This window comes from Adiantum capillus-veneris, chromosome 16, assembly GCF_014529385.1.
Source record: "Adiantum capillus-veneris isolate H3 chromosome 16, ASM1452938v2, whole genome shotgun sequence".
Classification (NCBI taxonomy): domain Eukaryota; kingdom Viridiplantae; phylum Streptophyta; class Polypodiopsida; order Polypodiales; family Pteridaceae; genus Adiantum; species Adiantum capillus-veneris.
Genome location: NC_140946.1, coordinates 81,659,824 through 81,804,002, shown reverse-complemented (window position 1 = coordinate 81,804,002; position 144,179 = coordinate 81,659,824).

Below are 144,179 nucleotides of genomic sequence, written 5' to 3'. Positions count from 1 at the left end.
TGCGAAACTTGGAGATGGATTACAATTCTATCCACGCTTGTCCTAATGACTGCATTCTTTTCAGAGGGGAATACATAGACATGGAGAAGTGTGCGAAATGTGATTCCGAAAGATATCGAGTAGATCTCCACGGGACAAAAATTCCACAAAAGACTTTGCGACATTTTCCTCTGCTTCCTCGCATCAAGCATTTCTTTGAATGTAAGTCCATGGCCGCCCTAGCATCATGGCATGAGGAGAATAAATCTTCAGATGGTGTGCTACGAATTCCTGCAGATTGCGTAGCCTCGAAACATATAGATGGAACATGGTCGGATTTTGCCAGGGAAGCTCGAAATTTGCGCTTAGGCCTGGCTATGGATGGCGTAAATCCATTTGGTCAAAGATCAACATCTTACAGTGTATGGCCCGTTGTCATCGTCAACTACAACATTCCCCCGTAGTTGACTACGAAGAAGGGGCACCTTTACCTTCCCCTTCTTTGTCCGCCCCCACACCAGCCACAGCATCGCCATCTACGCCAGGTTTTGCGCGGCTGATTGTTCCTAGCAGCTACACACCTCTACCTACTCCGCCAGGAGCCACCGCACTCAACACTCCTCGCTTCGGGGCCCAGACGCCGGTGGAGACACCTGGCGTTCGTACCCCCATCGACACGCCGCTAGAGACCCCTGTCGAGACACCCAGGTTCACGCATCACCGGCCAGAGGGCTTGCCTTACTCCATCGACTTCAGCGGCGGCATCATCATGGATGATGACGGCAAGAAGGTGATCTCGCGCATGCGTGGTCTTTGCTTTCAACTGTTTAGACACTACATACTAAACAAATGGAGTGAAGTACCAAGTGATTTAAAAGACAGAGTCATCAGCATACTTCATGATGAGTTTCCCGTTCCAACACGAGATCAACGCTTCAATGAAGACCAGCTGAAGATTCGAATGCGCGAATACTGCAAACACAAGCGTTCCGAAGTGCAAAAAGCAATCAAGCATGGGTGGAACAGGCCAGATTGGCTGGCCAAAGAAGATTGGAAGAATGCAAAGAAAGCAGCGCGCGAGAATCCCGACAAGTGGAAGCAACAAAAGGATGCAGCCAGAGCGCGAGTAGAGGCAGGGAGCTCGCACCACTTGGGGAGCGGTGGATGGACATCATTTGAGGCTGATTTTGTAAGTGTTTTCGCATTGCTCTTTATGTTCGATAGTTTACGGTTTATGAGTTTTCTAATTCTAACATAATGAATTCTTTGTATGTTTTGACAGTGGTCGATGACAGGATGTGATCCCACACCGTACGAGCGTGAGTACGCAGGCAGGAAGGGCTTAAACGCCCTGATGGACATTCTCAGTTGTCGTGGCGGCATGGTTACACTACAAGAGGTTGTGTGCTCTTGTGACGCTGTGAGCGGGATGAAAACACACAAAGCGCCTCTATAACGACCCAACACACACTCTTGGAATGATACACACACACACTATGGGGCACCACTCGGCTTACACAACACACCTGGCCGAGACAAGGAACACACCTCTGGAGTGAGAGGAGAGAGACTATCCACTTGCCCACTCCACACAGAGACACACACACACACACACACACACACACACACACACACACACACACACACACACACATACACACAAAAAATCTCAGCTGAAAAGAGGAGAACTTCTGATGTTTAGATACAAATGAGCTTGGGCCAACACCAATGGGGCAAACAGCTCACACAATATGGGTAAAAGATACCAGATACAATCACAAGTTGGAGAAGAAGCTTCACTCAACGGAGAAGATTACACAGAAAAACAGCAGAAAAAGAGTGAGAAATTTGGCAAAATGGACAGCGCCATCGCGTCCGGAACGGCCCAAAACCCCAGTCTACAATGTCAAAGTGCTCAAATCCGACATCGGATGAGCAGTTTACGGCCAAAACAAGCTCCAAAAACCCAAAAAACACACCTGCGGCTGTTCCTCCTCTCTTCTCCACGTTTTTTCTGGTCTTCTCTCAGTTTTTTCAGTTCCCATACTTAGATTTATTAGTTGGGCACCCTTGGCCTTTTAGATGACCTCAAACGGACCCCGAACAGGCCAAAAACTGACCTCGCAGTGCATAGTTGTCACCTTTTTGCATCATTCGCACACCTGGCACTCAGCTTTTTTTCAATAATGCATCTCGCCACCACGTGAAGTGGCCCCCAAAAAAGGTCCTCATGATGACCTTTCTGCATAACTCTCACAAGAAAACACCCACGTTGTGTCCGTCCTCATCCGCGTGCAAATATTGACCTCATTCACCCTCCTGACGCCACTAGATGCCATCTGACGCACCTGTTGACCTCACGTCGTCAGCCCGCGGATAGCTTCCTCGAGAAGTTTTACGCGCTACCAACTCCTCCTTATTGTAGAAAAAACACACTAGTACTGATAATAGTGAAAATCGTTGCACTATGTACACCCTGTCCTACCTGTACACATGTGGGCCCCACGTAACCACCTGGCTCTGAAAAATGGGCAATTCTTTATTTGATGCACCATGCATGTGTATGTACATATGCGCAATCCCTTGATCGAAAAAAATCCCTACATAATTTGCCCATCCCCTAGCCTGCTAGATCATTCATGATCAGCAGTAGCAAAGAGAGATATGAGACTCGCTGCTTCACAGGTCTCCTCATCCCTCACCAACACTGCTTGATCCACAGACAGCTCATCTTGCTCCACCATCATCAATCTAGCATGATACAATTTAAGACGCAACCCATTTACCCTTGACTTATGTAGAACACCATCCAGGTTAGCCAGCTGATATGTGCCATTTGGAAAACACTCCACTACCTTGAAAGGGCCTTCCCACTTAATTTGAAACTTCTTTTGGAAGGTTTTGTCCAGTTTACTGTTGTAACGCAAAACCAAGTCATGTTTCTTGATACCCTTACTTTTAACCTTTTCATTTATCTTTGCCAAAGCCTTATCCTGCATCTGCCCATAATGCTCCAATGCGCTCATCCTATCCAACTGGACCTCTTGTAACTGCAAGAGCCTCTCTTTGAATGCATCACTAGGCGACCCAAGCAACTTCTCTAACATCTTGACCGCAGGCAACTCTACCTCCACAGGCAATAGTGCTTCCTTTCCATACACGAAATGAAATGGAGTAAACCCTGTACCTGTCTTCACCGAAGTACGGTAAGCCCATAATGCACTAGGCAATTCCAAATCCCAATTCTTTCCTTGGTGCTCTGTCACTTTAGAAAGAATTTGTACCAACTCACCATTGAATCTTTCATTTAAGCCATTACACTGCGGGTAATAAGGAGTGGTATGCTGGTGCCTAATCTTCATCTTTGTGCATAAGAAGTCTAGCAGTTTAGCTCTAAATCCTGGCCCCTTATCTAAAAGTAGCTCTAATGGCACATCCTTTGCAGTGATCTGTTTTACTGCTATAGCCTCTGCCCATCTAGAGAGATAGTCCACTGCCGTCAAGATATAGCTTTTGCCCCTGCTTGTGATAGGTAACGGGCCTATTGCATCAATCCCCCACTTTTCAAACACATCAAACGCCATAATGGTTTTTCGTAGCTCTGGCTTCAACACTCTCTTCCCAAATGCTTGACACCTATTGCAAGACCTACACCAATGGTGAACATCCTTGTGCAAACTAGGCCATACATACCCCTCTTGCAAAATCTTATGCAAGGTGATCTTTAGAGCAAAATGGCCACCACATGTGCCTTCATGATTCTCTTCCAACACTCTGTAAAGCTCCTCCCGCCAAGGTACACGTCTCAACACGAGATCAGCCCCTTTCATGTATAAGACATCACCAATCAATTTGTACCTGTATGCTCTACGCACAAAGCCATACTTCTTAGACTTCTGAATCTCCTTTGGAATGATTCCTGTTAGCAAAAACTCCTCTTCTTGAGCCAAACTTTCCCGGCCATGATAAAGAGGTAAATTGGTCCTCAACACGAATAGCTCCCCAATCATGCCTTGAGCTGTTTCATGTGCCTCTCCATTTAGAGCACGTTCAATGTGTTTGATGCTCCATGCTTCAAACTTTTTTAACAGGCCTTTAATTCTAAAGCACATTTCCTTCAATGAGGTGTTCTTGCTCTTCCACACACCTAGCACTTGCTTCACCACTAACAAGGCATCACCTTTTATGCTCAACCTTCGAACCCCATGCTTCAAACAAATGTGTAATCCGGCTTCCAATGTAGCATATTCAGCCTCATTGTTACTATGCGCATCCAATTTGAACCCTCTCTTGCATACTAGCTTCCCCTCTGGATCATAAAGTGCTATACCCCCTGAAGCTGCATCGTGGCTCTTTCTGTATGAACCATCAAAGAACAACACATGTGCATGGCTGATCTGTGGCACTTCTTCAACTACCTTTCTCACCACCTCTTCCTTAACAATAAGGGGATTCTCCTTGTAGGTCAACAAATCAGCTAGGGTAGCCCTTGTACTATCTTCCACTAGAAAAGAGAACTCAAACTCTTGCAGCTCAATTACCCATTTCTTCACCACATTTGACATGTTAATACCATTAATTAACTGTGGCAAAAAGGCATAACTTGTCAAGAAAACAAAAGGCCGTGGTAGCAAGTAATGACGAAATCGTCGACAAGCAAATATTACACTGGCCATCACTAGCTCTACTTCCGATAACTTTCTCTCCGCTACCAACTTCACTCGGCTTGCACAATACACTGGCCTCATATAATGGCTGCCCTTCCCCTTTTGCAATAGCATAGCTCCAATGGCATCATCCCCTACTGATGGATTTACATAAAAAACTTTCTCCCAATCAGGAGCCTGCATGGCTGACAACCCCCCTAACACCTCTTTCACCTCTTGAAACACTTCTTCACACTTGTCATCCCATTGCAATGGATCATGCTTTGCCACTTGCTGTAATGGATAAAGAAGCTACGAAGACAATGGAATAAACCGTGCCATGTACTTCACTTTGTGTATAAAGGTTGCCAATTGCTTCGTACTCATAGGTGATGGAAGAAGAATAATAGACTTCACCTTATCTGGATCAGCCTCAATGCCATTTTCTGACACCATATGGCCCAATAACTTCACCCTTGGCTGTGCTAGATGACATTTCTTTGGATTTAGTTGTCCTCCACATTCATCATATCGAGCCAATACCATCTGCAGCTTCTCATGGTGATCAGCCCTACTGCTATAGACACAGAAGTCATCCATAAAAGATTTAACACAACTACCAATGAATGGTTCCAACACCCAATTTGCTCTCTCTTGATAGAAGGAAGGTCCATTTGACAACCCAAATGGCAATACTGTGTAGCAATTGCAGCCCCATGGCGTAATAAAAGTTGTCTTTGTGCGGTCTTTAAGAGCAATCTTCAATTGAAAATAGCCTGAAAAACCATCACACACACTGTACCTCTCATAACCTGCCACTGAATCCAAGATCTGATCGATGAATGGAAGAGGATATGGGTTCTTCTTAGTGGCTGCGTTTAAGGGTTTAAAATCCACACAAATTCTCCACTTTCCATCCTTCTTTGGACTGACTACAACTGGACTCACCCATTCTGTGGTCTCCACTGGAACTATGAACCCTGCCTTCAATAACTTGTCCACCTCTACCCGCAAGGCTTCCATTTGCTCTTGACCCATCCTTCTTAGCCTTTGCCGCACTGGCTTAGCACCTTCTTTCAGCTCTATATGCATCTCTTCACCCTTGAACCCTCTGATCTCTTCATATGAAGTAATGAACAAATCAGGAAAACTAGCCAGCATATGCAAAAATATATCCTTCTCCATAGCTGAGAGGTCTCCACTAATCATTTGCGTCATTAATTCCTGCTTCTTTGACAACTCAACCTTGGTTTGCATCAGCCCTTCAATCACTTGATAAGGCCCTTCACTTTCATCTTCAACCTCATTCACAAATGCAACTAAACCAATCTCCTGGATTTCTTTGTCCATCAAAAGAAATGCAACATCAGCATCCTCATCACTGCTGGTAGTGCTATCACTGTCCTCATCTGTCACCGTGGAAGAGTCTTCATCACTAGACTCATCCTCATCTTCATAAAGCTCCTCTAATTGTTTCCTTGTGTCCATATTATAAAGCTTCTTGGTACCTGTCTTTCCATAGAGGCTAATCGTACCATGTCGCCAATCTTGAACAGCTCCCACTGCACGTAACCATGGTCTGCCTAGTATAATAGGATATGCTCCCAACCCTACTGGCATCACTTGAAAATCAACCACTGCCTTTGCATCATATGCCTCCACCTCTAAGCTCTTTACAACACCCAAGCATTTTACTTTTTGATGGTTTGCCAATCTGATTCGAAAACCTGACACCCCAGCCACTGTGAGACCCATCTTCTCAACACATGAGTGTGTTATGACGCATATTTGGGCTCCGCCATCCACATAACCTTGTCCCAAATTTTTCCTTTTATGCCACACATCTACTATTGGACAAATGTCTGGTAGCTCGTCCATTGCCAACACCTTCACTGAACCTCTCTCTGGCTCTTCCTCCATTGGGTTAACCATCCTCTTCCACTGTCGCTTTAGCTTAGGCACCATCTCTATAAGTTGCCCAAAAGTAACATCTGCCTTCCTGTTTGTCAGATCCTCCTTCAAGTCATAGCTTAATTGCCCATCCCTTAGTGGAAAATCTGAAACATGAAACTTTCGACGAGCTCTCCTTTTCCTCTTGGCCTTGACATCCTCGCCTTCATGGCTCTTTCCTTTCTTCTTACTAGGACCTGGGGCACTTCTTCCTTCCTTTTCCTCTGTGGTCCTCTTCCCAATAGGCATCACTAATGTATCCTCTAGCTTTGATGCCTTCTCCAAGGTGACTACACTTAGCACTTTTGTCTTTCCCTTTTCCTCCTGGGTCAGTCCACTGGTTCCTTCGTCTCCCTTAATTTCGATGCCATAATCATTTGACCTAGTTAGCACCTGTCTTGGCAATGGATACATGTCTCCCCCCATCCTTGGTGGCTTATCACATTGCGCGCTGATGTGACCTAACTCTCCACAATTATAACATGTGGGCGTCTGCCTCCAAAACCTACCATTGCTTTGTCCAACACCATTCCTAGGCCTTTCTTCACCTCCTTGCTGATTTGCAAACCTCCCTCGACCTCGATTATTTCCCACTTGACCTAGCATGTTTAGGGTGAGATTCTTCATCAAATCTACCATTTGCCTCATGTCTTGCCTTAGCCCATCATCTTGCACTGCTATAGTGACCACTGCTAGCATAACCTGAGTAGTAACAGGAACTACTGGTTCATGATGAACCCCTGACATACGACCTTGTAAAGAGTCCATAGGCTGAAATTCAGACCTCATTGGCAAAGACTCCACCCCTAATCGGCTCATTTTCGTCAGCTTCCACTCTTTGTTCCTTGCTACCTCTAGTGCATCCTCATATGTCCTAGGCTTCTTTAGCTCCACTCTCCAACGTATATTCTCCCAAAGACCAGCCAAGAACCTGTCCTTCTTCATCATGTCAGGCGGGGGTACCTGTGGTGCTAAAGCCTTGCACATTCGCTCCCATGCAAATGAAAACTTACGTATGTACGCATCTACTGACTCACCTTCCTTTTGCACCAAAGCCTGTACTTCTTGCCACACTTTGTCAGGATCTTCTATCTTCACAAACTCCACTTCCAACCCATGTCGTAGATTGTCCCAACTCAACCTTACAGGTGGATCATCCACACGCAACTCCTCTTCAAATGCTTTAGACCAAACTCGTGCATCACTCTTCAAACAAATTTGGAGAAGGCGTAACATCTGCGCAAGGTCATGAATCTGGTTGCTAATGCAGGCAACCTCCATCTTTTCCAGAAAGTCCTCCACATCTTCATCACTTCTTCCATGAAACTCCTCATAAGAGAAAGCCATGGCTACCCAAGTTACAATGCTTTGAGAACCCCTTCGAACACACGTGCCAGAACCCAAGACTTTTGACTACCCAATCCCCAGAAACTTCAATGGAGCTCAACTTTAGATAAGGACAAACACATGCACATCAAATGAGTTTTCATAGTTAATCATCGGAATGACAACAGGCAAAGGACATTCTAGGATCTCTCTCAATCTTCTTGGCCCAAACATAAAGACTATGCGCTGCTGGAAAAAGATCTTCCTGGACCCATGAACATTAATCTGAATTCTTTGAGTTAAATGAAAAGGAGTGAACTGAGGGCCATTTTGATCATCCATTAAAGCCAACCATGAAGCTCCCAAGAAGGCACACCTAACTCAACCTCTGATTTTGCCAAAATTTCAGCAGCATAACAGCATAAATGGCTCAAAATACCAAAAAACCAGCCATCATAACTTGGGAAAATTTCGACAGAGTTTCCCCACAAGTAGAGCAGTAGGAACCCAAAATATAGACTGTCTATGTATGCATAAACTGTCAACAATAGAACCCGAGCATCAAGTAGGACTCACTAGTACATAGCCTATGGCGAGGTCACAAAAAGGGTGCTCCAGCTACCTGTATCACCGAAAGGATCTCCACATTTGAGAATCCCCCAGCTCAATAAAAACCTCACGCTATCGACCCTCACACGAAGGCTAATGCAAATCGCATATAGTCAAGTCTCAGAAATGACTATCTTCCAGACCAAGTCTCAGAAATGGCTGGGACTGCCAAATACAACCAAGTATGGATCCACAAATGCGTACAATGGCAGTTTCCACAAGTAAGGTACAATCCAGCAGACAATGCGCTCAAATAGGCGCCAAGTGATGCATGCCCACGACAACTGCAAGTGACATCACTGCTAGTATATCACTGTACTCCAGCTACCTGTACCTGTGTTAATCACCTGTACCTGTACCTGTAACCTATAACCTGTAATCTGCAACCTGCAACCTGTAATCCCGAAGCTCGAAGCTCGAAGCTCGAAGCAGAAGGTACTCGAAGAAGATCCTCCGTGGGGGCGCCAAAAGAATGTGAGCGGGATGAAAACACACAAAGCGCCTCTATAACGACCCGACACACACTCTTGGAATGATACACACACACACTATGGGGAACCACTCGGCTTACACAACACACCTGGCCGAGACAGGGAACACACCTCTGGAGTGAGAGGAGAGAGACTATCCACTTGCCCACTCCACACAGAGACACACACACACACACACACACACACACAAAATCTCAGCTCAAAAGAGGAGAACTTCTGATGTTTAGATACAAATGAGCTTGGGCCAACACCAATGGGGCAAACAGCTCACACAATATGGGTAAAAGATACCAGATACAATCACAAGTTGGAGAAGAAGCTTCACTCACCGGAGAAGATTACACAGAAAAAAAACAGAAAAAGAGTGAGAAATTTGGCAAAATGGACAGCGCCATCGCGCCCGGAACGGCCCAAAACCCCAGTTTACAATGTCAAAGTGCTCAAATCCGACATCGGATGAGCAGTTTACGGCCAAAACAGGCTCCAAAAACCCAAAAAACACACCTGCGGCTATTCCTCCTCTCTTCTCCACGTTTTTTCTGGTCTTCTCTCATTTTTTTCAGTTCCCATACTTAGATTTATTAGTTGGGCACCCTTGGCCTTTTAGATGACCTCAAACGGACCCCGAACAGGCCAAAAACTGACCTCGCAGTGCATAGTTGTCACCTTTTTGCATCATTCGCACACCTGGCACTCAGCTTTTTTCCAATAATGCATCTTGCCACCACGTGAAGTGGCCCCAAAAAAAGGTCCTCATGATGACCTTTCTGCATAACTCTCACAAGAAAACACCCACGTTGTGTCTGTCCTCATCCGCGTGCAAATATTGACCTCATTCGCCCTCCTGACGCCACTAGATGCCATCTGACGCACCTGTTGACCTCACGTCGTCAGCCCGCGGATAGCTTCCTCGAGAAGTTTTACGCACTACCAACTCCTCCTTATTGTAGAAAAAACACACTAGTACTGATAATAGTGAAAATCGTTGCAGTATGTACACCCTGTCCTACCTGTACACATGTGGGCCCCACGTAACCACCTGGCTCTGAAAAATGGGCAATTCTTTATTTGATGCACCATGCATGTGTATGTACATATGCGCAATCCCTTGATCCAAAAAAATCCTGACAACGCTGTTAGCGACGGAAATACACTGGGTTTTTATAACCCCCGTCGTCGCTAAAACCGTCGCTAAAACCGTCGCTACGAGACCGTCGCTATAGGCGTCGCTATATAGAGACGCTCATAGCGACTGTTATAGCGACATTTACACAGAAGTCTATAGCGACGCTCATAGCGACGCTACAGAGCCATAAATAGCGACGGTTATAGCGACGTTCGAGAGAATTTTTTTTTTGGTGACAGGGCATTGAATGCCCTGCCACCCATCAACCATATCGTACTTGATTCACTTTTTTAAAAAAGTGCAAGGGTAGATAATAGACCCAAAATAGTCACCCACAAGACGCATTGTTTGCAAAATTGACAATTGTACACATCATAGGCAAAATGAATTGATTGGCAAATGTGATAATGACAATTGTACAACATCATAGGCATAAAGAATTGATTGGCAAAATGAACTGCGGTGACAAATGTAATAATATACATGGTTCAAAAAGACGTATAAAATCCGTCTCATGATACATAAGCTATGAGAAACCCTAAACTAATGCTATCTAGCTACGGCTAAACTGACGTCGTCTAGTCAGACGTCTTATCGCGTCCAAGCGGCGTATCTGTCGGATTCTGCAAAAAAAGACAATAAGACAGCTTTCAGTAAGTATAAACATATAACGACATTTATAAAACAATACAAAAAATAGAAAAGAGTAAACCGTAATACTAACCATGCCGCCGCGAGAACTGAGAATGTCCATCAGGGCGTTTAAGCCCTTCCTGCCTGCGTACTCGTGCTCGTACGGTGTGGGATCACGTCCTGTCATTGACCACTGTCAAAACATACAAAGAATTCATTATGTTAGAATTAGAAAACTCATAAACCCTAAACTATCGACCATAAAGAGCAATGCGAAAACACTTACAAAATCGGCCTCAAATGATGCCCATCCACCGCTCCCCAAGTGGTGCGAGCTCCCTGCCTCTACTCGCGCTCTGGCTGCATCCTTTTGTTGCTTCCACTTGTCGGGATTCTCGCGCGCTGCTTTCTTCGCATTCTTCCAATCTTCTTTGGCCAGCCAATCTGGCCTGTTCCACCCATGCTTGATTGCTTTTTGCACTTCGGAATGCTTGTGTTTGCAGTATTCGCGCATTCGAATCTTCATCAGGTCTTCATTGAAGCGCTGATCCCGTGTTGGAATGGGAAACTCATCATGAAGTATGCTGATGACTCTGTTTTTTAAATCACTTGGTACTTCACTCCATTTGTTTAGTATGTAGTGTCTAAACAGCTGAGAGCAAAGACCACGCATGCGCGAGATCACCTTCTTGCCGTCATCATCCATGATGATGCCACCGCTGAAGTCGACGGAGTAAGGCAAGCCCTCTGGCCGGTGACGCGTGAACCTGGGTGTCCCGACAGGGGTCTCTAGCGGCGTGTCGATGGGGGTACGGACGTCAGGTGTCTCCACCGGCGTCTAGGCCCCGAAGCGAGGATTGTCGAGTGGGGTGGCCCCTAGCAGAGTAGGTAGAGGTGTGTAGCTGCTAGGAACAATCAGCCGTGCAAAACCTAGCGTAGATGGTGATGCTGTGGCTAGTGTGGGGGCGGGCAAAGAAGGGGAGGGTAAAGAGCCTCGTCGAACACGAGGCGGTGTGGAGGCATCGGTGGCGGAATCCTCACAACAACCACCACTGCCACCACTAGAGCGTCGGTGTCTAGACGAGTGTGAAGCTTGTCTCCTCGACGCCGAAGCTTCGGAGCGCGCCGAATGCTCCGAAATAGAGGGAGATGCGGATGGAGTAGGAACGCGCGATGATGCGCCAGAGCGATGATGCTCCACGTACCACTGTCTCTGCTGCGGTGACAAAGAAGAAAGAAACTCCTCATCATCCATACCTGCATTAAACACACGAATATTTAAACTTAATATTGAATGAATAGAGTAGACAATGACGCAAAGACCATTAAATACAATGACGTAATGATGCATATAAATACAATGACGCAATGAATTGAGTGATAGAAGAGGCAAGTCGAAAACTCAGAATTTTCAATCAAAAGATGTGAGCGCCATGGAAGGTACTTAGAGAGCCAGAGCTTTTACAACCCGGAGCAAAATTGTTCAAATACAATATTTGTGGCTTTAAGAGATCTCTCTCTCATCCTCGCATAACTCAGCATAACTTCCTATATCTATATAGAGCTCTCCGTTTAAACACATATCCTCTGTTTCATTTTGTAGCTCCTCTGCATGCACCCCATATAGAGTAGTAGCATCTTGATGCTCGTCTGGCACCACCGCAGCGGCTTCTGATTGAGCATCTTCACTGATCTCCTCCATTGATGCCGTTGTGATTGGCACATGGTAGCCTTCATACGTCCTTGCACTACGAGGGGCTACCTCTATGACGTACCACCAGTTTGATGTAGACTTTGTAGGATGAAATATTACCTGCCAGAGCCACATAACTTACATGAGAGCTTTCAAGCACATAACTTGTAAAAGGGGGATGTTAACTATTTACATACTTACTTGTTCACAATGCTCTGGTAGTACGAAAGTGTCTCTTAGGTCAGTCCATTTCTTAGTAGAATCCACCTCAAGAAAACCAGACTCTCCTCTACGCACAGTAGCGTTGTGACCCTCCATGATTATCTTGAACCATTGCACGTCGAACAAGTCGACAAAAAATCCTTTGTAATCGATCCTCAAAATCTCTTGTAGCGTGCTGAAGTAAGTGAGTTCCGCCACCACAGGATCTGCATCAGAGGAACGTCGTCGACTAGACTGTTCAAATTTTGCCATGATTCCACAATCTTGAGTAAAACGCTTTTTGTCGATTCGTTCCACCCTAAATTGTCGACCTTTACACCATGCTGCTGTGTATGACTTATACTACAACGAACAAAGATTATGAGTGGCCGTTCAAACATTTAGAAATAAAGTCACTAGCATGTCGTACATTGCAAACTTACCTTGGTCGCACAACCCCGAAGTACTCCCACTCTTCCTCAGTCACTTCGTCACCGCATTGTTGTGCGCTTTTCAATTGTTGTGCAACCATCTTAAGCTCATGAAGGTTGGTAGGCTCTCCAGAACCGTCGCATAGTGCATCGGTGGTCGTCTTCCCCGTCTCCACTCGATTCGTGCCCTTTGTCGCTCTTGCTCTGCATCCTCATATTGTGAAATCCACTTTTGCATCACTGGATTGTGAAGCATGCAAAATCGGTTGATTTTAGCCTCTAGATCTTCTGTCATCTTCTTCTCAACACCGAGATTGCACATGACAATCCCAGATACGCGCTCATCATCTATGGTTCGCCATAGCGTGTCCCGGGCTTTATCAAATCCGTCTAGCCACTCTCCAATGTACACTACGGACTCTGATACCAACCAACCTTCTGCCATGCTACCCTCCGGACGTGCCTTTCGACGCACATATCCCTTAAGCGTTTTCATGAAATGTTCTAAGAAGAACATCCATCTGGAATGAACTGTGCCAGCTATTTCCACCTCATCAACTATGTGAACAAGAAGATGCACCTGAATGGTTATCATGCTAGTAGGAAAATGTTTCTCAAACATGCACACAAGCTCCCCAGCATTTAGTTTGGCGAATGGTATGGAGTCTACGTTGATCTCCTTTTGTGAGATCCATTGCACCAGCTTTGCAAGTTTGTAGATTGTGTTACGGATGTCGAGAGACAAACATCCCTCAATGGCAACCGGTAAAATAAACTATAAAGTATGTGCAACAATGATATTAAAGTCCACATTTTATGCAATGATATTAAAGTCCACTATGAACGTACCTGACACATTTTATGCCAATCGTGTGACTTCAAACCGGTAAGCTTTCCTTCTTTAGTAAAACACGTTCGGAGCGAGTGCATTATGCCAGTGGGGGTCCGCAAAGATCGAATGGTCTCTTTTACTTTGCGTTCTTGGGCTCCTGTGAAAATCCATGGTGCTTTAGGGAGTTTTATCGATCCATCAGACGCTGTTTGCCGCCAATATTGCTCCATATGATCCACATTTCTAAGGTCAACTCTGGCTCCCAAAGTATCTTTCTTACTGGTCAGATGGTCCCATAGTAGATTACCCACATTCTTGAATATATACATTGGATCGAGCAAGTGATTGATCATGAGTCGGGGCCAGTATGGTAACTCGTACCATAGAGATAGTCTCTTCATCCCTGGAGGCAATCCGTCATCGCACATCTCCTTCTGCTCTAACCATGCTTGTGTAGACATCCTTGGTGGCTCTCTTCCCAAAAAGCCGTTGCGTAACACATGATTCTCTGGAAGATACGCTTGATGACCTTCGTAGATTTGCTTCTTCAGTGAGGACGCTCTACGTGCATTCAGTCTAGGTCCACATGTGACACATGCTCTGTATGCGCTTGTTTGAAGCCCTGCATGTATACACATGATAGTAGATCAACTATGGGGAAAAACAAGATTTATAGTGTCTGAGTGAGGAGTGTCAATAGATCACCTGAGCATTCTGATAGCCCGGGATAGTCATGCATGGTCCACATTAGAATGCCTCTGATCAAAGCATTCCGTCGTCCTGTGTGTCGGCTCATATCCACCACCTCTATGCCAATCCACAATTATTGTAGCTCTTCCAATAGTGGACGAAGATACACATCCATATTCCCCACTTTATATCGCCCTGGCACAATCAAGGTTAGCCATAGGTGCCCCTTCTTCGTAGTCAACCACGGGGGAATGTTGTAGTTGACGATGACAACGGGCCATACACTGTAAGATTTGCGACGCTCATAGTGACGCCGGGAATTTTTTTTTTGAGCGTCGCTAATATGTATAGCCTCTTGTGGTGTTAGTATTCGGGTTTACTCTTTTCTATTTTTTGTATTGTTTTATAAATGTCGTTATATGTTTATACTTATTGAAAGCTGTCTTATTGTCTTTTTTTGCAGAATCCGACAGATACGCCGCTTGGACACGATGAGACGTCTGACTAAACGACGTCAGTTTAGCCGTAGCTAGATAGCATTAGTTTAGGGTTTCTCATAGCTTATGTATCATGAGACGGATTTTATACGTCTTTTTGAACCATGTATATTATTACATTTGTCACCGCAGTTCATTTGCCAATCAATTCTTTATGCCTATGATGTTGTACAATTGTCATTATTACATTTGCCAATCAATTCATTTTGCCTATGATGTGTACAATTGTCAATTTTACGCTTGTCAATTTTGCAAACAATGCGTCTTGTGGGTGACTATTTTGGGTCTATTATCTACCCTTGCACTTTTTAAAAAAAGTGAATCAAGTACAATATGGTTGATGGGTGGCAGGGCATTCAATGCCCTGTCACCAAAAAAAATTTCTCTCGGGCGTCGCTATAACCGTCGCTATTTATGGCTCTGGAGCGTCGCTATAAGCGTCGCTATAGACTTCTGTGTAAACGTCGCTATAACCGTCGCTATGAGCGTCTCTATATAGCGACGCCTATCGCGACGCCTATAGCGACGCATATAGCGAGGCTCTCGTAGCGACGCTATTAGCGATGGTTTTAGCGACGCCGAGGGTTATAAAAACCCAGTGTATTTCCGTCGCTAACAGCGTCACAAGAGCACACAACCTCTTGTAGTGAAAGACCATGGTAATGGTGAATAAATGTATATAGCTTACCTACGTAAATAACACACACCTATGCAGACATACTTAAATAAAAACAAAAATACTTATAATAAAAAATCTCTATATTTATGTCCTATATACAATGAAATACTTATATACAAAGGGGCCATAATATATTTTGGTTTTTTTTTCTAAATTACACCAATAACGAGCTAAGTGAGGGTTTTTAAAAAGATATAGGAAAAGTCTCCTAACTCACACACGCCTATGTACAGTGAAACTAGGGTGAAGATAGCTACAATGTTTGGGTCAGTTTTAAGGAGATATAAAAAAAGTCCCGTGACTCACATTGTCACATGCCTATGTACAGTCAAAGGGTGAAGATAGCTACAAATGTTATTGATAACCACATTTTAGGTTCAAAAATGTTATGCAAGAGTAAGGTTAATGGTATTGATCTATATTCCAAAAAAAAAAAAGTCAAGTTTTTTTCAACTCGTAAGGAAACTTTGTGGATATATAGCACCTAGAATTTCATTTTCATACTCTTCAGACAATTCAAGAAAAATAGTCACTTAATAGGACACAAAAGTGTCCAAGGACATAAAAGTGTCATTTTACCAGTCTAGTGTTGATTAAGGGGCCAAGGTGAGGGAAAGCCGACGGGAGACAGGCCCCCCACAAAGGTAGAATGTCTGGCAGCGTAGATGTGTATGTCAAGGAGAATCAACTAGTTATAGGGACGCATTGAGAGCAAGGTAGAGAGGGTAGGGACACTACATAAGGCGAGTTGTTGTAGCACTGTGAACAAGAGGTTAAGGAGCTCTTGAACAATGGTGATAGGCAGTTTGTATAAGCATTGAAGGATGGGAGTGGCAGCTCAAGTGGGAAGCCATTGTTGGCATGTAAAGGGAGCTAGATCTGAGAGAGGGTAGGGGATTCAAGGAAACATGGAAAACAAGAGGAGGCTTGGGACATCGTAAGGGTGTGTATTTGTCATGAAGCAACGAGGGGAAAAAGAGTTGAAGAGTGCTGCGGAAAGAGAGGGTGATTAGGAAGGCACCCAAGGGGTCCATGCCTTATAGGTGTGGCGGGCTGAGAAAGAGTGAAAATGGATGGAAGTAGAGGTATTGTTGATGGCTAGGGACCGAGCTCAAGAAGTCAATTGTGTGGAGATTGCACAAAGAAGGTGTATGAGGGCCACGAGAGAGGCTCTAGTCATCAAAGTCTCAAGATGGGAAGGGAAGCATTGGATTAGTGTTTACCTTGATTGTGTAATAACCGTTTAGAAAATGCTGCAAACCACATGCATCATGTGATTGACTTGCTCTTGATGGTTGAAAAAAGGCCAAGCAAAGATAAGCACTCCATTAAAAGTAGTAAAGCAGCAACGCTAAAAGCAGTCATCGCGGTATCCTGTAGAGGAGAGCAAGCAAACACTGAAGATCTCCCACATATGCCTCTCGACCCTCTTCAATTGCTCTACTCTGCCGCTTTCCCCCTCCTCTTGATAGAGCTAGCTCAGTTCTCCCCTTCATCACCCTTGACACCTCTACTTTGAACATGGCTACCGCAACCTCTTCCTTGAAGTTCCAGCTCCTCCTTGGCCCTTCACACATGCAAGGTGTTGACCCTCTGGCGGCAAAAGAGGGAGAGATGATGATGACTGCGGAGAGATGGCCAGCTGAAGTTCAAGAGAGAGAGATGGCGATCACTACCAAGGTGAGGAGGAGGAAGCAGTGGAGCGACGGCAATTATAGAAAAATTGGCAGTGGTCTTTGAAGGAAGATTGGTTAAAGGGCAGTGAAAGTTGGGCTCTTCCTAAACTTTGGAGCCCTTGAGCACATCTTGTGATGACTCCACATCTCCGCCGTTGTCTCCATCCCAACAGCAAGTACGATTGTGCTACACCCTTGTCTGCCACCCAATATCGTCTTGCCTCAGACAACTCTAGAGTGTGTGTGAGAGAGAGAGAGAGAGAGAGAGAGAGAGAGAAGAGAGTTGCGAGAGCAACAGCAAAGAAGTGGTTAGAGCAGTCCACGGGAACCTGTTATGATTGGAGAAATTGGTGCAGAAAAGATAACTAAAAGAACCAGGGCACACAACAAAAGGAAAGATTGGCTAGAAATAACCTCAAAGATTACAATCGCACGCAACAACTCTGAGGCTCCCCTAATATCTCTTTATTTGGCTACACAGCCGCCATCAACTCTTTGTTAGCATAATCGTACATGAGCTATGTATAACAAGCTCTTCAAATTCGAGCATCTCGTGAGCATAAACATGGTAACACAACGACCAGGTTCATCTTTAACTCCAGCAAGTGCATCTGATGAGTGGCAGCCTCAAAATGGTCCCTTGCAATAAGGTTCAAAGGCACAACAATAACTCAAGATCTCGACAATCGCAACCGAGTTTGGCTCGTGTTGAGTAGCAATACAGTCGATAATATTTGCTTTGGGAGTAGACACATTCACCTTGCCAACAATTAGCTTCAACACATTGCTTCAACACATAGCTTCAACACACATGATTGTAGGCTGAATTCCTAATAGCAATCCTGGGATGTTTGTTAAACCACCAAAGCTCCTCCGATAGCCTCAAAAGGCCCACCCTTGTTTTTTTGTTCCATCATGTTCAGCTTATGGCTTGTTTGCCCATGCACACTTCAACAGTGGATCTCTCTCTCTCTCTCTCTCTCTCTCTCTCTCTCTCTCTCTCTCTCTCTCTCTCTCTCTCTCTCTCTCTCTCTCTCTCGTGTTGTACTAATATCGACAGAATTAGGTTGGTTGTGCGATTCGGTTTGAGTGTTGCATAGGGTTTTGAGATTGTAATTATGATTGATGGAATGCCATTGCTACATGTAAGTTATGTGGATGCAGTCTCCTAAGATACCATGGGTTTGTTTATGTAGCTTCCTTTATATCTCCAAACTTAGCCATGGGTTCATACTTATGTGGCTGTAGTCTCCTTTATATCTCCAAACTTGGCTCATACTTATGTGGATGTAGTCTTCCAAGATACCATGGATATGTTTGTGTAGCTTACTTTATATCTCCAAACTTGGTCATGGGTTCATACTTATGCTGTTAATTTATCCACATTGTAGATACTTTCATGGAGCAAGACATGCCTATTTATATCTCTCATTATGTGCTTCCAAACATAATGATACTATATTTACATTTTTCGTACTCAGGCAAGTTGTGTAAAAGGAGTCTCTCTCATTAGGCAAAGGTTTGAGCCGTAGTACACTAGAAGATCAGGACTAAGATAATGTTGTGGTCTATCTTAGACTAGGTTGTTTTGAAGGAAGGAAGGAACGAGCGAGCGAGCGAGAGAGAGAGAGAGAGAGAGAGAGAGAGAGAGAGAGAGAGAGAGAGAGATTTCTCATTGATGAGTTTAGTTTATTGACCACATTACATGGACCTTATGGTTGAGGTTTGGAGTGCCGCATCTCTTTCTGGAAACAAAGGACAAAACGAAGCCCACCCGAACAAAACAGTCCTAAGTAAGCACTTTTTTTCTATAGAATTTAAAGTTGTATATTTAAAATGAATACGCCCTCTAACACTGGAGGAGAAGTTATATAAGTTCCCCTTCAACATTGGAGGGGATAAAAGTACAGGGGAAAAACACATTCTCTACAGTATTATTATAATTGTAGAGAACACTGCCAAACCCACACCATACATACTCCATCCATACGTATGTGTGACCTTTTCTCTTTTTGGACTACATAAGTAGTCCTTAGTAAAGGGTTGGATTTTGGGTGCATCTTTGAACCATTGGATAGCGCTTGTAGATTGGTGCCATATGACAAGCTAATGATAATAAACTTTTTGGCTTGCAAAAGGCCACAGTGGGGTGGGTAGAGAATTGGTGCAAATTTTGGACTGTCAATGCACATTGAACCAGTGATGGAAACGTATTCATTTTGCTTCAAAGTGAGGGCGTTGATAATTGCTAAGTCTTTTCTTTCATTTGTTTTTGGTTTGTTAATGGTACCTTCTACTCACATTAAATTTTATTATTTCTTATAATGATTAGACATGCCTTTTAATTTTGACAATTGAAATCTCATTTAATTTTTAGTGTGTCGATGTCTGAGTGATGTCACCTTATAAAAATGTAACCTATCACGTGAGTTCAATAGAAGGGTATTTAAAGTTCTTGAAACGTACAGAAATATATATACAAAAGGGCATTATTTTTATAAATTAGAAAAAAACTTACACATTTTAAAAGAAAAGTGTACATTATATTCCTAACAAAATTCACAGATAAGGGGTTTTACAAACATGTCTTGCACGCACGTGATATGTTAGTTTTACACATAATGAACCTCTCGACGTTGATGTGTAGCTTCAAATAGCATCCCTTGGCTAGGTGTGGAGGAGGTGTTAATTTAAAAGATGCTTGATAAAAGGAAAGACACAAAGGTGTTACTTTAGCATATCTCCATTGAAAGAAAATGGAAACAAAGGTTTTCCTTTGAATTGAAATTTGAAAGGATGCCACCTCAAAATAGAGAAATATGCATCTTCACAATAAAGAGATGATTGATTTGTTTAATTTTTTGCAGATTTCGCAATTTGTGAGTGAATTGTATTAATAACAACAACAAATTGCAAAACAACCTCAAACTCAGTCCGAGCCTTTAGGTGCTGAAGACTATAAATTTCCTATAGCCTCTCACCAAGGCTAATCATAACTGGCATTACAAAGTAGGTGAACTATAGTTCAACACTTTTACCTATCCCAAGTAGACAAACGGTTTGGGTAGCCCTATACCAATCTCCCGAGTCTGGCTTGCTTTCGAGCTTATAGATCATCACTATGGTATCTTGTATAATCTTTGAGAAGCTTGCCACATGAAGATCTTCTTCAAACACACGGCGGTTCCTCACCTGCCATATTTGGTGAAAGAAAAAGTACTTGATAGTTTGAGTGCAGATAAGAAGAGCAGGATGCCCCACCTGCAAGCCACCAAGGAACATGTCAGTCTTGAAGAATTTGGTTTTCCAGGTCCTTTGGACCCACTTGCAAATTTTTACAGCCAGGATTTTGATTGCCTGTCATTCCATGAATAGGTGGGCCAGACCTTCACTAGCAATCCTGCACCACGAGCATCAATTGAACCCAGTTTCTTTTTCCTGGATCTTTATGCCCATCGAAAGAGCACCCCGCATCGCCTTCCACAAAAAAATTAATTATAGAAGTCATAGTAGAAGTTGATACAATAGGGATAGACTCTCATTTTAGTTCTACATTCAAGATGTGAGTATTTCCCCTATGCTAGAAGGTGATCTTTTTGTTCAAGATCTCTAGCACTCCATGTACACCGAACATCCACACGGAACATTCATGGGATTTCCAACTCTGGTGAGATAAGGTTTGCCTTAGCATCTGGATCAAAGAAGATAGGTGATGTTTCATCCATGATGTTACCCCATGCTCTACATAGCTCACTCCGCCTATCTCCCACCATATCTAGCATTGAACTGGCCATATGAGTCGCTTTTGTAAAGGGCTTCATTGCTGAATTTTTCTTTGACTGACCCCCTTTCACATTGCTCTAGAATCCACTGTCTTATCCTTCCAGTGTTGGCAACCTCCATTAGTTGAGTAGGGGTGCCCACTCTATTCTTTGTATAGTAATTTCTGAGCCCTTTAGACAACCCACAATAGTTCTTTTCTATCTGCTATGTCAATGGCTTAAATTTATAGGATGTTACTGAAAGTAGCGCTTCACAAAACTTTCAATTGTACTCCTCTAAGTTTTTGCAACTAGCCACATTGTGCTGGTGCCAATCTGTCATAACGTCAACTTCAAACTCATGTGAGAGCCATGTAGATGCAAAGTAAACCCATGTGGTGGGTGCTTGTTTTTGCATTAACAAATTTGTCCGCCATGAAGAAGCATTTTCTTTCAAGAAAGTGGCAGCTTTTTGAACCTTCAAAGCCTGTGTAAAATCCCCCTTGCATATGAATTATCAAATTGTTCGAGGAAAGTAAGTGCCTTCGTCTTGTCTCCAAAACCATTGAAAGTTTGTAACTTCATAGTTGCACCGCCCTCTTTGTATAGTCATACTTGCTCGAGTCGGAAGAGAAAGAGGATGAAGAACTGGGTAGTCCTTTGAAACACACATGCTTCTTCTGTTTTCGTGCAATTTGCATAAGAAGATTGACAGTCCAAGTAATTGGGGTAGTCAGTCCCCTTGTTGTGCTTCTTCAATTGCTTCTTTGATGGCTTCTTCTTGTCTAGAAGCTGATTGATTTGGGTCTCGACAACATCATGGAGTTCCTCTTCAATGAACATCCACAAAGTAGGAGGTTTCTTGATTTTTCAGTTTGATTGGTGTCTTAATGCATTTCTGCCACTAAGTATGCATTTCATCCATCGAGTGCTAGGTCAAAAAATTTGCATACCGGGGATCCATGGCAAACTGAAGCATCTGGTTTGTGCCCTCCTCAACCTGCTATTGGCGTTGCACCTCCATGAGTTCATACTGCAAGGGCTGAGGTGGCCCGTACTCATTCTTCCCGTACTGTCTCCCGCTTCAGGGGTGTCATATAAAGTTGGCTAATTCTTTTTGGAATTCATAGGTGCCACGAGAAGAAGGATTATATTTCCTAGTAGAAGAGAAGTTGTCCATGCTCTAACACCACTATAACAAACATGGACACCCCAAGTCAAGGTTCTATCGCGACACAAGAGAGATTCACTCAAAACACTTCACAAAATATTGATTTGACACGGCCTGGCATAGTTCCGTGCCAAGAGAGCTTGTCCCCAAAGGCTGGCGCCCCTTTCAGTATTTATTTGTGTACTAATCTTTGAGAAAAGTACAACTCTCATGGGTCCTCAATTCTAAGACTCTACTTCCAGATCCTCTGAGAAGTGAGTTCGTTGGACCCTTTTTATTCTCACAAAGGGACGCTAAAAGCAGAGACCCAAAAGCCATAAACTCAAAAGAAAAGTATTCCAAAAGCAAATTGGTCAAAAAACTACAAGAAAAGCAGTAGCACGATTTACAAAAATTCTGTACAACTGTCAATGCAAAAAAGTGTAGTTTTTGTACTGTTTAGCCACGTCAGCAATCAATTTCTGTACAAAATTTCCACGTCATCTTCCAACACAAATCACGAGGATCCATACTGCTGTCTACATGTGTGTGTCCAGGAAAAATTACCACGTTATCAATTTGTGACAGCTTCTGCATACTTAGGGTTGAGTTTGTAAGCTCAGCCTCTAATTGGTTTAGCCCCTTCAAGTATATGGATAGTGTGGACACCCAATTCTAGTGGGATGCCTTCCAAATCTTTGTAAGACTAGGCAAAAACATTTTTAAAGGAGTGCCTAAGTGAGAGTACCTGATCGATTAGCACAGGAGTAGCGGCTAAGAGGATGTGCTAGGTCATCAAGGGCCAGGAGATGTATCTGGTGAAGATGAATCAGAAGATGAAGATTGAGCCACCTCTTGGAGCTTTGAGACATCATGGGTTGGTGTTTGATTGCTGTGAAAATCAGCATATTCCTCTTGTAACAAGCTTGGTGGAAGCTCCTCAAAGAGGGTAAGTCCTCAGACATAGCAGAGCGCTATGCCTAAGCGGGGAGTCGGATACAAAGGATGTTAAGGGGAGTGGTGAGATGTTGGTTCACTCTTGCAAAGAAGATTTATTCCCCCTTCTATGATGTGTTATAGGTTCACCAAGATCAATCGCTTCCATTAAGGAAAAAATAGACGCATGATCTTCAAAAACTGTCACATTGGCTTCTGGATGATGTGGCTCATTGGTCTCAGCTAGAGGAGCAGGAAAAGATGATGGATCAATAGGAACGGTTTGAATAGAGACCACATAGGCTATAGCATGGCATCAATGTGGTAGCCTCCAACCTCTACAATAGATCTTCGCCAGACCCATGAGGTGGAATAGGCTATTCTAGGTCGAGGTTGGACTCCACTGACAAAGATCTATGATGAACCACTGGATCTATACCTCCTTTGATTTGAACTGGTTTCATTGGGGATCTAGGAGTATGTATCCACATGGTGTTGTTTCCCAAATTGTGAAGTGCTTTAGTGTGCCATAGCCATGGTCTACCTATGAGCAAAGGAAATTCTCCCTCAACCTGGGGAAGACGAACCACAACAAAATCCAAGTTAAATGTGAAGTCTTGTACCTGCATAGGCACCTTGTTCATTATGCCCACTGGGTAGACTGTCCTCTGGTCGGCCAATGTAACTGTGAAGGTAGCAGGGTGGGTAGGATGTAGACATAAAGAGAACATAGTAAACTCCGACATCAGATTGATGCCAGATCCACCATCGACTATGACACCAGAGAATTGGCAGCCAAGAATAGATACAGTGAGACGAGGACTCCTGTAATGAAGGAGGGAAGCGGTGGGATAGGAAATCATGTAAGACTCTAAGCACAAGGCCCTACACCCGGATACAAAGACTAAATGACTATAAGGGTGTCACTTCTTAGATTTTCATCCAGCTTTAGCATGTCATAAAGGGAGACTTGCTGAAAGGTGTTCCTCAAGATAGTTTCCATTGTAGAATTCTTGCTTTTGGTCAAGGCATAAACAGGGACTTTGATCTGCTGCAAGTCAGTTGACTTCTTCCAAGAAGGACCCATCAATATCAAATAGCATAGAAGTCAGTCGGTTGTTGGCACCCGAGGGTGGCTGGTCAGATGTTGCAACTGGACTAGGTTGCTGAGGAGGAATGGAAGAGCTTGACCTTTAGGAAGACGGAGAACTAGGGCTGCTCATTGTGACCTAGTAAGGACACCAAATGGCTCCGCCACCCTATCCTTAGGAGTAACCACGTGTGTAGCAGGTGACGGTTGAGGAATGGTGCTTACTGCAATCAGGTTGACCTTCAAAAATGTGGACCATTTGTTGGTTCTGGCTGAGGTTGGAAGAGGTGAATGCCCATTGCTCGGAAAAACCTTTATTGTAGTGATACTTAGCCTCAGGGAAATGACTCCAAGGCGGAGACCCTTCGGGCAAGGGACACTTGCTTTGGTAATGCCCATAGTCCTCGCACCTACAACACAAAATGGGATGATTGGACACATGTGGCGGGGGATGATGTGGTCTCTACTCTTGCTGCATGTGGCTAGAAGCTGAGGTGTAGAAGCTTCGACGACCTGAGGAGCATGATAAAAACATTGAGATGGAAAGGCAATTTGCTTACCTTGCATAGTAGGAGGGGTTGTACAGAGGGGGCATGTGGTTTGGATGTCCATAGAGAGAAACCATATTGGATGCAAGAGCCAAGCCATGTTGAAGCATAGGAACAAGGCTCTGCTATAATTACTGTAGTCTCTTCAGATATTAGCCCTCCTATTCCTCATGGCCGGACTTCTCACAAAAGTGACAATAAGCTCAAAGCTGGAATTCCTGTGTGGAGGATGCTGCCTTAGATTCTTGATGAGCCAAAGCTTCTTGATGTGGACAAGAAGTTGGATTTTGTCCAAAGCTTCTTGATGTGGAGGCTTCTTCTAGCAAAGAGAAAATGATATCTCCTTTTGAAGAGACTGTTTTAACTTCAGGGCTTCGATCTCCCACTACAACACATCGCGTGAAGGCGCGCGGATATACCGATGTGTGTACAAAAGAACTTTAAATCCCTGACGTCGGTATAGACGCTGAAATAAGCGTCGGTATCGTAACAACGGTATACACGTCGGTATAAGCGTTGGAATTAAAATACTTTACAGACGTTTATACCAAGGCAGATATCGACGTCTATACAAAGGCAAATACGAATGCGTATACAAAGGTGCATACCGACCCCTATACCGAGGCGCATATCGACGCATATACAAAGGCACATACCGACGCTTATACAGAGGCACATACCGACGCCTGTACAGAGGAGCATACCGATGCATATACATATGATGATACCAATGCCTGAACAGAGGCGCATACCAACGCCTATATAGAGGCGCATATCGACGTCAATATAGACGCCTATATAGAAAACTATACCGACGCCTGAACCTGCAAAATGTTTTTGGGCAGACAGCAAAGTGCAGGTGCTGCTGCATAAACTGCAGTAGCAGCAGGCACTTACTGTCTGCCCAAAAGGAGAAGTACACCATCCGTACTCCACCTAGTGGATTTTATCCACTTCTCTATAAAAAGTACCCTAAAGAAATCATACAAAGACTTGCAAGCACAACCGACATAAACATCATTGCGTACATAAACGTAACTATAAATTGTTAACATCATTGCGTAAACATAACTGTTTGTAAGCATAAACCTCATTTTATAACCATAAACATGAACAAACGAAGTTATTCATAAACAAACTTGCGTAACCATAAACATCAACCTTAAATTTAACCATAAACATTGTTTGCATTACCATAAGTTAACCATAAACATACATTATCGTACTTGTGTAACTATAAACAAATTTGCGTAACCACAAGATAACTATAAACATCAAACATATGATAAGCATAAACAAAATCCTAAATCTGTATACAAAATAACAAAACTATGCATGAATGTCCTAACACTGCTAGCAGTATATGTACATAAATAATAATATACAAATCATGATGTGGGCGATCACTCCCAATCAACCGCCTCTCCCTTATCCTGCAGAGCTGATTGAGTAGAGTGACGAGTCCGTGTTTGTAAGCATACTTCTTCTCCCGACTGTCTGGAGGACGCTTCATGGGGAGCTCCTGCAATTAAGAAAAATATAACTATATGATTAACAAGACTTTAACATATACATGTAATAATAATAAGTAACTTAGATCACTTAACGAACTCATATCGCAAAGTGTCGTATCCTCCACTCCTGAGATGCGACTATCCAGCAGACTCCATGAGTGCTCTGGCCGCGTCCCTCTACTGCTGAAACCTGTCACGATGCTCCTGTAGCTCTCGATGAATGGATGTCCACTCCTCTGCATCTAACCAGTCCGGCTTCGGTTTTCCGGCTTTGTACGCATTCCTCGCCTCTGATCGAGGATGGGACATCGTCCCAATCGCCACGCTCATGATCCATTCATTTGTCACTGCGTCATACCCCTCAGTTGGCCTGAACTCCCTTACCTTACGGCTCATCGGTTAGTGTTCTGAAGGTCCGCCTTGCGTCTTTTAGTGGTTTAGATTGTGTATTTACGCAATGCAGACCTTCAAAGCACTAACCGGCGAGCCGTAAGGTAATGCGGCAAGCATTAGAGCTTACAGGCAAGTCATGCAAGGTAATGCGGCAAGCATTAGAGCTTACCGGCAAGTCATACTACCGGCAAGTCGTATGACTTGCCGGCAAGCTCTAATGCTTGCCGCATTACCTTACGGCTCGCCGGTTAGTGGTCTAAAGGTCTGCACTACGTCTTTTAGTGGTTTAGATTGTGCATTTATGCATTGCGGACCTTCAGAGCACTAACCGGCGAGCCGTAAGGTAATCTGGCAAGCATTAGAGCTTGTGTATTTACACATTGCGGACCTTGTACTTTGCTTTGTACTTTCCTGGGAAAATGAGTGATAGTAATAGATGGCCTTTCTTGATAGCCAGCCATGGAGGAAGATTATAATTCACCAAGCAAATAGGCCATGTGCTCCATGATGAACTGCGTAATCCAAATGGGTTTACTCCATCCATTACTAACCCAAAACAGAGTGAACGAGGCTCCTCCGCATTAAATGTAGGCCATTGTTCTTCTATGTGCTTCCATGCACGAGAGTCAGTAGGCACGCGCATCACATCATCCGTGGATCTAGTGTTGGTATGCTACGTCATCAAAGATGCTATAGACTTGCTCCTGAACATGCTCTTTATTCTTGGAATGATAGGGAAGTGTCTCAGAACCTTTGCAGGGACAGAGTTGCCTTGTGTGTCCTCTCTATATCTGTTTGATCCACACTTGGGACACTGTACTAGATCTGCATACTCATATCAAAAGAGTATACAATCCTTAGGACATGCATGGATTTTATGATAATCCATGCCCAAGCTGGTAAGAATCTTCTTGGTAGCAGGTCGGGAGGGAGGCATGTGATTGCCTTCCGAAAAAATTTGCTCGTTTAGCAACTTGTCAATACATCACCAGATCAAAATCCACGATTATTGGTTTGAATTTTGTGTCCATACTAAGCATACAGTACATTTACTTGAAAAGCACTGTGACACTCGTGTCAGACCATCCATAAATAGACTGTAGATTAAGTAGTGCCAAAGATGTACGAAGAACTGAAATGTTTGCACCATTGTTAAGCGACGTTTGTGCAAGTCTCCAAATCATCTCACCTTCTGGCTCAACGTCACTCTCATGTCGTTGATGTGGAAGTGATGACTGAGGTTGATCGAAATTGTTTCCTTGGATGGTTTCTCCACCTTGGTTTTCAATAACCGGATCCATGTCAAAAAACGCATCCAACATTTGATCCATCTCAGCTTCTTGGAATGTGACATTCTCTGTTGGTGGGGTAGATTCCACTGGTGGTGGTTCGTTTGACATTCGTCTTCTCTGTGATGAAGTTGGAACAATATCTATTTGTGGGGATTGATCGACTGCATCCTGACCATGAGATCGAAAACGAAAATCTTGTAGTTGCTCTGCAGGGAAGAGACCGTTGTTGCGTATGTGCTGTTCACATATCTTTCATTTCGAAAGATCTGGTGCTTGCATCGCACACAAGCACATGCCATCCTATCGTCCATCATTGATCTCTATCTATCCTACAATAAATTAACCGTAAGGATCATAGATTCTCTTTAACCTTGTATATATAAATAGTGTAAACTACCTCACATTCTCTACTCATGCCCGATCTCTGCACACCTTGGTCTAGAGGTGCACGGAGATCAAGACCACCGGGTAAATCATGTCTTTATTGGTCAAATTAAAGCCTATATTTTTGGATTCAACATACGTACACACACACGTGCTCTTCAGACAATCCATGTAAACAGTCTCAAGAATTCTCGTTTTATCTTCGGATCCGGATTTGACCTACGGCTTGTGTATTTGGCATTTTTTCTGTCCGTTCGACCTACGGCTTGTCATACGCGCTCTTGACATTGCCTAAAGACTACCTAATTGACTATGGATGGTTTCCGCAATCGTAGAATCAGTTTCCGAAGTCCGTTTACGGTTTTTCGTAGAAAAACGTAATCGGATCTGATCAATCCCTTGTGTATTTGGCGCTTCTTTTGTTCGTTTGACCTACGGCTTGCCATACATGCTCTTGACATTGCTTTAAGACTACCTAATGGACTACGGATGGTTTCAGTAGGCATAGAAGTCATTTCCGAAATCTGTTTGCGATTTTCTGTAGAAAAACGCTTTTTGCTAGCTTAGCATAACACTTTTGATGGCCCGTAGGATTTTTTCCTGTCTTTTGTCTCAATCGAGCCTTAGGAGACTTAAGTAGGACCCAATCATTTTCTTTGAGCATTAAGGCCCTTTTGTGCTTCTCAGCATCACCATTTTGCCTTTGTTTAGATATGGATATAGCCTCCTTAATCTTTTGAAAATATTCTTTTAGGTCATGGCTATACTCATCGGCAACGAAGATCTTCGCATGTACTTTAAGTAGTAAGGGACTCTTAGGTCTTCCCTCCATTATTTCAAAAGGTTATTTTTCCGTAGAAGTAAGAACAATATTATTGTACACACACTCTACAAGAGGTAAGTACTTTTTTCATTGTGAGCATTGATATACTCCCATAACATAAGTCTTTAGTAGATCGAGTATCGTAAGATTGGCTGTCTGACTTTGGCCATCCATTTGTGGGTGATAGGCCGAAGAGAAACTTCAATCTTGTTCCTAGATTTTCCAAGAGACTTTTCCAAAAACTGGTCATTCTAGGATCTCTATCTGACATGATGGATGTTGGCAATCCATTGTGTTTGAAAATCTGTGATATGAAGAGAGTTTCCACTTGGTGTGCCTTAGTAGTCTTTTCGACAGGAATAAATGTGCTTGCTTGATAAACCTATCGACTACTGTCCGTATTCCCGTATTCCCATGTATAGACTTGGGTAATCCAAACATGGAATCCATGGATATACTCTCCCATCGTGATTTTGGGATAGGCAATGGCTGGAGTAATCCAGGTTGCTTCCATCTATCATACTTGGTCTTTTGGCATACCACACATTTTTAAACACACTCTTGTATGTCCACTTTCATGGTAGGCCAATAGAAATACCTCTCTACTCCTAGGTTGGATGCCTCTACGCCCGCATAGGGAAGAGCATGGGATTCATACATGACTTTCTCACAAAGGGAGTGGGTAACACATAGCCTATTTCCGTGGAGAATATTACCATTCTGCAAAGTGAATGGTTCCTCTTTCGTCCCCAAAGAAGGGCTGACATTATGTCTCTATAGTCAGGGTCAGTAGCATACTCTTATATCATAGAAGATAGATCATTGTGAGTAGCTATAGATACCGCATTAACTATTGGTCGTTGTAAAAGTGAATCGTCCATTTGATTGTGCATACCCAGAATGTGAGAAATATGAAAACTAAATTGCGAAAGAAAATTTTCCCACCTCATTTATTTTTGGAAAGCTTGGTTTGTGTCATGAAGTACTTGAGAATTTGGTGGTTTGTTCATAAAATAAATGAAGTTCCTAATTAGTGCTTCCATGTGTATAGGGTATGTAGAACACCTAAAGTTCTTTCTCATAAATTCCCAAGACTCGTTCATCCGTATTGAGCCTTCGGCTCTCATATGCTATGGCATGCCTTCTTGAAGCAAGATTTCTCCAAGGCAATCACCACAAGCATCACATTGGACCTCAAATGACTTCGAGAGATCCGGAAGCATGAGGGCTGGCTAGGAGGTAAGATTCTCTTTGATGTTGTGAAAACAATTCTACTCCTTAGTAGTCCATAAATACTCAACTTTCTTCTTTGTTAAGTCATGTAATGGTCCTGCAATTTGAGAGAATTTTTCTATGAAGCGTCTATAGTATGCATACATACCAATAAAGCTTTTGAGCTTATGTAGTAGTCCATAAATACTCAACTTTCTTCTTTGTTAAGTCATGTAATGGTCCTGCAATTTGAGAGAATTTTTCTATGAAGCGTCTATAGTATGCATACATACCAATAAAGCTTTTGAGCTCATGTAGATTCCTTGGATTAGGCCATGCTTTTATTACCTCTAACTTTGATATATCCATCCGGATACCATCTTGAGAGATAATATGACCTAAGTATTGAATCTCCTGTAGGGAAAAAATTATTTTCTTTTGGTTGAGAAAAAGCTTCTTCCCCTCAATGCTTGAAAAATCACTTAGAGATGTTGCTTATGTACTTCGAGTACATGATGATATCACCAAAGAACACTCCAATTAATTTGTGGTAGGGTCTAAAGATTGTATTCATTAATGGATTGAACATGGCCGGTGCATTATTCAAGCCAAAAGGCATGACTAGATATTCATAAAGATCAAACGTGTGAAACGCAATCTTTAGGATATCTTCATTCCACTAATTTTATTTGATGATAGCCACTTGCAAGGTCAATCCTACCAAAGTATGTAGAACCTTGTAGCTTATCAAATAGATCTTCTACCCGAGGCACAAGAAATTTGTTTTTGATAGTGATATAATTTAGTGCTCGATAGTCCACAAACATACGGTATATACCATCTTTCATTTAAACTAAGAGGACTGGAGAACAAAAGGGAGAGGAGCTAGGCCTCACCATCCCTTTGTCAACCAATCCTTATACTTGCCTCATTATCTCCTCTTGTTGAGCTTGAGAAACTCAATGAGGAGGCTTGTTAGGCGGTGAGCTTCCTAGTAGGAGCTCAATTCGATGATCTTCATCCTCACGTTTTGGAGGTAAGTCCATAGGGATATCATCGATGAGCACATATTGGAATCCTTTTAGAAAATTAGACAATTCTAACTCTTTTTGATTCCTACCATTTACATTCGAGGAAACATTAGGATCTTTTAGGGACTCTTTGACAAAAATCATGTATGCATAAAGTGAGCTCTTCATTGATTAATCAAAAGTAGGAGGATTTACAAGTGGTATAGTATGACCGAACTCACTAGCATCTATATACATGTTCTTTCCCTTTTAGGTGAAGTAGATGCTTGTTTTAGGGAACTTCATGTTGGCAGCCATGCGATTGAACCATGGTGCCCCTAGGATAGCATCCTCATGTTGGATAGGAAAGATAAAAAAGTCTTCTTTGTCGACATATCTTTGGACATGGAGCCTCAACTTCCCACTCAAGGGAGTAACAGAGGCTCACTATCCCTTGAAAGAAATGTCCGCTGTTACAACGTCTCCCATCTCAAAATCTTGAATGCCCAACTTGGTGGCCAACTCCATTGGTATGAAGTTGTAAGTAGAGCTAGGGTCAAAAAGATGAAGGCATCGTACTTCTTTACCTTTACCCAAGCATAAGAGAGAGGTACACCTTTGCAATGAGAATCCTCTTTTGGAGCTTCGATGGTGGAAGCTCTAGGAGTCTCATTGCTCGCGAGAATTTCTCTTGGGGCAAGAAGTATAGCCATGTCCTTGCTCCCCACACTTAAAACATTTATGGTCCTTGTGAAAAGCTTCATGCTCTTAAGGAGAGAGTTTGTTTTTACCTTTGTAAACTCCCTTCTCCTTGGACCTATTGTTGTTGTTGATGTTATTGGAATTTCCTTGGGAAGAATTTTGGACATGGGTTTTCCCCTTGGCATCACTTTTGTCTTCATTTTCCATGGGCTTGATATTCCTTCTAGCCCCTTGTTGGAAGTTGATGCGCTAAGCATCCATGGCATGGTGGATTACTTTGGTGACAGAACCAGGCCGTTGAGAGTTGACATACTCGGCCATCTCTTCAGGTAATGCCGCACAAAGTTTATGTTTTTTCTAGGAAAAGTTTATCTTTTGGAAGACTATAGCCTTGAGATGCAAATACCAAGACTTGTCTACATACTTGTGGATAGACTTATGAGATCAAAGTTTTCAATTTTCATTCTACTCTCTTAGTTATTGTCAGTCATATTAACAAAATTTGTGTACTTACATAGTGAATGCTTTGGCAATTCAAAACCTTAGTTTCCCCTCCTCTTAGCCTTTGAAGATGAGCACTTAAGTATCTACACCCACGACTCAAAGTGGTTAATTATAGAGAGTAGTGTAGTGGGTCTAATATTGCATAATTGTTGCGGGCTATCTCCTTTTGAACTTCTTATGGTTCAATAATGGTACAACCGTAGGCAAGTCTAAGAAGAATCGAAATGGGGTTTTCGATATTCCAAGCACATTTTTCTAAAACTTTGCAGAAGAAAATTTTTCCAAATTCTGCACCGTTTTTTGAGTTGTCGTTGGCGGACTATGTACATGTCTAAAAAGAAACTTTAGTTTTTTGTTTTCAATTTTTCTCCTAATTGAGAACGACTTTGCAGAAAAAACCCGCGGAGGCACTGGAATCGATGTGGTCTATAACTTTGTAGAAGAAAGTTGTTTCAAGTTCTGCACTGATTTTGAGTTATCGTTTGTGGACTGCGTACATGCCTGAATAGCAACTTTCATTATTTGTTTTTGATTTTTCTTCTAATTGAGAACAACTTTGCAGAAACAGCCCATGGAGGCATCGAAATCGATGTGGTCTACAACTTTGCAAAAGAAAGTTTTTTAAGTTATCGTTTTCGGACTGCGTACATGCCTGAAAAGCAACGTTCGTTTTTTGTTTTTTTTTTATTTTCTGCTAATTGAAAATGATTTTGCAGAAACTATTCGCTTGAGCCATCAGAATTGATGTGGTGTACAACTTTGCAGAAGAAATTACTTTCTCTAAATTTTGCACCGATTTTGAGTTATCGTTCTCGTACTGCGAATATTTTTGAAAACCAAATTTTACTTTTTGATTTTGATTTTCCTCATAATTGAAAACTTCTCAATTATATTTTTCTCTTCATCAATCATATATTTGTTACTAACATAATTTTGCTGCAGAACGAGTTACATATCGTTTCGATTCAGTCGAGCTGTTGATGATCGTCCAAATTCTATCAAGCTACTGTTGGTAAATGATCTATTGTTATATGGTATACTCGTTCATTGATTCTCGTATAATTTTTCTTCTAGCAATATAGTTTACATCGTTTTATTGATAATCTCTCGTTGATACCATAGTGATTTTGATGGTACCGTGATGATGTTTTGTTAGTACTTTGGTCATGGTGATTTTCGTTGATACCATGATAGTATTTCGTTGATACCATGGTTATTCTCGGTGATTCCATGGGTATTATCGGTGATACCATGGTTATTCTCGGTCATACCATGGTTGTTTTGTTGATACCATGGTTATTCTCGGTGATACTATGATGTTTTTTCGTTGATACAATGATTATTCTCGATGATATCATGATGTTGTTTTGTTGATACCATGGTTATTCTTGGTGAAACCATGATGTTGTTTCATTGGTAAAATGATTATTCTCAGTGATATCATGATGTTGTTTCATTGATACCATGGTTACTCTCGGTGATACCATGACGTTGTTTCGTTAATACAATGATTATTCTATGATGATTTTTGTTGATATCATGATGATTTAGTCATTTTTATTGAGACAATGATGATATTTTGTTAATACTTTGATAATACTCATTGATATCACTACATTGATAAATGTCCTTTTATGTAGTATATACACATGTCATTTGCATCACATAATCACGCATCTTGTACTTTTACATTCATACTTATATGTTTTCGTGCATATATATATCGTTAAAAGAGTGGCGTCGTGAACCATCTCTTATGGCATTGTGAATGTAATTATTTCACTAACGATGCTAATAATTTTCATGACTATATTTTTTGAGTCTATGATCTATGTTGGATTGATCAAAGAATTGATTTCATGAAGACAAACTTGGTGACAATAAAAGATTTATGAAGACATGTTAGGTGATGCCATATTGATGACAAGCTACACAACAGATTCACGCAGACACTTCTGATTACGAGTTAATCGATAGCCGTTACACCTCTTTATTGAACCTTTGTATTCATTATTGTATTTGATAGGATAGGAGTAATGTAACTCCTCATAAAACATTCATTGTAAAAGGAGTGATGTAGCTCCTCATATAATATTCATTGTAAAAGGAGTGATGTATCTCCTCATGAACATTTGTACATTCAATGATTTTTATAATATAACGGTGGGTGTATATAGAGATGTGGGTTTTTCCCTTGATCCCCCAAGGGTTTTTTCATCCACAGTTAGGGACCCTTATTTGAGCGGAGGTGTTGAGATTATATGTGAAGCTAGTCAATATATGGATTCTCTATATATGGCAACCAGGTCCCCTCTATATATACATCATCTCATGTGTGTACTCTACACACTTTGGGGTTCTATTTCTGTGCTCTCTCTCTCTCTCTCTCTCTCTCTCAACACAAACTTACCTTGGTCACAGAACCCCGAGAGTACTCCGACTCCTCTTCAATCACTTCTTCACCGCATTGTTGTGCGCTTTTCAATTGGTTGTGCAACCATCTTAAGCTCATGAATGTTGGTAGTCTCTCCAAACCCGTCGGATAATGCATCGGTGGTTGTCTTCCCCGTCTCCATTCGATCCGTGCCCTTTGTCGCTCTTGCTTTGCATCCTCATATTGTGAAATCCACTTTTGCATCACTGGATTGTGAGGCATGAAAAATCGATTGATTTTAGCCTCTAGATCTTCCGTCATCTTTTTCTCAACACCGAGATTGCACATAACAATCCAAGATATGTGCTCATCATCTATGGTTCTCCATCGCGTGTCCCGGGCTTTATCAAATCCGTCTAGCGACTCTCCAATATAAACTAGGGACTCTAATACCAGCCAACCTTTTGCCATGCTACCCTTTGGAGGTGCCTTCTTATGCACATGTCCCTTGAGTGTTTTCATGAAACGTTATAAAAAGAACATCCGTCTGGAATGTATTGTGTCAGCTATTTCCACCTCATCAACTATGTGAACAAGAAGATGCAGCTGAATGGTTAGCATGGTAGTAGGAAAGTGTTTCTCAAACATGCACACAACCTCCATAGCATTTAGTTTGGCGAATGGTATGGAGTCTACATTGATCTCCTTTTGTGAGATCCATTGCACCAACTTTGCAAGTTTTTAGATTGTGTTACAGACGTAGGAGACAAACATCCCTCAATGGCCACCGGTAAAATAAACTCCAAAACACGTCTAGCAATGATATTAAAGTCCACACACAAATTTGTTACACAATTCCCACTATGATATATTCCACTTCAAACATACCTGACACATTTTATGCCAGTCGTGTGACTTCAAACCGGTAAGATTTCCTTCTTAAGTGAAACACGTTCAGAGTGAGTGCATTACGCCAATGGGGGTCCACACAGATTGAATGGGGTTCCAGTCAAAATCCATGCCGCTTTAGGGAGTTTTATCTTGATTGTTAAGTATGGAGCCTGATTTACCCTTGTAATTTTCTGTGGTAAAAGCGCACATTTGTAAGGCCCCCATTATGAGGAGAAGCCATCGTGCGTGAAGGAAAATCACTCATCGGAAACCAAAATTTTCACGGACAAGAATCAGGGGCAACTTTTTTTTCGCCGGAATATTATGGCCGGCCGGGGGCCGGAAAGTGGTCGGAAAACAATCGGTCGGTTGGCCGGAAGCCGGTAGTCAATGGCCGGTGGTCGGAAGTCAATGGCCGGTGGCCGGTGGCCGAATTCAATGGCCAGTGGCCGAATTCAAAAGCGGACTTGTCTTCTCAAGGGCGGCCACACATGGACGGATTGGAGGGTCCGATTTGGACTTATTCACACAAGGGCGGCTACACATGGCTGTCTCTCATAAGACAGGGCAGCCCTTTTGGCCTATAAAAGGAGGCCATTTCTACACACATTTCATAGTGTGAAGTTGATGCAACAAGGTGAGTGTGAGGTGGTGAGAGTGAAGCAAGGCGGGAGCTCCATTAAGGGTATAATCCCTTTGTAAACTACTTCTTGTTTTGAAGTACTAATGCCATTGAGTGGTTGCTTTCCCGTGGACATAGCCCACATTGGGTGAATCACGTATATCGTGTGTACTCTCTCTCTCTCTCTCTCTCTCTCTACTCTATAATCTCGTGTATATAAATCTGTCTCTCTCCATTAAGTAATCTACTAAATTATCTATTTAGCTACGTCTTATTTCCTAACAACTGGTATCAGAGCAAGGTTTGCTCGTAGATAAATTATCTCAAGGAAAGGATTCCTTGAATTGAGTGGGAGTTATGGCGGAGGAAGGGAAGCTCAAGATTGAGAAGTTCAACGGCAAAAAATACCAACATTGGAAGATGCAGATTGAAGACTATCTCTACCAAAAGGACCTCTATTTGCCACTAGGCGGTCTTGTGAAGAAGCCCGCAACAATGGCAGATGAAGCATGGATTGTCCTTGATCGAAAGGCACTGGGAACAATCCAGTTAAGCTTGGCGTCAACGGTGGCCTTCAATGTTTCGGAGATGAAGACCATGGAGGACTTGATGAAGTCACTTGACGACTTCTACGAGAAACCATCGGCATCCAATAAGGTATTTCTTATGAAGCGCTTGTTCAATCTAAAGATGGCAGAGAATGGTTCAGTTGCAGAACACCTAAATGACTTTAACACAAACATAAGTCAAATTCGATGAGTGAAAATCAATTTCGATGACGAAGTGAGAGCTCTCCTTATACTATCATCTCTACTAGATAGTTGGGACAGCCTTGTGATGGCTGTAAGTAATTCTATCTCTGGCACAAATACTCTTAAGTTTGATGATGTTGTGGGTGTTCTCCTAAGCGAGGAAATGCAAAGGAGAAGCACAGGAGAATCATCAAGTGTTGCACTATCAGTGGAAACAAGAGGAAGGCTTAAGGAGAGGATCAAAAACCAGAAGGGTCGTGATCGCTCAAGGCGGAGCAAGTCACGCACAAAGTCAGTTCTTGAATGTTGGAACTGCGGCAAGAAGGGCCACGTCAAGAAGGATTGCTGGTCCAAGAAGAAGAAGGAGACAAAGTTTGAAGACAACAAGCCAACATCGGAGGCCAATGTGGCAGGTAAAGTAGAGCAAGATGATCTAATTCTCTCATTAGACAATGTGTCTAATTCCTGGATAGTAGATTCCGGGGCTTCATTCCATGCGACACCACACAAGCAACATTTCCAAGACTACACCAAAGGTAATTTTGGGTATGTATACTTGGGAGATGATGAAGCTTGTGAGATTGTCGGCAAAGCTACAGTTTGTGTCAAAACTGCTAACGGAAATGAATGGAAGCTTAAAGATGTTAGGCATGTTCCTTCTCTTCGCAAAAATTTGATCTCTACAGGACAATTGGATGATGAAGGTCACAACATTGCATTCGGAAACAAACGGTGGAAGATCTCAAAGGGATCTTTGGTGGTTGCCAAGGGTGAAAAATTCGGTACACTTTACTTGTGTACTGCTAGCACGCAACCTTCCGCTTGTGCAGGAACTACAGAAGTTGACAGTGCGGTGTGTCACTACCGACTTGGGCATATGAGTGCCAAAGGAATGCAAATCCTTCAAACAAAGAAGCTTCTACCAGGTTTGAAAGAAGTGGGCTTAGATTTCTGTGAAGATTGTGTTTATGGTAAACAAAAGAGGGTAAAATTTCAAAAATCAGGAAATGAAAGAAAAAATAAAAAACTTGAGTTGGTTCATTCTGATGTTTGGGGTCCTGCAAGTACACCATCACTTGGTGGCTCATTGTACTATGTAACATTCATAGACGATGCGACTAGAAAAACATGGGTTTATGTCATGAAGAATAAATCCGATGTATTTTCCATATTTCAAAGGTGGAAAGCCTTTGTGGAGAATGAAACAGGTACCAAGGTTAAATGCCTCAGATCCGACAATGGAGGCGAATATTGCAGCCAAGCTTTTGAAAGATTTTGTGCTAGCAATGGCATTCGGAGGCAAAGGACAACCCCAAGGACACCTCAACAAAATGGGATTTCAGAAAGGATGAACAGGACAATCATGGAACGAGCACGAAGCATGCGGCTACATGCAGGCCTACCACTTGAGCTTTGGGCGGCGGAAGCTGTAAGTACGTCTGTGTACTTAAATCAATCGGTCACCTTCAACGGCATTGGATGGGGGAGTTCCAGAAGAGGCATGGACAGGTAAACCGGTGAATTATGCATTTCTCAAAGTGTTTGGGTGTGAGGCTTTTATGCACATAGATAGAAGCCTAAGATCAAAGATAGATGCAAAGTCCAAAAAGTGTTTCTTCATTGGCTATGGAGAAGGTGACTTTGGGTATCGCCTATGGAATCCTGAAGATGGTAAAATCTTAAGAAGTAGGGATGTAATTTTTAACGAACAAAATATGTACAAAGATAACTTGGAAAGAAAACAAACAAAAGAAACAGGTGATGAGTACATGGAGCTTGAGGACGGTGAAGACTCAAGGACTCCAAACGGTGACAATGTGCAACAACGTCAACCAAATGAGGAGCCTCAACCTATTCCCCGAAGATCTACAAGACCAAGTAGACCTCAAGAAAGATTTGTTCTTTCCTTCAACCATCTCTTGATCTCAGATTCTGGAGAGCCGGAATCATACGAAAAAGCTATGCAACATCAATCCAAAGAAGAATGGATGAAGAGCATGCAAATGGAGATGGACTCACTACATCGCAACCAAACATGGGAATTGGTTGAGTTGCCTAAAGGTAAGCGGGCACTTCAAAACAAATGGGTGTACAAGGTGAAGGAAGAAGAAGGTGGGAAGAAAAGATACAAGTCTAGGCTTGTGGTAAAAGGATTTTCTCAAAAGAAAGGTATTGAATTCAATTAAATATTTTCTCCTGTTGTAAAAATGAACTCAATTAGGCTTGTCTTAAGCCTTGTGGCTGCTCATGATCTAAATCTCGAGCAAATGGATATAAATACGGCATTCCCTCACGGTGACTTAGAGGAGGAAATCTACATGCTTCGACCAAAGGGGTATGAAGTAAAAGGTAAGGAGAAAATGGTTTGCAGATTAAAGAAGAGCTTGTATGGTTTAAAGCAAGCATCAAGACAATGGTAATTGAATTTTGATCGATGGATGTTGGATCATGCATTCACAAGATGCAACTCGGATCACTGCGTCTACACGGAGAATTTGGGAGATGGGAAATTCATCATCCTAATGTTGTATGTTGATGACATGTTGATTGCAAATGCTAACATGCAGGACATCAAAGACCTAAAAGAGGAGCTGTCCAAATCTATTTCAATGAAAGATTTAGGTGCTGAAAAGAGGATACTTGGTATGAAAATATCAAGGGACAAGACGAAGAAGACAATAAAGCTATCTCAAGAAGATCACATCAAGAAGGTACTAGAAAGGTTTGCAATGCAAAATGCAAAAACAATTTCTACACCTTTGGCTGGTCATTTTAAACTAACGAAGGATATGTGTCCAAAGACACAAGAGGAGATAGCCTATATGTCTAAAGTTCCATATGCTGCAGCGGTAGGTTCTCTAATGTATGCTAGGTGTGGACAAGGCCAGACATTGCACATGCAGTGGAAGTTGTGAGTAGGTTCATGGACAACCCAGGTAAAGAGCATTGGCAAGCTGTGAAGTGGATACTTAGGTGTCTAAAAGGGACAACAACAAATGCTTTGTATTTTGGAGGAACTGATATTTTTCTAGAAGGGTATGCTGATGCAGATATGGCAGGTGACAAAGATACTCGAAGGAGCACTACTGGCTATGTGTTCACGATTGGAGGCACAACAGTAAGCTGGGCTTCAAAGCTGCAGAAAGTGGTTTCACTTTCTACCACGGAAGCAGAGTATGTAGCAATGACGGAGGCAAGCAAAGAAATTATGTGGCTTCACAGATTCTTAGAAGAGCTTGGATTCAAACAAGACAATTGTGTCTTGTACAGTGATAGCCAAAGCGCTATCCATCTTGCGAAGAACTCAGCCTTTCATTCAAGGACAAAGCACATTGAGGTGAGATATCACTTCATACGTACTCTTTTGGAAGAGGGACGACTAAAGCTAGGAAAGGTGCATACAAGTGAAAATCCTGCAGACATGTTTACAAAGGTGGTCAACAAGGAGAAGTTGAGCTTTTGCTCATCTTCAATCGACATTCAAGGATAAGAAGCCAGAATGGAAAGCAGTCACAGGTTTGGCTTGATTTACCCTTGTAATTTTCTGTGGTAAAAGCGCACATTTGTAAAGCCCCCATTATGAGGAGAAGCCATCGTGCGTGAAGGAAAATCACTCACTGGAAACCAAAATTTTCACGGACAAGAATCAGGGGCAACTTTTTTTCTCGTCGGAATATTATGGCCGGCCGGCGGAAAACAATCGGTCGGTTGGCCGGTGGCCGGTAGTCAATGGCCGATGGCCGGTGGTCGGAAGTCAATGGCCGGTGGCCGGTGACCGAATTCAATGGCCAGTGGCCGAATTCAAAAGCGGACTTGTCTTCTCAAGGGCGGCCACACATGGGCGGATTGGAGGGTCCGATTTGGACTTATTCGCACAAGGGCAGCTACACATGGCTGTCTCTCATAAGAGAGGGCAGCCCTTTTGGCCTATAAAAGGAGGCCATTTCTACACACATTTCATAGTGTGAAGTTGATGCAACAAAGTGAGTATGAGGTGGTGAGAGTGAAGCAGGGCGGGAGCTCTATTAAGGGTATAATCCCTTTGTAAACTACTTCTTGTTTTGAAGTACTAAAGCCATTGAGTGGCTGCTTTCCCATGGACGTAGTCCACATTGGGTGAACCACGTATATCGTGTGTACTCTCTCTCTCTCTCTCTCTCTCTCTCTCTCTCTACTCTATAATCTCGTGTATATAAATCTGTCTCTCTCCATTAAGTAATCTACTAAATTATCTATTTAGCTACGTCTTATTTCCTAACACACGTATGCTGCTTGATCAAAGCACTTGTGAACATGTCTATTTGGGTTGCAAGATTGCCGCCTGTTGGCCAGTGTCAAAGTCGAACGAGTTATAATTGGCAACAACTCGATCTATAATAGATGGATCAAACTCGTTAAATTCGTAAATGTGCTGCAAAGAAACACGTCTTATCTGTCGCACAGCAGGCTTTCATTCATTGACTGCAAAGGACCTATCTCCTTGTTGAGAGATAGGTGTTTCGGTTGGACGGCCCCTCATTCTCGTTACTACTCATAATGAATGTAAAAACCTTAAAACCTGGACATAAATTTAATCTTCTATTGGCATTCTCCGTCTTCTCTCTCTCTCTCTCTCTCTCTCTCTCTCTCTCTCTCTCTCTCTCTGTCTCTCTCTCTCTCTCTCTCTTTGTTCACACTGTAAACTACCTCACATTCTCTAGTCATATCCAATCCCCGCACACCTCGGTGTAGAGGTGCATGAAGATCAGAGCCACCGGGTTATAATATCGTCTTTATTGGTCAATGCCTATATTTGTGGGCATGAGAAATCTACACACCCACGTCTACATGATAGTTCATATAGTGGAAAAAACCCATTTGCCCCTTCTCTAGCTGTAGCAATTCACAACATCTTAACATCTCTTCACAGCAGATCTTTGTTTGAGGGATTACTTAGCACATTACATGTTAGCCTCCAATCTAAGTATCATGCCGTTGACACTTTCCAACTTAAGGTCGCATCCGTGGAGAGGAAGAGAGGGATCACCGTTCACCTAACTCTAGCTTTTTTTCCGTAATCCCGAAGGTAGACTTTGATATAAAAAATAAATTAAAGATCTAATCTTAAATCTAATCTAATTGAACATACTATGATTTACGGCTAATTGAATATGGTTAGTGGGTGGGTGAATAGGTGTCAGATTCTGATGGGAATATACATATTGTTGTGTAACTAGTGTTTGCTCTTTGGGCAAAGCTTTCATTAACATGCCCTAAAATCTAACCTAAATCTAATCTAATTTAATCTAATCTTAAATCGATATAAATCTGGATCTAATCTAATCTTAAACTCAAAATAAACCTAAACCTAAATGTAACCTAACTTAAATCTAAATCTATTCTAATCTTAAATCTTGTTTTAATCTTAAATCTAAATGTAATCTAATCTTAAACTCAACATAAACCCAAATCTAATCCAATCTTAAATCTTAAACCTAAATGTAATCTAACTTAAATCTAACCTAACTAACCTTAAATCTTTCCCTAATTTTAAATCTAATGTAAATCTAAATCTATCCTAATCTTAAACTCAAAATAAACATAAATCTAAATGTAATCTAACCTAGTCTTAAATCTAATTTATATCTTAACCCAATCTTAAATCTAACCTAGTTTTACATTTAGCATAAATTTTAAATATAAGTTAAAGGTAATCTAATTTAATTTTAGATCTTAATCTAACCTAATTATAATTAAATGTAATTTTAAATCTAACTTAACCATAAATCTTAATATAACATTTCATTTCATTTTTTCTCTACTGTTTTTATCTCTCTCTCTCTCTCTCTCTCTCTCTCTCTCTCTCTCTCTTTGTTTTCTCCCCATAACTCTCTCTTTTCGTCTTCTCTCCATCTCTCTCTCTTTGGTTTCTCTCTCTCTCTCTCTCTGATCTCTCTCTCTCTCTCTTCGCTTTATATATCTCTGTCTCTCTCTTTACTCTCTCTCTCTCTCTATCAATGTGTGTGTGTGTGTGTGTGTGTGTGAGAGAGAGAGAGAGAGAGAGAGAGAGAGAGAGAGAGAGAGAGAGATAAAGAGGGGGGGAACAGGAGGGAGAGGAGAGGGAAGGAGCATACCTGGCTCTCCTTCCTCTCCTCGTGTGTGTGTGTGTGTGTGTCTTGGGGGGGGGGGAGAGAGAGAGAGAGAGGGAGAGCACAGGTTACCTCTTTCACTTGAGCGGCGAAAACTCAGATCCGATCTAAGTTTTTGGCACTCTCGACTTTTTTTTTACCCCTGTTTGCGTCATTATGAGCGTCGCTATGGGAGTTGCTATGAGCCTCGCTATGCAACAAAGATAATAGTGACGCTTATAGTGATGCTCATAGCGACGCCGTGGATTTTCACTTTTGAGTGTCGCATTGCAAACGTTGCTAATGTGAAGTACCTCTTGTAGTGTCAATTTCTATATCAAGTGGAAGCTCCAAGAGAAATTGATCAATATTCAAATTTATGTATACCAAAAAATAAAACTAGCTTTATCATAAATGGGTTGTTGATTAGGTGTATGTTTTTTGCGATTTGAGACTTATCCATAAGCCTCAAAACATTACAACAAGAAAAAACCACCCAAACGGGTAGTCCCATTGGGATTTTCCATATCTTGGTAGGACCATTCGTGTGTCTTTCCCATATCCTAGTGGGCTCACCACAAAAAGAAAAAATCTTGGTGGGCTTTTTGTGGGTTCTTAGGCACCTTTCATCGGCCTAAACATGATCACATAAAGTGTAATTATGTGAATATGATATTAACAAATGGTAAACACAAAAAACTTCACATCATCACATGATTATTGAATCTTTGATCAGTGTCTCTGACTTTTTTGGAAGTAGAAATAGAGGATGCTTGCATGGAGGCATTGGGTTATTTGCTTTACGTGCTGTCATTTTTTTTGTACGTAATCACTACAACACGTTGGTAAAGCCAAAGTGGGTCAACCATAGAAGATGGCATGGGAAGATATGTGTAGGTTAGAAAAAGCATGGCAAAGGGCTAGAGCAGCTACGAAGATCATGGGCTGACATATAGCACCTGATATGTATGGTTGATGCAGTTTATAAGCCAAGAAAGGCTCCAAAAGGGGCTAATTTGGGGAGCAGGTGAAGGAGATTTAAGGTGCAGTCTATGAGTCCAATAATATAGATCTTAAAGTAGTGAAGGAGCAGGTCTAGACGGCTCATCAAACAGAGCTATGGAGACCAAATTAATGGAGTTTGAAGGTACGGTGCGTTGCAGATTCTTGCCAGATAGGGCAGTTGGGGATAGGTGTCCCAAATGGATGTCAAGGTATAGATGTGTAGTGCTCAATTTATCGAGCCTGCCCGTCTTTTCAGATTGCAGATCAGATCTACGGGTTGCAATTTATGGCCAACTGAAGTTTTGCAGGGGGCTTGGTTGGTGCCCACCTAACCACATGGGTAATCGTGCCATCTGGTCTTTTGTTGGACTACGATAGAGTTTGAGAAGGTGCTATGTGATGTACGGAGCTAGCAGGATTTGACTCCGCATCACGTTGAGCGCGGAGCGGAAAGTTACATTAGTTGGAAAGATGGGTGCATTTGCTCGGAGTTGCCTATAATTGAATATTCATGTTTTTTGTGGCCTCGGTTCGGGGTCTCAGGGAATTTTGAAGTGCGCCAAAGTCGGATGAGTTTGGAGTCAGAACAGTGAGCTTGCAGTTGGGTTTTTTGGCTCGGTTATCAGGGCCCCTGGTATCAAAGTACAATGCACTCAAGCTGGGGACAAAAAACAAGGATATTCTTTGAAATTTTTAGTGAGTTTAGCAATGGATTGGAGGGTGACCACCCAAGGGACCGCCATGTGTCCTACATGGGGAAGACACACCCGAACAACAAGGCTATATGGGCCAAGCTGTTGACCCATTCACTATTACACAAGGAGAGAGAGCTCTCTGGTGCGTGAGACTATGGTGTCTCTCGTCGAGCGCTGTGTGCACGGGCCTGGTGGTGGCGTGACAGATTTGGGAAGGGATTGTGGCAGATGCGGTGGTGGCCGATAACGATAGGTGCTAGCGTGGCATGGCGCGCCCCCTTCGGGCCAGATTCACATGCGCCCTTGTTTTTTTGAAGGCAAGGGTGCCCCCCTCAATAGCGATGTCGCTATTGCTCATCTAGGAGAGGGGTTATGAAACAATGAGAGAGAGAGTTCAAGGTTTAAAGGGGCAGTCCCGCCCATCACAAAGGCAGCAATGAGAGTGAGAGAAAGAGAGAGAGTAGTTCCAAATCTGGCCAAGGAGCCTATTTCGCCATAAGGGTCAGTGGAGAGAAAATGGGAGGAAGAGAAGGAGAATTCAAGGAAGGCCAAGAGGGCAAGTGCAAGGTGTGAAAGGGCGGCCGAGTCGGGCGGACAAGAAGTGTGCACCATGTAGTGGTTGCCAAAGTGGAATTTGACAAGTGCTAGCAATGCAAGGAAAATGCTAAAAGGAGCTCAAAGATAATTGCATGACCAAGAGAACTCACATTTTTTTTCTTTTTTGGGTCTCCTTGACAACCCTATAAAAGGATGTAAACGTGATTGTGTTTGCTGCTTTTGGCCATAGGGGATTTTTCCCTTAGGTATTTTTGGAGAGCCATTGGGGCTTTTTGCCTATTGAAAATTTTTACCGAGGTTCATGCTGACAGAGTGTTGGTTGTACATGGTGTTGTTTATGCGAGACGGCCATTCGCGTCATTCCCCCTTGCCCCTTATCTTCTCTGCGTGTGTGTGTGTTTCCGGGATTGTGTAAACGTGTGTACCCCCCTCAAGGTTTGTCGTGCAAAGAGAGGGATATAGAGAGGTTGTATGCATGTGGAAGGCTGTCAATTGAGCAGAGCGGAGTGATTGGGTCTGTTTGGTGCATTGCAAGGCGTGTGCATATGGTTGTGTGCAAGTGGTGGTTTTCTTGCGAGTAGTGTCGAGTTTTGAAGGTGAACTCTAGTGGATTTGGGCGTTGTGTAAACCCTGGGCTATAGTGAGGCATTGTGTTGTGCACTGGATGTGTTCCCCTTCCCCCTCTCCAATGTCGTGAAAAAATCAACCCGGATATCGATGACTCAAAGCTTTTTTTAAAAGTAAAATACATTGGAATAGTCATGGAAAGAGACGTCGGTACAATGTCGTCGATATATGTACCGATATTTTTTCTGTCGAAAATAAGCTATGAAAAGGACACCAAAATAAACGCTAAAACAAGCACCGGTATGATATTTCATAATACCGACGTGTGTTCTGAGGCCTATACCAGCGTCGAATTCTGTACCGACGGCAAAACTTGCAGAATGTTTTGGGGTAGAAAGGGATGGGAACTGATGCTTCATGTACTACAGCAACAAAAAACAACCCTCTTGCCCAAAGGAAGAATGCACAAGCAACCGCACTCCACCTACAACTTGACGGTAAAGAGCGAGTGTATACATATCAGCAAAATTGTAAGAAGAACAAAAGCACAGAATCAAAAGATTAATCATGACAAGTTCTCAAAAGTATAACCATAACATTGACTCCCAAAACATAGGCACAACGACATAAAGATATTATAGCCATAATTCAAAACATGAGTTGAAAACTGCAAAACCAGAAACATAACCCACTTGCCATACCATAATCATAACCATAACTTTCTTGTCATATCATAACCATAACAACCATAGCTTCATTGCAAAACCATAACCATAACCATAATCTGATTGGCAAACCATAACCATCACATGATTTCCATACCATCATTGCAAAACCATAACCATAATTTGATTGCCAAACCCTAACCATACCATGATTTCCCTGCCATCATTGCAAAATCATAACCATAACTTGATTGCCAAACCATGACCATAACCTCTGTTATAATTGTCGTGAACTTGGTCACATCATCACACTTATTGTTCAAATCCAACAAGGATGGGAGGTGATACGTTTCAACTTCTGCAACAGTAGACTCCTAACAAGGCTAATGATTATGCATTGGATACATGGGAAGATCAAGGTGCTGAATAGGAAAACCAGGCCTCCACTTCTGGTGGTCATGTGGGTATTGTACGGGTTGAAAAGCAAGAAGCAGATATGTTGCCCGTAGGAAAAAGAGAGAAGGAAGGCTATGCCGCTCCAGGTCCCATCGAAAACAAAGTGAAAGAGAAAGAGGGTGAAGATGCAAAAGCCAAGAGGAAGAGAATACCTCGTAGACGGTGTGAGCGGGATGAAAACACACATAGCGTCTCTATAACGACCCGACACACACTCTTGGGAAGATACACACACACACTATGGGGCACCACTCGGCGTAGACAACACACCTGGCCGAGACAGGGAACACACCTCTGGAGTGAGAGGAAAGAGACTATCCACTTGCCCACTCCACACAGACACACACACACACACACACACACACAAAAAACTCAGCTCAAAAGAGGAGAATTTTTTATTTTTAGATACAAATGAGCTTGGGCCACAACACCAATGGGGCAAACAGCTCACACAATATGGGTAAAAGATACCAGATACAATCACAAACTGGAGCAGAAACTTCGCTCATAGGAGAAACTTACACAGAAAAACAGCAGGAAAAGAGTGAGGAATTTGGCAAAATGGACAGTGCCATCGCGTCCGGAACGGCCCAAAACCCCAGTCTACAATGTCAAAGTGCTCAAATCCGACCTCGGATGAGCAGTTTACGGCCAAAACAGGCTCCAAAATGGGCAAAAACACACCTGCGGCTGTTCCTCCTCTCTTCTCCACGTTTTTTCTGGTCTTTTCTCAGTTTTTTCAGTTCCCACACTTAGCTTTATTAGTTGGGCACCCTTGGCCTTTTAGATGACCTCAAACGGACCCCGAACAGGCCAAAAACTGACCTCGCAGTGCATAGTTGTCACCTTTTTGCATCATTCGCACACCTGGCACTCAGCTTTTTTCCAATAATGCACCTCGCCACCACGTGAAGTGGCCCCAAAAAAAGGTCTTCATGATGACCTTTCTGCATAATTCTCACAAGCAAACACCCACGTTGTGTCCGTCCTCATCCGCGTGCAAATATTGACCTCGTTCGCCCTCCTGACGCCACTAGATGCCATCTGACGCACCTGCTGACCTCACGTCGTCGGCCCGCGGATAGCTTCCTCGAGAAGTTTTACGCGCTACCAACTCCTCCTTATTGTAGAAAAACACAATGGTACTAGTAACGATGAAAATCGATGCACTATGTACATGGTGTCCTACCTGTACACATGTGGGCCCCACGTAACCACCTGGCTCTGGAAAATGGGCAATACTTTATTTGATGCACCATGCATGGGTATGTACATATGCACAATCCCTTGCTCCAAAAAACTCCTGACATAATTTGCCCATCCCCTAGCCTGCTAGATCATTCATGATCAGCAGCAGCAAAGAGCGATATGAGACTCGCCGCATCACATGTCTCCTCATCCTTCACCAACATTGCTTGCTCCACAGACAGTTCATCTTGCTCCACCATCATCAATCTAGCATGATACAATTTAAGACGCAATCCATTTACCCTTTACTTATGTAGAACACCCTTTACTCTACTACCTTGAAAGGGCCTTCCCACTTAATTTGAAACTTCTTTTGGAAGGTGTTGTCCAGCTTACTGTTGTAGCGCAAAACCAAGTCATGTTGCTTGATACCCTTACTTTTGACCTTTTCATTTATCTTTGTCAAAGCCTTATCCTGCATCTGCCCATAATGCTCCAATGCGCTCATCCTATCCAACTGGACCTCTTGTAACTGCAAGAGCCTCTCTTTGAATGCATCACTAGGCGGCCCAAACAACTTCTCTAGCATCTTGACCGCAGGCACCGCAGGCAACTCTACCTCCACAGGCAATAGTGCTTCCTTTCCATACACCAAATGAAATGGAGTAAACCCTGTACCTGTCTTCACCGGAGTACGGTAAGCCCATAATGCACTAGGCAATTCCAAATCCCAATTCTTTCCTTGGTGTTCTGTCACTTTCGAAAGAATCTGTACCAACTCACCATTGAATCTTTCATTCAAGCCATTACACTGCGGGTAATAAGGAGTGGTATGCTGGTGCCTAATCTTCATCTTTGCACATAAAAAATCTAGCAGTTTAGCTCTAAAGCCAGGCCCCTTATCTGAAAGTAACTCCAGTGGCACCCCAAACTTGCAACATATTTCATCATACACAAATTTTGCCACATCCTTTGCAGTGATCTGTTTTATTGCTATAGCCTCTGCCCATCTAGAGAGATAGTCCACTGCCGTCAAAATATAGCTTTTGCCCCTGCTTGTGATAGGTAACGGGCCTATTGCATCAATTCCCCACTTTTCAAACACATCAAACGCCATAATGGTTTTTCGTAGCTCTGGCTTCAACACTCTCTTCCCAAATGCTTGACACCTATTGCAAGACCTACACCAATGGTGAACATCCTTGTGCAAACTAGGCCATACATACCCCTCTTGCAAAATCTTATGCAAGGTGATCTTTAGAGCAAAATGGCCACCACATGCGCCTTCGTGATTCTCTTCCAACACTCTGTAAAGCTCCTCCCGCCAAGGTACACGTCTCAACACGAGATCAGCCCCTTTCATGTATAAGACATCACCAATCAATTTGTACCTGTATGCTCTACGCACAAAGCCATACTTCTTAGACTTCTGAATCTCCTTTGGAATGATTCCTGTTAGCAAAAACTCCTCTTCTTGAGCCAAACTTTCCCGGCCATGATAAAGAGGTAAAGTGGTCCTCAACACAAATAGCTCCCCAATCATGCCTTGAGCTGCTTCATGTGCCTCTCCATTTAGAGCACGTTCAATGTGTCTGATACTCCATGCTTCAAACTTTTTTAACAGGCCTTTAATTCTGAAGCACATTTCCTTCAATGAGGTGTTCTTGCTCTTCCACACACCGAACACTTGCTTCACCACTAACAAGGCATCACCTTTTATGCTCAACCTTCGAACCCCATGCTTCAAACAAATGTGTAATCCGGCTTCCAATGTAGCATATTCAGCCTCATTATTACTATGAGCATCCAATTTGAACCCTCTCTTGCATACTAGCTTCCCCTCTGGATCATAAAGTGCTATACCCCCTGAAGCTGCATCATGGCTCTTTCTGTATGAACCATCAAAGAACAACACATGTGCATTGCTGATCTGTGGCACTTCTTCAACTACCTTTCTCACCACCTCTTCCTTAACAATAAGGGGATTCTCCTTGTAGGTCAACAAATCAGCTAGGGTAGCCCTTGTACTATCTTCCACTAGAAAAGAGAACTCAAACTCTTGCAGCTCAATTATCCATTTCTTCACCACATTTGACATGTTAATACCATTAATTAACTGTGGCAAAAAGGCATAACTCGTCAAGAAAACAAAAGGCCGTGGTAGCAAGTAATGACGAAATCGTCGACAAGCAAATATTACACTAGCCATCACTAGCTCTACTTCCGATAACTTTCTCTCCGCTACCAACTTCACTCGGCTTGCACAATACACTGGCCTCATATAATGGCTGCCCTTCCCCTTTTGCAATAGCATGGCTCCAATGGCATCATCCCCTACTGATGGATTTACATAAAAAACTTTCTCCCAATCAGGAGCCTGCATGGCTGACAACCCCCCTAACACCTCTTTCACCTCTTGAAACACTTCTTCACATTTGTCATCCCATTGCAATGGATCATGCTTTGCCACTTGCTGTAATGGATAAAGAAGCTGTGAAGACAATGGAATAAACCGTGCCATGTACTTCACTTTGTGTATAAAGGTTGCCAACTGCTTCGTACTCATAGGTGATGGAAGAAGAATAATAGACTTCACCTTATCTGGATCAGCCTCAATGCCATTTTCTGACACCATATGGCCCAATAACTTCACCCTTGGCTGTGCTAGATGACATTTCTTTGGATTTAGTTGTCCTCCACATTCATCATATCGAGCCAATACCATCTGCAGCTTCTCATGGTGTTCAGCCCTACTGCTATAAACACAGAAGTCATCCATAAAAGCTTTAACACAACTACCAATGAATGGTTCCAACACCCAATTTGCTCTCTCTTGATAGAAGGAAGGTCCATTTGACAACCCAAATGGCAATACTGTGTAGCAATAGCAGCCCCATGGCGTAATAAAAGTTGTCTTTGTGCGGTCTTTAAGAGCAATCTTCAATTGAAAATAGCCTGAAAAACCATCACACACACTGTACCTCTCATAACCTGCCACTGAATCCAAGATCTGATCGATGAATGGAAGAGGATATGGGTTCTTCTTAGTGGCTGCATTTAAGGGTTTAAAATCCACACAAATTCTCCACTTCCCATCCTTCTTTGGACTGACTACAACTGGACTCACCCATTCTGTGGTCTCCACTAGAACTATGAACCCTGCCTTCAATAACTTGTCCACCTCTACCCACAAGGCTTCCATTTGCTCTTGACCCATCCTTCTTAGCCTTTGACGCACTGGCTTAGCACCTTCTTTCAGCTCTATATGCATCTCTTCACCCTTGAACCCTCTGATCTCTTCATATGAAGTAATGAACAAATCAGGAAAACTAGCCAGCATATGCAAAAATATATCCTTCTCCATAGCTGAGAGGTCTCCACTAATCATTTGCGTCATTAATTCTTGCTTCTTTGACAACTCAACTTTGGTTTGCATCAGCCCTTCAATCACTTCATAAGGCCCTTCACTTTCATCTTCAACCTGATTCGCAAATGCAACTAAACCAATCTCCTGAATTTCTTTGTCCATCAAAAGAAATGCAACATCAGCATCCTCATCACTGCTGGTAGTGCTATCACTATCCTCATCTGTCGCCGTGGAAGAGTCTTCATCACTAGACTCATCCTCATCTTCATAAATCTCCTCTAATCGTTTCCTTGTGTCCATATTATAAAGCTTCTTGGTACCTGTCTTTCCATAGAGGCTAATCGTACCATGTCGCCAATCTTGAACAGCTCCCACTGCACGTAACCATGGTCTGCCCAGTATAATAGGATATGCTCCCAACCCTGCTGGCATCACATGAAAATCAACCACTGCCTTTGCATCATATGCCTCCACTTCTAAGCTCTTTACAACACCCAAGCATTTTACTTTTTGATGGTTTGCCAATCTGATCCGAAAACCTGACACCCCAGCCACTGTGAGACCCATCTTCTCAACGCATGAGTGTGTTATGACGCATATTTGGGCTCCGCCATCCACATAACCTTGTCCCAAATTTTTCCTTTTATGCCACACATCTACTATTGGACAAATGTCTGGTAGCTCTTCCATTGCCAACACCTTCACTGAACCTCTCTCTGGCTCTTTCTCCATTGGGTTAACCATCCTCTTCCACTGTCGCTTTAGTTTAGGAACCATTTCTATGAGCTGCCCAAAAGTAACATCTGCCTTCCTGCTCGTCAGATCCTCCTTCAAGTCATAGCTTAATTGCCCATCCCCTAGTGGAAAATCTGAAACATGAAACTTTCGACGAGCTCTCCTTTTCCTCTTGGCCTTGACATCCTCGCCTTCATGGCTCTTTCCTTTCTTCTTACTAGGACCTGAGGCACTTCTTCCTTCCTTATCCTCTGTGGTCCTCTTCCCAATAGGCATCACTAATGTATCCTCTAGCTTTGATGCCTTCTCCAAGGTGACTACACTTAGCACTTTTGTCTTTCCCTTTTCCTCCTGGGTCAGTCCACTGGTTCCTTCGTCTCCCTTAATTTCGATGCCATAATCATTTGACCTAGTTAGCACCTGTCTTGGAAATGGATACATGTCTCCCCCCATCCTTGGTGGCTTATCACATTGCGGGCTGATATGACCCAACTCTCCACAATTGTAACATGTGGGCGTCTGCCTCCAAAACCTACCATTGCTTTGTCCAACACCATTCCTAGGCCTTTCTTCACCTCCTGGCTGATTTGCAAACCTCCCTCGACCTCGATTATTTCCCACTTGACCTAGCATGTTTAGGCTGAGATTCTTCATCAGATCAACCACTTGCCTCATGTCTTGCCTTAGGCCATCATCTTGCACTGCTGTAGTGACCACTGCTGGCATAACCTGAGTAGTAACAGGAACCACTGGTTCATGATGAACCCCTGACATGCGCCCTTGTAAAGACTCTATAGGCTGAAATTCAGACCTCATTGGCAAAGACTCCACCCCTAACTGGCTCATTTTCCTCAGCTTCCACTCTTTGTTCCTTGCTACCTCTAGTGCATCTTCATATGTCCTAGGCTTCTTTAGCTCCACTCTCCAACGTATATTCTCCCAAAGACCAGCCAAGAACCTGTCCTTCTTCATCATGTCAGGCGGGGGTACCTGTGGTGCTAAAGCCTTGCACATTCGCTCCCATGCCAATGAAAACTTACGTATGTACGCATCTACTGGCTCACCTTCCTTTTGCACCAAAGCCTGTACTTCTTGCCACACCTTGTCAGGGTCTTCTATCTTCACAAACTCCACTTCCAATCCATGCCTTAGATTGTCCCAACTCAATCTTATAGGTGGATCAGCCATACGCAACTCCTCTTCAAATGCTTTGGACCAAGCTCGTGCATCACTCTTCAAACAAATTTGGAGAAGGCGTAACATTTGCGTAGGGTCATGAATCTGGTTGCTAATGCAGGCAACCTCCATCTTTTCCAAAAATTCTTCCACATCTTCATCACTTCTTCCATGAAACTCGGGATAAGAGAAAGCCATGGCTACCCAAATTATGATGCTTTGAGAACCCCTTCGAACACACGTGCAAGAACCCAAAACTTTTCACTTCCCAATCCCCAGAAACTTCAATGGATCTCAACTTTAGATAAGGACAAACACATGCACATCAAATGAGTTTTCATAGTTGATCATCGGAATTACAACAGGCAAAGGACATTCCAGGATCTCTCTCAATCTTCTTGGCCCAAACATAAAGACTATGCGCTGCTGGAAAAAGATCTTCCTGGACACATGAACATTAATCTGAATTCTTTGAGTTAAATGAAAAGGAGTGAACTGAGGGCCATTTTGATCATCCATTAAAGCCAACCATGAAGCTCCCAAGAAGGCACACCTGACTCAACCTCTGATTTTGCCAAAATTTCAGCAGCATAACAGCATAAATGGCTCAAAATACCAAAAAACCAGCCATCATAACTTGGGAAAATTTCGACAGAGTTTCCCCAGAAGTAGAGCAGTAGGAACCCAAAATATAGACTGTCTATGTATGCATAAACTGTCAACAATAGAACCCGAGCATCAAGTAGGAATCACTAGTACATAGCCTATGGCGAGGTCACGAAAAGGGTGCTCCAGCTACCTGTATCACCGAAAGGATCTCCACATTTGAGAATCCCCCAGTTCAATAAAAACCTCACGCTATCGACCCTCACACGAAGGCTAATGCAAATCGCATATAGTCAAGTCTCAGAAATGACTATCTTCCAGACCAAGTCTCAGAAATGGCTGGGACTGCCAAATAAAACCATATATGGCTCCACAAAGGCGTACAATGGCAGTTTCCACAAGTAACGTACAATCCAACAGACAATGCGCTCAAATAGGCGCCAAGTGATGCATTCCCACAACAACTGCAAGTGACATCACTGTACTCCAGCTACCTGTACCTCTGTGAATCACCTGTACCTGTACCTGTCCCTGTAACCTGTAACCTGTAAATTGTAATCTGCAATCTGCAATCTGCAACCTGTAATCCCGAAGCTCGAAGCTTGAAGCTCGAAGCAGAAGGTACTCGAAGAAGATCCTCCGTGGGGGCGCCAAAAGAATGTGAGCGGGATGAAAACACACACAGCGCCTCTATAACGACCCGACACACACTCTTGGGAAGACACACACACACACTATGGGGCACCACTCGGCGTAGACAACACACCTGGCCGAGACAGGGAACACACCTCTGGAGTGAGAGGAAAGAGACTATCCACTTGCCCACTCCACACAAACACACACACACACACACACACACACACACACAAAACTCAGCTCAAAAGAGGAGAATTTCTGATTTTTAGATACAAATGAGCTTGGGCCAACACCAATGGGGCAAACAGCTCACACAATATGGGTAAAAGATACCAGATACAATCACAAACTGGAGCAGAAACTTCGCTCATAGGAGAAACTTACACAGAAAAACAGCAGGCAAAGAGTGAGGAATTTGGCAAAATGGACAGCGCCATCGCGTCCGGAACGGCCCAAAACCCCAGTCTATAATGTCAAAGTGCTCAAATCCGACCTCGGATGAGCAGTTTACGACCAAAACAGGCTCCAAAATGGGCAAAAACACACCTACGGCTGTTTCTCCTCTCTTCTCCACGTTTTTTCTGGTCTTTTCTCAGTTTTTTCAGTTCCCACACTTAGCTTTATTAGTTGGGCACCCTTGGCCTTTTAGATGACCTCAAACGGACCCCGAACAGGCCAAAAACTGACCTCGCAGTGCATAGTTGTCACCTTTTTGCATCATTCGCACACCTGGCACTCAGCTTTTTTCCAATAATGCACCTCGCCACCACGTGAAGTGGCCCCAAAAAAAGGTCCTCATGATGACCTTTCTGCATAATTCTCACAAGCAAACACCCACGTTGTGTCCGTCCTCATCCGCGTGCAAATATTGACCTCGTTCGCCCTCCTGACGCCACTAGATGCCATCTGACGCACCTGCTGACCTCACGTCGTCGGCCCGCGGATAGCTTCCTCGAGAAGTTTTACGCGCTACCAACTCCTCCTTATTGTAGAAAAACACAATGGTACTAGTAACGATGAAAATCGATGCACTATGTACATGGTGTCCTACCTGTACACATGTGGGCCCCACGTAACCACCTGGCTCTGGAAAATGGGCAATACTTTATTTGATGCACCATGCATGGGTATGTACATATGCACAATCCCTTGCTCCAAAAAACTCCTGACAACGGTTTGAAGTAGCTGATTTACCTTTGGGAGAAGGCCAAATAGCTTACAATTTAAAGGAAGACCTAATTGGGAGGAAAGTAGATTGTACTTGTTTGAAAATTGATGAATATGCCACCCAAAATTAAAAGGCAATGGAATTCATTAGTGAATCAAGAGAAAGAGCAAATGCATGGACAAGTCAGAGTGTTGACTGTGGGAGAGTTACCCGCCATTTGTCCTGTGGTGAACCCTTGGCACAAAGGTGTGGAAATGGGAGAGGCCTACATTAATAGAGGTGCTCAAGTTTGTGTGATCACACAATCATGTGTCGAGAGACTGGGTCTCATTACATGTGGAAGCTCTGAGTTTTAGATTCGACAAAGTGAAGTGTTCGGGGCTGATTAAGAATTTGGAAGTTGACGTCTTCAACGTGAAAGCTATAGTAAATTTTCGTGTAATTCCAGCTGGCATGGGAGATTTTTCTCTCATTTTGGGACAACCTTGGTTGAGAGTTTTTGGTGTTGTGCAAGATTGGGTCAAGGACACAATCTGTGTGTATGGTAGGAAGGATGCAAAGAGGGTGTTTGATATGACTACCAAGCAACCTTTGGCACTAGAAGATGTGAGTGAAAATGATGAATCCGAAGTTCCCAGTGAAGACAATTCCAAAGATTCAAAAAGAAACACTGCTTCCATTTCCAATGACGAAGGTGAAGCATCATTTTTGTTGTTGTACAAGGAGAAGAGAGAAGTGGGTGAAATATTGAAAGTGTTAGGGAATATTAATGTTTTTAAGCCGTTTAGGGAAACTTGAAGAGTTGATGCAGCCTGAATAGGAATTGCGAGTGAAGAAAGATTTGATTCAAAATATGATGAGTGCTAATTTGTTACAAGGAGACAGAAGGTAGTACTTGAAAATGCTAGACAAGTTTCCAAATCTTTTCGTCACCTCATACCACAAAAAAAGGGTTTTTTTAGTGATCCTATGAAGATCGAACTAATCAAAGAGTCAAAGCCAGAAATTAAGAAGGTTGGGTAAGGAGCAAATGAATTCTTTAAAAAAAGATGTGGATAAACTTTTGGATGCAGGTTTCATTGTGCAAGTGGATAATGCTGAATGGGTGAGCTCTGTAGTGGTTACTCCAAAGAAAGGTGGGCATTTGAGAGTATGTGCTGATTACAAGCCATTAAATGTAGTGACCAAGAAAGATCCTTACCTTTTACCTTTCATTTGATAAATGCAGTGGCTCTCTTTGAAAGATACAATGTCTGTGATGGTTATTCTGGAGATTTTCAACTTATCCTTGCTCTTGAAGAAATGTTATCACGCCATGGGGTTGTTTCTGATTTTGCTACATTCCTTTTGGATTAACAAATGGGCTTGGAGCTTTTGAAATAAAAGTGAAATTGGTCCTTACCCCGTTCCTTGGGAAGTTTTTGAAAGGATTCATAGATAATTTTGGGTATATAACTCAACAGAAGAGCATGTTCAAAAGCTTGAGATGACTTTTGCAAGGTATGATGAATGTGGGGGTCAGTTGAACCCTAAGAAGTGTCACTTGGCGCAGCCTAGGGTGAAGCTTCTTGGACATGTGATTTCAAAAAATGAGATAGAAGTAGTTCCAGAGAAAGTGGAAGCTTTGGTTCTGTTGTCATCTCCAAAGGATACTAGACAGTTGGCCACTTTCATACATAAGGTTAAATATCTATCTTGTTTCATACCTTTGGCGTCACAGTTATTGTTTCCATTGTAGCAAGAAGTTAAGAATGATCCCTTGGAGTGGACACGTGACTGTGAAGATGTTTTTGACAGATTCAAAGAAGTTTTGAGTACCCTACCCATTATGAAAGCTCTTGACTAGGAAAAAACGTCTTATGTTAACCCATCACTGGGAGATGATGCCATTGCGGCCATGTTGTTGCAAAAGTGGAGTATATGAAGCCTGTTCATTATGATAGCAACATAGAGACTCCTCATGAAAGAGATTACTCTGAAATTGAATTGGTGATGACCAGTATGGTTTATGCTTACAAACAATTGAGACATTACTTGTTGCAAAAGTTGTTCACTTTTCTCACCATTTATTCATTGCTTCCTTAGTTTTTCAATAATTCAAATGTATCAAAAATAGTGATGAAAAGGTTTATTGAACTTCAGGAGTTTCAGTTACCTTTTTGGTAGAAGGGAGTACTCGGGCCACCCTGGCAAATTTACTCACTTATAAAGACACTCCTATTTTGGTTAAGAAGAGGTGATGCGAAAGAAACAAATCAAGACTCTTGCCATATTTGATGCTTCACTGTTATATTTTCATGTGTCTTATGGAAGAAGTCATGATGCTACTTCGGGAGGCATTTTAATTTATGATGGACAAGGAAAATTTGTAAGGAAACAAGGGTTGAAACTTCATGCAAAAAGTAACAATGAAGTAGAGTACATGGCTCTTGAAGGTGGTTTGCACATCTGTTTACAGTTCGGAATACAATGCTTATAAATCAAAGGAGATGCCTTGTTGGTCGTGAAGCAAGTATTGGGAGTATGAAAGAATAAGAATCCTAAACTAAAGAATTTATGCTTCAAAGAGAAATTGTTGCTCAAGAAATTTGAAGCATGGAGTTTGCATCATATTGAGAGGTCTCAAAATGAAGAAGCTCATGACGCTGCCCAAGAAATGACCAATTGTGTATTTGTGTTGAAGGAAAATGCCCCTTTATATTAAGGGAGGGAACTATTATCAAAGGAAATAGTTTTTTTGTTGACAGGTGTTTTACATGTAAGTCTACCATCCCTTAAAAAAGTATGTTTTTATAAGAAAAGCTAGGAAGTACAAAATGCTTGATGATGTGCTTTACATGAAAGGAAGTGATTTGGTTTTTTGGTGTGTGCCTTGGAAAGAGGAAATTTACAAGATTTTTGAAGAAAATCATGAGGGATCTTGTGGAGGCCATTATCATGTTGCATAAAATTTTGCAAGAAGACCATGTGTGGCCAAGCATTTAGCGGGATGTTAACCATTTCTGCAGGTCTTGTTTGCCTTGTCAAAACATGGGAAAGAGAATTTTGAAGGCCAAATTACAAAAGACAATTATAGCTTTTGATATGTTTGAAAAATGGGGTCTTGATGCTACTGGACTCTTACCCATGGCTAGTGAAAGGACTGTTTACATCTTGAAATCAGCGAATTATTTATCGCATTGGGCAGAAAGTCAAAGTTGTCAAACAAATTACAAGTAAGGAAATGGGGCAGTTTGTATATGAGCATATATATGCTGCAAATTTGATGTGCCACTAGAACTACTTTCTAATAGAGGAACAGGATTTAGAGGAGAGCTGTTTGATTTCCTATGCAAAAAGATCAATATACAGCACAGGTATAGTTCTCCCTATTATCCACAATGCAATGGTCTCAATGAGAGGCTCAATGGAGAGTAGGTGAAAATCTTGACAAAGATGACCCAGACACATGGGAAAACTTGGGATTCAAAGTTTCCTTGTGCATTATGGGCCTACAAAACTGGTATCAAAATAGGCACGGTTTTCTCCTTACCACTTGGTCTAAGGCAAAGAAGCATTATTGACAATTGAAGTGCAGATTCTTGCACATTGGGATATGAAGAGCAAAGAGATATAATGGGATCTACAATGTTTGCAATTGGACAAAGTTTTGGCTTTGAGCTACTATGAAGAAGTGTCAAAGAAGGCTGAACTAAAGGCTAATGAATGTGTGAAAGATAAAGGGATTGAAAAGGGTAATTTGGTGTTGTAATACAATAGTAAGTTGGACAATACTTTTCAAAAAAAGTTTCAAATCAAATGGGAAGGTCCTTTTACTGTTGTAAAACAAGTTTGACAATGGCACATATCAGCTGGCAGATTTGAGTGGTGCACAACCTCGGGGGATTCACCATGGAAAACTTACCACACCATGTAAGTGCAAGGGAGGGGTTTTTTTTTACAAGTTACATAAGCGTATAAGCTAGGGGTAGGCCCCCAACAATTTATCTCCCAAGCTTAAAAATAAGGGAGGGGGTATCATATTTATTGGTTGTGGGGGGGGGGAGAGAGAGAGAGAGAGAGAGAGAGAGAGAGAGAGAGAGAGAGAGAGAGAGAGAGAGAGAGATAGAGAGAGAATTGAGAAAAGGAAAAAATAAGAGGAAGTTTTTGTGTTTCAAAATCATGGATTCTCAAAAGAGTCTGCCGTTGAACTTTTGAGTCAATAGCTACAAAGATCCATGCAAGAACTAACACTACTTTGTATCAATTGCTTGTTTTGTGATTATATTCCATTTGTTGAGGGATGAAATCTATAAAGAGTTTGTATAGATGTAAATTTACACGAAGAACCTAGCACAACTTTATGACCATGTTTTTTGAATTATTTAGATGGGGCAGAATTGGATGAGTAGCTGTAGTCCAATTTGACCGGGTACATAGTTTGAAAGTCAAACTAAGATACATTGAAGGTACATCTAGTTATCAACATAAATGGTTCCTTAGTACGTTTCCAGTCACTATGCTACTTGCTCTTTGACTAGTTTTACTCAATTAGATCATGTGAAACCTACATTTTATATGTAAGATAGGGGTATGATAATTTTTTGCATTGATTGCCGTATAAGCGTAGAAAGGGCGGTCATATTCCCTAATATGAGTGGTTTACAGGGGTTTTATCAAAGTTGTTCACTCGTAGGTGGCGTCCCATTTTATATATAAAGTGAATACCCCCCGGTGCACAACACAAATATCATGTTAATGGTTAGAGATTGAAGAATATTTTGCATGCTTGATGAAAATTGTGACAGATGAGATGCTATCAATGGAGGAAGACAATGTGAAAACATTTGAGAATGCAAATGAGGTTTTTGGGAATGAGCTACAACAGTTGTTCACCCTAGAAACCTTTGTTTGTCATGAATGATCAAGCAGGCTAGAGGGGGTTGGCAAGATATGCCGGTATTTTTTTGATGAGCATAAAGTCACTAGGTCATGCCAAAAAGCTTGGCCACTAGCCTCATGTATATGTGTACATAGCCCTTCAAGTCTTGGAAGTGACCATGTAAAACTTCATGTACAAAGGTGTGACTTTTCTAGGCTTGGGTGCTGATGTTTTGGGTTGTTTGAGTCTCCAAAGCATGGTTTTCAATAATTATTTTTAGCCGTGCTTTATATTTTGTGAATCATACTTGTACATAATGAATTATGAGCATCCATAGTGGGCGATCTCAACTTGGAAAATGAGTGCAACTTCATGCAGTAAGGGAAACTGGGACAACTTGATAATTTGAATTAGAAATTCTGAGGTTTGAGATTTCTAGAAGTATCCAAGATGATGGGCTTCGAGCCGTGTGTTACAGTGTGTCATTCAGCAACCGGAGCAACAAGTTATGCTTTGGGGAAGGTTGTGCAAGAAGCTCTAAAGCTTTATTGGGCTTGAGGGATTTGGAAGGATTGGGGAGCAAGTTTCCACGTGGCATGGGAATTATGTAACATGGGAAGGGAAAATGGAAGAATGGGGGGTATATAGGGCACATTGGGAGCCCATTATGGGTGTATCAAAGTGAGAGGAGCTCTCAAGACTTGGCTATGAAGGGCTCGTGGGATTCATGGGGGAGAAAAGGTGCCTTTCTTGGGGTTCTCACTCAACTGGATAGGTGCCTGGTTCAAATTTTTTTCCTCGGACAATTACCCCCACCCCATTCCCTGATTCTTTAGGAATATGACGCCAAGCTCCAGTATCGTAAAGGACGATATAATGTGGTGGGTGACGCTCTCGTATGCCGGAGATCAATTCTCTCTTGTTCATGGAACTTCGTAGTGAATTTTTGGATTCTCTCAAAGGAAAATATGAGCATGATGAAGCATATTCCAAAGTGTGGAGCCATGTACAAATGAGGTATCCTTGATGGTAGTGTAACATTAACCTCCACACATAGTTCTCCTCTATAGAGTGATGACCTACAACGATGGAAGCATTTCACCATCAACAATGGGTACCTACTCCATAAGGGGAGAGTTTCTGTACCGACGAACACAGACATTCGGTGCCAAATTCTTTATGAATGTCATGATACTCCAAGTGCAGGGCACCCGTGTATTAGAAAGACTTATGCTCTCATATGACGACAGTTTTACCGACCAGGTTTACATGGCTTTGTTCAAGATTATGCCTTGCGTTGCTAAAAATGTCAAGTTAACAAAGAAGAGCACCTGAAAGCAGGTTCACTCTTACATCCTTTGGATATTCCCAATGGAAAATGGAAAAGTATCTCTATGGACTTTATTGTGGGTTTACCAACCACTGTACAAGGTCATGACTCGGTATGGGTGGTCATGGACCGGTTGACTAAACTATGTAAGTTTATTCCAACCAAATCAGCTATTAAGACTCCAGAACTAGCCAAGTTATTTGTCGAAAATCTATAAAAGTTGTATGGTTTGCCAAGTAACATTGTCAATGATCATGCTCCCAAGTTTAACAGTCATTTTTGGAGGGCCGTGTTCAAACAATTGGGTACACAACTAAACCTCAGTATAATTGATCATCTAGAAACAGATGGTCAACTTGAACAAGTTAACCAAGTTCTAGAGGATATCCTACGAGCATACGTTAGCAGAAAACAATCAGATTGGGAAGAATACTTACCTATTCTCATGTTTGCCTACAATAGTGGTACGAGCATACGTTAGCAGAAAACAATCAGATTGGGAAGAATACTTACCTATTCTCGTGTTTGCCTACAATAGTGCTAAGTATGTCACAACTGGATTTAGTTCTTTCATGCTCATGTAAGGTTTTCAACCTAGGTCACCTGTTATGGTGGGTTTGGAAATCAAAAAGCTCCAATAGGTTAAGGATTTTCTCCAAGACCACATGGATATGCTGAAACTTGCTCGTCAAAATGTCTGACAAGCGCAGGATCGGTATAAGAAGTACGCTGATGAGAAACGTCGGCAAATTACCTTCGAGGAAGGGGAGGCAGTATTTTTACGTGTGCCAAAACATTCAGAAAGTCTGAAAACTAGGCCAGCACCTAAATTATCTCCCCGATATTGTGGGCCTTTCAAAATACTCAAGCGAGTAGTGATCGTGCCTACAAATTATTGCTACCTACATATTCTCGTATTCGTCTGGTGTTTCATGTAAGCCGTTTACGTAAGCGGTTACATGGGGACGACAATGTCATTGACCAACAGATTTTGGTTGATTTTGTTGAGCCTCCTCCCTTACCGCATAAACCTGAACGTATTCTTGACTATCATGATTTATGTACGCATCATCATGTACGTCAGCAAGCCTGAATCAAGTGGAAAGATCGACCTGAGGAAGGTGCCACTTGGGAAAACATAAGTGTTCTTAAAAAGAAGTTTCCTACTTTTGTTTTCGAGGACTAAAACTCTTCTTTAATGGGGGAGTAATGTAAGGACAACGGAAAGGCTGGACTAGACAAGGGCAAGGCCGGGATAGGCATTGTGGAAAGGGACGCCAACTATAGCAAAGGGCTAGGAGCCATATAGTGGGTGGTTGGGAGGTGGACTCCTAGGTTCTAGTTCCCCTTGTTTAACATTTCAAGAATTGGAGGACTTATTATCTTCTACATCGTGTCTTTTCAATATTTTATTATGTTATACTTTCAATTGGTTTTATTAGTACACTCTTGCTTGCTTACTTTGTCTATTTTGGCTTGTGCAAAGGGAAAAGGCTAGAGATATGCCTTCACTTTTTGATTTACAAAAGTGAGAACATAACTTTTAATGATATCTATTCATGAACAATACAAATTTTGATATACTAGTTTGAGTGCCATGTGAAAGGTTTCGATATAAAATTAAAATGCTTTTAGCATGACAATGCTTTTAGGTTCGAGGAAATTACCCTTGACATAATCATTTTTTAGATTGTATCAATTAGAGGTGAGACAAGTTTGAGGCGGGGGATAGGGAATCATGCTAAAACTTAATGGCGTATCAACTAATGATGCTCTGAGTTAGGTAAATGTATATAGATGGAGTCTTGCTAATCTTGTAAATTCTAAGTTTCACTAGCCATAGTGAAGAATCAAGATAGAGTTGTGCTTAGGTCGCTTGAAGTACCAAGATCTAATAAAAGAGAGAATTGAACAAGTGACAAATCATTCACACTCATCTACCATACCTTTTACCACTAGCACAACTAACAACATGCTACTCTAGTCCCCTCTAGTTTCTTTGGTCATAGCCAAACGTTTTTTATGAAGCCCATTTGGTTTCTAGATAGTGTTGTTGACTAATGTGCGAGAGAGGATATATGTCATGGTGTACACAAAATTGTTACTAGCCACTTTTATGCTCATTATTGGGGTAATGAGGCCATGAGATTGTTTTTGCAACCTTCCCCAATTGGGCTCTCCTAATCTTATGAATGCCTTGGGAGTACTCGTCATTGTCTACTTTTTTCAAATTTGTATTCTAGGACAGAGGCTAGCTGCATGATCTACATCTATCTACAAGTTTACACGATCTTTATGCTTGCTTGAAGAGGATCTTTGTGTTGTGTTTTTTAAGGCTTGGCACTTCTTGATTGTGGCCAACAACAACATGATTTTTAGACAACGTCCTCATGTTTCATATCAAGGAGAGTTGTGCTTCCTTAACTCACATGTTCAAAAGTGAGGGGGTGATCGTGGGGCGATGGCCGTTCACTGACTTCATCAGTAGCATGTATAGCCACCGACTCTTTTCCATTGCAGTTGTGAATGGTGGGCCAAGAGGAGGGTCTCCACCCATCTATCAAGGCTAGTAGAGTAGATATGCATTGGATGCTACTCGATCAATCTTGATGTAGAGTAGGTGGTCTTCTTGTAGCAACCATGTTGGGGCATGCCTTGCTACATCCTTGAGGATGGCCATCGGGTCCCTACCTAACTAGCATTATCTATAATTTGAGAGAAAAATAATACATGCCTAATAGGTGTATTATTTGCTTCCCCATTTTATGTGCCCAAATACGTTGCCACATTTCCTTACATGGTGTGCCATATAATATTCCTTGCTTTTTTATTGACATTTTTTTATCTCCTTGCACTTTAGATAGATATATTAATAGTCAATCGCGGCAATTGATTATAATTTAGTGATTTCACTTCTAGCTCTTGTAGCTTGTGCATTTCATAATGATAATCATTTAAAAGACCTGATTACGATTATCAATTATCATAATCGGTGACAATCGGAAGCTTGTACTTTAGATAAATTGATGCAGCACAATGTGAAATGATTTGGTTCATATATATATATATATATTTTAAGTGATTAACTGTGAAGAAGAACATGGGATTTTTGAGTATCCAAGAAGGTTTCTTATCTCTACTCTCTAGCTCATACTCTAAGCACTATCGCAACCCTAACTTCTATTACGCTTACCCTAACTCTAGCAACATGGTGCAAGTAAGGCTTCATCCTCCATAGCCTTGTACACTCTTATGCATTGAAGAAGAGTAACGATCTTATCGGCACGGAAGAGCTTGAGATGTAGATCACATATCTACATCTCAAGCTCTTCCATGCTAACACTATATATGGTCACAGATCGGAGACCATATATAGTGTTAGCAGCAAGCTAACACGGACACCATTTCTCAGATTTTTCTTTGTAAAACATATATTATTTTGATAAATCGGGAATATTGTAACTCTTATTTTCTCGGATAAACTTTGTAATTAATGACCCGGGGCTACAAGCTTCGAGATTGTATCAGTCAGTCATTACCCAGCTTTGGTAGAACTCCAAATTATTAGTTTTGACCACCCAAAAACCTTGGCTAAGGTATAAAAGCCAATTTTTGGATAAGAAATACACAGCGTGAGCTAACGGTGCTCACTTCTCTTCTTCTCGCGCATCCTACTCCCTCTCCGGTTTTCACAATGCGATTGCATTTGTTGTGTTGCAACTGCAGGGAAGAGCTCTACGCATTGACGTAAGCCTTTCACAGTATTTTGTAGCTTTTGGTGTCGCCGACTCGTGGCATAATTTCATCATAACTAGGAGTTTACATGTTCAAATAAAAAACTAAGCATAGGCGGGGTATTGGGGCATCACTACTACGCATTTAGATGCATTCTGGGTCGAAAATGACTAGGTCAAAATTCCACTGTGCTGTTAATAATCGCAATTTTAGAACTTGACCTAAAGTAGGGTTTGAGACCATTAGCATGTGTGCTTAGGTCTGATAAGCTTTTCCTAGAAGTTTTGTTATGTTTTGATGTCATTTGATGCTATAACGGATGTGATTTGTTTGGCGATGAGCGATTGGCTTTTGGTGATTTCAGTCACTTGAGAGTAGCTTGAGTTAGATGTGAGTTCTTAGTTGTTTTCAAAGAGATTGAAAACCTCTTGTAGCCTCTATGCACTAGTCAAGTAAGCTTTGTCCCATGGTTTGACAAATTAATCATGGTTCTCGCTAAAACTGCAATAAGATAAGATGGTGAGGTTAGACATGCGTCCCACATTTGGCGCGGTTGCCGGGGATCGAAGAGACCTAAACTAGGGAAAACCACAAGCGTCTTGTGTAGTTGTGCTTTAACTTCCTTTGAGTTTTTCTAGAGTTCAATAATTTTTTTTAGAAACCTCATAGATTAAGGTTGTCGTCTTTTGTTGTGTAGAAGTAGCTTGGAAGTAATCGTACTTGCTAAGTGTCTTTAGAATTGTAGGATTGTAGATCTAAATTAAGATTTGGAGAATGATTGAAAGGCGAGACAAGTCTTAAGATCAAGCCTTGAAAACCATAAAAAACACAAGAAAACGAGTGTTTGTGGACACTTTCCACAACCCCATTGCATGAGAATCTAGGAGTAGGGTAAGTAGGATTCGAGGTGGATTTCAGAACATTGCTCTCTCTGAAAGAATCAAGTATGAGTTGTTATTGGAAGTTGTAAAATTTTGAGGTCTACGGCTAGAAATAGCTCGTAAAGACTCGAATCCACTCAATCCAACTGGAGAATAAGCCTTAAAGTTGTCTGAACCAATTGGCAAGATCAAAGACACTTCGAGGTAAAAAAATTCTAGAGTTGGCCAAAACTCAGATTATTTACTTTTTCTTGACATTTTAGGCCAAATTAAGTTTTGAATGGATTCATAGGCTTAAAATAGCTCATATAAAGACTGTCTTTGAAAAAATTGCAAAAAAGTGTGCATTTTAAGCATGAAGTTAATAATCACGATTATTAACTTTCTGCTCTAAATTGACCAAGGTTCATACCATTGACTCACTACATGGGTATAAACAACTTTTGTAAAGGCCCAAGAGATTTGGATCACTAAACTGACAAAAAACTGGGTAAAAACTAAAGTTTGTACTGACCTTTTAGATCTTGAGTGTAAATTGGGGAAATTTTGTCGAAACTTGTTGAAAATTGATTCATAGGCTTATATTGATGTGATAAACATGTGTACATGCTCACTTGACCAAAAAGATAAAAAAAAAATTCAGTAGTAGTAAATAATCGCGATAAATTACATCTACCGTATTTTTCAACTTTTTTGACCAAGTCAGCATACCACTAGTTTCACCATGTTGTAATAAGCCCACAAACCAAATTTGGTAAAATTTGGATCACTAGATTGAAATTTATGACTAAAATTGCAAAGTTAGTCTACGGAAAGATAATTGATGACCATTTGACCAAAAAATGTCCAAACTTGATGAAACTTGGCTAGTGACCTTCGCTTAAGGTGCTTAACAGATCTGTGTCAAAATTGGGACAAAAACTTGCAAAAATATAACTGGAGTAAATAGTTGTGATTATTTACATCTGCTTCAAAACTTGATGATTTTGTAAATTTGAGTGGACCACAAGGTCAAGCACATCAAGTAGACCTCACAAATCAATTTTGGATAAATTTGGATCCCAAAAGTGAGACTGCCAGATCCTCAAATTCAGAGTCTGCGGACACAAAACAGTTGATAAACTTGATCAGATTTTGTCCAAACTTGTTGAAACTTGTCCAGGGACTTTAACAAGTTGTATACTTGCCAAACCAATAAAAAAAGTGCAAAAAACGAACAAAAGTAAATAATCATGATTATTTACTTTTGCTATCCAGGGACATCAATTTTGACTTTTGAACTTAGACAGTGTTAAACCAACATAATATAAAGCCACAGGGCAATTTTGGGTTCAATCGGATCAAAATTGGTACAGATACACTCAGTTTACAGGTTGCAGATCAAACCTTTGAATTTTTGCTAAAGTTGAATTTGAAAGTCAAATTTTGACTCTCATCGCTTGATTTTAAGTGATACACAGAGACTAATCACGAGAGTTAGCAAAAACTCTACTGTCTTTGTAGAAGAATAGCTAACTTGATCGAATTTTTACATGAATCAGGTTGCAGGGGAGGAATCAGTGGCTTGACGGAAAGTTGCAATTGAATCAAGTGGAAATTGACGAAGTCAATCCAAGGTGAGTACTCTATCCAGGGCTTCATAAGTCTATATGAACCTTAGATTTGTCGTGTACTAGGAAATTAGGGCATACTCAGAGAAACCTCCCGTAGAGTATTCACTGAAGAAAGCATGAATCAAGGCACTTCCTTACACACAATTCTTGAAGAAGTCTCAGACACTTTATCCAATTCAACATCCGAAATGTCTTCTTACTCGACTCACTCAGAAATCGGAACGACAGTGCGCTATAAGCATATACTATCTTTTTACAAGACTAACCGTCATGGAGCTCAGGTTTACTTGGACCCTAACGAGGAGTATGTTATTCACATTGATGACCATGGTATTGAGTTTGAAGAAGAGATCAAGGCAAACAAACAAGGGAAAATATACATGGATCGAAACGGAACTCAGTATTTACAAGTCAAAAACCCTGACGTGATAGACAAATGGGGGTTAGAAGTAAACACCATAATCCCAGATATGTCAGTGAAATAAGGACCACCAACTTCTCGTGCGAAACCAGGGAAACTAACGGCCATGAAGATCACCTATATCTTCAAGATCAAAGATAAGGGATTAGCGGACCTACCAACCTACCTGTTTAGGGATTGTTATGACAACAACTTTGTTATGATGACTTGTGAGGAGGTAGAACAAACCAAATACCAAGGGTATTCCATACGTGATTGGATATTGGGACAAGGACCAAAACAATTCGAAGAGATGAACATCGTGAGAGATCATCTGAGAGTAATGTAAAGAAACCAGAAACCACCTTATCAGGTAGAAAACCGGGTGACACTAAGGCCAGTCCAGGGCTACATGAGTCACTATTTCCAATAGACTGGTTTGAAGGACTCGCAACAGGACCAACTACCAAAAGACCGGGATTTGAACCAAACAGATGCGTCAGACCAGCTGGTTTTCAGAAATGCGTCAAAAAATATAGTGGATCAGGGGATCCATATGACCACTTAGCAAGTTTTAAGCAAGTGCTAAAAGCAGAGCGTATATTCGATTTCCATACTCAATTTGAGGGGTTTGGAATGACATTAGAAGGAAAAGCATTGACATGGTTTCAAAACATTCCACCAAGGTCAATCATGGACTTGAACACATTAGCTAAAGGATTTGTAGCTACTTGTTTCAAAACGGGGATCAAACATAATACGGTAGCTCAAATCTATAGCTTTAAACAGAAACATGGTGAGTCTGTTAGGGATTGTGCAACTCGAATGAAACAATACATTGCTAGATGCCCAGAGATGGAGATACCTGAAGAAAAATGACTTGTATCTTTGTTTTTGAGGGATTGCTAAACAAAGAACTTCATGCTATCTTCTATAGTAAAAATCATACAACCCTAGAAGCGTGCGTGTCGGATGCTATTGACTTAGGAGACAATTGCAAATTTTCAACGAGGAAGATGTCTCTAAGGATAACCAAAGCAAGAAAATATCATCCACTAAACCAGCACGAGTGGAAATGGTTGCTGTAGCACCAATCTCATCCATAGAAGATATGCTTAAAAGGATGAACGAAATGATGAACAACATGCAAAAAGCACCTATGAGGGGACCAGGACAAGGGATACCTCCATTGGGACAACCAATTAGGCCACAAAAATGGTGTGCAATTGAGGGTAAACAGACCAATCATGAGACCCACGAATGTTACTTCATACCAAAGTATGATGGGAATGTTCAGTATTTGCCCATGAGGCCACAAGGACAACCCATGTACAGATATCAGCCTAATATGGTCCAAGCTCAAAGACCACCAAAGGGTATGGAAATACCTCAACCTATGTTGGGACAACAACCTCTATATCGAGGACATAATGCAGTGCCTGTAAAGAACATGCACTCTGAAGAAGTCATAGATGAACAAGCATTAGTGCCTGCTACACCCTATGTAGAGCCTAGTCCATCTACAGTATTGGTAGAAGGAGATTGTTATAATCCACATCCACCACCAATGGAAGAACCCGTGACTTATGCTCCACCAAAGCTCGCACCAATGTATTATGTAGCTAATCAAGGTGTCATACCTCCCATGGTGAGACCCATGCTGAAGCCAAGAACATGAAACTATCATAAATGTGGTGCTGATGATCATTGGAAAAATGAATGTCCAGAGCCTGAGAAAACCTCAAACCAATTGAAGCCTATTGCATACAATGTTGCAAAAAGGGAGGACCCTTTCCACAAGATTGTCCTAAAAATCCTTTGAACAAAGGTAAAACCATAGTAAACATAGTCCAAATAGTACCTAGTAGCTCATCAGAGAGTGAACCGATTGTTCCAATCAAGGCAATCACTAGATCCTGTGCATAGAAAATGAAACACAATTCCTCTGATGATTCCAAAAATACAAAAGTTTCTTCTCAAAGAGTCAAGAGAAGCATAAGCAAAAGATATGAGATGAGAAAACAAGAACAACGGGTTGAAATCAAGGAGAAAGCAAAGAAGCTATTCCAGGAAAAGTTGAATTCAAGGAAACAACCGTGAAATCTAGAGGATCCATTCTGCTTGATAAAATTTTTGAGCCTATTAATGCCACCTTGGAAGCCTACCAAGTAGAACTTAAAGCAGTCCAGAACATGGAAAACAAATGGAAGAACTATCCTTCTCCAAACATGGAAGCAGCTAAGCTAGAAGCTTATCAAAATATGGTAAGAATCATGGAAGAAATGTTGGAAAAACAAAAACCCAAGCTTGAAAGTATTGCAAAATCTGAAGATCTTGTGGTAAAAGAAACTAAAGCCAAATCTGATGTGGTGGCAGAATCCCACCTAGAAACAAACGAACCAGAGCTTAGAGTGCCTGACAGCGAAGATGCCTTAGATGGAATTCCATTCGTAGAAGAAGACTCGCTAGGGCACTTATGGAAAAAAGTGAGAGAGATCAATGATGGGAGCCTAACTCTAAAGTCACATCCCATAGAGGAAGTCTGGTTGGATAACGTACCTGCTGATATGAACATGGATTTACAATCCTTGTACGCGGATTGCGGATTGGAAGCTTCAGAAATTCCAAAACCATTACCTTGAAAACATTACCTTCTTACTTGGAAGATAATGAAGATGAATCCATCGTGTGTAAGACCCCTCAAGTAAAAAGAGCTGAACAGACCCTAGAAGAAAACAACATTCATTCAATCATGTCTACACCCATCCAATGCACTCTTACCTTGGGATAATTAATAAAACTTAGACTATACTTGTGGAATGATTTACAAAAAACCATAGAGAGGTGGGGATAATGGGGTTAATCTCGAATAATTTGGGAAAATTGAAACATGAAATGGAAAACAAAGAGATTCGATCAGTTCCCATGAACAAATTCGGAGAACATTATGAAGGGGAAGAACGAAACACCACCCCCAGTGAAATATAATGACATTGAAACTATGGCAATACTTGATAGTGGAGCTCGCATATCCATAGCCACCAAAGCACTATGGGAATCCTTGGGACATCCATCCATTAGACCAACTCAAATGAATTTCCAGTTGGCTGACGGACACATTGAGAGACCATTAGGGCTGCTTGAAAAAGTGATAGTCAACTCCTGTGGAATTGAATATCAACACACTTTTGCCATAGTAGACTTTGGAAAAAAAACTCAACTATGAAATCATATTGGGAAGACCTTTCTGTTACCATATACATGTGGTAGTGATGTGTGTGAACACACTAGGACCGCCGGGGCATTTTTTCCCTCTTTAGGAGGTTTTTTCCCCCGTGCATTGTATATACACCCATCACTCTAGGGCTATCTATCTTTCCATTGCACACTAAGTAACACACTCTCTATTGTGTGCCTTGAGCTTACTTCATCTTCTCCAAGTTGTGTGTGTTTCTCTTCAACCCTAATTCCAACAATTGGTATCAGAGCAGGTCACGTCCTCCCGGGCTTAGTCGCCAGCTGCTCTAGCACACGCTTACTCACTTTCTCCGATTTCAATGAGCTTTGGCAAGCGTTTGTAGGTTGACAAAGATTTTGGGAGAGCTCATAGAGCCGGGTTTGCTCAAAATTTTGATTTGGGGTCATTTCGGCCTTCGTTTCCAATACAGGTAGTACTGCACAGGCTATTTCGTCATTTTGTGCGAAATTTCTGTCAGTGCCGTTTTCTGCATAACAGGTGCCTTATATTCTTCTACGGTTTGTGCTATATAGCACAGGTTGTTCCTGCTCCGTTTCTCCTATTTTCGGGTAGTTTTCACATCAGGTGCAGCATTTACCATGGCTGACAACAACAACACAGATGTGTTCAAGATGTTTGTTGTTGAGGATAGGTTGGATGGGGACAACTACCCTATGTGGGCTTATATGATGCAACATGTTCTTGTGTCAAAGGGTGTTTGGAACATTGTGCAGGGCATTGATGTACGTCCTGGTTCTGAGGATGTAGGCAATGTTGAGGATGTTGCAAGTCTTGCTGCAAGGATTGCAGCTATTAGAGTTGTTTTGCCTATGACAGAACAAGCTCGTTGGGATGTTAAGGATGTGCAGGCTCATGCATTGATTGCATTGTCTGTGAAGCGCACCATTGTTCCTCACATCCGTTCAGCAAAATCTGCAAAATAGGCTTGGGATATTCTAGCAGGTCTTTATGCAAACCACAGTGAGGCTAAAATTGCTTTGCTGCGTAAAGAGCTCGAGTCGAAGATTATGCATGAGGAAGATGATATGGACACTTTCCTGCTAGTGTCAAGGATATCAATGAGAAACTTATTTCTGCAGGTGAAGTCATTTCAGACAGTTCCCTTGTGCAGATTGTTCTTGATGCCTTACCAGATTCTTACCAGACTTTTGCTAGTACTTGGAGACTATGACCCAAGGAAATCCAGAAGTTTTCAAGTTTGATGCATTATGCACATTGCTGTTTTGCAAGAGTCACTTTCCAGCAAAAGCAGGACTAGACAGCGTACAGTTGAACATGCTTTTATTGCTTCTCAAAGAAAGGGTGGTAACAACAATGCAGCCACTTCTTATGGTTTTGCTACAAGTGGAAAAAATTCCGTTCCTAATGCTTCTGCTGACAGTAATTCGTCTGGAAATTCTGGTGATAAGGGCAAAAAGAAGCTGCGTTTCCATTATTGTAAAGCCAATGATCACTTGAACAAGTCGTGTCCTAAGTTTAAGGCCAAAGAGGCTAAGAAGAAAGAGGGTGGTTCCACTGCAAATGCTGGTTCCACTACAAATGCAGCCATTGTTGAGTCTTCTGTGAAAGGAGACTATAATGCTGATGTTGATGCAGAATGGGATTTTAGCGCAGAGTGCACTTACAATCCTGCTGTCCATGATGCATGCTTTTCCGTTTGCTGCAGATTCACATGTGTGGTATCTCCACAGTGGTGCTACAAAGCACATTACCTCACATCGTGAATTGTTTACCTCTCTCGAGTCTGTCCCTCATGGGAATTCAGTCACTTGTGCCAACAGTGCCTCTTATCCAGTTCAGGGAGTTGGAAAGATTGTGCTTACTGCTGCTAATGGCAGTTCTTTCACACTTGTTGATGCATTTTATGTACCTGGGATCAAGAAGAATCTCTTGTCTGTATCCGCACTTGCTAGACTTGGACTTGTAGTCAAATTTGTGGATGACAGATGTACAGTTCATGATCTCAGTTTTGGTGATGAAATTGTTGCATCTGGGCTTTTGTGTGGTGGGCTGTATAAGCTCACTTTGTATGACAAGTGTGGAAAAAATTTCACAAATGCTGTTGCAGATTCAAGGGCTATTTCAGATGCAAACTTTGGCATGTACGTTTTGGTCATCTGAATTTTGCCAGTTTGCTACGTTTGCAGAAATCCGATATGGTTGCTTCTTTGCTGCCTCTTGAAGCACCTCTCAAACATGTTTGTGAATGCTGTATTCTAGAAGTTTCCAAAGGATGGTTCAATTAGGGCCACATGCAGGTTGCAGCTTGTGCATAGTGATGTTTGTGGGCCCATGCAAACTCCGTCCTTGGGCAATTGCCTGTACTTCGTGACTTTTATTGATGATTACTCCAGGCATGCATGGGTATTTCCGCTTAAAGCGAAGTCCGAAGTTTTTATGTGCTTCAAACAATTTCTGGCCATGGCTGAAAATGTCTCGAAATGTACTATGGGCACCCTCTGTTCCGATCGAGGGGGGGAGTATATGTCTCATGAATTTAATGCATTTTTGGCTAGTCATGGGATAAAACACCAATGTACAGTGCCTTATACACCTTAGCAAAATGGTGTTGCTGAGAGGAAAAACAGGTCACTTATGGCAATGGCACGATGTATGGTCAAAAGTCAAGCTTTGGCACATTCTTTTTGTCTTGAGGCCATCATGTGTGCCACTTATGTACTTAACAGGTGTCCTATGAAAGCTTTGTAGTCTATTACTCCATATGAAGCATGGCATGATAGAAAGCCTTATATTGAGCACATGCGTGTTTTTGGTTGTTTGGCATATGCTTTGGTGCCACAAGTGCAGCGCAGAAAATTGGATGATAAGGCTGTCAAATGTAATTTTGTTGGTTATAGTGCTGAAAGCAAAGGTTACAGGTTGTATCATTCGCAAACAAAATGTACTCTAGTTTCTCGGGATGTAGTGTTTGTGGAAGATTTTGTTCAGCCCTTGCTATCATGTACTAGAGATAGTAATGTAAGCTCACAGGACATTTATGACACTTTGTTGCCTGTTTTCAGTGGTGGAAATACGAATGTAAGTTCCAATGAGACAAATGTACAGCCTATGGGGGTTTCTGAAAATCTTACGGATCAGCCTATTACTGATGCAGATGTACATGATGTACTTGATGAGGAAAGGGCTGAAAATGAGCAGGCTAGAGGTATGCCAAAATGGCTGGTGCACACTTTGTGTGACAGTAAATTGGATGCACCTTTGTCTAGTCGTACTCATTCAGGCTCTCGCCATGCATCTTATGCATCAGATTGTTATGCTTTGGCTGTGTCTAGCTTACATGATGTTGAGGAGCCTCTATCTTTTGACGAAGCACAGAATTCAAAAAATTGGATGGCTGCCATGCAATCAAAATATGATACACTTATAGGAAATGACACATGGACTTTGTGTGATTTGCCTCCTGGCAAAAAGGCCATTGGTACAAAGTGGGTTTACCAGTTGAAACGCAAGCCGGATGGTGAGATCGATCGCCATAAGGCTCGACTTGTCGCAAAGGGTTATGCACAGCAAAAAGGCATAGATTATGAAAAGACTTTTGCTCCCACTTGTCGTATGACTACTGTGCGTTTTCTATGTGCATTGGCAGCTCATTTTGGTTGGGATGTACATCAATCAAACATTGTTACTATTGGGGTATAAAGCCCAATGTGGTCGCCCAGGTAAGTGGGCGGGCCGCCAGGTATGTACACATATTCTTTTGTAAAAACCTAATAAGAACTCACTATGCTCTACACATTACAGTAGAGCGAGTTCACCATATCGTGGTGCTCTTCTTCTCGCACTCTCTCTTGCGTCGCACTTCCGCTCGTACTCCTTCAACTGGTATCAGAGCTCAGATCGAGGCTCGGGGCAGCACTGCAGGAGGCTAGAGTCACCAGCTCAGATTGGAGTGAAATTCGACAGGCAAAGATACGGCCCCAAATCTCGTGGGTGGACCCGAAGGGCTTGATGTGCTCAGAATTTCATTCTGAGGTCATCTCGGTCACCGTTCGGCTTCGACAAAGGTCTGCGCATGTCATTTTTGACTACGTGGTCTCGACGGGTGCAGATCCGACTCTGCAAATTTGGGGTTTTCGGCCTACAACAGCAGGTGCTGAGGATATCGACACTCCTAGAGTGTTGATTTGTGGCTGTCTACACATCGAAGGATGGCTCACAGTTCTTGGAGGCGTGTCACATACGACACAGGTGCATCTACACACAGACTGTAGTCGACATCCACTAGTTCATCAGGTAGCTTGTGTTTGCTTCTTGATATTCCAGATTTCATCCTGACATTGCAGGTACTTCCACATGGGATGTATTGTCAGAGATGATGTATGTCTGTTGAGGGTTTGCTGGCTGTGAGTCACGCAGCAAACAACCGCCGCAGCGGTTACAGCATACAGTGGGAAATTTGTGGATGTATGACTTTGTGGGAAGTCTATGTATTGACAGATTTACTGCAGCCTTTGTTGAGGGTCGAGTGAGGTTTTATTGAGCTGGGGGATTCTCGAATGTTGAGATCCTTTCGGTGATGGTCTTGGAGCGATCCCTCGAACACCCTTAGATAGGCAGCTAGGATGTATTGACTGTGAGTTAGACAGTTGGGATTGCATCTTTGCTTTACTGCCGTTGAGGCATTGTCACAGTCTATGCTTACAGGACAGTGATAGGACACAGAGAGACAGTACAGGTGCAGGAAAAGTTTACCCTCAGCTTACAGCGTCAGAGAGACAATGTTTTTTGAGCTATTTTTGGTCTGTTTTTTGAGTTAACCAGAGCCATTTTACAAAGGAGACTCTGCCGAAATTTATGCAAAATCTGAAGCTTTCTTGGTTCATTTGACAGGTTGATATTGGTTCAGAGGTCAGTTTACAGGGGAAACTCTGCCGAATTTTTCCCAGAAAAGTAAACTACTGTGAAGCGTAGCTATGGCTGGATCACAGAACACTGCTCTTTAAAATATCAAGAAGCTGGATGGAACCAATTTCCCATTGTGGAAGAAGAAAATTTGGCACGTGTTGGTACAAAAGAAGCAAATAAAACCTATAAAGCTCAAGGGGATAAAACCAGAAGATATGGACGAAGATGAATGGAGCGAAATGGATGAATTGGCACTTTCTACCATTATGCTGACTTTGGTAGAAAGCGTTTACTTCAATGTAGCAGACGAGATGTCGGCTTATCAAGCATGGTTAAAGCTAAGTGATCTTTATGAGAAGCAGAGTGCAGCTTCACAGGTATACTGGCTTAAGAAGCTTGTTGACTTGAAGATGAAAGAAGGGACACCTATGTCCAATCATCTGAATGAATTCAACACAATCTATAGTCAGTTGTCATCTCAAGGTGTCAAGTTTGATGAACCTGTTAGAGCTATGTTCCTGTTGATCACATTGCCGGAAAGTTAGGACACTTTTCGCACAGCTTTGAGTAATTCTGCACCTCCAGATGGTTTGAACATAGCAGGTGTAGAAGGAAGTCTGCTTACTGAAGAAACCAATAGAAAGACAATGGACAAAGGCACAGGAACAGCCTTAGTTGTCAGGGGAAGGACCAAAGAAAAGTACAAAGGTGGAAAGAGGAATCAGTCTCGTAGCAAGTCCCGCAGTGCTAAAGGCAAGAGTGACATAGAATGCTACCATTGTGGCAAGAAGGGTCACATGAAAAGAGACTGCAGAGAATCGAAAGTAGAAAAAGGCAAAGAGAAAGCTGAAGACCATGGTGAGAAGAACAAGCCCTCAGTGAAGATTCAAGAAATAAATGTGACAAACACTGTTGCAGAGGATGACAGTCTAGTGTCAGGAGACATCTACTTCTTGAAGAATACAATGGACTCAGCTCTTCTTACAGCATCTGATGGAAATGCATTGAGTGACTGGATTATAGACTCAGGGGCATCACTTCATGTGTCTCCAAACAAGGAGTGGTTTACCTCTTATGTGACCACTAAAGATCATGTTCGGCTAGGCAATGGGCAGACATGTGAGATCTTAGGTGTTGGAGATGTTCAATTGAAGTTTCAGAATGGCTCTTCTTTCACGCTGAAGAATGTGAGACATGTTCCTGCAATTACAAAGAGCTTGATCAGCACAGGTTTACTTGATGATGCTGGCTACATCACCACTTTTGGACAGAACATGTGGAAGATATCCAAGGGTTCTATGACAGTAGCACATGGAGTAAAGTCTGGAGGACTTTACATGATTTATGTATCAAATGTCTCTAAAAATGTAATCAATGTAACCGAGCAGCCGAACGTTTCTTTGTGGCATAGCCGGTTAGGACATATGTTCAAGAAGGGAATGGAAATCTTTTCTCGTTCTGGTTATTTTCCTGGCTTTTCATTTAATGATTTTGAATTCTGTGAACATTGTCTGTATGGTAAGCAAACACATCAGCCACATAATCATAGAAGCAGTAGAAGAGATACACATTTGGCACTTGTTCATAGTGATTTGTGTGGACCTATGCCTAACCTATCTCTAGGGGGAGCTTCTTACTTTATGACATTTATAGATGATTACTCGAGGAAAGTATGGGTTTACTTTCTCAAGCACAAGGATGAAGCGTTTAGTGTTTTCAAAACGTTTGTGACACTTGTGGAGAATCAAAGTGGCAAGAAGCTTAAATGCTTACGCAGTGACAATGGTGGAGAGTATGTTTCAAAGGCCTTTCAGGACTTTTGTGAGTCAAAAGGTATAAAACGTGAACTTACTGCTCCTTACAATCCTCCTCAAAATGGTGTTGCTGAGAGGATGAATAGGACCATACAAGAGAAGGTCAGAAGTATGTTGTCTAATGCACAGCTGCCAAATGGGTTTTGGGCTGAAGCTGTATCAATAGCTGTTCATCTTGTAAATAGATCTCCTAGCAAGGTTTTGCAGAAGGATTCAGTGCCATAGATGGTATGGTCAGGCAAGGTGCCCTCATACAAGCATCTCAGTGTCTTTGGCTGTGAGGCATATACTCACGTTCCAAAGGAATTTAGGAACAAACTTGAGCCAAAGAGTAGAAAGTGCATCTTTCTAGGCTATGGTAATTCTGGTGAGATGGGGTACAGACTTTGGGATCCCGAATCCAGAAAGGTTGTCCGCAGCAATGATGTTCACTTTAATGAATCCAAATATCATTCTAAACCAGAGAGGGTTGAGGAGATTAGAAGAGTTGTCTTCCAAGAAGATGGACCTGCACGTGCAAGACAAAATGTCAGGGCTCAAGAGGAGCAAGGACAGGATAGATTGGAACCACAGGTTGTGGATGAGCTTGAGCCACCTATTGTGCGTAGATCTGGACGTGTCACGCGACCTCCTGATAGGTTTGTTCCATCTATGAACTATGTAATGTTGACTGATTGCAATGAGCCTTCATGTTACAAGGAAGCAGTGCAAATGAAGGACTCCGGGAATTGGCAATTGGCCATGCAGTCAGAGATGACAGCTCTGCATAAAAACCAGACATGGAAGCTAGTTAAATTACCACGGGGCAAAAAGGATCTATCTTGTAAATGGGTTTACAGGTATAAGATCACCACTCATGACAGTCAGCCAAAGTACAAAGCAAGGCTTGTTGCCAAGGGCTTTAAGCAAGAAGAAGGCATTGACTTTGATGAAGTCTTCTCTCCGGTGGTCAAGATGACTACATTGAGATGCTTTCTTGCATTGGTTGCCATATTAGATTTGGTGTTGCACAAAATGGATGTCAAGACAGCATTCTTGCATGGTGATTTAGATGTGGAAATTTACATGCTGCAGCCAGAAGGGTTTGTTGAGAAAGGCAAGGAAGATTGGGTATGCCAGTTGTTAAAGAGTCTTTATGGCTTAAAACAATCACCGAGGGCATGATACCATAAATTCTACAAGTTTATGCTTTCTCAAGGCTACAAACGTAGTGAGTTCGATCACTGTCTATATACAAAGAAGGATAAGGATGGCAGTTGGCTGATCCTTATTTTGTATGTGGATGACATGTTGCTTGCTGGCAAGCACTTGGAAGAAATTTCAGCTTTGAAGTCAAAGATGGCAAAATCATTTGACATGAAAGACATGGGTGAGGTAAGTCATATACTTGGTATGTGCATTGAGAGAGACAGATCAAGGAAGTTGATTTGGTTATCTCAAACAGAGTATATTGACAAGGTTTTGCAACGTTTCAATATGGAGAAGGGAAAGGCATTGAGTGTTCCATTGCCACCATATGTGAAACTTAGCAAACAAGATTGTCCTGTGTCTGAGGAAGAACAGGCCGCAATGGATAAGATTCCATATGCGTCTGCAGTGGGTAGTTTGATGTATGCAATGATTGCTACTCGCCCAGACATTGCATTTGTAGTGGGAGTAGTAAGTCGATACATGTCGAACCCAGGCAAGAAACATTGGGAGGCAGTGAAAGGAATATTGAGATACTTGAAAGCTACAAAGAGTATGCGTATATGCTATGGGAGTCAGGAGCTAAGTGTAAAGGGTTTTACAGACTCAGATTATGCAGGTGACTTAGACAACCGAAGGTCTACGTCAGGGTACGTCTTTACATTGGCTGGTGGAGCAGTATCATGGCGTTCTAGATTACAAGATTGCGTTACTCAGTCTACTACAAAGGCTGAATATGTTGCAGCATCAGAGGCATGCAAAGAATCAATTTGGCTTAATCGACTAGTAACAGATTTGGGAATCAAAGAAGAGATGCCTGTGTTATATTGTGATAGTCAAAGTGCTGTACAATTGGCTCGCAATCCAATTTATCACTCAAAGACAAAGCATGTGGATGTGAAGTATCATTTCATCAGGGAAATGCTCGAGGATAAGCAACTTCAGCTTGTCAAAGTTCACACCACAAAAAATCCTGCTGATCTACTTACAAAAGGACTTCCCTTAGAGAGCTTTACGCATTTTCGCAAGCAGTTAGGTGTAGGGTAGTACATCACTTCTCTACATCTCTTGTATATTAGCTTGTATAGTAGCTTCTCTCACACTTAAAGTACCACATTGGACTTTAAGTGGGAGGTTGTTGGGGTATAAAGCCCAATGTGGTCGCCAAGGTAAGTGGGCGGGCCGCAAGGTATGTACACATATTCTTTTGTAAAAACCTAATAAGAACTCACTATGCTCTACACATTACAGTAGAGCGAGTTCACCATATCGTCATGCTCTTATTCTCGCACTCTCTCTCGCGTCACACTTCCACTCGTACTCCTTCAGTTACTGCTTTCTTGAATGGTGACATATTTGAGGAAGTTTATGTAACGCAGCCTCGCGGTTTTGTCATAAAAGGACAAGAGGACAAAGTGTGCAGATGTAAGAAGTCTTTGTATGGGTTGAAGCAATCTCCTCGTGCTTGGAATGAGAAATCTGACACTCATTTGGTTAAACGAGGCTTTCATAACAGTCCAACAGAAAGCACATTGTATGTAAAGCGTGAGGGTGATGTACTTCTCATTGTGGTTCTTCATGTTGATGATTTGTTGATCACTGGACCAAATGAGAGACATATTGCTAAATTTAAGGTTGATTTGAATGCTACTTTCAAGATGAAAGATTTGGGGCTGTTGCATCATTACTTGGGTATACACTTTAAGCAGTGTGATGGTGGTATTGCCTTGTGTCAGAAAAGTTACATAGAGACATTGCTATGTAAGTTTGGACTTGAGGATTACAAATCTATTTCCACTCCCATGGAAACAGTTTGAAGTTAAGTTTACATGATGGTGGAGATCCTGCTGATGTCACTCTTTACCAAACCGCTATTGTCTGCCTCATTTATGTATACAACACAAGGTCGTATATTCAATTTGCAGTCTCACGGGTTAGCAGATTTATGCATAGCCCAGGGTCTAAGCATTGGCAGGCTGTTAAGAGGATTTTCCGCTACCTTAGTGTCACTTTACATCTTGGCTTGTTTTATCCCAAGGGGGGATCATTTTCGCCAGACTTACATGCTTTTTCGGACTCAGATTGGGCTGGATGTTTTGACACGCGAGTGTCCACAAGTGGTTTTTGTTTCATGCTTGGCAGTTCATCTATATCATGGTTGAGCAAGAAGCAACCTACTGTGGCCACTTCAAGTTGTGAGGCTGAGTACAGGGCAATCTTCACAGCTACGGTTGAGTGTGTATGGATCAGATGCCTTATGGTTGATTTGGGTGTTGGACAAGACACTGCCAACACTATCTACACTAACAGCCAGAGCGCATTGGCAGTTGAGAGGAACCCAGTTTTTCATGCTCATACAAAGCACATTGAGGTGCATTACCACTATGTCAGGGAGAGGCTCTTAGCAGGAGAGATCAGCTTGCTTATGTGCCAACACAGGACAACCTTGTAGATATTTTCACAAAGGCATTGTCTCGTGAGAAGCTTGAAGCTTTCCGCAAAGCTTTTGTTTTACTCCCCTTTGTAGACTGATCCTGTCCTTAGGGCATGGCACTTCCCTTTACTCATGTGCCAGATCTCGTTCACCACATCACGCCAGGGGGGATTTGTTACGATATACATGTGGTAGTGATGTGTGTGAACACACTAGGACCTCCGGGGCATTTTTTCCCTCTTTAGGAGGTTTTTTCCCCCGTACATTGTATATACGCCCATCACTCTAGACTATCTATCTTTCCATTGCACTTCTCACCTCAGCAACATTGGGTTCTGAGAGGGAACCGTTTTGACCCCTTGTAGCTCATTTGTGTGGATGCCAACCATACACAAACAATGTAATTACAGAGGAAGTGAAGGCCATAGTGGTGACATTTTGAACTAGCAATACTGTTACCATATACATGTGGTAGTGATGTGTGTGAACACACTAGGACCGCCGTGGAATTTTTTCCCTCTTTAGGAGGTTTTTTCCCCCGTGCATTGTATATACGCCCATCACTCTAGGGCTGTCTATCTTTCCATTGCACACTAAGTAAACACACTCTCAATTGTGTGCCTTGAGCTTCCTTCGTCTTCTCCAAGGTGTGTGTGTTTCTCTGCAACCCTAATTCCAACACTTTCATGTGACAGGTACAGCTTATCCAAGATTGGGGAAAATATTATTTTTACTTGAAGCAAGTGGGATCTATAACAAGAGTCAATCTAAAAGATCACACTTATAGAGATGTCTTGAAAACACACATCCAAGAGTTTTATTGAGTCTCTTCGGCTGAAACTAAACTCCCATCCTGGTTAAACAAAGATACTCCTATCTGGATATGTGGAGCTTTGAAAAACGGAATCTTAAGACGAGAAGAATGTATCCTAGAAAGGGACTGCACAGACAAATCCTATGTACTTGAACCCTTTCAGAGCATTTATTTGAGCCATTCGAGTGGACTCAAATTTTAGTGACAATGGATGTATGTGTGAATACATCTATGCCTACTCAATTTTGCAATGAGGATGGCAATGACATAATTCCCATCCAAATGATTTTGATCCCCAACATTGAAGGTGAAGATGGGGAACCCAAGGACTTAATGAAAGCTCAACAAGTCTTTTCAGACCTCTATTAGGATGCAACTGATGAGTTAGATGAACACTCAGCTACCTTAGAAAATTCGGGGTCAGAAAAAGAGCATACGAGAGCTAAGATACTCTTAAAAGGAGGGGAGAAAAAGTTTTTTTCCTTTCCAAACCAGAAATCAAGAAGACAAAAATGGTATAGACGGAAGAGAGACACCAGAATTGTGAAAACATGACCTATGCCATCAGTCTCTAGTAAAACACAATTCCTGATGCAGATAGATGCTAATGGTTGTGTCAATGAAAAAATAAATGACAGACATCCTTCAAAAAGAAATTTAGAAATGTCTGAGACATCGAGAAAAACAAGGAAGGGTACTTAAGAAAAATCACAAAATAAGAAACCACTATATGGAAACCATGGAAGAGGATGGTAAGGATGTAATGAATGTTCCATCCCATTATAAAAAGTATACTCTCCAAGATCAAAAAATCATAGTCGAACAACCTGTTAGAGAACTACGGAAACAAGGCGAGTCTTACGAAGGGCCCAAAACCCCTAAAAGGATAGACTTGGCTGAACCAGGAGAAGACCCTCGACCTGCTTACATTGCAAATGACCTAACAGAAGAAGAAGAAAAGCTTTTGTTGAGCTTGTTAAAGGAATACTGAGATATCTTTGCTTGGTCTTACAAGGATCTCAAGTGTGTTGATGCAGAAATTTGTCAACATACCATATCCATGAGAGATGATGCAAAACCAAGTAGACAAAGACCATACACGCAGAACAAAACATTTTCCATGAAGATAAAAGAAGAGATTGAAAAACTAAAGGAAGCCGAATTCATTTACAAAATTGAACACACAGATTGGGTGTCTCCAATTGTGGTAGTACCCAAGAAGAATAGAAAATTACAAGTGTGTGTTAATCTCAAAAAGGTGAATGCAGCTACAATTAGAGACAAATTTCATCTTTCGATAAGTGAGCATGTTTTAGAATGAGTTGCAGTAAAAGAATTTTACAACTTCTTAGACGTCTTTTCAAGATACAATCAGCTCTTGGTTGACCCAAAAGATCAACACAAAACTGCTTTTGCAACAGAATGGGATATATTTGCCTATCGACTTATGCCATTTGGGTTAACTAATACTCTAGCCACATTTCAAAGGTTGATGAGCCATGCTTTCAAAGAATATCTTAGAAAATTCCTAAAAGTATATATGGATGATCTATGCGTACATTCATCGATCTGGGCTGATCATTTTGAACACCTTAAAGAGGTATTTGAAAAATGTAGACTTTGTAGGATTTGCTTAAATCCTGAAAAGTGCACATTCATGGGTAGACAAGGAAAAATTCTTCGACATATAGTGTCTAACAATGTCATAGCTAATGATATTGAGAAAATTCATGTCATTGATAATTTGCCTAGACCAGTAACAGTCAAGGGGGTACAAGCCTTCATGGGGAATTGTCGATATTACCGACGGTTCATCTACATGTACGGTATAATTGCAAAACCCATGTATAGCTTGATTACACACTTTGAATGGACCAAGGCATGTGAAGACTCCTTCATGAAGCTTAAGCAAGCTCTCACCTCAGCTCCAATATTGAAAGAACCCGATTCGAATAAGGTATTCTACGTACATGTAGATGCTTCCAATTCTACTATAGGTTGTATACTAGCTCAACCAGGAGATGGGAAATTTGATTTTTCTATTTCTTATGCTAGCCGACAATTGAACATGGCGGAAAAGAATTACACCACCACCGAAAGGGAAGGATTAGCAATAATCTATGTCGTTAAAAAATATAGACATTACTTATTAGCCAACAAGTTTGTAGTCTTTGTCGACCACCAAGCTTTGTTCTATTTGGTCAACAAGCCATGCAACACAAGAAGAATAGTGAGATGGTTCATCATTCGTCTCGAATTTGATTTCACTATGGTTGTAAAAAAAGACACTACGCATCAAGGAGCAGATCATTTGTCAAGGATTGTTTCAGTGGAATCACCTAAAGGGGTAGACGATGATCTACCAGATGCCTATTTATTCTCCGTGGAAATGATACCTCGATGGTCAGAAAACATTGTGTCATTGATGGAAAAAGCTCAAGTGGATTCACAAATACCACTTCCTATCACAATCAGATTAATCGAGCAATCGACTATGTATCAATTACTAACTAGCTGGTAGGCTATACAAAAGAAATCGGGACGGGATATTGCTCTTATGCTTTAATCCTGAAGAAAAAGAAAAATACCTAAGTCAAGCACATTCTACCATAGTAGGACTTCACTTTGCGGAAGACCAAACTATGCAACGTATCTTGAGACTTAGGAGTATTTTGGCCGACTATGAGGAGAGATGTTCGATCTTTTGTAAAGGATTTCCCTCAATGTAAAAAAAAAAACACCCATACTCCATGTAACATTGTTTCAATTGTTACATGTTCCTAAGTGGAGTAATTATCTGGTTACTTACTTATCGAGCCGAATATTTCCTAAGGATATGAGTAAACGTTGTCAAAGAGCAATTGAAACAGAAGCAAGAGACTATGCTTTTATTGGGAACCAGTTGTGTCGCAGAGGTAAAGATCAACATTTGCGTCTCTGTGGAAATGAAAACGAGTATATTTTGATTATAGAACAAGCACATGCTGGATTAGATGGAGGTCACTTTTCTAGTGAGACCACTGCAAGAGCAATCTAGATGGCAGGAATATGGTGGCCAACACTTTTTGTAGATGCCAAAGAATATGCTCGAAAGTGTGATACTTATTAATGAGCAAAAATGCCAACATGAGTAGATAGCATGCTCTTAACACCAATGATGGGGGCTAGAGCTTTTGCAAAATGGGGTATAGATTTTGTTGGACCAACACAGCCACCTACTTATAGAACCCAAGCTCAATATATCATTGTAGCTACGGACTATTTGACCAAGTGACCCGAGGCTAAAGCAACTCAAAAGAATGATGCCATAACCACTGTTGCATTCTTATATGAGTATGTATTCACGAGATATGGATTACCATAGAGATTGGCAGTGATTGGGGAACTCATTTCTTCAATGAGGTAATAGAGTATTTGCTTAATGAGTTTTTGGTCATCCATAACAAATCAGCTCCCTATCACTCACAAGCGAATGTACAAGCTGAGCTTACGAATAAAATTCTTAGCTCGGTGCTGACTAAAGTGGTTAGTTCAGGAAGGACAGACTGAGAAATGAATCTCCATCCTGCTCTATGGGCTTATCGAGTTTCCTTCAAAATAGCTTTAAATGCTACACCTTATAACCTTGTTTATGGTCTTGATGCCGAACTGCCAATAGAATTTCTATTGCCGACATTAAGGGTAGCACAGAATCTTGAGTGGACGAGACATGAATTGTCAGAAATACTCAAAGATTGGAGAAACTAGACGAGAAAAGTCTAACTACTGTAGCTCATATATATGCACAAAATCAAAAACAAAAACAGCTTTTTGATTCCACTTTATTACAAATTTCTTCAAGAAAGGGAGTTAGTTTTAGTCTATTCCCTTAAGCAACACGTTCCCAAGTTTAAGAAAAAGGGAAACCGACCGTTTATCATTGAAGATGTATCTCCACGTGGAGCAGTAAAATTGTCCGCCCTAGATGGTGAACCAATGACTAATTGGATTAATGGATGTCGTTTAAAGAAATACAATTTTCCACTAACCAATGATTTTCTAGAAAGAATGCATGCAGCCAAGTAAAGAAAGATCAAACGACAACAAGTTATTGATGAAGCCCAAGAGGAAGCTCGGCTTGGGGTACTCAAGCGGAAAGCTGCTCTCAAGAATCAACAGATACCGATTCCCATCAACACTTTGGAAATAGATGATTGACAATGGGAATTATCTAAAGATGCAGTTTCAACAGATGATGAATGGTTAGATAGAATGGACCTGCATATCAAAGTACAGCTCAACAATCATAGCACCAATGCTTTGGTCAACATAGGAGCTAGAGTTTATGCAACCAATTATTCCACATACAAGAAGGCAACAAGTCAAGCATTGATGGCAGGAATAGCGACAATCAAAGGATGCAAAAAGAACCCAGCCCCAACATTGGGAGTAGTCAACTTGAACGTGATAGTACATGGATGCTCATGTCCTCATTAGTTTGTATGCTTACTAGATGAACACATGAATGAAACGATGATTCTTGGAATTCCTCGGATGCGAACATACAAATTAGTACTAGATTGGGATACAAATCAGCTAAAGCTATCACCTAAAGGAGGGCAACTCATTGTTCCAATTGCACTAAGCAAGGAGGAATGGAAAAGAAGCAATCAGCAGACTAAAACACAAAGTAGTCAATCTTCTCAACAATCAAATTCTGCAAGTAGCATGCAAGGAGTCAAGAAAATTTGGTTACCAAAAGCTCAGCTTAAGGATAAAACAATTTAGATTTGGGTACCTAAAACTTTACCGAAAAAACAAAAGAAGGTTCCAAGGGTTAAAACACAGAGACGAGCATCTCCGAGCAAGGAACCTAACATGGAAATGGTTTGGAAGAAAAAGGAGCAAGTATCTTCTCCACAAACTGTAAAACCAATCAAGCAATGGCGAGTTAAGTCGCAAAAGACTCTACCACACCATGCAGCACCAAGCCAACCAAGCTACCAATGGCGAGAAAAAGCTGGACAACAATCAAAAGTGCTACCAACAGCTGAAGAGATCAGTGTGCTAAAACATTCTGATGGTACAATCAAACAAAGAGCACACAAGCTACAAGATTTTCTCTTTGTAAGACATCATCAGCAAACCTCGACATCGAAAACCCTTGCATTAATTACTCAAGACCCAGCTCTTGCACAGCATATTGGTTTTAATTGCATTGATCTTCATAGAATGGTAGAGTCAACCACGGCTATGCATAGACACAATTGTTCAACCCATGCACACAGCCGTCTCGGAGTACGCCATCTAGGAGGGGTGGAAGCGCACTAAGTACTAAACGTTAACTAATAAAGGGCAATGTTTGAAGAAGGAGCGAAATTTCGATGTTAACGTGTGATTTTTTGCAAAATTACCTAATAATACCCTTATAATTCATCATCAAGGGAAAATTCACTGATAATATCTTCGCGATGAGTGTAAATAGTGTATATACTATCAAAAAATCATCAAAAATAGTCCTCTTTAGGGTATTTTTCATCATTTTTATTGATAATGAGGCTTAAGAATAGAAAAATCAGACAAAAAACAATAAAGCTGTGTTTTTCAATGGATTTTCTTAATTATTGGATTTTTACTTTACTTCTTTAGAGCATTTTGCTATTTTCTTCGATTTTTCAAATAAACAACTCAAAAATTAGTAATAAATAGCAAGGAATCTCAAATGGAAAAATGGAAGACATAATGGTGATCAGAAAGACAAGATGGATGAGCACAACAATTTTCAATGAAATCAGAAGATGGAAGCGAGAAGCCTAAATTAGGCGGCCATGCCTACTCTTGCAGAATGAGCTACAGGAATCCGATCAAGGAAATTTTTGAGTCTAACATAGATTTCACAGCCTAGTAGGACTAACGGGGGAATCTGGGGAAAATTGGTTCGCGAAGTCCGAGTATAGATATCCAAGGTAGGCTAAAACCACCTCATTTCCACTAGGAGCCTTTGCAGAGAAAGATTTTGGCCTCTTTTGCGCGACTTTTTGGGAGCCCACAATTGACCATTTTAAGCATCGTATCACACGATACATAAGGGGTAAGTTCTTAATTCAACAATAATCCATTCTGAACGGCTGGTAGCTAGTCTAAAGCCCTAGAAAAAACCCTAGAAATCGAGCAGTGCACGAAGACCTACGACCTAAAACTGACCATAACAGCCTGCCAGCTTGACCAAATCAGATGGGATTTGAACCATAGCATGCCCTAACATAATAGAACCTTTCTATATCATCAGTTGATCATTCGACACGGGTCGAGGGGGTCCCCAGTAGAAAAGTTAGGTTTTTGGCAAATGCCAGAATTCTGACCTGACTCCATAGATGGCTTGCTTATGAGGTCCATATACAATTTATATGATTGGTTTGGTGAAATCCATCAAGCAAAGCCCTCGAAAAGCAAAAAATGGCTCGAAGGTTACAAAGCGTCAAATTCGACATACATGGTCAAACTGACTCCAAATGAGCCAGAATTGGACATGTTGCTTCACGACTATGTTGCAGACAAGTCCAAAGCCACAAAGTTGATCGACCCACCCAACAGGCAGTGGTAGTCACAAAAAACGGTGATTTCAGAGTCGAGAAAGCACAAAGTGATGCCAGCATGACCAAACTTGACTAAATTCAATTTAGGACTTGTATTAGGTGTATGGAATTTTGTCACTGTAGTAAATAATCACGAGTATTTACTTTTGAATCAATTTTGCTTGGAAATTGTCACTTCACCTCACCTATCATGTGTACACACCTATTACATGCCAAAAATCAAGTATGAGCCAAAAAGACCACCGATTACTTGTAAAATTGTCAAAAAACGCAAAGAAGTCTTTGCAAGCCAATTTCCTGGTTACGGACCACATTTCTTGATCCAAATCACCTTATAACTCATATACAGGGTCTATACAATGCCTAGAACCAATTTGTACTGAAAAATGTCAATTTTGGAAGAAAAGTTAATAATCGCGACTATTTACTTTCTGGTCAAAATTGGGGAGTTTTGATATTTTTTCATCATACATCCAAAGTACATGATGTGTTAAGCCCACTAGCAAATTTTGAATCAATTTGGAGCTCAAAATTTCAAATTTCCTTTATATCTACTATTTCAGAGACCTCAAGCCCAAATCTAGTACCATTTTCACCCTATGCATCCAAATGAGCCCATACTTCACTCATAGCATTTATTTGGTATATACTTCAAGCCTATGAAGCCAAGTTTGCAAAAAGTTGAAAATTTTCCTCAGCTATAAACAATCGCGATTATTTACTTTGGTTGTAAATATTTGTTTTGACTTTGCAGTTTTGTTCCTTCCATGTTTTTATGCATCTTTGCTTGTTTAAAAGTTGATTACAAATTGGACCAAATTGTCAGCATTTCAGCTTAAATGACATTTCAAAGAAAATTCGGAAAAATCTGCTAACTTTGCACTCTATTCACTGAAGAGGAGTCATGCAAGCAGCGAAAAGGGCCAAAAAGAAGCTCAACCAAAAGGAAAAGCTACAAGAACTACCCGTATATTAGTTGGATCTAGAATTAGTCAAAGCCTCCAAGGCATCATATCTCTCCAGAGAACAGCTAGAAGAGCATCACACTAATGTCTTCACCGGCAGATTCAAGAGCGAAGAGGGGCATCAACTAGAGTTGCAACTCTTTCCCAAGGAAGTCTATGATGTAGCCACCAAGCCAGAGACAAAAGAAGCTAACCGTAGGCTAGGACTCAGTAATTTCTACAAACAAGAACCTTGAGGAGTGGATTTTTAGAAAGCTTATGAGCTTCTATCCACAATTAAAGAAGATGGAACTGCATGGATCTTTGGCACCCAAGGGAACAAGGTCGAAGTGGTCATCACTAAAGAGATAGTGGCAGAGGCACTTAGACTGCCCACAGAAGGAATGACCATGAGAGCAAGGGACAAAAAAACCGCACGAACATTTGCCAAAGAGACAGCCGCAGCTACATTCGCCGACCTCATTCACAAACAAGTGGAAGAGCCAGCCCGCTTGTACCACCAGCACTTCCATTTTTTGGCAAAAAGGTCACCAAGGTTAACTACGCCAAATCACACCGTGGCCACCACATTTACTCAAGTTCTCAAGTCGACAAAAAGAAAACCAATGGACCACGCATAGTATGTCCTGACCACTTTGAAGGGCACCAAGAAAGAAGGAAAAATCACTTACTTGGGTGTACCAGAGGTCTTGACGAGGATATCATATCATGCCATCGGCATGGCCGACAACCTACCGCCTGCTCTTGATGAGACTACCTAGATATTGGCAGCTCACATCTCGTCGGAAAGGCACAACAACGAGAGATTTGACAAGGAGGAAAAGAGAGCTCGCAGAGAACAAAATGAAAAGAAAAGTTGTGGCCGCACATCAAGAAGAGACTGCACAAAAGCAAGCACACTTTGAAAGAGAGAAACAGGCCTACCAGCGTAGTAGACAAGCACAAGGGAAGGACCCAAAAAAATGGGTTCCTACTGGACTCAAAGGCCCTAGAACAAAGCATCACACGAGAAAAGAGTCCGAAGATCTGACAGAAAGATTGGAAAGAAGGTACCAAGAAGCCAAAGTCCTCAAGCTAAAGGAGGCTAAAGACGCGGCAAGAAAATCCAAAGAGGTGGAAGAACAAAGACAAGCCGAGGAGACGGCTATAGAAGAAACACAAGAGCAAGGATATGGATCTCCTTGACCCACCTCACCGCCTACAGAGAAACAAGACCACCCCATGCCAAGCCCACCACCATCACCTGAGAAAGAGAAAGATTCTGAGGCCACCACACAAACAGAATCCGCACAAGAAGATGACCAGCAGAAGAGATGAAAAGAGAAAGAAGCCGATCCGGAACATGAGAAGGCCACCAAAGATACTGAAAAGCTTGAAGAGAAAAAGGCAAGTGAATCTGCATAAGAGGCTGATATAGAAGCAGATCCAAAAAAGAGTCTACCTCTGCCCAAGAGAAAGAACCCGAGCCAAAGAATGAAGAGAGTCCGGCACCAGACGAGACAACAAAGTGTGAGCCATCAACCTCTACTTCCACTCAGGTAGAAACTATCAAAGCATCAAGGCCTTAGGCTGATGAAGCAAAAGACCAACCATCTACCTCCACACAAGAACAACCAGCATTTACGACACAACAAAAATACACACATGAGGCTGCAAGCACATCTCAGCACGATAGGCAGGAGTGGAAGTCAAACAACAAGGTAATAGTACAAGTCAATGAATATGCACGGTAGATGCAAGAAATTACAAAGAGATCTCCATTTAGCAGCATTAAACCACGGCACAAAGGCCAAAGAACTTGAGATGGTGATCGACGCTCTCCAAAGAGAGTTAGAAGACAGGATGACTGTCATCACCGATCTTCAAAGGCAGGTGCAAAAGATGAAGGTAAAAGCTGAACAACATCAGTTAGCCAGAGATAGGCAGCAAAAAGAAATGGAGGAGTTAGGGGAGGAGTTAGGTGATTTTATCACCAAACTATCCAATGCCTACAAAGAAAAAGACGAGCAGCTGACAGAAGTTACGAATAAACTTGTTATGACATCTCTGTCAGCTCAAAAAGGTGCAATTAGATGTTGCCAATGCTTCTCTGTAGTACTCTGAACAGCGAATCAATGATCAGACAATTTTCTTACGGAAAATAAGAGGAAATCTAGCCGTGGCCTCGATCAAAGGAACTGATGAAGTATACAAGGCACTTGAAAAGAAAAACAAAGATCTTGAATCAGAATTAAAGCTGGAACAATCACAACGCAGAGACCTGGCACTGATGCGAGTTTAGAGAGAAGAGGAGCTCCTAAAGGAGGTAGTAGAATTCAAGCGAATTAATCAACTCCTCAGAGATGGAAAACCAAACACACAGGAAGAGGTGGGCACTTGAAAGCCGCCGCAGATAGACATACCCTCAGTCTCATTTACTAAGTTTGAGACCAAGTCCACAGCAAATCCAAGTGGTGATGAAGATTTTTAGATCAATATTACAGATGCAGACATAGTGCCAATGGTCCAACTGTCAAAAGCCGAAGAAGACGCACTGAAAGAGAAGATCACCCAAGAGGTGGGGAGTAGTGGAAAGCCACAATGGATTGGGAGTTGAGAGTTTTACACTCTATCAACATCACTCAACTCACTCCCAATGAGATCAATGCGCAATGGCATCAACAATCCCTGCCATACCCTCTCATCAAACTGGAATTACTACAGGTGAAAGAGAGGCTGTACAAAGATATGGAAGAAGATGGCCCAGATAAAGACCACCCAAAGTGGAGGTTAAGTTGGCTGAACAAGAATACAAGATACATGATTCTGTTCACAAGAGCACCTACAACCCTTCAAAGAGATCCAGCCTTCTCTTGTGTACCCCAGAGATGCAAGGGCATGAAGCATTGACAAAGAAGAGGCCAACTTAGCTTAACTACCCTAGACTGCCAGCACGAGAGAGAGGCCAAGCGACAGAGGAATACATGGTAAAAACCCTAACGGGCACCATGTCTTTCTTCAAGAGTCTATAGATCTCTCCTGTGCAATGGTTTATTAGATCTGTAGAATGTTGCTCACATGTATAAAAGTTTTTAATGAGCCTGAGAGAACAGGAGCCCCATGGCTATCATTTTTAGAAGGTAACAAAGGCTTATGCTACGATCTGAGTAGTCAGCCTTCAGAAAAAGTCCTTTACGGCTTCTATTCCAGATGTATGTTCTTGCCATCGAATAATATGCTTGCCTTTGAAGAAGCTCTTCACTGGACTTTTCACCTGGCGAACGAAGATATTTGAGCCGGTGATCAGCAACCTTACATCCAGGTTTGTAGGCAATGCAATTCTGCAAGTGCCCACCACAGAAAGACAAATCAGATACCAGAAGGCACTAGATGCGCTTAAAGAACGCCTCGCCAGCCATCAACACGAAGACTATTTCAGCCCGTAAAGCTGTGTCAAGGGATGAAACAGGCGAGGAGGGGAGGAATGCTAGCAGCAAGCTAACACAAACACCATTTTTTGGAGTTCTCTTTGTAAAACATTTATTATTTTTATAAATTAGAAATATTGTAACTCTTATATTCTCGGATAAACTCTGTAATTAATGAGCCAGAGATACAAGCTTCTAGATTGTATCAACCAGTCATTATCGAGCTTTGGTAGAACTCCAGATTATTAGTTTTGACCACCCAAAAACCTTAGCTAAGGTATAAAAGCCAATTTTTGTAAGTTTTATATAAGTTTTTGGATAAGAAATACACTGCGTGAGCTAGCGGAGCTCACTTCTCTCCTTCTCATGCTACCTACTCCCTCTTAAGTTGTCACATTGCAATTACATTTGCTGCATTGCAACCGCCAGGTAAGAGCTCTACGTATTGACGTAATCCATTCATAGTATTTCGTAGCTTTTGGTGTTACCCTCTTGCGCCTTAATTTCATCATAACTAGGAATTTACATGCTCAAATAAAAAACTAAGCATAGGCGGGGTATTGGGGCATCATTGCTAAGCATTTAGATGCATTCTGGGTCAAAAATGACTAGGTCAAAAAAATCCACTGCTATTAATAATTGCGATTTTGGAACTTGATCTAAAGTGGGGTTTGTGACCATAAGCATGTGTGCTTAGGTATTATAAACTTTTCCTAGAAGTTTCATTATGTTTGGGCGTCATCTAATGCTGTAATTGATGTGATTTGTTTGCTAATGAGCAATTGGCTTTTGGTGATTTCAGTCACTTGAGTGTAGCTTGAGTTAGATGCGAGTTGTTAGTTGTTTTTCGAGAGATTGACAACCTCTTGTAGCATCTATGCACTAGTCGAGTTAGCTTCATCCCATGGTTTGACAAATAAATCGTGGTTCTCACTAATACTGCAATAAGATAGGATGGTGAGGTTAGACATGCGTCCCACATGTAGGAGTCATGGAAGGCCAAAAATCTGTTGAGATGTAGAGAGAAAGAGAGAGAGAGAGAGAGAGAGAGAGAGAGAGAGAGAGAGAGGAGACAAGAGACACACCATATACTCTCCCAAAGACTGATTCATATTGAGGACAAGATACAAATATATAGGTGAGACCAAGTTGAAAAGAGTGAGCCATATATAGCTCCAACACCCCCACTCAAACAAAGGTCTCTAGCTTTGGATGAAAAAACCCTTGGGGAGTTCAAGGGAAAAACCCAAGCCCCTATACAATGTGAAAATATGAACCAGCGATGATGATGTGAAAGTGAATTGTGCATCTATGTACAAATATTCAAGTGACTTAGAGATCACAATGTGCAAATGTGGAGTGTGCATAGTGCATGGTACCTAAAAGGTTACAATGTCATATGTACAAAGCTATTACAATAGCAAAGAAGCTAATCTAGAAAGAGTGAGGTCGAAGCAACTCCAAGGTCTGAGCGCAAGAGGATGAAACGTGACTCGTTGATGCCTTTGGTCAAAATGTCTGCAATTATCTGGTCACTTGGACAGTGTTTAACCATAATGGTTCCTTTGCTTACTTCATACCTGACATAATGATAATGAACAACAATGTGTGTGACTTATTATGTTGAACATAGTCTTTTGCAAGACTAATATCACTTTGGTTGTCACACCGCAAGGGTGTGCTAGAAAGAGGAGAGTGACCAATATCAACCAACATTTGTCGAAGCCAAATCAACTCACGAGCTGCAAGTGATGCCGCAACATATTCTGACTCAGTCGTAGAAACTGCAACACAACATTGTTTCTTGCTAGTCCAAGAAACAAGACAACCATTTATAAAGAAGCAATTTTCACTAGTAGATTGCATAGATAAATGTGAGCTTGCCCAGTCTGCATCTGTGTAACCCAAAAGAGAAAGAGATTGCATAGAATCCGATGTGAGTTGTCGTCGATAGACTAAACCAAAATATGTAGTGCCTTTCAAGTATTTCAACACACGCTTTGCAGCAGACCAATGCTTAAGAGAAGGACATGCAAGATGTTGTCCAAGATAATTAGCAGCAAACAGAATATCAGGACGAGTGTTCATGCCAACAAACTGAAGACATCCAATCAAGTTAGCATAAGGTTGATTTGTGACAAGTTGACCGCCATTGTCAGAATTGTTCTTCGTAGAGCTCGCAAGACAAGGTGTGTTGGCTGAATGTGCAGATTCCATACCAAATTTTTGAATAGTATCTGCAATAAACTTTGACTGTCAAAGGAATAAAATACCTTTTGTATGGTTCCCTTGGATTTGAATGCCAAGACACGAGTGAATCTCTCCAAGATCCACCATATCAAATACAGAAGACAATAACTTTTTCACTTGCTGAAGAAATCCCAAATCATTGGAAACAAGGATGGTATCATCCACATAAAGAGCAAGAATCACAAAACTGCTACCTTGGCGTTTTATGTATAAGTTGGGGTCTGACGAGCAAGAGATGAATCCTTTAGAGGTGAGAAAAAGATCAAATTTTGTATACCAGGCTCGCGAAGCTTGTTTGAGACCATATAGTGCCTTATGGAGTTGAGCAAAAAGGTCTTCTTTACCTGGAATAACAAACCCTTCTGGTTGTTCCATATAAATTTCCTCTTCCAAGTCACCATTAAGAAAAGTAGTTCGCACATCCATTTGATGAGCTTCTAAATCAAATTGAATAGCAAATGCCAATAAAACTCGAACACTTGTAATGCGAACAACTGGTGAAAAAGTCTCTTGATAATCAACACCAGCTACTTGGGAGTAACCTTTTGCAACTAAACGCGCCTTGAACTTGTCAAAAGATCCATCTGCTTTTACTTTTGTCTTATACACCCACTTACATTTAATAGCTGTACAACTAGGAGGTAATTCAGTTAGTATCCATGTACCTTTAGAGATAAGAGAATCGTACTCTGCTTCCATAGCCTCTTGACATTGATCCTTTTGTGGTGAAGAGATAGCTTCATCATAAGTAATGGGATCTTCGGAAGTAGAAAAAGCATTATCAGCAATATCGTCATCATAAACATGACATGAGCCATGTTCAAAATCAATAGGCAGATCAACAAAAATATCAATATCATCATTGGCAACATTCGGAATGGATGGTTGTGAAGAGGAAAGTTGCTCTATAGGAAGAGTTTCATCTTCTGAAAGAAATGGAAAAGCTTGAAGCAATGATTTAGTATCATCAGAATCATCCATGGACCATGAGCCTCCCATAAGCTGTTCGTTAAAAGTAGCATCACGATTCACAATTACTTTCTTGGAGGAAGGGTCATAGAATTTGTAGCCTTTGCAAGTGTCAGAATATCCAATAAAAATAACTTTAAGACCAGGAGCATCAAGCTTTGTTTGTGTTTCTTTGGGAACATGAATATAAGCAATACATCCAAAGGTTCGAAAATGAGATACAGAAGGAATTTCACCTGTCCATGCTGTGATGGGTATCTTACCAGAGGGTGCAGTAGTAGGAAGATGATTCTGAATAAATACTGTTGTCAAAGTAGCTTCAGCCCAAAAAACACGAGATAAGCCAGAATGAATCAGCATACATCTTACAACATTGAGAATAGTGCGATTCTTTCGTTCAGCAACACCGTTCTGTTGAGGCGAATATGGAATAGTGTGTTCATGATGAATTCCACTGTCAGCACAGTAACTCACAAACTCTCGAGAAACATATTCGCCTCCATTGTCACTATGAAGCTTCTTAAGGCGATGACCAGTTTGAAGTTCTGCAGCCTTGTGGAATTGTTTGAAAACAGATAAGGCTTCAGATTTTTGTCTAAGTAGAAATACAGTCGTATACCTTGAGAAATCATCAATGAAAGTAATGAAGTAGTGATATTGTGATCTCGAAGAAGGTAGAGGTCCACATATATCAGTATGAACAAGATCCAATATGTCATGAGAATGAGTTGTATTTGAAAGAGGAAAGGGTTTGCGATTGTGTTTCCCAAGAGCACAAAATTCACAAATTCCCATATGAGGATGGGCTTTAAGATCCATGCCATGAACAAGATCACGACGTTGAAGATCAAGGAGTTTTGAGAAATCAGCATGAACAAAACGGTGATGCCATACTTTGCAATCATGATCACCTGGAGCAGTGACAACATTTGCTACAACATCGTTGAGAGAGAGTTCAAACAAATTACCATTTCGAGGAGCAGTGGCTATAGTCTGTCCATCTTTCTCAATTTGGCATTTGGTATGATCAAATCCAACAAACAGACCAAGATCAACAAGTCTAGCAACTGAAAGAATATTACGTTGAAGATCTGGTACATGTAATACTCCTCGCAAAATTCGAGTGGAAGAAGATAAGGTACCAAGATATAAGTCTCCAATACCCTTTACTTGACAAGTAGTATCATCAGCAAGATAAACAACACGTTGAACTGGCAGTGGATGATAGTTATAGAGCCACTTAGACTGATATGTCATATTTCCTGTAGCACCAGAATCGACAATAAAAAGTGATCCATCGCGTACATGAAGTATTCTGTCTGGAGAAACTGAACATAGGACGGAGCTTGTTTTTGGTACAATGTTGTTTCGATGTTCAGTAGCATATACTCTATTCCTATCTGTGTCGAATCGACGCTTATAGCACATATGAGTGGGATGATCAGATCGTCCACAATATTCACAAGAAGAAGAAGAAGAGTCTCTAGATAAACGTGGTTGTTTTGTGGTAATATTGTGTTCTTCATCATATTGACGTGCCCAACAATCATCTTCAGTATGGCCATTTCTGTTGCAGTAAGAACATTGCTTATTAGGAAATTTGAGACGAGAGAAAATATTACCGCGATGGCCACCTCTGCGGTTTCCTCGTTGAAATGGACGCCTTTGAGCATAAAAAGCCCGTTCCATCTGTTGTGACTCAATCTCCTCGTGTGAAATCATAGCTGTATCATGACTAGCATTACGATGTTCTTGACGTTTAGAGTATTCAATTAAAGACATGCAGGCTTGGTCGAAATCAAGACCATCTTTATTAGAGAGAATAGTAACAATGTTATCATAAGAAGAGTCCTTCACCGTATCAAGGAGAAGTGTAATCAGTTGCTTTTGTGGAACAGGATCACGGGAAGCAGCAAGTTGATTAATAATAGATTTGAAAGATTCAATATGTCCCGTCATGGCAGTACCAACTTCATATTGTAACTTGTTAAACAACCCTCTCAAATAAAGTATTTCTGTGACATATTTCTTCTGAAAGTTTGCAATAAGGTACTTCCATACGTCGTGGGAAGTAGGCAGTTGGTACACATCAAGCAAAAGGGAATCAGTAAGAGGAGAAAGAATATACCGACGAGCTGCTTTATCACGTCGTTGCCAATCCGTATATGAAACATTCCAATCTTCAAATATAGGTCCTTCAGTGATAAGCACGTTATCATTATCCGTATATATCAACAGGCTGAGGCGGACAAACACAATTTCCAAGAACAACATCGGAGAGTTCATCGCCTTCAAGAATTAACAACATCTTTGCTTTCCAGCCTGGAAAACCTTGACCTTGGAAAGGAGGAACAGAACGCTGGCCAGAAGGAAAGCCGTTGACGAGAATATTCATAGCCATATCTTGTTGCGAGAAGATGTATAAGATAAGATCGCAGAATTTCCACACCATATATGGTGAAGGCCGCAATTCAGAATGAGAGAGATATGAGGACTGCATTCTGTCAACGATAAACGTAAGAAGGATGCTCAAGGAACTTCCAAAGATGTGAGAGACGTCGCCCAAAAAGGGCAGGGTAAAGGAGACATTAATAATAAAAGAGTCCTCAAAATAGAGTGGCGTGAGACGCAAGATTGACGGCCACAATACGAGTAGCAAAAAGCTAAATCTTCTCGAAAAAGTTAATGCCAAAATAAGAAAAACGATCACGGACGCTTCACGAAGAAGTAGGATGAAGAAAGCTGCGTCAAGCTCAATTGCAGTAAAAACAACATAACTTTCTGCTGCGAACTCCGATTGATGCAAACCTAGAACTCAAATTGAAGAGCTCGAGGAGACGAACAAGTTTTGGATGAAAAGTGCCACTGCGCTACGCTCCATTGCGCTTTTTTCGTTTCTCCAAATTTTGAGCAGAACAGCAAGAAAAATTGAGATGAAGTTCAGGGTGTCATCAACAAGAAAACGTAATCAACGATTAGATTGATTAGCAATAAACGTCACATAAAACACTAATCATATTCTTCTTAACACAAAACAACCACAGTTAACAAGAATCAATGCTCAAAAATAAAATTTGTAGCAATTTTTGAATCTTACATGCAAATCGCATACACATACTGTTTTGTCACCATGAATTGAATCGGCGCATGATCGTTACTGCTCTGATACCATGTTGAGATGTAGAGAGAAAGAGAGAGAGAGAGAGACGAGACAAGAGACACACCATATACGCTCCCAAAAACTGATTCATATTGAGGACAAGATACAAATATATAGGTGAGACCAAGTTGAGTAGAGTGAGCCATATATAGCTCCAACAAAATCATCAAATTTTCCACCCCCTTTTTGGGGGGATAAGTGTACCCTTTTCCCACTCTTACGCCTCTCTTACTTGCCCACCATTCTTGCACAGATGTCATGCACCTATTTGTCAATATGTTAGTCACCTCCATAATCTCATGGCAAATAAAAAGTTTCTCCTAGACTCGATCTCTTCCTAATGAAGGTATGGACGCAGTTGCATATGTCATGGCATGGTGCAACATTTTTATTGTATCCTAAGTTTCAAATTCATTAGCACTCTCCTAACAAAGAAGTCATGATTGGCTTCAAAATAGTGTGCTTTCAACTCTTTGGGTGGCAAGAGGACGAGAAAGTAGCTTTTCATCAACAAGTTGATTATGCCAATAGAACTATAATGTTTCAAGATTTATGCCATATATAGAAACCATTGCCAAAACAAGTGTACCACTTTAATGGAAAAAGTATGGTAGAGAAAAGTTGGAATTGCAACACATTGAAGTCAGGGTTCTAGCAGCTGCTACATCAGGTGCAAGTTTCAAGAGAAATGGGATGCGGATTGGTGTATTTTTTGCAATATAAGACTTATCCAGAAGCCTCAAAACATTGCAACAAGAGCAGTGCAAAAGCACTATGGTTTCTTTCAAACCCATCAAGCTATTACACTATAGAAGTTGATGATGATGATGATATGGAATGGGAGATAGCCTCAGAATGCTCATAAATAGATGAATTAGAGAATAAGTCTTGAGTGTTAGAAGAAACCATAGTCCTCTCTCTCTCTCTCTCTCTCTCTCTCTCTCTCTCTCTCTCATTTGAGTTTAATAGAAAGTTTTTCCATAAGTTTGTTGTTACAACTAACAATTGATGTAACACAATGCCTTTTTTATGATACAAATAGCAGATGAGGGGGGAGAATATAGTTTTAAGATTATGTCCTTGAAAATGAAAGTGGTTGTATCTTCATAAGAACAAAATGTTTTCCATAGTGGCATCCTTCATGTTCCAACTTTTTGTTTTGCCAAAACACGGTTCAGTGGGAGGTTTAATGAAATCAAGAATAACATCTTGATTTTCCACATTTTTGTCCTTTTGTAACCGTCTTGTGGAGCCGGCCCATATCCAACATAGTGAGGCGGTCCGGGGCGGGCAACAAAAGAGGCGACCTCTAAACACCCCTCAAGGCTCCCGTGCTGCTCAATTGGGGCTGGGGCAACCACAAGCACAACACAACAACCAACCCACAGCCAAACCCAAACAAGATAAAGGCACCACCTAGTTAGAGAGCGAACTAGGACGCAAAAGAGGAGAATCCCTTAGCAATACAAGCAAGAAGGAAGGGTACATTATCACTAATTTAAATACTACAAATACACACACCAAACACACAAGAAAGAGAGAGATCTTTGTGCAAGAATTTAGCTTCAATGTTAATGATTGACGTGGGTGTATGAACAACTTGGAGGAGAGTCAAGAGACACGATTAAGTTTGATGATGTTGCAAACTACACATTATCTTAGGGTTATGGGAGACCTCTCACCATACAACCCTCTTATAATGTTTTCCCAAGCAACAAAAACAAACACAAGAGCTCTTGAGTCACATACAAGCAGATACTACAAAATAATCTCAAAATGAAAACGCGTCACGTTAAACCAAACGAGATGAGGTTGCCAAGCGTAAATTGGAGAGAATCAAGAGAGTTTTGACCCGCGATTTTCACCCAACTTATTGATTAAATTGATGCACAAGAGTAGGTACAACTTTGATTGAAAGTTATGAATCACTCACTCCCTTGCAATGTTACAACTAGCTCAAAGAAGCTTTCCTATACACCACATGTAATGGTGCATAGAGAGCTCACTCTCACTCCCTAAAACTAAGATGGTGAATGGCACGCTCAAAGTAGTGAGCAATAGTGTAGGGATCCTTGCCATTTACAAAGGGAGAAGGGCTCTATTTATAGGTGAGGAGAGCCCTAATTAGGATTATACCTAATCAACATTTTCATAGAAAATCATGTTTATGAAATTTTTTATATGTTCTTATAAGAGTGGAACTCTCTTGTCTCTTGAGTCACATGGATGTGGGCTCAAGAGGAGAGAATTATTGAGGTGAAATAGAGAAGATTCTAGAGAGGTGAGTGATTTTTTGTGTGAGGTTGCCTACTCCACGGTAGAGTAGAGTGGGTGCAATTTACAAAGAAAAGGCTAGCAATTAGTGTTAGTAGTTTGAAGTTAGTAGGATTGGGTAAAATTACATGGCATATGTACTCAAGGTGCATTATATGATTTATAAAATGATAAAAAGTAAGAGAAGAATGAGAATATACACAATTTGGTGGAAACCACAAGATGTAAATGAAATTTTCCACCTTCTCCTCCAGTGAATGAAGCGGTTGTAGAACTTTGTCGGTGCAGTTCTTGTGACCATGGGGAAGTTGAATTATCCATGATCAAACTCCTTCTTTTGCAGGTCTTGAGATTGGTTATTTGTTGATTTTTTCTCTTTTATGAAAGGATGAAGAGGTTATGGTAATATGGATTTGATTCTAGAGAGAGAAATTGAGCTATATGTGTATAGAGATGATAATCTTTTGAGCTATGGAGTAGGGAGAGATGGAAATGGTGAAGAAGAAGAAGTAAGCCATGAAAATTGCAGGTTTGAGTGAGGGAAGGAGAGGAATGAGTGTATGTGTTTGGAAGTGGGAAAGGAGGTGAGAGAAGACTATGGGTTAGTTTGTGAGAAAAGTGGGCAGACTCGGGTCCACGCAAAAAATCATAGCTCACCGGTGGTTTCTCCAAAAAACACCAAAATTTTTGAGGTAATTATTCAGCTTTTGTTCCACTTTTTCTCTTTTTACCACCGCTCCAAATTCGGAGTGGAGATGGGTGCCAAAAATCTCACCAAAAAGCCTGTTTTTTATGCCTGCAAAAATCTTTTAGTGGCCCCCTTCTTTGTTGAATTTGTACAATGCATCCAAGAGTGAGCCCCTAATTTTTCATATCATAATACAAAGCATCCAAGTTTCCCTTTACACATGCATGGAGGAGGATTATTGGTGAATAAAGAAATATATACATGGTGGGACTAGTGTATGGACTATTCATGGATTTTAGCTCAATGAGCACATGGTGTTAGAATATTGAGTAAAAAACAAATAAATAAATATGGAGAAATTATGGATATGGAAAGATATTGGAATCATATGATATGGTCCCTCTTTGTATTATTTTTGGGTGAAAGAGGAAAAGGTATGCAAGTAAATGAAAATAATATAATAAACATGACTAAGAAAGTAGAAATCATTTTTTTTTGTTTTCACGAGGGTGAGGGTGAAAATGTGGGGGTGATTTGTATAAAAGAAAAATATGAGGTTAGAGTATGTACACATTGGCAAAAAATACACCTATGGTGCAAGAGGATGAAAGAAGGCATACATAAGTTTAATAAAACACACACCTAGGTATAAATATTTAAATAAAATATCAAAATAATTATAAAAAATCCCTATATTTAGGCCATATATATAATGAAATATTTACACACAAAGAGGCCATAATATAGCTTTTTTTAATTATTTTTTTATTTTTTTGGCTCAACTAGCCCAATGAATAGCTAATTGAGGGTTTTTAAGAAAATACGAGAAAAGTCCCCTAACTCATACACGCCTATATATAGTGAAATGGTAGGGATAGCCATAGTGTTTGGGTGAATTTGGTAGGGTGAGGTAGCTCACTATGGCAATTTATAATAGCTGAAAAACGGCTATCAATAGTTTGTAATATCCATTTAGAACTCACATAAGCATGCTAAACAAATTATCACAACTAAGATTTACCCAAAAGAGTACCTCTTATCACTTTCCATGAAAGTAGCTGGCTGACATACCTCATTAGCAAAGTACAAGCTCTTGACTTTTTATCTTATCACATCAGTAAACAACCCCACCATATCTAGTGTTCAAGGTTGAAAACCTTACTTAAACATGAAGAGACTAACCCTAGACCCAAACACCTTATGGTAAGCATGCCCCAACAACAACAATACATGATTTTTAATTGGATTCCTTGGTGCTAATGTACATGCTTTGTATATCCTTTAGCACAAGATTACACTTTGTAATCTACCTATCCTCTTTGGATATTGACAATATTGAGGTATGTTTTCCCCATCGTTTATAGATAGTCTTCCAAAATTATTGGTAAAACACGGATCATAGTGTTGTACAATATTGCTGAGAAATCAACAATGTAATGGGTTGAAATGTTTGAACCATAATAGAATGTAAAACATAAGTAGCTTATAGGTACAAATAATGAAACATTTTCATTAACAACACACAGCCTTGCTATATACATAAACAACCATCCACTAATGTTGTTCGTCAACACTTGTAATGCTAACAAATTTCTCTAAGTACCTGACAATTCCAAGCCACTGAAATTGTTCATGATACTATGTGCTCAAAATGGTTAAATAGATTTGACCAGCACTAGGGACTTTATCATGACACATAATTGAAATAATAGCGAATGCCAGTGTCAGTCCTAGAGACCCATATTCTCTACATGTGGAATATGTCTTAACTAAGGATGTATGAAAAAAGAACATTATTCAAGTACAAGAGATGTACTTGTGTGAAAAGATAACTGCAAACACTCTAGGACAAAAGTGAGAGGGACCCTCATTGGACTTTCTCCACACTGTCTAAATCAAACTCCTTCAGTTCCTAGACCATCTTGTATCCCATGTGACAACATGTGCCAAATTAAACCCTACGTATAGTTCCATCACTGCATAATGCAAAATGTATTTGGGACATTCTGGCCCAAAATTCTTAGCTCTTATATGACCTTGTCATGTCTTTAAAGAGTAAAATGGATTAAAGCAATGAATCATATTCATCCACCGACTTGAAAAAGTTAAAGAAAGCACATTTATAAGAAGAACAAAACGAAATCATGTGTATACCTGGAGGATGAAGATAATGTGCACCTACCCAATGCACCTTGCAAACCTAAAAGAAACAAGTAGAAAAACCTAGGGTGTTGCCTTTGCAATCCAAACCCCTTGGTTAGCTTCTGCAATGTCAAATATGCACAATTGAGCAGCCAACTTTGGAAGTTGAACTTGTCCACTACTTCTTGGTAGTTGGTGGACATCTTTCCTTAAAAATGCAAGTGTGAAAGTTTCAAGAATTGACCATCAACACTTAGTAAGTGATTTAGTAATCACGAGTTGGGTATTCCCCAAAACTGTGCTCATATAGCCGTTCCTTTTACCATATCGGCATGGAAAGATTTTAGTAAAAGCATGTCTAGTTTCACTTTTCTTCTAGAAAATTAGGAACATGAGAGAGAGAGAGAGAGAGAGAGAGAGAGAGAGAGAGAGAGAGAGAGAGAGAGAGAGAGAGACTAAGAGAGAGAGAGAATGCTGGGATGAGGAAAATCTCTTATTGTATTGGTGTATGCCCCTTACATATGTTTTCATGTAAACAATGTCTGAGCTGTAGCTTTCCTATAAGCCTAGAACAGTGTGCTTGTATAACACTCTGGTAGAGAGAGGTAACATAAGTCACACCTTGATCGACCTACCTTGTATGTGATCGTGACTATAGTAACTTGCCTCTTGCTTGACAAAGTAGCTAGTGTTATAGCAGAAGCGTAAACAGTAATGAGATGGAATTATGTTGACCTCACTAGCATGCTCTGCACGCAAAGAGATACATCACAATTTGTCGTTGTCATACATAAATTGTGATCTTATATGCTTACTTTGGCAAATTGCCACAATTGTGTGCAAATGTCATTATTCAAATTGACAACAAGATTTTGGCACGGGTTAGAATCCTTGCATCTCATGAATGTTGTCAAAGCACTTGGATTTGTACAATAGGCAATCCTAGACAACTTAAATGTTAGACTGTAGAAAAATAAGAAAACATGAAATTTTGCTAACCTGGTTTCTCTACTCTGGCCAACTGGCTTGAGTTTCTGATATAAATACTTGCTTGAATATGCCATATACACCATATACGCTATCTTGGCACATAATGAAATAGCCTACAGACAGTTGCCAAGTGTTCTCCCCCCTTAAAAAAAATAATTCGTATGCTCATAGCATAATCCAAATATGGGAAGTCTTGTCTTTGCATGATACATCTCAGTAGCCCCACTTTGGATGCTACCATTGGTGATAATTATAGATACTCTTTCCAACTAACAGATGTCATAGAAAACCAAAGCTGACCTTGTCAAGCATTCAGAGAGAATCAACCGTGTTGAATTGCTCATCATATTGAAAAGTAAAAAGAGTACTTGCAAGGTATATACTTTGTACTTGCTTGTCTTGGTCACACTGATGTCCATGACCATATAGGTTTGTCTTGATTGAGAGAAACTCTAAAAATTTTACCTACAAATCATATCTTAGCAAAAATGCAAATCAGAGAAACCCCTGTCAGCTTCTCAAGCTGTAAAAAGTGGTCGCCCATGCCAAGCACATGTAGCTAGAAATTATGTTAGATGTAATAGGAGCACCCGTTGAATGGTCGTGCCATACAGTGGTAACGCTTCCGCAAATTGATATGCTCATAGCATACTCAAGACTACGGTAGGTAGTGTTGGGGTATAGGCGCCTGTGCCTTGCCCGACCGCCCAGTGTCTGGGCGCCCACTGACTTGTATACCTTATACATAGCATAAGTGTATAGGGGGCTGCTCACTCTTTGAGTCTCCCCACCCACATCGTGTCGTGTCTCCTTCTCTCTCTCTCACTCTCCGTCTGTGGTGCTCCCCGATCCCCTTCAATTGGTATTAGAGCGTAGGTGCGGAGGGAGCGCGTGTGTGCACAGTCACGACGATAGCGGAGAGCCAGTTTCATTCCCGAAATTGCGTCCGCGCGCGCGCACTTTCAAGAGTGTAAACAGGGTCTCGACTTCGGCATCGGCAAATTCAGCTTTCTGAGAACGTTTCCACCAGGTGTGTTAGCGTTTTACCCCCCTTTCAAAGCCATTCGAGCCATCAGAAACCTCATTCGAGCTACGGTTGAGGAGCTGCATTTTTCAGCCCTCTTTTCGCAGTTTATGTTGCGTTTTTGGGTCGAAACGGAGATTTTTGGCATAGCTTTCACACCCGGACTCGGATACATGTGATTCAGGAGTCTACCTTGGGGTTTTGGCATGCTCCGGACGCGCTCCTCATATCAGAATTTTAAAATTCTGAACGTTGAATTTTCTGCAGCAGCAGTAGTTGTTTATTGTGTGTCAAGGATTTCACATATGGTTTGCTCTCAGATGTGAGAGTGATATTTGCTGCAAGTTTCCTCACAGGTGGGAGGATACGATGTATGCCTTATGTGGTTTGATGCTCAGGGAGACTAATGTGATTGCATGTCGTGCCCCAACTGTGTGCACAACGAGCTCACTACTCTGCACTCCATGCAAAGTATCCTGCAACCCACAAGCAAAAGAGACTCGCCTGCTCTCTCGCTGTCTACCTGGCTGCATGATAACAGAGACAACACCGTCTCTCATGTGATCCACATGCAATGGGTAACCTGTACCACTCCTGGCACCTCTCACAATCACTAGCGAACCCAAATGCATCACAAAATATCGCTCTCGTAGCGAAATCTGACATCCACTATCCCGTAACTGTTTGACTGAGATCAATTTTGACTGAGATCAAATCCCGTCGCAGATCTGGCACATAACACACATGACGCAGGGTAAATCTCATACCACTGGGCAAGGACAAACATACGTCTTCTGTACCCTCAATGTCATACACAACACCATCAGCCATGTGCACACAGCTAAGTCTCCCACTAGAAAACGTGCTAAACCACTCACGATGCGACGTGACATAGAGTCTCGACGCAAGTCTCGACGGCATAGAGACTTGACATGTTGGCATTGGGGACATAGAGGGCACATTAGGCGTCGATGTTTCAGGTGTTTGAGACAATGGAGGCGATAGATGCGTGATGATGATTGGCAGGATCTTGGTGAGTTAGCCATGTCTACGATTTGTTTGCATCTGGTTGAGTCTGTTGACTGGCAGGTCTCGAGGGAGACTACAACTCATGCTTTATGGCAGAGTTTACATGCTATGTACGCGACATCCATGTCTACATGGGAGAGTGAGAGAGAGAGGAGACACGACACGATGTGGGTGGGGAGACTCAAAGAGTGAGCAGCCCCCTATACACTTATGCTATGTATAAGGTATACAAGTCAGTGGGCGCCCAGACTCTGGGCCGCCGGGCAAGGCACAGGCGCCTATACCCCAACAACCTCCCACTTAAAGGCGGCTGTGCCTTTAAGCAAGAGATCCTAGTCTAAACAACCTCCCACTTAAAGGCGACTACGCCTTTAAGCAAGAGAACCTAGTCTAAACAACCTCCCACTTAAAGGCGGCTGTGCCTTTAAGCAAGAGATCCTAGTCTAAACAACCTCCCACTTAAAGGCGGCTGTGCCTTTAAGCAAGAGATCCTAGTCTAAACAACCTCCCACTTAAAGGCGACTACGCCTTTAAGCAAGAGAACCTAGTCTAAACAACCTCCCACTTAAAGGCAACTGTGCCTTTAAGTGGGAGGTTGTTTAGACTAGGTTCTCTTGCTTAAAGGCACAGTCGCCTTTAAGTGGGAGGTTGTTGGGGTATAGGCGCTTGTGCCTTGCCCGGCGGCCCAGAGTCTGGGCGCCCACTGACTTGTATACCTTATACATAGCATAAGTGTATAGGGGGCTGCTCACTCTTTGAGTCTCCCCACCCACATCATGTCGTGTCTCCTTCTCTCTCTCTCACCCTCCGTCTGTGGTGCTCCCCGATCCCCTTTAGGTAGTATACCATAAACATAACAAAAAAAGCCTTGCTTATGAGTGACGCACATCTCTCTGTAAACTAGACCACACAAACCCGGATTGTCGAACCTTCCTACTTGTGATGTCAAGTGCAAAGTTCCCTACACAAACACCATCATGGAAACTTGGAATTATTTTTGTGATTTCTTTAGAGAGAAGTAAACGCCTAAGAATATGATCCTTACCCTTGCAGTAGAGGTCATCATTGAAAAGGCGGTATTTTGTTGCCTATCGTGCTCAAGCCACTGCTTTTGGCCCTTAGTAATATCTTTATGACACTCTCATGTGTCCAAGAAACTCACAATACATAGCATTGCTACCTTGGAAGAGAGTCAACTTCAACTTGATAGCACCCACCACTGGAACATCTTGTAACTTCTGTCTAGGTAGACCATCTGCTTCTTGATTTTTTTCTCGAGGGACATGATGTAATTATACAGCTTGAAACTTGCTAAAAGTTCCTTAGATTTGCGTAAATAGCCTAGAAATCTATGATTTTTACAAGCCTAAGTTCCTTATGTTTGTTTTATTAAAAGCATGGCATCACCAAATACATTTAACCGTTGAATACCTTGTGTCACACACCACTCTAACCCAAGAGTTAAGTCTGCATATCCTGCTTCATTGTTGGAGTGGAAATCCAAGAGATTCCCAATGGAGAATACCTTTTCCCTTTCTTTATTGAAGATGACAATGCCCATTGCAGCTTTTTCCAGTGTCCTCTTATAGGCTCCATCAAAGAAAAGAGAGTGAGCCCTCTCTATCTTAGGGACTTCCAACACAGGTTTTACTTCTTTGTCATTTCTCTTGATCTTCAACTTCTTTTCATAGTGTGAATGAGTGAGAATGCCTCCTGGAATGGCTCTTGTGGAGAGTTCCACTTGCATTGTGTAGTCAAACTCTTGCAGCGTTGTGAGCCATTTGAAAATCCTAGAAGAAACATCCATGTGCTGCATTACATAAGTAAATACTTTTTCCATTGTTAAGATTATGAAATGTTCTAGTCAATAAATAAGAGCAAAATTTTGTGGTAGCAAACATTAATGCAAGCACCGTGTGCTCCACTGCCGTGTATCCCTTTTTTGATGGAGTCATCATGCGACTAGAGAAGTAGATAGGATGCATTAAAGAAGTTTGAGGATCCTTTTGCATCAATATTGCCCCAAGTGTGTCATGGCCCACACTAGGGTTTGCATAAAATGTATTGCCCCGCTTTGGAGGTGCAATGGTGGGAGGTGAGGCTAGAATTCATTTTAGCTCATTAAGATGATGTTCATTTTCTTCACTCCAGGTGAAGATCTCTTGATGGGTAACTTGTTGTAAAGGGGGAACCACTTGAGAGAGAAGGTGAATTAGCCTACTTAAATACCTCACCTTTTGAAGAAAAGAGACCAACTACTTTGTTGTGATGGGAGAGGTCAAAGCCACCAAGGCTTGAACCTTGCTTGGGTTATCTTCAATGCCCTTGGCTGAGATCGCATGGCCAAGAATAATAACCTTTCTTTCACCAATGTGGCATTTCTCCACGTGAGGTTGGCCACCCAAAGCTTGCAGCCTAGCTAGACCTTCATAAAATTTCTCCAAACGAAGAGAGTGGGAGCTATAGATACAAAGGTCATCAATAAAAACACGGATTGATTTTCCAAAGAATGGTTGAAAAACAAATGTCACATAGTGCTAAAAAGTGGTTGGAGCATTAGTGAGATCAATAGCCATAACTTTGTAAGCAAAACATCCCATGGTGTGATGAAGGTTGTCTTCTTTTGATCTTCTTCACTGATGTAGCCTGAGTAGCCATCACATACCGTGTAGTGCTCATGTCCTGCTACCTCATTGACAATTTCATCTTGGAAAGGAAGAGGAAAATGGTCTCTCTTTGTGGTTGCATTAAGGGGCTTGTAATAAAAACAAACCCTCCACTTACCATTCTTCTTTGGTGTGACTACCACTGGAGAAACCCACTCTAAGTCTTCAACAGGATAGATGAAACCTACTTCTAGGAGTTTCCTTACCGCTTTGAGCAAGGCATCTTGTTGAATTACTCCTAGATGCCTGAGACTCTGCAGTACAGGTTTACTTCCCTCCTTGAGCTTAACACTAGTCCTGTACAAAATTAGCCACTTTTGTGGCTTTTTGAGACGTTAGTAAAAAATAATTCCAACACTATGTTAGTTATCTATATAGAAAATGGTTTCAAGAAATTATGACCAACACTCGATATGAGTTGATAAAATATAGTACAGAGCTAAATCAAGGTCTAAAGGTGTCTTTCCATTGCCTTATTCTACAAATAGTTTGTGCCGATGAACAATTTTTTTCTATTTTATTATGAAAGTTAATTAAATCATTGTTAAGCAGGCCCAAAATTCTTTGAAAAATCCATCAATAGGTATGTGATAGATGTACCAAGCTTTTTTAACCCATGTACAAAGACTGCCAACATTTCTTAGTTCTTCAAGTTAAGTAGGAGTGTAGTTTACTAATTTTTTAAAAGTAATTTTTTTATTTTTGAGTATTTTCTATAAATTGTGTATTTAGTAACTTTTTTCATATCTTGAATCCCTAATTAAGAAGTTTGATGAATTTTTGATGTCGTATACAAAAGTTATCTTACATTTACTAGAATCTGGTGTTAATGTGATGCTCAACTACTGTGATGCTAGTGATTCTATAATATTCATCAATGAACATTGTGGTAAAATTACTTAGCATCAAAATATAATCTTCACTCTCCTTCCCACACAACTCACTAGGGAGCATTTGATGTAGCTTATTTGATTCTACCAGAGGTTGTGTACCTGGTGTCTCCCCTTGGTTTGATGATGATGCATCAAGTTGCTCCATCCTCTTAGGGTCCTTGAGAATGACCCCAATCACCTCAATGCTACTATCCCTTTCTTCACTCACTGTTGACTCCTCCTCTGAAGTGGTTGAAGAGTCACTACTAGAAAACTTATCCATAGAGGTTTTTGTATCAATGTCGCATTACCGACCTGTCTTCATGTCATAAAGTATTGTCTTCCTTCATTTGGATTATGTCGGTGTCCTAGTCCTACTTAGCTCTCATAGCCATAAGTCAAGGCATCCCTAGAATGATAGGATAGCCCTCTCCTTTGTGTGGAATGACAAAGATGTCAACATCTACCTCGGTGTTGAATGCCTTTATCCTAACTGCATTTATAACACCAACACATTGACTTTTACATTATCTGGCATTTTGGCTCAGCATGGTGCCGGCCGACTCACCTCTAAATCCAAACGGTGCATCATTTTTTCACTCATGACGCATATTTGTGTGCCACCATGAATATAAATATTGGAGATGTGTTGCCCTTTGATGTGGACATGCCACGTGATTTCTGGTCCCTACACACAGAAACATCTTGAACCAAATCATATGGTTTAGAACATTCACCAAAAGAGAAATATACAATATCAATTTTACAACATGACTTGGATGGATTTTTGCTAGATTCCCCTTTAGTTTTAATTTTTTCTTCCTTTTGGGTAGATTCACCATGCCTAGCACACTTTAATCCCATGGCATCTACTCCTTTAAACTTGGTATTACCTTTTACCACTCCCTTGATATCCTCCTCCACTTTCTCCTTTCCCTTACCTTCACAATTGATGACACTTACTGTCTGATTGCCAACTAGTGGTGGGGGTAAGGGTGGAATGAGAGGTTGTGGTTGTGGTTGAATGGGTGATTGTAATATTTTCACGGGTGGTGCTTTTTGTGGTGCCCTTGGTGGTGGTGGTCTTGCTCTCGGTGGTGAAACCTAGTTTTGTCTCGCTCCTTTGTTGAAATTCTGACTCCTTGGGTGTGGGCAGTAATACATGCCATGGCCATCTTCCCACAATTGTAGCAGTGGTATTCTTGGTTTTGCCTTCATTTTTCTCTCTCTTTCTCTTGATAGCGGTTGTGTGCATGCCCTTGTTGCACCAAATATGCAGATAGATTCTCAGCTGAGTAGTGATGCGGCTCAATAGGTCTTGCTGCTCTTATGATGCCTCTTGTGGTTGGGTCCTGTGAGTAGCTGTTGCAATTACTGGGGCTAGTCGGACTGATCTTAATTCCTCTAACTTTTTGACTATTTTTTTCATGTGCAGCTTCTTGTCTTTAAGACGGGCTACTTCACTGTCAACTCATACGTTGCAGGGAACCTCCCCTTCACCTTCTCTATAAGCGGCAACCACAAGCCAACAATGAAACGGTCCTTCTTTGGGAAATTAGGCAATCCTTCACCTTCCTCCAGTGAGGCAACCCATCACTCCCACAAATCAACAAACTAGGATTCGTAAGTGGCATACTCTAGCAGACTTACCTACTTTAACTCTCTCAACAGCTGCCATAACTTTTCTGAGGTAGTGCCTCCACTAAACCTCTTCACAAATACAGCATGTAGTATGTCGAATGCATCCTTGTGGTATCTTGGGGAAAATCATTGTACCAGGTCTTGACCTCTACTTTCATTAGTAGAGGAAAGATTCATAGCCATGAGGTGTCGTCATTCTTGTTAGAAACCACACAAGCGATGTCAAAGTTATCCAAAAAATCGGTGGTAATGTCTTCTCCTTGCGTGCCACTAAACATGGAAAAAGAGACACTTGCCATGGTAGTAAATCAATGAGGAGAGACTCACAAACTTTTGTTTCTTTTTTGGAATGACTTAGTGATTCATAAAGGTTTATACATGGGTGGAAAACTTGAGCAAGAGCTAAGAAGAGCGCAGGCTAGAATACAATAAAGATGCTTACATCAAAAGGATGATAGTAGTCAAGAATGGACAAGATGATGGGACGTGGGGATCTAAGGATTTCATCAAGCATCTCTGCTCTGAATAGGAAAACAATCTTTTTCTAGTAGAATATCTTCCTATCAATGCACATGTTTTTAAGTATGTGTTGCAAGAAACAAAAAGGAAAGATTTTTGGCCTATTGTTGTTATCCATGTTGGGTGTAGGGAAAGGATTTTCACCACTAGAGTTGCATATCTTAGGTGTTGACAAGGTGACACCTTCATCACAGGCCTCTACCTCTTGTTGAAGTCCACATAATCCTCCATATTGGTTTCCAAATAGACTGGGGGAGATTAGTCTACCTCAATCGGCTTTCCATTTTGCATGTGTAATTGACACTTGGATGGTTGTACTTGACTTGAACTCTCTAGGCCTTGGGAGAGCATAGGCTCCCTTGCTTCTACCAAATTCTTTAGGCTTTGTGGCTTGGACTTTGTGGTTGATGTAGTTGACGACTCTTCTCTAACCTTTGGAGAGAAAACACTTAGTGCTACAAAAAATATGACTGATGTGAGAGTGCTAATGCGGTTCTCAAAAGGAAAACTCCCCGTTCTTTCTTCACCTCCTCTATCGAAACTCATTGACAGAATGCGTTGGTTGACAGCAATGATGACATTTTGTAGGCCTCCCTCTTGATTCTCTTGATTTGCGATTAGCACGAGCAATGCAAGATAGGAGGCTTACCTCTTGGATATCAACAATGCTACAACCTGGCATATTTAGCACTTCGATGAAGGCCTTGAGTGCTTTTATACTCTCCTCTTTTTCAGTCCTCCAATTTGAAAAATCTTGTACCCACTCATCCATGATTGATGGCATGCATTGCTACTCTTTGTTGACTAAAGGTTGTTGCAAAGCCCTCATGAGCGGGGGCACCAAATGAGAAGCCAAATTACAAAACAGACCAGGTGGCCTCTACACCAAGACTATGCACAATGGCCTCCTCATGGGAGGTAAACAATAGGGGCACCACCTAGTAAGTTATGCGGCTAGGATGCATACATATACACAATCAAACATGCCATGGAAAACAATTTCAACATCCACATCCAAGTGTGGGATTTGGTGGTCTGGAAACAAGACGAGAGGAATGGTGAGTGAGTGAGAATGGTCTTGCTACTCGTGCATGTAGTAAGGCTCACTTCTCATACCATAGGTGGTGAATCCGCACACCTTACAATGGAAGTAGCAAGATTATAGGAATATGAGAGGGAGAGAGAGACTGTGTGTATGGTGGAAAATCCGCACACCTCAACATAAACAAAATGGAAAGAAACAAGCATAGACCATACTCACAATGAAGTGTATTCCAAATGATACAAGTTATGGCACCAAGATGGAGTGTGTTGATTGCTTCCAAAAGATGAATACAATAGGTAGTATAGGGCAAGAAGATGAGAAGGGGACAAGATCATAGGATTCATAATGGAGGGATGGGAGTTTATGGCAAGGAATATCATGAGAGTAGCCATCATTCTTCTTCTTGAAATCGTGGCCTCAATCCTTCATTACAAGTGTGTGAAGATATGATTTTGTGCATGGTGATGGTGTTGTGATTATATGATTAGGGTTCATGATACTAGCATGTCGCAGAAGGCTGTGTATGTGTAGGTGTGTGGGTATGTGTGTATGGGATAATGTGAAAATGGGGTAGTGTGTGTGTGTGTGTGTGTAGTGTGTCCCATTTACAAAAGAGGAGGCCTCCTTTTATAGGCCAAGAGAGTGATTAGGGAAAAGATTATGAGCAAGATGACTTATTACAAAGTAGCCTCGATTAGAGGCATCCCACCAATGAGAGAGATTTGTGTACCCTGATTATTAACCAATTTTCTCATAATCACCTCCATCACGGAGAGCTCTGTCTCCATTCCACCTTCCATAGCTTGAGTCTAAGAGCTTTCTTATAATATTTGAGAGAATGTTTATAAAATAAGAGAAAATATAGCAATAATGGAGAGAAATCTATAAGAAATTGTGTGTGTGGAGTTGGATAATCAGGACTTCTTCCCATGTGGACAGATAGGATCCACCATTTTGTCCATATCTCCCAAACCCTATCTCCAAAAATTATAGAAAAACTAGGGGCCAAAAGATCAGCTCAATGCCTACAACATTGCTATTGACAACTTTTTCCAATTTGGAATGGAAACATTAGAGAAAAATCCCATAAAAATATGTGCCCATCTTTTCCCTTCCAAAATTTTTCTAGGTTGTTCCCTCTTGACTCCATGTGCAAGCCTTGTGTCCACAAGTGAATGAGGCTTGAATTTGATAATATTTTGTTGACTCCAACTCCATAATGCATCAGATTCTCTTTCCTTTCACTATTGACTTTTACTTTCACTTGTAGTGACCGTCAAGCAGTGAAATTTTCTTTCTCATAGGGTTTGTTCCTACCTCTCCTTATTTTTGAGATACAAATGTGTCAAAACCATAGCTATGTACAAAATAAATACATAGATTTTTTTGTGATTTTTATGGATCAGGTCCTTCCTCCTCTTAGGGTCCTTTAAACCTTGCCACCAAGTGCATACCAGGAGAGAGGTGGAGCAAAATTTGAAAAGAGGCCCTCAACATTAAGACCCCTTTCATGAAAACTTGAGATTAAGGCATGGCAAATAGACAATTATCGCATATGTCAATCTTCTCCAGTGGGATGAGAGCGCCGACACTTGTTTCTTGCATTATTAACATTCTAAAAAGCTCAAAAAATTATCGAGATCCAAACTAAGCCACTTGGGACCATATCCAAGGCTTTGATACCCTATCGAGGCATGTACGTGTGCCCGACTACCAGCACACAAGCATGACTATTTTCAATGTGTACAAATCGCATCATTTTTGAAACTTGAAACCACTTTTTAAGGCTCCCAAATGCATTTTTTTACATCTTTTTGTACATATGAACTAGCATATACATGCTACTTTGTACACGCCAAAAGCAGTCTATCATCATTGCCCACCCTCTAGATAGAGCATTTATGCTCAACCAAGAGATTAATTGCATCTGGAACCACATCCCTTGCAAAATATTTCATCAATCTATAACCAATTATTCTATAGCGCAAACATTTGCCAAACCCTTTCCAACTCATGTATGCCATTAGAAAATACATGATTCACTCTATACGGCCCCAATTATTTATCCCTCAACTTCTTCTAAAAAGTGAAATCTAAGTGAGAATCGTACTTCATCACCAAATCTCTCTCTTTAATTTCTTTTTCTAGAAACCTCTTAGTCATTTTCTCCATCCTTGTCTCTGCTTGTTGAAGATAATAATCATTGGATTTCTCTCTATTCATTTGCAACAACTCTAGGGCAAGAATTATTTCTTGAAAATTGTCTTTATGCTAGCCTTTTATTCTACACAACAACTTCAAGGCATCCAACTTGTCCCTAGCCAACTCGTCAGCTTTTTGATTCTGCTCACAAAGAACATGCTTAAACTATATCTTCTCAAACTCATGAACAATCTTCTTGATGCGATAAAACTAATTCTTCAAAATGTCCTTCTTCACATTCCACAAACTAGGCAACTGAATCATGACTAGCAACGCATCCCCTTTCACAATTACCCTCTTCAATCCAAACTCAACACATTGCTTTATCCCAGGAAGAGCCTGAGATACTCGGCCTCATTGTTACTTTTAGCTTTAGAAAAGATTACATCCCCTTTTTGGTTCTTAATGATCACCACAAAACTTTCCCTTTGAAGAATTTTCCTGTTTACACCATCAAGCATCATCGTATATGCGTCTGTAATATCTACTTCCTCCTAATGATTATTTTTGTAAATTCTTGGATAAGATGGAAGCTGTCCTCCCTTGTGTACGACTATGTCTGCCAAGTGAGCTTTAATGGAATATGGAAAACCTCTCAATGTTTTTGTTTCTTGTGTCATTGTTAGTCTCTTTCCAAACCTGTCAGAAATTTCCTGCTTCACCTACCCCCATGTTTGTTTTTTGTCTTCCTCCAAACCTTCAAACCACTCACGAGCTTCCCCTTTTAGTGTAAGAGGAAATACATCAAGCTTTGCTTTGTGATTCAGAATGTGCACACCAAGTGTATGCATTTGGAAGTCAACAATTCATTCTTTCAAATCCTCCTTCCTTGTGAACAATGGGTTCCACTATATGGCATCCCTTTGAAGTCTCTTCTCCCTTGCGTGAGCAATTCCAAAAAAGTTGACGTCTTGCGCCTCAAACAACCACAATTTGTTCTTCAATGAAGCTCAAACTTCATAGCAAAACCGCTTCACCTAGGTGCACAAGCGGCAAGTTTTCTCTCCCCAGCATGATCGCCAAAGGACGATGGAGAAAAAGACACGGTCTGCACACTCGCACACCCTAACACTTTAACACAACACAAGGAATTCACTAAAATTCCTCACCTTACACACCACCACTCAATATTTTGATGAAAACTCTCCCTCCAAGCTCAATTCAAACTCCAAACACCTCAAATTACAAGCCCTTGCCTACCTAAACTTGCAGAAAGATACTATGGTCCTTTTCACATCTTGAAGCCAATCAATGACATGGCTTCCAACCATTGTCTCATGCATAATGATTTTCATGTGGGCATACTTTGTAGCACCTCTTCTTGATCTTAGATCTTGGGTGGGTCTTCAATAATTGGTTCTGTTGGTGGCTTTCCTCTACTGGAACTATCCTTCGGCATGAAGACAAGGTACTACGACATGGTAAGATTATCCGACTGTATCTTATTAAGTTAAAAACTTATCCTTTTGAAGTTGCTAGATGGATGCAAGAAATACAGCTTAAGGATGGTATGAACCTTGTCAATGCTTACAATGCTACATTAAAGTAGGAAAATGTTTATGTTTCTTTTAAATGATCAATGTTTTTGTCTTACAAGACTAATTATATTTTTCTTGTGCACAAATTTAAGTAGTATGCATGCTTAGAATCATGTTTGTGATGAGAATACATCTCTAAAAATTGTGATACCACCTGAACCACCTATCACACTAACAAAAGAGAAGATATCAAGGAAACCAGGGAATCATCTTGAGCGACAGTAGAAGGAACAACAAAGGAGATTGCCCAAGGACCATCCCTACATGAGCCTATGTGAAATCTAGTCACGGCAACTATGTTATCAAGGTTAGATGACGAGATGAACAGAGAAATTATGGGGATAATCCTCAAATACAAGAGACAAGAAAAAATAAATGTTGATCTAGGTCTAGGAGTGGTAAGTATCAAGAAGGAGTTGAAAACAGCTAAGGCTGAGAACAAAGAGTTGGTCGAGACCAACACCAACCTCGAAGACCTGTACAGATAGAACATATTAGTGGAGAGATTGCAAAGTATAAACATCTCTATGAGAAAGAGGTGATGGCTAGAAAGGTGAAAGAAAGTATAATACAAAGAAATAAAATGGCCCTAGATCAAAAGAAAAAGCAGTATCAACAAGCTTATCAAAGTGCCAAGGAGTCTACAACATTTGCTCAGAAGCAAAGGGTGTCTATTGAGGTGTGTAAAGATTGGATAGCTCATCAAAATAGAAAGCTAGAGACATTTAGAGAAGACCCAATGCTTATCTCTGCAAGCAGTATTCAATAGAATGACGGTTACAAGAAGCAGATTGTAAACTTGCAGCAGGCCCTCAAAGTTTTGCAGACAATAAGGATAACTTTAGAACAAAATGATGGTTTCAAGAAGCAGATTGTAGACTTGCAGCAGGCCCTCAAAGTTTTGCAAACAATAGGATAACTTTAGAAGAGGCACTTTACAATAGAAGCAAAGCCATGATAGATGAAGGGTAGAATAAATATGGTACCACCAAGATGCTCATGAAAGAGGTAGAGGAGTTCAAAAATCATCTCTCAAAGATCAAGGAGATGCAGAACATCCCTCCCAGAGAGCAAGGACCCTTGGAGACAGGGCAAAATTTTGACAATATAGAAGAATACACTGAACAAGAGCTTAAATAGCCAAAGGCCTTAGTAGATGTGGGTGCTTCAGTTGAACCATACAGAATGTCCCAAGATTACTCCCATCTACTAGAGGAACACTGGAAAGTAACAAGGGAGGTTGTGGCCAGGAACCTCCTCTATAAAAACCATTTATTTAATTTAGATCTATTGAAATAAATCACTCTAAAGAAGTTACAGGAGGAGGTTCTTGAACCAGATATCCCCTACCCATTACTCAAATGGCTGACAACGTAGAAGAAAAAGGAGCTATTGTTGGAAATTTTACCAGATGTCAAGGGTAGCTACAAGGATGCAGATATTTTTGAATGGACCCCTCAACAAATCAAAGAAGGAAGGCTATAATTAAAAAAACTTGTTTATGGGTGAGAAGAAGCAGGCAATCACGGTATTGGGATGACTTTGAGTAGTTGCTTGTTTTTCACCCCACTTGGCTCAACTACCCGGTCTTCCCCAAACCCTTAGAGGTAGTTCACTTTCATATATGAGGTAGGATATCAAACAAATGATCAGTCTAGTTTGAGGGAGATCAAAGATTGCCTGCAAGATGATACTAAAGATATGCTATGTGTTCTTCTCTACTTGTATCAATACATGCAGGAATACAAAGGCCACAATAGTTAAATAGCCTTCATTCTTGGGAGGGATACAAGGGCCTCATTTTCAATATCAATGAAATCCCCAAGATGAAGATCATCTACGGCCTATTCTCCAAGATTGCATTCCACTACATCCAAACATTTGAAGAAGCTTTCTACATAGGCTACTTTGAGATCGACTCAAAAATCTTCATGCCCATATGCAACCTTACTTGTGTGAGTTACTCTCAACACAAGTCTTGGATTTTTTTGAAATGTTGATTCATAGTTTCTATCAATCTAGTCATTGATGAAGTGTGTGGAACTTACAACACAACCATCAATGGACAAGTTAACAATCTCAAATGTAGGTCAATCATCGCATGTATATACATACAAGAAAACACCAAGTCATCTACTGATGAACAATGCTTTATCTGTAGAATAAAAAGCACAAGGGTAACAAGTACGTCACACTAGGAAGAAGATTGCATGGAGTATGTATTTCTCCACTCCGAGGTGGAAGAGTGTTAACCCCTGTTCTTTTATGTAGTCTACTGATAGTGGGACCTAATCTAAAATTGTGAACCCTATAGGACACTCTGAAGGAGAGGTGTAGCATCATGCCTATGGAACTCCACCAGTCGACCACTAAGTTCTAACTCATCTCCATAGTGAGAGAAAAACTATTGCACCACATCAATCAGAATCTAGGTTTGTTCTAACCCCTCCCTAGATTGGTCAATATGGCTACATACCATGGGATGATGCAGTAAACTCTACACACTTTTGAACTGATCCATATGGTTGCAAGGTAGCCCAGTTGTGAGAGAGAAACTAATGCACCACAAAAGTCCTGCACAACACACAAAAACATGTTAGTACTCATTAAGCATGGGTGAGAGAGTATACCTAAGTGCTTCTCCTACTTTTGAGGATTGTTGGTTGTTGGTATATTATCGATAAAATCCGACGAGCTATTTCATATTTACAAATTTTGATCAAAAAGAATTTTGATTGAAATGGTTTTTGATAAAAAAAGATTATATTGGTATTTGCATATTATTCGGCACTACACCCAATAATGACATTTTATACATATCACTTTTGTGATACGGGCATATAAATGCAACCTAGGTCCTTGCAAAATTATTTTTTATCCAAAGCCAAGAGAGAGAGAGGGGGGAAGGGGGGGAGTACCTCGTAGTTGTTGTTGTCCATGCAATGTTTTCCTCTCTCTCTCTCTCTCTCTCTCTCTCTCTCTCTCTCTCTCTCTCTCTCTCTCTCTCTCTCTCTCTCTCTCTCTCTTTCTTTGTCTCCCCGTAGGTGAGGACAGCCCTACGAGGGCCATTAACATCCATCATCACCCTATGTTCAAGCTAAATAGACCTCAGCCGTACGGACTCAACCCCAAATCACCCTTGCCTGCCTGCCCGTCAGACATTCTTGGCGGCTAGTTTTTGACATGTGTGTCGTCCCATTGCCATAAGCTACCTGTTGCTCCCCTAACTTGCATTGTAGATTATATGAGGTATGTATAATACAATTATTTGGACTTATTATATAGCACCATCAAATAAACAACCATATAATAAGGTGCCACATCAACAAAATCACCATATTGTTTAGTTTATTAGTAATTCGAAAAAAATATATGTTCTATATTAGAGTTGTGAGACATTTACCATTGTGGGATTCTTTATTAAAAAATTTACCTTGAGTTCAACCTTAAGGTGAACTCTAAAACTTAAAACCAGAAAAATATCATTATTTTGATTTTTTACTTCTCTTTAGTAAAAAAGAGAAGTAAAACTAGGTTTAAATTTTGATGTTTAGATATACGGGCTAATATATTTTGTGTAGAGTAAGTTAGTTAGAGTAAATTTTGTGAATGCTTACCATGTGTAGCAAAAATTTACATTTGATATTAGTAGTTTAGTTTAACTTAAATTAGTACTTACTTTGTGTAGATCCATAGTCATCCTAAACAATAACTTAAGTAGATTTAGTTAGTGGTTGTCTTCCAAGTGTAGAGCAATGCTCACACTGGAGGTAATTTTTGTCAGCACACTAGTGATTGCTTGCCTTCTGTACAATTTGACTCACATTTGGAAGTGATCTAGGTAGGGTGAATAAAAGCTACATCTAAAGATTGACTCGCACCTAAAGGTCATTTATATACATTCAAGGGATTGCATCTTATGTGCAGATTTTACTCTCATTTGAAGGCTATATATGTAAATTAGGTAATTCTTCTTCATGTATAGAGTGAAATCTCTCTCTCTCTCTCTCTCTCTCTCTCTCTATATATATATATATATATATATATGTGTGTGTGTGTGTGTGTGTGTGTGTGTGTGTGTGTGTGTGTGTGTGTGTGCACTTGCTCTCTCTGTATTGTTGGAGCTATATAAATGGCTCACTCTACTCAACTTGGTCTCACCTGTATATTTGTATCTTGCCCTCAATATGAGTCGGTCTTTGGGAGCATACATGGTGTGTCTCTTGTCTTCTCTCTCTCTCTCTCTCTCTCTCTCTCTCTCTATATATATATATATATATATATATCTCAACATTCATCTTTAGTATGGCCATTTCTGTTGCAACAAGAACATTGCTTATTAGGAAATTTGAGACGAGAGAAAATATTATCGCGACGACCACCTCTGCGGTTTCCTCATTGAAATGGATGCCTTAGAGCATCAAAACAATGTTTCGTCTATTGTGACTCAGTCTCCTCTTGTGAAATCATAGATGTATCATGAACAGCATTACGTCGTTCTTGACACTGAGAGTATTCAATTAAAGAAAAGTAGACTTGGTCAAAATTGAGTACCTTTATCAGAAATAATGGTACCAATGTTATCATAAGAAGAGTCCTTCACAGTGTCAAGGAGTGTACTCAGCTGTTTTGGGAATCAGGATTATCGGCAAACAGCAAGCTGATTAATAATGTATTTGAAAGACTCAATATGTCCCGTCATGGCAATACCAACTTCATATTGTAACTTGTTCATCGAACCTCTCAAATAAAGTATTTCTGTATAAGATTTATTTTGAAAGTTTGCAATAAGGTACTTTCATACGTCGTGGAAAGTAGAAAGTGCATACACATCAAGCAACAGGGAATCAATAAGAGTAGAAAGAATATACCAACTGCACCTATCTCGTAGAGGATCAAAATCAAGTAGTGCATCATCTAACAACTGCATAAGTTCATCATATGCTGAATCTGAACAAACATGCTCGTGCATGATTCTGAATTGATTGGTATCCTTAGCATCTGTGTTTGAGAACCCTTCCAAAGCTTCGTCCAATAAGCACATAAGGTCTAGGTCCACCACTAGAGAAGGTTCCTCCATCTTGCACATCTCAAGTTGTTGTAAACTAAATACATCTGCTGTAGACTGCTCTGTAAGCCTTTCACCCTCATCCAAATATCTTTGCACTTCTGTAGCACAAAGTTCAGCATGCACATTGAAAATTTTATCTACTGCCCTGTCTGTATCATCGGCACAATGAAACCAATCATATTCATCAACAAGCGATTGCACTTCACTATGCACCCCCTTTGAATCAGCATCATCAAGTTCATGATCATTCTGCCATAGTGTGAGTCCTGTGCACAAATTCTTGATAGAGAAGAAGTTTGCTCCCTCTCTAAATCACCATCATCAAAATCAGGATCAATCTGCCAGATCTGTAGCTCTAGGTCACAAAAACTTTTCAAAGAAGGAGTTTGCACCCCATCTGATTCATTTTCATCACATTCAAGACCAATTTTCCACTTTTGTAGATGTGCTTCCCAAAAGCTTGCCAATGAAGGAGTCTGCACCCCCTCTAAATCAAGCACATACTCTTGCTTAGCCAAGTCCTCAAAATCTGGTACATCCAAACTCGATAAATCTAGTATACCAAAAACCATGGTCTTGCTGCTCTCAACAACAACTTTACTTTGACCGAGATCTGTATCATTAATCAACTCTTTGGAAAAACCTGTAACAGTATTTTCAATCACCTCTATGGTAGAATCTGTACCAGAAAACGTTTTCTCTAGTTTTGAGTCAGTAGCAAAAGTATCAGCTGTAACCATAGCTGTAACCAAATCTTCCTGCATGTCTACTTGAATTTGGCTACACTCATTTCCCTGCAAAATTTCTTCTTGAGCTTTAGCCACTTCACTTTTTTGATCCCCTGCTTTCTTTTCTTCATGTACTGCATGCATAGTTTCTTTGCAAAATTCATTCTGTGTATTGCGAACTACATGTGTAGATTCTTTAAAAATTTCACCCTGCGTATCCTGAAGCTGTAAAGCCTCACCCTCAAAGACTTCTACTTCATGCACAACATATGCAAAACCCAAATTTGCATACACAGCTTCAACTATGTCTTCATCATTAGCCTATAAGAAGGTAGCATCCTGCACAATCAACTCATCAGTCACAGCTTCTAACTTTGATCGTACTTGTCCTCGAATATCTGCGTAATCTGGTGGACTTGACCTCTGTTCTTGATAGCATTCATACTGCTCATAACGTACTTTCACAATAGATTCTTTGAAATACTCCTAGTCATTGTTGCAAGCTTTGGTAACTTCTTGAATCTGCTCCTTTACATCTGAACTCACTAACTGCTCAAAAGATTTGATCATCAACTCTTCTGGTATACCACTTACATTGGTCTATAGCTCATAGCACTCTAAGTAACCTTGTGGATCGTATCCATCAAAGAGTCGTCGTTCGTCGTATACTGCATCTAAAACTGCATCCAAAGCTTCATCCATTCGATTTTTCTTCTTTACGGTCTCTATTCAAGCAGGGATCCTCGAACCAATTGAAGCATCTTTGAAAAATCTGGCACTGTTGATTTATCATCAAAACCATTTGCACTTAATTCTACAACCATCTTCATCATCTGCTCTAAATTCTACATCTTTACCTCCCACCCCAGCTCGTTTCACCTCGGGTTCACCAAAGATGTCGGGGGATATGTGTTCGCTACGTAAGTTGGGTAGGCACCGGGCCTCTGGGTGTGGGAGGTGTGAAAGAGAGAGAACAAGAAAAATTGATGTAACTGAATCTGGAAATCACCGTAATCATCAATTAATTGATTAACGCTTGAGTCCAACTTAATCCTTAGCCAAGGCGGGCTGTTAACAGCACCGTCACTTGGATCATCTACTAACTATGAGTTTAAGCTCTCGTTTACAGGATTAACCGGCCGTTAACCACACCGGACTTAACAGAATATTAAATCAATCTCTAGTCGATGACGGTGATGGTAATTATCTCTTGTTGCTTTATCTGCTTCAAGTTCCATTAGATTTTGCAAGCTTCAAGTCAGCTTTCCTTGCCGAGCTCCAACTCTCTTCTTGCCTTTTGCCCTTCGGACTTCATTCTTCCCTTCAAGTCCCTGGATCCCCTTCTTTTCTTGCTCACCTTATGTTGCAGAGCTCCTCCTTAATGCTTCATGCCCTCTCCAGCTTCTCAACTTGCTTGCTTTAACCAAGTTCGCCTTCTCAAGCTTGCTTGCTTCGACCTCGACAAGCTTCTTCTCGACCTTGCTTGATTGCCTTGACACTCTCCTTCTCAAGCTAAATTCCTTGCCTCAATCAAGCAAAAAAAGCTTGTAATCCCCGCCTTCCGTTAGCCGAGGACGAGAGAGAGGAGAGAGAGCCCGTCCTTGCTTGTGTTGGAGATCGAGAGAGAGCTCGTCCTGCTTCCTCCTTACCTCCTCTCCTTGTTTTTCTTCCAACACGCATGCAAAAATAGCTCCCCCTATTAATAGTGTGCCTTCTCCCTTCAATAGCGCCGCCGCTACTGATGTGGCACGGAAACGTCTATGATGACATGGCAGAGCAGGGTTTCAAGTGCGTCGAACGCAGTAGGGTTGGAACCAAAAATGGTCGCCATGGCACGTAGAGCATTTTTTGTCTGAGGTGCTCTCCCATTTGACCGCTCTACGGCTCAGCACGAGTCCTACTTTCCCTGCCTAAGCCTCCTCTCGCTGCGCTCCTCTCCATCCTTGCTTGGCTTCACACCCTTTTCAATTAGGGTCCCTTTAATTGAAGGGGCGGCCCTTTGTAATGGCCCTTGGGTGGCCTTCCTTTGGTTGCCGGCGGCCATAGGTTGAGCATGTCCCCTTGGGTGGCGGCCCTTGGTTACCATAATGTCCTTGGGCGGGTGGCCCTCAAAGGGAATGAACTTGAGCATGCTCTTCCCAGCTCCACTGCCTTCACACTGCCACGTTTGGCATCCTCCGAATCTTCTGAGTGAAAGCGCACCAATAGCTTTTTGTGCCTCCGAAAGGACACCACATTCGTTATTCATATCAGCCAATGCATTTTGAAGCACAACTTCTTTCTCTAGCAGTCCTTGAGTAACAATGTCATCAGGGAATCTCTCACCTTGGGGTAAAACCCACAATAAATGCATTCCAAGAGACTTCATTTCGGACACAATGCTCTTCAAGAACTTATGTGCTTCCATACAGACACCACATTTAGCCTATTTAACTTCCAAAGCATATCCGTTTGCGGTACTTCCTGATTGAAGCTCAAAAACACCCATATGGCACTCCGGTTGAGCCGACCAGACTAGTAGGGAACCCCCCGGGGCCCCCGGTGAATCTTTAACGGCCCATAACTTGGCAACCGTAACTCTGATCACTGACTTGAAAATATCGACACGCTCCACAATGTGAGCACTTCCGGACCATGCATTCATTTCATTTTTGTGACCTCAGCTGCAGCTGCCCAATTCGGTACGGATCTGCAATCGACTTAAACTTCAAACTGCCATAACTTTTGCATCGTAGCTCCAATCGATGAGCCGTAAATACAGGCCGGTTGAGCACTTCCAGCATTGTAGTTCTAGATCATAATCTCCTATCTGTGCTCACTTCAAGAATACTCATTTTTGGCATCATTAAGGCATCTATTGGCCCTTATAAGCCGCATCTGGCATACATTAATCATTAAACTTGGCCTATTAACAGCCCTGATCACTAACCATTAAATGTGTAGGCTTCAAAGAAGCTTATCTTGCGTTTCTCTGCTCTTTTTCTCTTCATGGCAGCGGAGCTGCACAACATCCACCCCCTCTGAACCTGTACAGCCTCCGATCTGTGCCAAATGCACTTTAATCTGCATCTGTTAAAGGTACCTTAAGTTCTTTCCATCATTAGACTCACATTAGTGGTAAACATATGAAAAAAGAAATAAGGCTTATACCCTATCATCAATGTTCTAGCTTAAGCATTAGGTAGCTGCCCATCACAATTCTTTGAAATCTATCTACCGTATCTTCAAAGCATTCAATTATGAATATCCTGTTTAGTGAACCCCGCCAGACTCAAGGGCTCCAGCTAATGATGCACACGGCTTGACCATTAAGCTCTCTTTAAGGGACCCTGTCAAGCTCAAGTATGTCTTACTCGGTTTACACACGGAATGGCCATCAAGTCCTTTACTTCAAGTTCTGGTAGCAGAACCAACTCAAAAGATGTAAAGATACTTCAGCAATTGTCCAAAGAAGTCAGTTGGAATCCAGCCATGTAATCTTATTGAATGCATAACCAAAACTCTTCTAACTCGGCATAAATCTCGAAAACAACACCTTGTACCATGCAACCTGCTACATCAGATAACTGGTACTCTTCAAATCTGCAACTTTGCACTTTAGTAGCCCCCAGGATCATAGGGAAAATACAAGAATTTCCAATCATTACAGCATAAACATACATTAACCCACAAATCTTCATGAAAACCGCCTAGATCATATGGCATATAGGTCAATTGCCCAGGACCATGGATATATATGTCACCTCTTGGATCAAAAGATAGCTCAAAATCCCCTACATTAGAGGGTAGCATCAGATTCCATATAGCATCAGGTAGCATCAGATACTGCCATATTCCCTGTGCAACTGACTCATCAATTGTTGATCATCAATCACAAGTAAAATCATTGGTAGTGCACCTTCACTCTCACTAGTATTGAAATTTCGATCATGCATATCTAAATACATCGAGTCCCTTGTACAATCCTCTTCATTAGGCTCAAAAGATGCATCTGAAAACAATTCTTTATCTCGTAGAGGCTCAAAAGCAACTAGTGCATCGTCTGCTAAATCTGAACAAACTTGCTCATACATGATTCTGAATTGATTGGTATCCTTAGCATCTGTTTTTGAGAACCCTTCCAAAGCTTCGTCCAATAACCACATAAGGTATAGGTCCACCACTAGAGAAGGTTCCTCCATCTTGGACATCTCAGGTTGCTGTAAACTAAGATTTTCACATATGACATGCATACTAAATACATCTGCTGTAGACTGCTCTTTAAGCATACTAAATACATCTGCTGTGGGTTTCGTGCATCTCTACTTGAATTTGACTACACTCATTTACCTGAAAAATTTCTTCTTGAGCTTTAGACACTTCACTGTTTTGATCCCCTGCTTTCTTTTCTTCACGTATTGCATGCATAGGTTCTTTGCAAAATTCATTCTGTGTATTCCGAACTGCATGTGTAGATTCTTTAAAAATTTCACCGTGCGTATCCTGAAGCTGTAAAGCCTCACCCTCAGATAATTCTACTTCATGCACAAGATAATTCTACTTAATGCACAACATCTGCAAAACCCAACTTTGCATACACAGCTTCAACTATGTCTTCACCATTAGCCTGTAAGAAGGTAGCATCCTGCACAATCAACTAATCAATTAATGCTTCTAACTTTGATTGTACTTGTCCTCCAATATCTGCATAATCTGGTGGACTTGAACTCTATTCTTGATAGCATTCATACTGCTCATAACGTACTTGCACAATAGCTTCTTTGAAATACTCCGAGTCATCGTTGCAAGCTTTGGTAACTTCTTGAATCTACTCCTTTACATCTGAACTCACTAACTGCTCAAAAGATTTGATCATCAACTCTTTTGGTATCCCTCCTACCTTGGTCTGTAGCTCATAGCACTCTAAGTAACCCTCTCGATCGTATCCATCAAAGAGTCGTCTTTCGTCTTATACTGCATCTAAAACTGCATCCAAAGCTTCATCTGTCATAATAATCAATATCTAATTCTCCTAAATGATTTTCTCATATTAAACTGATCATTTAATGCGGGGAAGTGCCAAGGGAGAAAAGGCTAGAATATTGGTTAAGCTAGCAGACCGGCCACAGTAGGGATCCAAAGGAGGGAAAATAGGGATCCAAAGGGGGGGCCATCTGCAAAAGAGCCATGTGCAACAATGGGCTAAAAAGACCCTAAGGTTCAGCCCATTAAGACTTCCAAAATGCTAAGGTTCCAAAATTCAAACGTTGTGTCCAAAGGTCAACCCTAGGGGAAATTGGATGCTTTGTGTGTGACCAAAAAGTCTTTTCAAATCCCTACATAGGAGGGGGCGAGCCTTGGGAGTAGGGGATGAGAGAGAAAGTCACACACACACACACACACAGGCTCCCTTTACACAAAGGGAATTAGGGACACATGTCAGCTCCCTAGCCCAGATGCCCACAAGGTGTGCCCAATTCCTATTGGATGGCCTTGGAGGTGGACCAATGAGAATTAGGCTAGAGTAAATCTAGTTTAATTAATTTTAAAACACTTAATAAAAGACCCAATGAGAATTAAGTCTCCTAGAAGACTATTATGCAGTCTCCCAAGGGGTCCAATGAGCATTCAGGAGCCCAATAGCTTGGCTGATTCCTATTGGCCAGGAGGCAAAGGGGTCCAATGAGAGTTTAGTTTAATTATTAAATTACCTAAATATCTCACAAAAGGGGAAAGGGGGACACATATTAGAAGGCTATCACTTATGTTGCTGAATAGTCATTGGCTTGTTGACTTGGGGAGAGCCAATGAGGGCTCAACAAGAGAAAATAGCAAGAGGGCTTGCCCAAGAGAGAGAGGGGGGTGATTTTTGCAAGGCATTATCACACACACACTCACACAATCTCATGTGTGAAGAAAGAGAAGACTATCTCTTCCCAAGCTTTACTGGAGAGCTCATCACCTACTCCAAGCTTGTGAGATAGAAGCCTACAACGACACACTCTTGGCTAGTGGATGCAAATCTAACCAAGATCCAAGCTTTAATGCATGCTCATCTCCTCTACCAAGCTAATTACTAAGCTAAATCTATGCTAATATGAGTGATTATGTGAGGAGATGTACATCTTTCTCGTAAGATACTCCTTCTTCCACTCAATCTACTCTCATACCCTTCTAGCTCTCACGATCTTCGAAGGTGTGAGAGGTCTTGGGTCTGAGAACGGGGATAATTAAAGTTGTGTTTGTTAAGTGTTTTGCTTAGTGCATGAAGCTTTCATCTTCATTGCACTAGCTAGTCTTGAAGGAACACAAAGAATTGTATTGTACAATGTCTCTCTTGATGGGAGAAACCATAATACAAATCCTTTTGGAGGGAGGACCGGCTCCATGCAAATCCGGTCCTGAACTGTTGTCAATAGCTTAATTTCTCTCTCTTTTGAAAGTATTGTTGATGCTATCTAACTAGGTGTTATGCTTTTTGTTGCTCTCTCCACCCAAGCACTCTTGTAATTCTCATTAGGAATCTATTCTAATGAAATGCCCACTATGTTCATGCTCATTTTCCACTACACGCAAGTTATTAGGCCATTAAATGTTACATTGGTATGAGAGCACAAGGTTTCTCTTTTCTTGCTCAAGAAGGGAGGTCCTCAAGCTAGCTACAAATGGTTGGTATTATTAATTTCCCGTGAGTAAGTAGAATAGGGATTTTTCAGCCTTGCAGTGTGCCTGCCTTTGTGTAGTTAACGGGGCATCACCGTCGAGAGCTATGGTCTTAATAGGGGAGTCCTACGAGGCTTGCCTACGGCTTAACCACTATTGATCTATTAGAAGCTTGACAGGAGCCGGTGCTGTTTTGGTGTCGAAAGACCCTCTGTTCTATTCCTTGCAATTAATGGTATTCGAGCCGCGGGTACAGTAGCTTTAGTGTTTTTTTCTAAAGGGGTAAAGAGGAGTAGCAACTAGGGCTTGAAGTGCCAAAGTACACCTAAAAGTTGTTAGAATGGCTGACAATAGTAAAGAGAGTGAAATTAATGTTGATAACTTTGATTTTGCTCATGAGCAAGCTACTAATGATGCTTCAATGCTTGTTAACTATCTTGTTTCTAGGCTTCAACAAGCCATGGGCAATCCATCTCTCCAAAGTGAAGTGCAACGGCAGCTCCGTGCTCACGGGATTCTCCATGCTCATCACCATGACGAGAGAACACCTAGGAATCCTCCTTGTGAGACTACCAAAAGAGGTCTCTCTAGATTCGAGAAGAAGAAGAGAATCCGTACGAAGGGCTCCAGAATTTACTTCTTGATGGTGCATCTCCTTTCCAGAGGATAACTCAAGAGCCTCCACCGAAGGAACGAGAAAGAAGCGAGTCTCTCACCACCTCGGCGGAGATGGCTCCACGAAGATGGTGGGCTAAATGCTCTCCATCACCACCAAAGCGGAGAAGACCATCGCACTCTTCTCCACGCCATAATTCAAAGAGGGATGATAAAAATCAAGAGAAGAAAAAGGCGAGAAAGAGGACACCCTCTTCTCCATCTTCTTCATCCTCTTCCTCTTATGAAAGTGATGGTGAAGACAACGAAGATCAAGAAAAGAAAAAGGCGAGAAAGAGGTCACCCTCTTCTCCACCTTCTGAAGAAAGTGATGGTGCAACCTTTGAACCATCAAAAAGAAGAGGCCATAGGAAATCCTATGCCGCATGGAAGAGGTCATCCAAGCTGAATAAATTCAAAGAGGGAGGGAAGAGCATCTCTTTCCTTACCTATGATGGTACCTTTGGTGCTACGGACAAAGTCTTGGCCTTTATCCAGCAATTTGATGTGGCCTTTGGAGATGAGGGTTTCACGGAGTCCTATAAACTATGCCATGTAGCTATGAACTTTCAAAAGTCCGCCAGACAATGGTGGTCTAGCCTACGAGCCAACGGTGAAGCTCCACGAACATGGAAAGCTTTAAGAGTTTCCATTATGAAGCAGCTTTTGGCCACCGATGCAAAAGACAAAGAACTCACCGAATGGCGAAGCTTAAATCTCTCTCCCAATGAATCCATCCACAAATATGTAGACAAGTTTTGGGACCTACAACTCAAAGCCACTATCTTCAAAAAGTTGGATTTTGGAGAGCAAAAGCAACAATTTTGTGCGGGCTTTAACCGAAGTGATGCATGGTTTTTAGGACCCCTTTTGAAGATGCAATAAAGGCACAGTCAGTTGTTGGGCAGATGAGGATACTCTAGTCCAAGGGATCTCGAAAGAGAAGAAAAATCTACTTCACAAGCACCAAAGAGTAAAAAGTGCCATGGACAGAAGATACGTGGGAACGAGCTCTTATGCATGCCTACAACCTATATCTTATAGAATAGCCCATTCTAGGTGTGAATTTCTAGTGAAATTTACACGAGGATGTTCGTGTGGACTCACAGCACAGCATACTCCGTTTTCACTTTTTTACCGACAGTAAATATTTTTTACCACATTAAATATTTTTAAATACAGTAAATATTTTTTACCTACATGGTAAATACAAATCACTTTTTACCTACAATAACTTTTTTACCCATGGTAAATATTTTTTACTGCACCATAAGTATTTGGTAGGTAACAGTTCACTGTTACTAGAAGCAGTGATTGGGCATCAACAATGCAGTTACAGGAGGAGAAAAGGGGAAAATCTTATGGTAAAGGTGAGTCAACAGGGATAAAGACTTTTGAGTTGAAAAGAGAAATGCTGATTTTCTCAAAGAACACATGTCAAAAGAAGCCATGGTTGAGGATTTTTTGAGAATTTGATATTCAGGAGGACCCAGCAGGTCCCCCCCTGACATGTGCAGAACCTCCAGTTTCAACAGCCACCTACCTGCTCTTAAATGCTGGTCAAGGCCTTATCCCCATGTGTCACAATCAAAAAAATCAGCATTTATCCTCCCCTCTCACATCACTCTAGAGAATATCTTGATGGTGACATATCAGGTGACCTCAATCTGTTGACCACCCTAAGAAAAAAGTAACCCGAATCAACGGATTTAAGCATGTTTATCCCTAATCCTAAACCCTCTCAGAAACCTATATAAGGAGGCCTTCTCTCACTCAAAACCAACACTTCACCCACTTCACCAAGCAATGAAGCTATGACGACCTTGCTCACAACGAGGAGCTATGGATGGAGCTCTACTCTCTCTCCCTCTCTCTCCCTCCCTCTAGTATGCTACATTACTAGCCCTAAAACCTAAATAAGGAGTCTTCTCTCATGCTCCATGGCCACCATCCTTGCCATCATTCTCTAAGGTATCGATTCTAGTAGGATCATACCTACTTGCTGGGTTGATTGTTTTTGACAAGGGATTATGCCATCCTTGGCTTGCTTCTCTATATCCTTGTTATGTATGATCAGATGCCATTGTATTGTTAAGCTGATGTCTTGTGTATATATATGCTACATAAGGTCCCTAAGCTTCGCTTCTATGTGTTTTGCCATATGTTTTGATACCATCATAATGCCAGAAGTCTCACTTGCCTATGTGCACTATGTGTGAGGTCCCTAAACCTCTTAATTTAGGGTGGTGCCCCCTTTGTTTTTTTCTTTGCTTGTTTGCATGAGGCGTGGTTTGTGGAGTGTGCACGAGTACAGAGGCCACCCGATTGCACTGCTCTTTTTCCCGCTATCATTTTGGTGCCCCCACGGAGAAGGGCTACACAGACCTTCAGTTCACAAGCAATGAAGATGTGCAATCTACAACATGGACGAATGGCGTGAGGAGTTTGCTCCAGAAACCTCCAACGCACACGAGCTTGAAATATTATACATCAACATACACGAAGGAACTGTGACACACATTAAGGGAAGAGAAAGCATCACCAGACCTCTCTTTCCTGAGGAGCCGACTAAGAGGAGGAAGATCACCTCTACACCTAAGTGGCCTAAGGCCGCAGCGCTTGCTCAAGCGTAAGGTAACATTTGGATTAATCTCATTAATAAGGGATTACATGACCAATACAGGCAAGAAAAAGGCTAGTGAGCAACCAACTTCAACCTCCAACTTGCAACCACGACTCTCACCCCTAAATCCTCCTGAAGCAAAGAGGCGAAGGCTTGCCTACAAGCTTGCCGCCCGTGTGCGAGTGCTCCCAGTGCACTTTGTGAATCCAGACACCACCAATCCCAAGCCAACCTCCTGTCCGCGTGAAGATCACTTTGGATATTGTTCAAAGTGCTTTGGAGACCGGGTGAAAAGCCTCCCCGCCCTACCTTTGCTGCTAATTTTCAAGAAGTTATCTCAATCTAAGGAAACTATCTTAGTTGATGATGTGCTGCACATTAATGGTGTCACTTTCATTCGTCATGCTGATTATGGTAATAGCATCCAATTGCTGCTTGCTAAAAGGCTCAGCATTGTACAAAGTGTTTCCATCACGCCTTACGTCTTCACAGATGCATCAGGAAGAGTCGAAGTGATCCGAGGTGCTGACCTTCTGTGGCTGATCAGGCTCATTGGTCTCAAGGTGGTGCAACTAAGCTAGGCTCTTGTGTGTAAGTATGGATGCCAATAATGAGAATGATGATCCCCGCATGTTTCCTTTCCATTTTGTGCATCATATCCGTGTGAATATTTGTATTGATAGAAAAATCTTTTATCAGCAAAGAATAGCCCTGTTGTTTGGAGCCGAGAGACTTGGGGAAATCTTGCGCTCTCCTCATCCTGTCATTCTACCCTTACTAGACTATTACCATTCCTTTGATGTGTCGAGCTTCATCCTATTTTGAGCTAAGTTGTGCTAAAGATCCAAATTGTAATTACCATACTCTATTTTTAAAAAAATTGGAGCTGTTTGTGTAATTGTTTACTCTCTCACTTATGGCCTTCCCTAATTTTTATGGTAAGCCTGGGGAGGTTGCTCCAGACTTTTTGGATAATTTGGAAATGGCCTTTCTGGTATCGGGAAGGGATGACGAAGCTACTAAGTTAAGGGCCTTTCCTTTGGTCTTGAGGGAAGGTGCAAAATTATGGTATCAAACTTTGGCACCTGAAGAAAGAAGAGACTGGGAGTCCTTAAAGATGGCCTTCATCGAAGAATTTCACCGCCATGAGCCTCCAGAGGAGATATGGAGACAGCTCTTAGAGCTACGCCAAACATCACCCAATGACTATAGAAGCTATGAAGGAAAGTTTTCCAACCTGTGGGAGAAATGGTGTGCATCACTAGGTGAAGGAGAAAGGGCGCCAGAATGCCTAAAGAAGGACTGTTTCCTGGCAGGGCTTTACCCCATCCTTTGAGAAAAGGTAAAAGGTAAATTCCCAGATCCCTTTGATAAAGCTATGACTTATGCAAGGGAGAAGGATAGGAAGTTAAAATTCCAAGCTCAACTACAAGGGGGAATGGAGCCTCCACCGCTAGCTCAACCTACGGCAAGGGTAGTAGCAGGGACAGGAGCAACAGACCAAGAGTCTTTTCAACAAGAATTACTTCAACAAATCACCAATCAGCTAGAGAGCCTGTCCATCAATCTGGTTCAAGGTGTAAGGGCTCCCCAGCCAGGAAATGAACGAAATAGACAAGAAGGACAAAGGCAAGCACGTGAGTACATTTGCTACAACTGTGGAGAGGTAGGTCACGGCATGTATTATTGCCCCCATCCACGACGCTATCAAGGAAATGGTAATCAAAGACGGCCTCCTTGCCAGCAAGTCACTCCTCCTCGAGCTAGGCCACTAAATGGACAAAATGCACACGTGGCTCCACCAATCCAAATAGTGAGACCCCCTCCTCCACCACCACAAGCACCAGCAGAGATCCCTCCACTACCATCGGGAGGGGAGGACAGGGCTGTCTCTTTCATAAGTCTTGACAATGGTAAGGATAAAGGGAAAGAAAAAATAGAGGAAGATGTTGCCATGTCAATAAAGAGAGTTAGGAGACAAAGAACTGATGAAATGGAAGCTTCATAGCCGGATAAAGGGAATGAGGGTTCCTCCCAAGTGATAGGAGACAAGAAAAGGAAGAGTAGGTCAAGGAGGCACATAGGAGTAGAAGACTTTCCACTTGGGGTAGGATCCATACCTTACGACCTGGTAGCCGATGTGAGTAAGCAAGGACCAAAGATTTCATGGGAGCAACTCCTCCACCTTTCCCCAAAGATGCGTAGAACCTGGTCTAAGATGGTCAGCACCAGGAGGGCTAAGGCAAAGTCAGTTGGGTCTATTAGTGCAAGAGGCATGAAGGATATCGTGCCAGTCATTGATGTAGAGATTAAGAGTCAGCGAGCCTCCAATGTGTACGTAGATGGTGGAGCCGAAATTTGTGTTATGACAGAGAAATTAATGCACAGGTTGGGTTTGGAAGTAAACGAGCAAACTTCCTTACAAGCTAAGATGGCAAATAATGTAAGGGTGGCTTGTGTGGGAAAGGTTAATGGAGTGAAGGTTTCAGCTTTTGGTGTGGCAATCTCAATTGATGCTTATGTGATCCCAACTAAGGGGGAGGGCTATCCGCTAATCCTTGGAAGACCTTGGCTTATGGCTATGAAAGCTAGGCAAGATTGGGAGACATGTTCCCTTGAGTTGCGACCAAATCATAAGGTAGGTGGCAAGCAACAAAAAATTGTGTATGACATGAAGCAGGGTAGACAACAAGACCTAGAGATGGAGACTTCTATAGATGAATGGAGCACAAACAGCTGCTCTCCATCTGAGGATGAGTCATCTGAGGAGGATGCTAGCTCTTTGTAAGTCATGGGTATAATACTGCGAAACCCAGAAGGAGAAGGTGGTCAAGACTCTCTAAACAAGGAAGAAGCCACAGGCTTAGAGGAGATGCTAGCTAAGGACCTACTAGAAGAAGAGAGAGAACCCTATTTGCAGGTACTAAAGAAGCATGCTGGCCTCTTTATAACTGATTACGAGCACATTAAAGGAGTGACGGTAACCCAACACCATATCCAATTAAAGGAAGGTGCCGTCAACCTTGTTGGTGATGAGGTATTTGCACAGGTTGAAGCTCTAGTAGGTCATGTTTCTGAGTATAAAGAGATGGTTGTGGAGACGTTTACAGAGGGTTTGGATACAAGTTTGAAAAGTGATCAGGTTTGCTTGGCTATGCAGCAAGTGGAGGCAAATGGCAGGGTCTTGCTATGTTATGTAATGCTATGGATACATGTGTTATTGGAGGTTGCTTTACATATATTTTTGTGTCAATGGCGAGGTTTTTTTGAAGTGGACTATACCATGGAGAGTTCTATAGTAGATGGTAGGATAGCTGCTTATGATTCAGGTTTCTCAAGTGATGGCAAGTATGCTTATAGTGGACACGAAGGATTATGGATGCAGGGTGACGAAGCTCCGTGCTATAAAGAGCTGAAAGGGTGGCCTGTCTATTGGCCTACAAGTGCAAAGGAAGGCTTGGATATACATGTTTTACAGGTTGATGGAAATGAGCAATACTTTACTTTTGATCCAGGTGGATTCTACACCATGCGTGGGGGAGCTTTGAGCTTTCCATTTGACCTTGGAGGGTGATGCAATAGCAGATGTTTTTTTCTCTATCTCTATCCTATCTATATAGCCACTATACTATCATTTTTCTTATGCGGTCTATAGCTCTATGTTATATAATTCTCTCTATACAGTCATCTTTTACCTAAATAATACTATGGTTGAGCATGAATGCTCAACGAGGGGTTGTGTTTTATTAAAAAAAAAAAAAAGGAAAAAAGAGAAGAAAAAAAGAAAAAAAGAGAATGCTACCAGTGAAAGCGGATATTGACAATGGATGGGGTATGGCTTTCAAGGGTCTAGGAGACCAATTGTTAGTCATGGATGGATACAATTATTCATCAGAAAGGACTAAATAGGGTGCATCAGCCAAGAAAGCAGTAACATGGCAAATTCAATTGGTACCAGGTGGGTAAGTATTCAAGAGAACCCTATTGTAGCACAACCTACTGCTAGAGGCATCAAATACCTCTAGCTTAAGGGGGAGGGCTATATGATGCATGGTTTTTAGGACCCCTTCTGAAGATGCAATAAAGGCACAGTCAGTTGTTGGGGAGATGAGGATACTCTAGTCCAAGGGATCTCGAAAGAGAAGAAAAATCTACTTCACAAGCACCAAAGAGTAAAAAGTGCCATGGACAGAAGATACGTGGCAACGAGCTCTTATGCATGCCTACAACCTATATCTTACAGAATAGCCCATTCTAGGTGTGAATTTCTAGTGAAATTTACACGAGGATGTTCGTGTGGACTCACAGCACAGCATACTCCGTTTTCACTTTATACCAACAGTAAATATTTTTTACCACAGTAAATATTTTTACCTACAGTAAATATTTTTCACCTACATGGTAAATACAAATCACTTTTTACCTACAGTAACTTTTTTTACCCATGGTAAATATTTTTTACTGCACCATAAGTATTTGGTAGGTAACAGTTCACTGTTACTAGAAGCAGTGATTGGGCATCAACAATGCAGTTACAGGAGGAGAAAAGGGGAAAATCTTATGGTAAAGGTGAGTCAACAGGGATAAAGACTTTTGAGTTGAAAAGAGACATGCTGATTTTTTCAAAGAACACATGTCAAAAGAAGCCATGGTTGAGGATTTTTTGAGAATTTGATATTCAGGAGGACCCAGCAGGTCCCCCCCTGACATGTGCAGAACCTCCAGTTTCAACAGCCACCTACCTGCTCTTAAATGCTGGTCAAGGCCTTATCCCCATGTGTCACAATCAGAAAAATCAGCATTTATCCTCCCCTCTCACATCACTCTAGAGAATATCTTGATGGTGACATATCAGGTGACCTCAATCTGTTGACCACCTTAAGAAAAAAGTAACCCGAATCAACGGATTTAAGCATGTTTATCCCTAATCCTAAACCCTCTCACTCAAAACCAACACTTCACCCACTTCACCAAGCAACGAAGCTATGACGACCTTGCTCACAACGAGGAGCTATGGATGGAGCTCTACTCTCTCTCCCTCTCTCTCCCTCTCTCTCCCTCCCTCTAGTATGCTACATTACTAGCCCTAAAACCTAAATAAGGAGTCTTCTCTCATGCTCCATGGCCACCATCCTCGCCATCATTCTCTAAGGTATCGATGTGTTGCTAGTAGGATCATACCTACTTGCTGGGTTGATTGTTTTTGACAAGGGATTATGCCATCCTTGGCTTGCTTCTCTATATCCTTGTTATGTATGATCAGATGCCGTTGTATTGTTAAGCTGATGTCTTGTGTATATATATGCTACATAAGGTCCCTAAGCTTCGCTTCTATGTGTTTTGCCATATGTTTTGATGCCATCATAATGCCAGAAGTCTCACTTGCCTATGTGCACTATGTGTGAGGTCCCTAAACCTCTTAATTTAGGGTGGTGCCCCCTTTGTTTTGTTCTTTGCTTGTTTGCATGAGGCGTGGTTTGTGGAGTGTGCACGAGTACAGAGGCCACCCGATTGCACTGCTCTTTTTCCCGCTATCAGAAGAAATGGCGGAGTATGTCAACTCCCAAAGGCCACGTACCATATCGGCGGTAATACACCATACTATGGTGGCCTCTCGAATCAATTTCCAAACGGGGGCTAAAAGAAATAATAAGCCCCCAGAAAACAAGGGTTCCAATGAGCCTAAGGGGAAGGACAATGTCCAAAAGTCTCCTAAGGGCAACTCCAACAAAGCTAAAGAGAAGGGAGTTTACAAAGGTAAGAATAAACTCTTTCCTGAAGAGCTTGAGCGTTATCGAAAGGATAACCGGTGTTTCAAGTGTGGCGAAGAAGGGCATGCGTACCGTGCTTGTCCCCAAAAGAACAACCACCAAGATCCTCCTAGAGCTTCCTTGGTTGAAATCCAAGAGGAGAAGACTCACCAAACTCACCACAAAGGATCTCCTCTATGCCATGCTTGGGGAAAGGTAAGAGAACATGATGCTTTATTCTCTTTGACCCTGGTTCTACTCACAATTTTATATCTATAGAGTTAGCCACCAAGCTAGGCATACAATCCTATGAGATGGGAGATGTCCTACCCGCAGACAGTGCCTTCAAGGGGCAAGAAGCTTTAGTCACTCCCTTAATCGGGAAATTGAGGCTTCATGTCCAAGGCTATGTGGACAAAGAGGACTTCTTTATCTCTCCTCTCAAGCATGAGGATGTTATCCTAGGGGCACCATGGTTACCGCTTGGCTGCCGATGTTAAATTTCCTGAAAGGAGAGTCTCCTTTGAGTTCAGGGAAAAAGACATGTATATAGATGCTAAGGAAATGGGTAACACTATCCCCATTGTACATACAACAGCTTTCAACAAGTCAATAAAGAGATCTATTTCCGTGTACATGATTTTTGTTAAAGACTCTCAAAATGAACCTAGTGCTTTAGCAAAAGAAAATAAAAGCAACCAAAAGGAATTAGAGTTATCCAATTTTCTCAAGGGGTTTCAAGATGTTTTAATTGACGACATCCCTTGTGAGCTACCTCCTAAACGAGGTAATGATGACCATGCAATCGAACTTCTTCCAGGAAGTTCACCGCCTAACAAACCTCCTTATAGAGTTTCTCAAGCTCAACAAAAGGAGATTATGCAGCAAGTGCAGGAGTTAGTTGAGAAGGGTATGGTTAGGCCAAGCTCATCTCCATTTTTCTCACCTTTGCTATTAGTGCAAAAGAAAAATGGCACGTATCGTATGTGTGTCGACTATAGAGCACTAAATAGGATCACTATCAAGAATAGGTTTCCCATTCCACGGGTAGAAGACCTATTTGATAAGGTACAAGGATCGACCTACTTCAGTAGGATTGACCTAAAAAGTGGCTATCATCAAATAAGGATAGTTGATCAAGACATTGTAAAGACCGCATTTCGCACCACATTCGGTCTTTACGAATTAATTGTCATGCCTTTTAGCTTGACCAATGCACCAGCCACATTCAACCGCTTGATGGAGAAGCTGTTCAGGCCTCATCGAAACTTCACTGGAGTGTTCTTTGATGATATTATCATCTACTGTAATTCATTGGATGAACACAAGCAACACCTCCAGGTAATATTTCAAGTTTAAAGAGAGAATAAACTTTATGTTAATCGAAAGAAAAGTGAATTTTTTTCGCAAGAGATTCATTATTTAGGTCATATTATCTCTCAAGATGGCATCCAAATGGATCCATCTAAGTTAGAGGTAATAAAAGGACGGCCTAAACCAAGGAATCTTCATGAACTAAGAAGCTTTATAGGTATGTGTGCATACTATAGACGCTTCATAGAAAAGTTCTCACAAATTGCGTGACCATTACATGACCTAACAAAGAAAAGCGTTAGGTATACATGGTCTGCTAAGGAGAACAATGCTTTCGAAAAGTTTATAGAAAAGCTTATCTCTCAACATGTGCTTACACTACCGGATCTCTCAAAGCCATTTGAGGTCCAATGTGATGCTTGTGGTGATTGCCTTGGAGCTGTTTTTCTCCAAGAAGGGCATGCCATAGGCTATGAGAGTCGAAGGCTCGACCCTATTGAGCAATCTCTAGCCATATATGAAAAGGAACTCCTTGAAGTTCTACATGCCTTAGACTCATGGAAGCACTATTTATTGGGGACTCCTTTCATTCTGCGAACGGATCACCAAAGTCTTAAGTACTTCATGATGCAGACCAAGCTCTCCAACAAAAAAATGAGGTGGGCAAATTTCCTTTCACAATTTCATTTTCATATTGCTCACATTCCTGGCAAGCATAATCAAGTAGTTGATGCACTCTCAAGACGGCCGAGAGTGAATGCGGTTTCCATAGCAACTCACAATGATCTATCTTCAATGATAGATGAGTATGCTATTGATCCCGATTTTAGAGATGTGATTTCAGCCCTTGCATTAGGGAAGAAAGAAGAACCATTTACCTTACAAGATGGTTATCTTCTCTATGGCAATAGACTATGTGTTACTAACTCACTACGTGAGAAAGTAATGTATGAATCTCATGCTCCACCTTATGCGGGGCATAGAGGGATTCAGTCTACCTTAAAGGGAATTGAAACATATTTCTATTGGCCTACCATAAAATTGAACATACAAGAGTATGTTTCTAAATGTGTGGTATGCCAAAAGACAAAATTTGATAGAGGGAAGCAACTTGGATTGCTTCAACCCTTGCCAATCCCTTATTCACCATGGGAGAGCATATCCATGGATTTTATCTTTGGATTGCCTAAGTCTATCCATGGGAATACGGGAATATGGACGATAGTAGACAAGTTCAGTAAACAAGCGCATTTTATACCTGTCAAAAAGACTATCAAAGCCCATCAAATGGCAACCCTCTTTATTTAACAAATTTTCAAGTACCATGTCTTGCCATGTCCATAGTGTCGGATAGAGATCCTAGAATGACCAGTAATTTCTGAAGGGTCTCTTTGAGAATTTAGGAACAAGGCTAAACTTCTCTTCGGCCTATCATCCACAAACGGATGGACAAAGTGAAATAGCTAACCTAACAATTCTCAATCTACTAAAAGCCTATGTAACGGAAGTAGATCAAAGATCCCAATGGGAGAAGTACTTACCCTTAGTGGAGTATGCTTACAATAACACTCTACATACTTCCACGGGAAAAGCACCTTTTGAGGTAATTGAGGGAAGATCAAAAATTCCCTTGCTACTTAAGGTACATGGGAAGATCTTCGCTGCAGATGAGTATAGCCGAGACCTACAAGAATCTTTCCAAAAGATTAAGGATGGTATCTCTATCTCACAGAAAAGGCAAAAGGCAGTTACTGACAAGCACAGAAGAGCCCAAGCCTTTAAAGAAAACGATTGGGTCTTGTTAAAGTTTCCCAAGGCTCGATTAAGGCACACCATGGGCCAGAATCCTACGGGCCACCAAAAGTACTATGCTAAACTAGCAAAAAGGTACTATGGTCCC